Source organism: Entelurus aequoreus, linkage group LG15, assembly GCF_033978785.1.
Source record: "Entelurus aequoreus isolate RoL-2023_Sb linkage group LG15, RoL_Eaeq_v1.1, whole genome shotgun sequence".
NCBI classification, from domain to species: Eukaryota; Metazoa; Chordata; class Actinopteri; order Syngnathiformes; family Syngnathidae; genus Entelurus; species Entelurus aequoreus.
Genome location: NC_084745.1, coordinates 49,039,958 through 49,167,457, shown reverse-complemented (window position 1 = coordinate 49,167,457; position 127,500 = coordinate 49,039,958). Strand labels below are relative to the sequence as shown.

Sequence of the window (127,500 nt, the reverse complement as noted above, 5' to 3'; positions counted from 1 at the left end):
TGGACAGAATTTTTAGGCGCAGTCAGGGCTTTGAGGGGATCCAGTTTGGTGGCTGCAGGATTAGGTCTCTGCTTTTTGCAGATGATGTGGTCCTGATGGCTTCATCTGGCCAGGATCTTCATCTCTTACTGGATCGGTTCGCAGCCAAGTGTGAAGTGACTGGGATGGTAATCAGCACCTCCAAGTTCGAGTCCATGGTTCTCGCCCGGAAAAGGGTGAAGTGCCATCTCCGGGTTGGGGAGAAGACCCTGCCCCAAGTGGAGGAGTTCAAGTACCTCGGAGTCTTGTTCACGAGTGAGGGAAGAGTAGATCGTGAGATTGACAGGCGGATCGGTGCGGCATCTTCAGTAATGCGGACCCTGTATCGATCCGTTGTGGTGAAGAAGGAGCTGAGCCGGAAGGCAAAGCTCTCAATTTAGCGGTCGATCTACATTCCCATCCTCACCTATGGTCATGAGCTTTGGGTCATGACCGAAAGGACAAGATCACATCCAAACACCCCCAATATGGTTTCATATACATGATGTAGGTATATATGTAATGTAGTAACATTTATAATAACATTAACAATAATATTTACGTATTTTGATCATTTTAAGCAAATATGCATCTCAGCGTTCTTCATCACTGAACATTATTCACTGCAGTCTTGATGAGAGCCAACAAACCTAATAAAACATCACTTACTGTACGAGGTCAGCTGTCATTAGGATGCCGACTGCCAGGATGTTCATATATTCCAATTTAGATGAAGAATGATGTCGTCTTCGCCAGTTCCAGGCCAAAAATGGCTGTCAAGAGTGTCCCAACTTGTCGGAATACCTACTCAGACTTCTTCTGTCCAGGTGAGATGCATTATTTATGATCTAGAATAAACTTACAGGGAGCAAGGAAGCGAGGAAGCAGCAGACCACTCGATGTAAACATAGGGACGCAGGAATGGATCACAGCGCTGCTATAAATAGTTTGTCTGCGTTAGCACGCGTAATAACAATATCACTAATACTTGGTTAATATTCAAGTCACGAAATGTAAATGGAGTATTTTTGGCACTTTTTGAATGGTTATCGAATTTTATGGGTGGAATAGAGGACCTCCCATTGTCTCCGCTGTAAGCGATCTTTTATTTACAATTATTTCATATTTAGAATGCATTAAAAAATAAATTTCTCATGTCTTTAATAATGATTGACAACGATAGGCAAAAATTCCAAATAAAAGGGCAGTTCCCCTTTAAGGAACACTAAAAGAAATCAAGAAAATAACAGTTACATTTTTCGATCCACCTCAGTAAAAATATATACCTTAATTCTGAGAAAATAAGTATGGAATCTTGAAAAACAAACTAGTACCTTGTTGCCAAAATGTTACTGTAAAATTGCAGTTTGTTTTTTTACAGTAAAAAAACAAATGTAAATTTTACAGTAAAATTCTGGCAACTGAGCTGCCTTTTTTTTTTTTACCATAAAAACAGCAGTGCTGTTTTTCCATTTACAGTAATATACACTACATTTTGAGGTTGCAACTTACCATATTTTTTTTTACATTTTAGTTTTGAAAAATCCACTAATAAAATGCATTTAAAAAGTGTGTAATAGTATTCACTGTCAGAAATGGCCCCCTTTTTTTAACATTTTAGTTTAAAAAAATCTACTAATAAAATGCTTTAAAAAAAGTGTAATAATAGTATTCACTGTTAGAAATGGCCCCCTTTTTACATTTTAGTTTTAAAAAATCTACTAATAAAATGCATTTAAAAAGTGTGTAATAATAGTATTCACTGTTAGAAATGGCCCCCTTTTTACATTTTAGTTTTTAAAAATCTACTAATGAAATGCATTAAAAAAGTGTGTAATAATAGTATTCACTGTTAGAAATGGCCCCCTTTTTACATTTTAGTTTGAAAAAATCTACTAATAAAATGCATAAAAAAAGTGTGTAATAATAGTATTCACTGTTAGAAATGGCACTCAGTGAAAACAACTTTGACAACTCTGTTCACTTCTATGACCCAATCCAAACAACCTTCTCTAGTCATGATGCAGAAAAAAAAAAAAAAAACTTCAGCCAGCACAAAAAGTCAACAAACATTTCACATAACACAACCTGCTCACTGAATGTTGGCGATATTATAAAAAAACAAAAAAATTCAAAATTACACCCCTTTTTTTAATCCATTGCAAGGCATGATGGGAAAAATGCAAAAAAACAACAACACTTATCCATGTTTGCTGCATTTTAGCTGCTTGATACTTCTGATTGATTTCAAAGCTCTGAGGTCGTTACGTATGTAAACAAGGCTGGAGTTGAACCTTCACATACTCTTAATATTCAATTATAATTATTATGTATCCATTATATTATTATAATATGTAGGCACACATATTTATGTCTATATATATATATATATATATATATATATATATATATATATATATATATATATATATATATATATATATATACATATATATATATATATATATATATATATATATATATATATATATATATATATATATATATATATATATATATATTATATACACATACATATACATACATACAGTCGCGATCAAAAGTTGACATACACTTGTAAAGAACATGATGTCATGGCTGTCTTGAGTTTCCAATCATTTCTACAACTCTTATTTTTTTGTGATTGGAGCACATACTTGTTTGTCACAAAAAAACATTCATGAAGTTTGGTTCTTTTATGAATTTATTATGGGTCTACTGAAAATGTGACCAAATCTGCTGGGTCAAAAATATACATACAGCAATGTTCAATTTTTGTTTCATCTGACCACAGAACTTTCCTCCAGAAGGTCTTATTTTTGTCCATGTGATGTCTGATGAAACAAAAATTGATGCTGTTTGGCCACAATACCCAGCAATATGTTTGGAGGAGAAAAGGGGAGGCCTTTAAACCCAGGAACACCATGCCTACCGTCAAGCATGGTGGTGGTGGTATTATGCTCTGGGCCTGTTTTGCTGCCAATAGAACTGGTGCTTTAAATGGGACAATGAAAAAGGAGGATTACCTTCAAATTCTTCAGGACAAGCTAAAATCATCAGCCCGGAGGTTGGGTTTTGGGCGCAGTTGGGTGTTCCAACAGGACAATGACCCCAAACACACGTCAAAAGTTGTAAAGGAATGGCTAAATCAGGCTAGAATGAAGGTTTTAGAATGGCCTTCCCAAAGTCCTGACTTAAACGTGTGGACAATGCTGAAGAAACAAGTCCATGTCAGAAAACCAACACATTTAGCTGAACTGCACCAATTTTGTCAAGAGGAGTGGTCAAAAATTCAAGCAGAAGCTTGTGGGTGGCTACCAAAAGCGCCTTATTGCAGTGAAACTTGCCAAGGGACATGTAAGCAAATATTAACATTGCTGTATGTATACTTTTGACCCAGCACATTTGCTCACATTTTCAGTAGACCCATAATAAATTCATAAAAGAACCAAACTTCATTAATGTTTTTTGTGACCAACAAGTATGTGCTCCAATCACTCTATCACAAAAAAATAACAGTTGTAGAAATGATTGGAAACTCAAGACAGCCATGACGTCATGTTCTTTACAAGTGTATGTCAACTTTTGATCGCAACTGTATGTGTGTATATGTATACATATATATGTATACACTACCGTTCAAAAGTTTGGGGTCACCCAAACAATTTTGTGGAATAGCCTTCATTTCTAAGAACAAGAATAGACTGTCGAGTTTCAGATGAAAGTTCTCTTTTTCTGGCCATTTTGAGCGTATGATTGACCCCACAAATGTGATGCTCCAGAAACTCAATCTGCTCAAAGGAAGGTCAGTTTTGTAGCTTCTGTAACGAGCTAAACTGTTTTCAGATGTGTGAACATGATTGCACAAGGGTTTTCTAATCATCAATTAGCCTTCTGAGCCAATGAGCAAACACATTGTACCATTAGAACACTGGAGTGATAGTTTCTGGAAATGGGCCTCTATACACCTATGTAGATATTGCACCAAAAACCAGACATTTGCAGCTAGAATAGTCATTTACCACATTAGCAATGTATAGAGTGTATTTCTTTAAAGTTAAGACTAGTTTAAAGTTATCTTCATTGAAAAGTACAGTGCTTTTCCTTCAAAAATAAGGACATTTCAATGTGACCCCAAACTTTTGAACAGTAGTGTATATGTATGTGTGTATGTATATATATATATTACCGTATTTTTCGGAGTATAAGTCGCACCTGCCGAAAATGCATAATAAAGAAGGAAAAAAACATACATAAGTCGCATTTTGGGGGGAAATGTATTTGATAAAAGCCAACACCAAGAATAGACATTTGAAAGGCAATTTAAAATAAATAAAGAATAGTGAACAACAGGCTGAATAAGTGTACGTTATATGAGGCATAAATAACCAACTGAGAACGTGCCTGGTATGTTAACGTAACATATTATGGTAAGAGTCATTCAAATAACTATAACATATAGAACATGCTATACGTTTACCAAACAATCTGTCACTCCTAATCGCTAAATCCCATGAAATCTTATACGTCTAGTCTCTTACGTGAATGAGATAAATAATATTATTTGATATTTTACGCTAATGTGTTAATAATTTCACACACAAGTCGCTCCTGAGTATAAGTCGCACCCCCGGCCAAACTATGAAAAAAAACTGCGACTTATAGTTCGAAAAATACGGTATTTATTAATTATTACTTTACACGCACATTTTTTAGCCCAATGTGGCCCCCAAGGCAAGAAAGTTTGGACACCCCTGCTTTAAACAATCAATGTGTATGGCAGCTAATTGCCAGAGCATGCACAGGAAGAACACTGTACTGACCTCTTGTGGAAACATAAGACACTGAGTGGAAAATATAACTGATGACACAAATACGTGCAGTGCTGACATTCTAAGTCAGGGGTCACCAACCTTTTTGAAAGCAAGAGCTACTTCTTGGGTACTGATTAATGCGAAGGGCTACCAGTTTGATACACACTTAAATAAATTGCCAGAAATAGCCAATTTGCTCAATTTACCTTTAACTCTATGTTATTATTAATAATTAATGATATGTACTCTTAATTGGACGGTTTAAAAGAGGAGAAAACATGAAAAAAATGACAATTAAATTTTGAAACATAGTTTATCTTCAATTTCGACTCTTTAAAATTCAAAATTCAACCGAAAAAAAGAAGAGAAAAACTAGCTAATTCGAATCTTTTTGAAAAAATTAAAAAAAATAATTTATGGAACATCATTAGTAATTTTTCCTGATTAAGACTAATTTTAGAATTTTGATGACATGTTTTAAATAGGTTAAAATCCAATCTGCACTTTGTTAGAATATATAACAAATTGGACCAAGCTATATTTCTAACAAAGACAAATCATCATTTTTTCTAGATTTTCCAGAACAAAAATTTTAAAAGAAATTCAAAAGACTTTGAAATAAGATTTAAATTTGATTCTACAGATTTTCTAGCTTTGCCAGAATATTTTTTTTGAATTTTAATCATAATAAGTTTGAAGAAATATTTCACAAATATTCTTCGTCAAAAAAACAGAAGCTAAAATGAAAAATTAAATTAAAATGTATTTATTATTCTTTACAATAAAAAAGATACATTTACTTGAACATTGATTTAAATTGTCAGGAAAGAGGAAGGAATTTAAAAGGTAAAAAGGTATATGTGTTTAAAAATCCTAAAATAATTTTTAAGGTTGTATTTTTTCTCTAAAATTGTCTTTCTGAAAGTTATAAGAAGCAAAGTAAAAAAATGTATGAATTTATTTAAACAAGTGAAGACCAAGTCTTTAAAATATTTTCTTGGATTTTCAAATTCTATTTGAGTTTTGTCTCTCTTAGAATTAAAAATGTCGAGCAAAGCGAGACCAGCTTGCTAGTAAATAAATACAATTTAAAAAATAGAGGCAGCTCACTGGTAAGTGCTGCTATTTGAGCTATTTTTAGAACAGGCCAGCGGGCGACTCATCTGGTCCTTACGGGCTACCTGGTGCCCACGGGCACCGCGTTGGTGACCTCTGTTCTAAGGACATGTAACCACAATATGTGCAAATTGGGAAGAAACACATGACATCTCAACTGTTAAGAGTGGCACCACGTAATGACTTTATTTTGCAGCTTGTAAACCGTACAGCAGCTGTAGTAGTACCATGGACAAATAAATAGTATAGTGTAACTTTGAGTAGCACAATAAAAGGGACACACGTTAATATGACACATAGACATGGATGTGGCACACAGTGTATAATATAATACACATGGGGTATCCTAGAGTGAGCTTTTTTTTGAATGAATATTTACTAGTGTTTGCCACGTTGAAAAATAACTTACTTCACTGACTCGGATGAAAATTGTGTACGTAAAATGCCTGGTCTTTGACACGGAAGAGGAAAAAAAGTCTTCCTCGCGGTGCAAGTGGGGACCCATGCTAAGCTGTAGTAGAGATGCCAACAGTCCTCCGATGGTAACGGTTCCTTGAGGGAGCAAAAAAACGTTTTTCCGGGCCTCGGCGGCCTTCAGCCGTCCAGCGGTTTCCCCAAGTACACCATGGTGACCTCGGTGTTGCCGTACACCGCGGAGACGGCGGGGAACAGGCAGGCTTTGGGCAGCCCCCGGAAGGCGATGCCGAGAAACTCAAACCCCCTCTCGAAGGCTAACGTCTTGTCATCCATGTCGAGAATTACTCGTATCCGCTCTCCGATCTGTAGAAAGCAGTGTTAGAATGCACAAAAGCAAACTGTTACATAACAGTGTACAAACCCCGTTTCCATATGAGTTGGGAAATTGTGTTAGATGTAAATATAAACGGAATACAATGATTTGCAAATCCTTTTCAACCCATATTCAGTTGAATGCACTACAAAGACAAGATATTTCATGTTCAAACTCATAAACTTTTTTTTTTTTTTTTTGCAAATAATTAACTTAGAATTTCATGGCTGCAACACGTGCCAAAGTAGTTGGGAAAGGGCATGTTCACCACTGTGTTACATGGCCTTTCCTTTTAACAACACTCAGTAAAGGTTTGGGAACTGAGGAGACACATTTTTGAAGCTTTTCAGGTGGAATTCTTTCCCATTCTTCCTTGATGTACAGCTTAAGTTGTTCAACAGTCCGGGGGTCTCCCTTGTGCTATTTTAGGCTTCATAATGCGCCACACATTTTCAATGGGAGACAAGTCTGGACTACAGGCAGGCCAGTCTAGTACCCGCACTCTTTTACTATGAAGCCACGTTGATGTAACACGTGGCTTGGCATTGTCTTGCTGAAATAAGCAGGGGCGTCCATGGTAACGTTGCTTGGATGGCAACATATGTTGCTCCAAAACCTGTATGTACCTTTCAGCATTAATGGTGCCTTCACAGATGTGTAAGTTACCCATGTCTTGGGCACTAATACACCCCCATACCATCACACATGCTGGCTTTTACACTTTGCGCCTAAAACAATCCGGATGGTTCTTTTCCTCTTTGGTCGACGTCCACAGTTTCCAAGAACAATTTGAAATGTGGACTCGTCAGACCACAGAACACTTTTCCACTTTGTATCAGTCCATCTTAGATGAGCTCAGGCCCAGCGAAGCCGACGGCGTTTCTGGGTGTTGTTGATAAACTGTTTTTGCCTTGCATAGGAGAGTTTTAACTTGCACTTACAGATGTAGCGACCAACTGTAGTTACTGACAGTGGGTTTCTGAAGTGTTCCTGAGCCCATGTGGTGATATCCTTTACACACTGATGTCGCTTGTTGATGCATTACAGCCTGAGGGATCGAAGGTCACGGGCTTAGCTGCTTACGTGCAGTGATTTCTCCAGATTCTCTGAACCCTTTGATGATATTACGGAGCGTAGATGGTGAAATCCCTAAATTCCTTGCAATAGCTGGTTGAGAGGTTTTTCTTAAACTGTTCAACAATTTGCTCACACATTTGTTGACAAAGTGGTGACCCTCGCCCCATCCTTGTTTGTGAATGACTGAGCATTTCATGGAATCTACTTTTATACCCAATCATGGCACCCACCTGTTCCCAATTAGCCTGCACACCTGTGGGATGTTCCAAATAAGTGTTTGATGAGCATTCCTCAACTTTATCAGTATTTATTGCCACCTTTCCCAACTTCTTTGTCACGTGTTGCTGGCATCAAATTCTAAAGTTAATGATTATTTGCAACAAAAAAAAAATGTTTATCAGTTTGAACCTCAAATATGTTGTCTTTGTAGCATATTCAACTGAATATGGGTTGAAAAGGATTTGCAAATCATTGTATTCCGTTTATATTTACATCTAACACCATTTCCCAACTCATATGGAAACGGGGTTTGTAGATCAGTGTTTTTCAACCACTGTGCCGTGAGATACAGTCTGGTGTGCCGTGGGAGATTATGTAATTTCACCTAACTGGGTTAAAAATATTTTTTGCACACAAGTAATTGTAATCCGTAAATGTGCCATTGTTGAGTGTCTGTACTGTCTAGAGCAGACCTGGGCAAATTAAGGCCCGGGGGCCACATGCGGCCCCGTTAAGCTTTTCAATCTGGCCCGCCGGACATTCCCAAATAATTGTTTTATATCTTTAAGATGGAAAGTGTAGCTGCCATTATGATGTGCAGTGATGTTTTCTAATGACCATAAGTCTTCAACTATACTAAGTATTTCAATGCTTGGAATCTGCGCTTTTGCATGATATTTTAGTGACTAGTGTTGTCCTGATACTAATATTATTTCGATATTTTTCTAAATAAAGGGAACCAGAAAAAATTGCATTATTGGATTTATTAATTTTTTTTAAATCTTAGAGTGTGGCGGACCGGTACTTTTCAGAGGCGGTATGGTACCGAATATGATTCATTAGTATCGCGGTACTATACTAGTACCCGTATACTGTACAACCCTACTAGTTACTATGGTAATCTACATCACAGTAGGTCAGACGAGGCACCAAGCAGTGTGGGTGTGGCTTGATTGTAAAATATGTCGATTGAGAGGGGGTGTGACATTCATATGTTCTCAATATTCAGGGTTGTATCGTTCATAGAAAAATTTAAAATTCCATTCCATTTTTAAGGCGGTCTGTCATAACATTTTTAGCATTCAATCAGACTTTATTGTGAGGTTTTGTATTAGTTTTCCAAAAAAATAGATATACCGGCCCCAGACACATTTTTTTTCTCTAAATTTTTTCTCTAAAATTATAGAGAGAGAGGGGGGGGGGGTTACCCACATATGCGGTCCTCTCCAAGGTTTCTCATAGTCATTCACCGACGTCCCACTGGGGTGAGTTTTTCCTTGCCCGTATGTGGGCTCTGTACCGAGGATGTCGTTGTGGCTTGTACAGCCCTTTGAGACACTTGTGATTTAGGGCTATATAAATAAACATTGATTGATTGATTGATTGATAAATTTGGCCCCCGAGTCAAAATAATTGCCCAGGCCTGGTCTAGAGCTCAGCAGAGTAACCATGTAATACTCTTCCATATCAGTAGGTGGCAGCAGGTAGCTAATTGCAAGAACGAAACTAAAACTGAACTGGCTGCAAAGTAAACAAAACACAAAATGCTGGACGACAGCAAAGACTTACAGCGTGTGGAGCAGAGATGGCGTCCACAAAGTACATCCGAACATGACATGACAATCGACAATGTCCCCACAAAGAAGAAAAGCGTCCGCACGACTTAAATAGTCTTGATTGCGAAAAAACAAAGCAGGTGTGGAGAATAGCGCTCAAGGAAGACATGAAACTGCAACAGGAAAATACCAACAAAACGGGAAAAAGCCACCAAAAAAGGAGCACAAGACAAGGACTAAAACACTACACACCAAAAAACTCAAGATAATTCAAGGCGTGATGTGACAGGTGGCGACAGTACACCTACTTTGAGACAAGAGCTATAGTCATGCATGCTTGGTTATGCTTTAAATTCATATCCAACAATTGCGAGAACGACTTTTTATTGTCGATGTTGTTTTAATGATTTCAGCTTGTGGTGTGCCGCAGAATTTTTTCAATGAAAAACATGTGCCTTGGCTCCAAAAAAGGGTTGAAAAACGCTCAAACGCCTTATAACGGGACTGTAACTTGTCATTACAATTCCACACTGCTTCTTAACACACACCTCATTATGTCCACTGGTAAAATTCCCACCAAAATAGTTACAAATAAATATTTTCTAACAAGTTAGGACACAATTTGGAACACCTACATTTTTTCTCTCAACGTGACCCCCCGAGTCAAAATATTTGCCCAGCTACATATCCTACCAAGTCAGACCTACACTGTTACAATGTCCATTTCTCAGATTATATAATTGTTGATGACTGAAGTGCTGATATCAACCAAACCTAACCCCCCCTCCACATCCCACCCCCCGGATTGTAAATAATGTAAATAATTCAATGTATATACTCTGATGATTATCTTGTGTGATGACTGTATTATGAAGATAGTATATATTTATACCATGACTTGATTAACGTGGACTTAACAAGTTGAAAAACTTACCATTTAGTGGTCAATTGTACGGAATATGTACTGTACTGTGCAATCTACTAATAAAAGTTTCAATCAATCAAACTCTACTCTAAACTAAACAAAATTGATGCTTAACCATCATATTATTATGTTTTCCAAATAAGAATTGCTAAGAAAACCGATAAAGAACCGAATCGTTAAGCAGAATCGGGAAAAATCGTATCCATTCCCATCCCGAGCCACTAGTATTCTATTTTGCATCCTCTTCTACTGATGTTTCCTCAAGCTATGGTGTCTATGAAAAACTCCGGAACTGGCGATTATTTTATATTTTTGTGTTACCATTAGGGATGTCGGATAATGGCTTTTTGCCAATATCCGATATTTCGATATTGTCCAACTCTTTAATTACCGATACCGATATCAACCGATACCGATATATACAGTCGTGGAATTTAACACATTATTATGCCTAATTTGGACAACCAGGTATGGTGAAGATAAGGTCCTTTTTTAAAATATTAATAAAATAAAAATAAATTAAAAACATTTTCTTGAATAAAAAAGAAAGTACAACAATATAAAAACAGATACATAGAAACTAGTAATTAATGAAAATGAGTAAAATTAACTGTTAAAGGTTAGTACTATTAGTGGACCAGCAGCATGCACAATCATGTGTGCTTACGGACTGTATCCCTTGCAGACTGTATTGATATATATTGATATATAATGTAGGAACCAGAATATTAATAACAGAAAGAAACAACCCTTTTGTGTGAATGAGTGTAAATGGGGGAGGGAGGTTTTTGGGTTGGTGCACTAATTGTAAGTGTATCTTGTGTTTTTTATGTTAATTTAATAAAAAAATTAATAAAATTTTTTTTTTTTTTTAAACCGATACCGATATTAAAAAAATGATACCGATAATTTTCGATATTACATTTTAAAGCATTTATCATCTCTAGTTACCATATCAGTTTTGAGGTCATCGTTGACCAGGGTGACAAAAAACGGGCAATGAAGTGCTGAAAATAATAGTTGACATGTTTTCTCCACACTGCCTATGCGGAGAAATGGGCTCCGGTTCTGTAGATGACATCACACCAAGAGGGGGCGTTCAAGTACAGTTAGTTTTTGAGTAATGGGTAGATAATTAAGTGATATTATGGGAAATGACAGCCAGATTAATTTTCAGGAGCATAAATTGATAAAGATAACTTTTGAGACTAGTCTGGAGGCTATGGGTTCTTTAATTGTTGGAAAAACGAGCTGGCATCTCTTAGGAAAAGCGGGAGTCTCCTACCTGATATTTGGGCGCGTTGTTGCACTGCGGGAAGTTCCCGCTCACTTCCCCGTTGTGCAGCAGGTTGTTGTCCACCAGGTTCCATCCCCAGCTCTGGTCGTCGCTGCCCAGCAGGGCCACGTAGCCCTGGCACTGCATGGACGCCCGCTTCGTGGCCAGGCCGATCACCGCCACCGTCCCCAGGGGCCCTTCCCACCAGATCTCCCAGGCGTGGCGCCCCTCCGAAAAGCCGATCTTGCCCCGCGCCCCGTCGGTGCTCTGGGCGATGGGGTTGCGGTGCAGGGTGAAACCGTTCTTCTTCACGTACACGTTGCGGGAGCAATCGTGGGAGCTCAGAGCGTGTTGGTAAGATTTGAGCTGTCGGGGACCGGGAGGGAAAATGTTGTTGGTGTTTGGGTTATGGCTTCTTTCAACAGGCTACTTGTAACTAGGAAACCATATACTGTAAACGTACAATCACAACGTGATATTATTATGATATTAGATGTCAACAAACGGATGGAATAATTCAAACATGCGATCGGTATCTGTATTGTATCGGCCGATATCACTCATGGGTGATCGGTATCGGATTCGGCTGTAAAATAAACCCGGATCGTGCCTCGACTACACAGACATTGTTTAGGTATACTTAGGCCCATTTCAAGTCAGAATCCTGGGTGTGCGTAGTAGACATTATCGGCGTATAAACGGTAAAGTTTAGATCCATGAAGGAAAAAAGCGAACAAATGTTTATAACTGAATAAATGTACATTAAAATGTGTTTTCTTTAGTATTATTTTTTTTAATGAATTAATGTTTACGACAACCTTTTTCCAAAACACAATATAGAATGTGATGTATAACAGAATAATGCATACATTTATCATTTGCTTTTAAAACGCCTACAAAAAAAGTGGACCCCAAAATTGATATTTTTGCATTGTTTTAATGAGTAAAATCTTTTTTTTTTTTTTTTTACTTTTCGGGAGGGCGGGTGTTGTTGGTGTTTGGGTTACGGCTTCTTTCAACAGGCTGCTTGTAACTAGGAAACCATATAGTGTAAACGTATCCCAACGTGATATTATTATGATATTAGATGTCAACAAACGGATGGAAAAATTCACACATGCGATCGGTATCGGTATTGTATCGGCCGATCTCACCCATGGATGATTGGTATCGGATTCGGCCGTAAAATAAACCTGGATCGTACCTCGACTACACAGACATTGTTTTGGTAAAGTTAGGCCCGTTTCAAGTCAGAATCGTGCATTTATTGCTCTGTGGGTGTGCATAGTAGACATTATCGGCGTACAAACGGTAAAGTTTAGATCCATGTGGGACCCCAAAAATTTACTGTGGGACCCCATTTTAAAAATTCATAGTTTGATTTTTCACTGGTTTTCACTTCCGGGAAGAAATCCTTTGTCGGAATACATGCAACACACCAGGCTTTACACTCGCGCATGTGAGATGTAATCATGAACACAATTAATTTTAAAATTGGTATTTTTGCATTGTTTTAATGAGTAAAACTTTTTTTTTTTAAATCCAAATTTTTTGGGAGGCGGGTGTTGTTGGTGTTTGGGTTACGGCTTCTTTCAACAGGCTACTTGTAACTGCGAAACCATATACTGTAAACGTACAATCACAACGTGATATTATTATGATATTAGATGTCAACAAAGGGATGGAAAAATTCACACATGGTATGTATCGGCCGATATCACTCATGGATGATCGGTATCGGATTCGGCTGTAAAATAAACCCGGATCGTGCCTCGACCACACAGACATTGTTTTGGTACAGTTAGGCCCATTTCAAGTCAGAATTGTGCATTTATTGCTCTGTGGGTGTGCATGGTAGACATTATCGGTGTATAAACGGTAAAGTTTAGATCCTTGAAGGAAAAAAGTGAACAAATGTTTATAACTGAATACATTTACATAAAATTTAGTTTTCTTTTGTATTATTTTTTTTAATGAACTAAGTAACGTTTATGACAACATTTTTCCAAAACACAATATAGAATGTGCGATACAACAGAATAATGCATACATTTATCATTTGTTTTCAAAACGCTTACAAAAAATGTGGGACCCCAAAATGTATATTTTTGCATTGTTTTAATTAATGAGTAAAATATATATATATATATATATTTTTTTTTTTAAACTTTTCGGGTGGGCGGGTGTTGTTGGTGTTTGGGTTTACATTATCATTTGTTTTCAAAACGCTCACAAAAAAAGTGGGACCCCAAAAATTTACTGTGGGACCCCATTTTTAAAATTAATTTTGGTTGACCACCACTGGTTTTCACTTCCGGGAAGAAATCCTTTGTCGGAATACATGCAATACACCAGGCTTTACACTCGCGCATTTGAATTGATATTTTTGCATTGTTTTAATGAGTAAAATTTAAAAAAAAAAAAAAATCTAAATTTTTTGTGAGGCGGGTGTTGTTGGTGTTTGGGTTACGGCTTCTTTCAACAGGTTACTTGTAACTGCGAAACCATATACTGTAAACGTATCATCACAACGTGATATTATGATATTAGATGTCAACAAACGGATGGAGAAATTCAAACATGCGATCGGTATCGGTATTGTATCGGCCGATCTCACTCATGGATGATCGGTATCGGATTCGGCAGTCAAATAAACCCGGATCGTGCCTCGACTACACAGACATTGATTAGGTACAGTTAGGCCCATTTCAAGTCAAAATCGTGCATCTATTGCTCTGTGGGTGTGCACGGTAGACATTATCGGCGTTTAAACAATAATGTTTAGATCCATGAAGGAAAAAAGTAAATGAATAAACTAACTGAATAAATTTACATAAAATTTTGTTTTATTTTGTTTTGTTTTTTTTATGAATTAAGTAACGTTTACGACAACCTTTTTCCAAAACACAATATAGAATGAGAGATATAACAGAATAATGCATACATGTATCATTTGTTTTCAAAACGCTTACAAAAAATGTGGGACCCCAAAATTGATATTTTTGCATTGTTTTAATGAGTAAAATCTTTTGTTTTGTTTTTTCAAACTTTTAGGGAGGCGGGTGTTGTTGGTGTTTGGGTTACGGCTTCTTTAAACAGGCTACTTGTAACTGCGAAACCATATACTGTAAACGTACAATCACAACATGATATTATTATGTATATTAGATGTCAACAAACGGATGGAGAAATTCAAACATGCCGATCGGCCGATCTTGCTCATGGATGATCGGTATCGGATTCGGCAGTCAAATAAACCCGAATCGTGCCTCGACTACACAGACATTGTTTAGGTACAGTTAGGCCCATTTCAAGTCAGAATCGTGCATCTATTGCTCTGTGGCTGTAGACATTATCGGCGTATAAACGGTAAAGTTTAGATCCATGTGGGACCCCAAAAATTTACTGTGGGACCCCTTTTTAAAAATTCATAGTTTGATTTTTCACTGGTTTTCACTTCCGGGAAGAAATCCTTTGTCGGAATACATGCAACACACCAGGCTTTACACTCGCGCATCTGAGATGTAATCATGAACACAATTATTTTTAAAATTGGTATTTTTGCATTGTTTTAATGAGTAAAACTTTTTTTTTTTAAATCCAAATTTTTTGGGAGGCGGGTGTTGTTGGTGTTTGGGTTACGGCTTCTTTCAACAGGTTACTTGTAACTGCGAAACCATATACTGTAAACGTATCATCACAACGTGATATTAGATGTCAACAAACGGATGGAGAAATTCAAACATGCGATCGGTATCGGTATTGTATCGGCCGATCTCACTCATGGATGATCGGTATCGGATTCGGCAGTCAAATAAACCCGGATCGTGCCTCGACTACACAGACATTGATTAGGTACAGTTAGGCCCATTTCAAGTCAGAATCGTGCATCTATTGCTCTGTGGGTGTGCATGGTAGACATTATCGGCGTTTAAACAATAAAGTTTAGATCCATGAAGGAAAAAAGTAAATGAATAAACTAACTGAATAAATTTACATAAACATTTTTTTGTTTTGTTTTTTGTTTTTTTATGAATTAAGTAACGTTTATGACAACATTTTTCCAAAACACAATATAGAATGTGCGATACAACAGAATAATGCATACATTTATCATTTGTTTTCAAAACGCTTACAAAAAATGTGGGACCCCAAAATGTATATTTTTGCATTGTTTTAATTAATGAGTAAAATATATATATATATATATATATATATATATATATATATATATATATATATATATATATATATATATATATATATATTTTTTTTTTTTTTTTAACTTTTCGGGTGGGCGGGTGTTGTTGGTGTTTGGGTTTACATTATCATTTGTTTTCAAAACGCTTACAAAAAAAGTGGGACCCCAAAAATTTACTTTGGGACCCCATTTTTAAAATTCATTTTGGTTGACCACCACTGGTTTTCACTTCCGGGAAGAAATCCTTTGTCGGAATACATGCAATACACCAGGCTTTACACTTGCGCATTTGAATTGATATTTTTGCATTGTTTTAATGAGTAAAATTTAAAAAAAAAAAAAATCTAAATTTTTTGTGAGGCGGGTGTTGTTGGTGTTTGGGTTACGGCTTCTTTCAACAGGTTACTTGTAACTGCGAAACCATATACTGTAAACGTATCATCACAACGTGATATTATTATGATATTAGATGTCAACAAACGGATGGAGAAATTCAAACATGCGATCGGTATCGGTATTGTATCGGCCGATCTCACTCATGGATGATCGGTATCGGATTCGGCAGTCAAATAAACCCGGATCGTGCCTCGACTACACAGACATTGATTAGGTACAGTTAGGCCCATTTCAAGTCAGAATCGTGCATTTATTGCTCTGTGGGTGTGCATGGTAGACATTATCGGCGTTTAAACAATAAAGTTTAGATCCATGAAGGAAAAAAGTAAATGAATAAACTAACTGAATAAATTTACATAAAACTTTTTTTTTTTTTTTATGAATTAAGTAACGTTTACGACAACCTTTTTCCAAAACACAATATAGAATGTGAGATATAACAGAATAATGCATACATGTATCATTTGTTTTCAAAACGCTTACAAAAAATGTGGGACCCCAAAATTGATATGTTTGCATTGTTTTAATGAGTAAAATCTTTTTTTTTTTTCAAACTTTTCGGAAGGCGGGTGTTGTTGGCTTTTGGGTTACGGCATCTTTCAACAGGCTGCTTGTAACTGCGAAACCATATACTGTAAACGTACAATCACAACGTGATATTATATTAGATGTCAACAAACGGATGGAGTAATTCAAACATGCGATCGGTATCGGTATTGTATCGGCCGATATCACTCATGGATGATCGGTATCGGATTCGGCCGTAAAATAAACCCGGATCGTGCCTCGACTACACAGACATTGTTTAGGCACAGCTAGGCCCGTTTCAAGTCAGAATGGTGGGTGTGCACAGTAGACGTTATCGGCGTATAAGATGTCCGATCCGGTCCAAGTGTGTGAAACCCACCTTGGCCTTGTAGGACGGGAGGTTGCACAGGATGTCGGACCGCAGCGCCTCGTCGCTCAGCGAGCGGGCACACAGGCTCCGCCACACCTCGCTGTTTTCATCCGCCAGCATGTTGCTCCAGTGCCAGCACACCAAGGCGCACTGGGTCAGATCCAGCATCTCCAAGTAGGAGAAGATGTGCTCCAGGACCCGCGCGGGCAGCCTCCCCGCCACCCCTGCGCCTGCCCCGGCGTGAAGAGGGCCGGCGGAGCTGCAACCAGCTCCCGACGCCGCGCCCAGACTAGAGGAGCCTCCCCCGGGCGCCCCCGACATCATAGCCGTATGTAGCGGAGTGGGAGCAGTTAACGCGTCAGAATAAGTCCCAGTTATGAATAAAAGGTCGACATTTTGTGGGTGGCGCTGGAACCACAACAGTCTGGATCTCACTCTTCCGACTTCGACGGCTGGGGGCGTGGAGGTCCTCGAAGGCACAATAACTACAAAGACTAATAATACACAACCCGAGTGCGTAGCCAGGCCAAAATCTTTAAATCGTATTCAAACATGTTTATATCCTTCATTTATGAGGAATAAGTGGTAACATGAGACTAAGTCACCGCCGAGGTCAAATTAGTGTTTGCGTCCTGCCAGGACCTTGAAGGTGACGTCACGACAAACGCTGTCACTGGGGCAGGCGATACTGAACAATGTAGTATCGAGACGATACTAAGTTAATGCGGGACTGATACTTTTTAAAGATTCTTTGTCAATTTTTCCGTACATGCAAACATATAGAAGTGAGCCGCATGAATTGGAAAAGGAAAAAAATCACACATTGTAGTTTTGTCCACACAAAACAAAACAATTCTAAAGTTCAAGTTCCCTTATTAATTGTTGTATTTTCTTGCATTTTTCATGCAATTTGTCGTTTACAATGACCCAAGACTGTGTAACCTAAAATTTGTAAGTAATTAGGGACAAGCAGTAGAAAATGGATGGATGGACTACAAAAATACAACACCTACCTTTTATTACACACAATTGTTTAAGCAAAAAACACCTAATCAACAGTGTAAAATATCTATAAAAAAAGAAAAAACAAAGAAAAAGAGTAACAATAAAAAATAGTGTGAGAGTCCAGTCCATAGTGGATCTAACATAACAGTGAGAGTCCAGTCCATAGTGGATCTAACATAATAGTGAGAGTCCAGTCCATAGTGGATCTAACATAATAGTGTGAGAGTCCAGTCTATAGTGGATCTAACATAACAGTGAGAGTCCAGTCTATAGTGGATCTAACATAATAGTGTGAGAGTCCAGTCCATAGTGGATCTAACATAATAGTGTGAGAGTCCAGTCCATAGTGGATCTAACATAATAGTGTGAGAGTCCAGTCTATAGTGGATCTAACATAATAGTGTGAGAGTCCAGTCCATAGTGGATCTAACATAATAGTGTGAGAGTCCAGTCCATAGTGGATCCAACATAATAGTGAGAGTCGAGTCCATAGTGGATCTAACATAATAGTGAGAGTCCAGTCCATAGTGGATCTAACATAATAGTGAGAGTCCAGTCCATAGTGGATCTAACATGGTAGTGTGAGAGTTCAGTCCATAGTGGATCTAACATAATAGTGAGAGTCCAGTCCATAGTGGATCTAACATAATAGTGAGAGTCCAGTCCATAGTGGATCTAACATAATAGTGAGACTCCAGTCCATAGTGGATCTAACATAATAGTGAGAGTTCAGTCCATAGTGGATCTAACATAATAGTGAGAGTCCAGTCCATAGTGGATCTAACATAATAGTGTGAGAGTCCAGTCCATAGTGGATCCAACATAATAGTGAGAGTCCAGTCCATAGTGGATCTAACATAATAGTGAGAGTCCAGTCCATAGTGGATCTAACATAATAGTGAGAGTCCAGTCCATAGTGGATCTAACATGGTAGTGTGAGAGTTCAGTCCATAGTGGATCTAACATAATAGTGAGAGTCCAGTCCATAGTGGATCTAAAATAATAGTGAGAGTCCAGTCCATAGTGGATCTAACATAATAGTGAGAGTCCAGTCCATAGTGGATCTAACATAATAGTGAGAGTCCAGTCCATAGTGGATCTAACATAATAGTGTAAAAGTCCAGTCCATAGTGGATCTAACATAATATTGTGAGAGTCCAGTCCATAGTGGATCTAACATAATAGTGAGAGTCCAGTACATAGTGGATCTAACATAATAGTGAGAGTCCAGTCCATAGTGGATCTAACATAATAGTGTGAGAGTCCAGTCCATAGTGGATCTAACATAACACTGAGAGTCCAGTCCATAGTGGATCTAACATAATAGTGAGAGTCCAGTCCATAGTGGATCTAACATAATAGTGTGAGAGTCCAGTCCATAGTGGATCTAACATAATAGTGAGAGTCCAGTCCATAGTGGATCTAACATGATAGTGTGAGAGTTCAGTCCATAGTGGATCTAACATAATAGTGAGAGTTCAGTCCATAGTGGATCTAACATAATAGTGAGAGTCCAGTCCATAGCGGATCTAACATAATAGTGAGAGTCCAGTCCATAGTGGATCTAACATGATAGTGTGAGAGTTCAGTCCATAGTGGATCTAACATAATAGTGAGAGTCCAGTCCATAGTGGATCTAACATAATAGTGAGAGTCCAGTCCATAGTGGTTCTAACATAATAGTGAGAGTCCAGTCCATAGTGGATCTAACATAATAGTGAGAGTCCAGTCCATAGTGGATCTAACATGATAGTGTGAGAGTTCAGTCCATAGTGGATCTAACATAATAGTGAGAGTTCAGTCCATAGTGGATCTAACATAATAGTGAGAGTCCAGTCCATAGCGGATCTAACATAATAGTGAGAGTCCAGTCCATAGTAGATCTAACATGATAGTGTGAGAGTTCAGTCCATAGTGGATCTAACATAATAGTGAGAGTCCAGTCCATAGTGGATCTAACATAATAGTGAGAGTCCAGTCCATAGTGGATCTAACATAATAGTGAGAGTTCAGTCCATAGTGGATCTAACATAATAGTGAGAGTCCAGTCCATAGTGGATCTAACATAATAGTGTGAGAGTCCAGTCCATAGTGGATCTAACATAATAGTGAGAGTCCAGTCCATAGTGGATCTAACATGATAGTGTGAGAGTTCAGTCCATAGTGGATCTAACATAATAGTGAGAGTCCAGTCCATAGTGGATCTAACATAATAGTGAGAGTCCAGTCCATAGTGGATCTAACATAATAGTGAGAGTCCAGTCCATAGTGGATCTAACATAATAGTGAGAGTCCAGTCCATAGTGGATCTAACATAATAGTGAGAGTCCAGTCCATAGTGGGGCCAGCAGGAGATCATCTTGAGTGGAGACAGGTCAGCAGCGCAGAGACGTCCCCAACTGATGCACAGATGAGTGGTCCAAAAGGTTAGAGTATACAAATGAGTTTTAAGATGGGACTTAAATGCTTCTACTGAGGTAGCATCTCTAACTGTTACCGGGAGGGCATTCCAGAGTACTGCAGCCCCAATAGAAAACGCTCTATAGCCCGCAGACTTTTTTTGGGCTTTGGGAATCACTAATAAGCCGGAGTTCTTTGAACACAGATTTCTTGCCGGGACATATGGTACAATACAGTCAGTGTTGCCGTTATCAGCATCTTAACGATAAATGTATTTATTGTAATAATTTTAATGATAATTATAATAGTGGAAATAAAATGGATCAGCTCTATTCAAACAGAACAACAAAACATGCACTACTCTGACCTATGCACTCATAGACATCCTTTACGCAGCATTGGCTGCTGTGAAGCGAGAAATTCAGCCGCCATCTTGAAGTGGTGACGAGGAGCCGGCGAGCAGCCTAAACTGACAGTTGACAGGTAGAAAACAAAGATGCTAAACTGACAGTTGACAGGTAGAAAACAAAGATGCTAAACTGACAGTTGACAGGTAGAAAACAAAGATGCTAAACTGACAGTTGACAGGTAGAAAACAAAGATGCTAAACTGACAGTTGACTGGTATAAAACAAAGATGCTAAACTGACAGTTGACAGGTAGAAAACAAAGATGGTGTTCAGCGTTTTCCTGCTCAAATGAGCGGACTGTTGAAAATAGGAATCGGGGGATTACTTTTCACAAGTAAGATTTAACTATAACGTACCATTGGTTGTATTTTGTGAAAAGAATATTACCATAGAGTTGAGAAGGAGCAAAGATCTTCAATAATACTGAAATTGTAGCCGCTAGCAAACAACAGTATGACCATAAAATAATTGCTTGTCAATTAAATTAATTACATTTAAAAATGTCATACTTGAATAACATAACGTTGAAATAAATGATGAAGATAAAGATTGTAAGACAGAATTTGGTTTTATTCTGAATCCAGTGAAACAGATTGGTGGTTTTAACTGATATAAAGACTTGCAGGTGTTTATATATGTTTATGTTGAAGTATTTGGCAGATGCTTTTATCCAAAGCGACATACATAAAAAATACATATAAAACAATCACTGTAAACATGATCATTTAAGGGAAGAATGTAATACAAAATATCAATACAAAGTGTCAAGACAGAATATACTCTCTGCTGCTGCAGCAACAGAGATCTAATGTATTCATACATTGTCTATGTAGGACAGGGGTCACCAACGCGGTGCCCGCGGGCACCAGGTAGCCCGTAAGGACCAGATGAGTAGCCCGCTGGCCTGTTCTAGAAATAGCTCAAATAGCAGCACTTACCAGTGAGCTGCCTCTATTTTTTTAAATTGTATTTATTTACTAGCAAGCTGGTCTCGCTTTGCTCGACATTTTTAATTCCAAGAGAGACAAAACTCAAATAGAATTTGAAAATCCAAGAAAATATTTTAAAGACTTTGTCTTCACTTCTTTAAATAAATTCATTAATTTTTTTACTTTGCTTCTTGTAACTTTCAGAAAGACAATTTTAGAGAAAAAATACAACCTTAAAAATGATTTTAGGATTTTTAAACACGTATACCTTTTTACCTTTTAAATTCCTTCCTCTTCTTTCCTGACAATTTAAATCAATGTTCAAGTAAATGTATCTTTTTTATTGTAAAGAATAATAAATACATTTTAATTTAATTTTTCATTTTAGCTTCTGTTTTTTTGACGAAGAATATTTGTGAAATATTTCTTCAAACTTATTATGATTAAAATTCAAAAAAATATTCTGGCAAAGCTAGAAAATCTGTAAAATCAAATGTAAATCTTATTTCAAAGTCTTTTGAATTTCTTTTAAAATTTTTGTTCTGGAAAATCTAGAAAAAATTACGATTTGTCTTTGTTAGAAATATAGCTTGGTCCAATTTGTTATATATTCTAACAAAGTGCAGATTGGATTTTAACCTATTTAAAACATGTCATCAAAATTCTAAAATTAATCTTAATCAGGAAAAATTACTAATGATGTTCCATAAATTATTTTTTTAATTTTTTCAAAAAGATTCGAATTAGCTAGTTTTTCCTCTTCTTTTTTTCGGTTGAATTTTGAATTTTAAAGAGTCGAAATTGAAGATAAACTATGTTTCAAAATGTATTTGTCATTTTTTTCGTGTTTTCTCCTCTTTTAAGCCGTTCAATTAAGAGTAAATATCATTAATTATTAATAATAACAGAGTTAAAGGTAAATTGAGCAAATTGGCTATTTCTGGCAATTTATTTAAGTGTGTATAAAACTGGTAGCCCTTCGCATTAATCAGTACCCAATAAGTAGCTCTTGGTTTCAAAAAGGTTGGTGACCCCTGATGTAGGATATACGCATGTATATATAACCTAATCATATTGTGTCTTCAATTTAAAATTTGCTGACCGATTTTTTCCCCCCTGCTCTGGGATTATATTCCCAGTTTTGATCTCGGACGTCTGGTTACTTATAGCATATATTCAAAACTTAAGATTCAAGATGCTTTATTATTGTCCATTATTTAACATGTACAAGACACATAAGAACTGAAATTTCATTTTCGGCACAGTCCCACTAAGAGCAGACATACGTTACAGGGAGACAAGAACAGGACCGCCAACGGATCAGCCACTTATGGCGCTCCTTAAAAAAGGTGGGAAAAAGGTGATATTGGGAAAGGGGGGAAGGGTAAAAAATATCAGACTGAGTCTGGACCCTCGGGAGGGGGTCCAGACTGAGTCTAAGGGAAAAAAACTCATTTAGCATAGCACACATAAACATGTTACATATAATCACAACAACTCGCAACAGAGGGGGGGGATTTGGGGCCATGGAGGCCGGCCTGCTGCTATAAAGCGGTACTAGCCGTCCATCACCCCGAAGAGGAATTAAGCAGTGGTGGTGAGGGGCGTTGGATGGGGATGGGGAGTGTGTTTGTATATATGCCCATTGTCTTTGGGTGAAGTGTAAATGTTCTTAAGCCCAGAGTCGTTCTGCATGCAATGCAAGCAAAGTTCGATTCCCAGGTGTCGTTGATGAGGGGAGGTTGGACAGAGGTCAAAAAGTGTCCATCTTTGAAATTCCTCAGGGGATGATTACAGAACAGCCTGTTCTTGTCTCAAGGCCATTCGGGGGAGTCAAATCGTAGATAAGGATTTTTGTTTTTTCTCGAACAGGCGTTAACAATGACTTGTCTGTTCTATTCGTCCATGCTGGCTCTCATATCCAAACCTTCCTTTTTAGCAAGCTTTTCCATGATGTGATCCATCTTGCGATTCAGTTCAGAAATCGCCAGAGACTGTGTTCCTACAGCCCAGGCCCAATCCGTCCATTACGACGAACAGCCTTTGGGCTCCTTGAGTGGCTGCCATTGTCTTACAAATTTGATGATACACCAGAGCAATGCCCAGCCCAATCAGCAGGTGCCCCACGATCATGGTTCCAAATAGGTAGATGTCTTTTAGTCCTCGATGAAAAGGACTGAGAGGCACATGATTCTCCATTTGTCCCAGGAATCTCTCACGTACCCCGCAGCAATGGTTCCATCAGGGCAGCCAGGCTCCCCAGAACCTCTTTTCCTCGTTGAAAAGATTGTGTCAATAGAGTCGAGTGTCCAGCTAATCAATTCCATGTCTGATGATTAGATTTGGAGGACAGCGCAAAGAAAGAGGCTTCCAAAAAAAAAGTTTAGACAAGACAAGACAAAAAAGAGAGAGCAAGCCAGGAAAAGACGGGAGGAGAAAAAAATGCGACCGCCCTTCCCAGAGGCAAGACAGAAAATGTAATATTCTATTACTGTTAAGCAAACTATGAATAATAAAACATGTGTCCTTTATCATAGCTACACGTATGATGAAAAACTGTGTGAAAATCAGTGGTATTCAGTGAGGTAAAAATGAATTAAATGTGCTGACAGTTCATTGCTCCTGCCAAAGGAATTGCACTGAGTGGAGCGGATCACCACTCCAAGATGGCGGCCCCGCGTCTCGTCAGCACCAGTAGGCAGTAGCACTCCATGCTGTGTCTACTTCTAACATGTTTATGTATGCACTACTTTACTATTAATCTAAAATGGCGACTGTTTGTAAATTACTATGCCGCAAAAAAACTAATAAGACAAATAAGAACACATTTGTATCCTCCTACTAAAAAAAGGAAATTTAATGTATTGAAAGATTTAAAAAAAATGCCTAGTTTTGAAACTATTAAAAGGACATATATATTAGAAAACCAAGACTTCAATCGATATTTGCAGTTGCGACATTTTGTTAATATGAAGGTGAAAAATGTCACAGAGAGGAGTATATGTTTGATTGAACTGTTTACAAAAGCCTACAATTCAGAAATGATTGATAGAAGTGTTTCATGCTTGTATAAGGGTCTGTTGAATATGAAATCATATTCAACTTCATACATTAAAACAAAAAAAAGTAAAAATTTTGTTTTTGGAACATGTACCTCAGGACTGGCTGAAGAAAGATAAACACTTAATGAATATCCTACTGGTGGCCTGTAAAAAGAGCATTACTAGGAAATGGATATCCCAGGAGAGCCCAACTTTGAAGCAATGTATGGAAACAACAATGGACATATATAAAATGGAGAAGATAACTGCCTTTATTAATTATAAATTGGAGAAATTTACTTCATACTGGGGAAGTTGGGTCAACTATGTCACGCCCCATAAACCTGACTTTAAAGACCTACTGAAAGCCACTACTAGCGACCACGCAGTCTGATAGTTTATATATCAATGATGAAATCTTAACATTGCAACACATGCCAATACGGCCGGGTTAACTTATAAAGTGCAATTTTAAATTTACAGCTGAACTTCGGTTGAAAACGTTTTTTTATGCTGACGTATGCGCGTGACGTCAAGGGTTGGTACGGAAGTATACGGACCCATTGAATCCTATACAAAAAACTCTGTTTTCATCTCAAAATTCCACAGTATTCTGGACATCTGTGTTGGTGAATCTTTTGCAAATTTGTTTAATGAACAATGGAGACTGCAAAGAAGAAAGTTGTAGGTGGGATTGGTGTATTAGCGGCTGGCTGCAGCAACACAACCAGGAAGACTGAGAGATGGATAGCAGATGCGCTAGCCGCCGAACTCACCTTAACTTCCTCCGTCTCCGGGCCGCCAACCGCATCTGTGATCGGGTGAAGTCCTTCGTCCTTCCGTCGATCGCTGGAACGCAGGTGAGCACGGGTGTTGATGAGCAGATGAGGGCTGTCTGTCGTAGGTGGAGAGCTAATGTTTTTAGCATAGCTCTGTGAGGTCCAGTTGCTAAGTTTAGCTTCAATAGTGTCGTTAGCAACAGCATTGTTAACTTTCGCCAGCCTGGAAAGCATTAACCGTGTAGTTACATGTCCATGGTTTAATAGTATTGTTGATTTTCTGTCTATCCTTCCAGTCAGGGGTTTATTTCTTTTGTTTCTATATGCAGTTAAGCACGATGCTATCACGTTAGCTTGTAGCTAAAGTGTTTCGCCGATGTATTGTCGTGGAGATAAAAGTCACTGTGAATGTCCATTTCGCGTTCTCGACTCTCATTTTCAAGAGGATATAGTATCCGAGGTGGTTTAAAATACAAATCCGTGATCCACAATAGAAAAAGGAGAAAGTGTGGAATCCAATGAGCCAGCTTGTACCTAAGTTATGGTCAGAGCGAAAAAAGATACATCTTGCACTGCATTCTAGTCCTTCACTCTAACGTTCCTCATCCACAAATCTTTCATCCTCGCTCAAATTAATGGGGTGATCGTCGCTTTGTCGGTCCGAATCTCTCATGCTGCATTGTAAACAATGGGGAATTGTGAGAAGTCCTTCCTCCTGTGACGTCACGCTACTTCCGGTATAGGCAAGGCTTTTTTTATCAGCGACCAAAAGTTGAGAACTTTATCGTCGATGTTCTCTACTAAATCCTTTCAGCAAAAATATGGCAATATCGCGAAATGATCAAGTATGACACATAGAATGGATCTGCTATCCCCGTTTGAATAAAATAATTTCATTTCAGTAGGCCTTTAATTTTTCGAATTAGTGATTGTACTGAAAAAATTTTTAAAAAAAGGGATTACTCCCTATATGTGTATATGTATGTATTAGGGGTGTGGGAAAAAATCGATTCGAATTCGAATCGCGATTCTCACGTTGTGCAATTCAGAATACATTCTCTTTTTTATTTTTATTTTTTTATTTTTATTAATTAATCCAACAAAACAATACACAGCAATACCATAACAATGCAATCCAATTCCAAAACCAAACCCGACCCAGCAACACTCAGAACTGCAATTGAGAGGAGACACAAACACGACACAGAACAAACCAAAAGTAATGAAACAAAAATGAATATTATCAACAACAGTATCAATATTAGTTACAATTTCAACATAGCAGTGATTAAAAATCCCTCATTGACATTATCATTAGACATAAATAAAAAAGAACAATAGTGTCAGAGTGGCTTACACTTGCATCGCATCTCATAAGCTTGACAACACATTGTGTCCAATATTTTCACAAAGATAAAATAAGTCATATTTTTGGTTCATTTAATAGAAAAAACAAATGTACATTATTGCAATCAGTTGATAAAACATTGTCCTTTACAATTATAAAAGCTTTTTACAAAAATCTACTACTCTGCTTGCATGTCAGCAGACTGGGGTAGATCCTGCTGAAATCTATGTATTGAATGAATAGACAATCCTTTTGAATCAGGAAAAAAATCTTTTTTGAATTGAGAATCGTGTTGAATTGAAAAAAAAATCGATTTTGAATCAAATCGTGACCCCAAGAATCGATATTGAATCGAATCGTGGGACACCCAAAGATTCACAGCCCTAGTATGTATGTATGTATATATATATATATATATTTATATGTATGTATATTTATATATATATTTATATGTATGTATATATATATATGTATCTGTTTATATTTTATTTTATTTCGGATTATTATTATTATTAATGTATTATTATTTCCTTTTTTTTAATTTTTATTGTTTTTATTTTTTGTCTGTTTATTTAATCAATGTATTTGTAGATATTACTTTGTTTTTGTTGTTGTTTCTTTCTTTTGGGGGGGGGGGTGGTATGGATGAGATATAAACAAAAATATTTTGACATTTGAGGCAGACAATAGATATGTATGTGTGTGTATATATATATATATATATATATATATATATATATATATATATATATATATATATATATATATATATCTGTTTATATTTTATTTTATTTCGGATTATTATTATTATTATTAATGTATTATTTCCTTTTTTTAAATTTTTGTTTTTTTTCTGTTTATTTAATCAATGTATTTGTAGATATTACTTTGTTTTTGTTGTTGTTTCTTTCTTTTTTTGGGGGGGTGGTATGGATGAGATATAAACAAAAATATTTTGACATTTGGGGCAGACAATAGATATGTATGTGTGTGTATATATATATATATATATATATATATATATATATATATATATATATATATATATATATATATATATATATATATATATATATATATATATATATATATATATATATATATATATATATATGTATCTGTTTATATTTTATTTTATTTCGGATTATTATTATTATTATTAATGTATTATTTCCTTTTTTTAAATTTTTGTTTTTATTTTTTGTCTGTTTATTTAATCAATGTATTTGTAGATATTACTTTGTTTTTGTTGTTGTTTCTTTCTTTTTTTGGGGGGGTGGTATGGATGAGATATAAACAAAAATATTTTGACATTTGGGGCAGACAATAGATATATGATTTATGTGAATATGATGTAATGCAGTGGTCCCCAACCTTTTTGTAGCTGCGGACCGGTCAACGCTTGAAAAGTTGTCCCACGGACCGGGGGGCGGGGGGTTATGGTATTTTATTTTATTTTTTTGTCATAAAGAAATACAATCATGTGTGCTTACAGACTGTATCCCTGCAGACTGTATTGATCTATATCAGGGGTCCCCAAACTTTTTGACTCGGGGGCCGCATTGGGTTAAAACAATTTGGCCGGGGGCCGGGCTGAATATATATATATATATATATATATATATATATATATATATATATATATATATATATATATATATATATATATATATATATATATATATATATATACATATATATGTATATACATATACATATATATATATATATATATATATATGTATATATATATATATATATATGTATATATATATATATATATATATATATATATATATATATATATATACATATATATATATATATAGCGCACTTTCCGCGCGCACGATGATGTCACGTTATCGATGACAAAATGCATTTTCAGACAATATGATTTGCCTGAGCGGCTAGGAGACACCGTGAGTAGCAAGCGGTACAAAGTGGATAAGAAAAGACCAAAAAAATTATTTTTATTTTTTTATACTTGGGACTTCCCGCGGGCCTGATTTTGGACGCTGGCGGGCCGGATCTATATTGATATATAATGTGTATATTGTGTTTTTTATGTTGATTTAATTTTTTATTTTTTTTTTTAATTTAAAAAAAAATATATATATTTTTTTTTTTGTACGGCCCGGTACCAATCGGTCCACGGACCGGTACCGGGCCGCGAACCGGTGGTTGGGGACCACTGATGTAATGGATAGAATGTCTGATGCTGGATGTCAATAAAAAAAAAAAAAAGGAAAAAAAAAAAAAAGATGTCTACCGTACTATTAATTTAAAATGGCGACTGTTTGTAAATTACTATGCCGCCAAAAAACTAATAGGACAAATAAGAACACATTTGTATCCTCTTACTAAAAAAAGGAAATTCAACTAAAAATTAAATAATAAGTTGATCTCCAGCGCCTCGTCTTTTATTTTTCGGTCGGCGGTCACGTGACGTGATGCGGAAGTGACGCGCGACACTCAAAAGAGTTCAGCATCTGGGAGCCAAAAAAAAAAAAAAACACACCAGCTAGCTTCGTTTTCTCAGCAGACAAGCGGACTTTCGGAAGGCAATAACACCTTGCGGTGAGTTTTTGTGCTTAATAGCAACGTTTATGACGACGTTGTGATGTCAGCCGTGTTGTAAGGTGTCGGTGCAAGGGAGGACACAGCTGTCTCCCAGGCTGCGGCCTCCATCACGTCCAGAGGTTGTTGTTTTCTTTATTTTATTTTTTGTAAACATGGCGACTTTGAACCTGCTGGAATATACTCCGTGCAAACTCACACGCTGCGTGTCGAGCAAGCTTAATAGTTTCCAGCTAGCTAATGATAACAAAGCGTCGTTCGTCGTTTCACCTTCGCGGCGCCGTCGCCAACATTCCTCCACTCCGTGAAGGCAACACTTTGCATCTGATGTATAATAATAATAATATCATGTTTCATGTTTAATCTCGCCTCATCTTTCACGGAAATTAACTTGCTATCATATTAATCACACAATAATAATACATTTTAATTGGTATAGCGCTTTTCAGAAACGGTCTTCAGTCTGTCGACGTGATGTAAAATGTCTACCCGCGTTAAACAAAAAAAAAAAATCAAGTCATAAAATGTCATTTTAAATAGCACAGAGTGTACATTTGTACATTTCAGCTGCGTACGACGGACGCCCATCTTCCGTTTCAGCCGTGTGTGTGATGTTATGAGCTGGGGAATACAAGAACTACACTACCCAGCATGCAACAGTCGTGACGAGCATGCGCGGTAGCCCTGTGAAGTGTGGTTGGTATGTGTTTTGATTGATTGAATTTGATTGAAACTTTTATTAGTAGATTGCACAGTTCAGTACATATTCCGTACAATTGACCACTAAATCAGTAACGGTCTGTGGACCGATTGGTACCGGGCTGCACAAGAAATTTAAAAAAATAAAAATAATAATAAAAAATATTAAATCAACATAAAAAACACAATGTACACATTATACATCAATATAGATCCAGCCCGCCAGCGTCCAAAATCAGGCCTGCGGGAAGTCCCAAGTATATAAAAAAAATATATATATTATTTTTTTCTGTCTTTTGTTATCCACTTTGTACCGCTTGCTACTCACGGTGTCTCCTAGCCGCTCAGGCAAATCATATTGTCTAAAAATGCATTTTCTCATCGATAACGTAACATCATCGCGCGCGCGGAAATTGCGCTATATATATCCAATATATATATATATATATCCAATATATATATCTATATCTATACAGTGTTTCCCACACATTCATTTATTTGTGGCGGCCCGCCACGAAAGAATTACGTCCGCCACAAATAAAAAAATAATTAAAAAAAATATTTATTTATTTTTAAATTTAAAAAAAATAAATTTGTTGTTGTTGTTGTCCTGTCCAGCTTCTCAGGCAAATCATATAGTTGATGTAGATGCCCATATAGGCTGTTCAGATTTACTTTACAAAAGAGAAGTGTAGGATACTTCTCTTGTTGCCTTATTTGTATTTGACCACTCCTGTTTTCTGTTTATTTGTTACTGACTGTGGCAGGACACCTCTGCCTCTGTTTCACTTTATGTTGCTGGTAAATAATATGGTTGTAGTAGTAGGCTAAAGTTAAATTATTCAGTATGCACTAATTAAAAGGGCAGAGCTTTAAGAGACATTTTAGCTTTTATATTTTATAACATATATTTTTTGTAAGAACCACAATTAATAAAAATATTTCAGTGAATAACTTATTGTTCAAATCTGTATATAAATATGTACATAAAGTGTTGTAATTATATTGTAAAATGGATGAATGGATGGACGTTTAAAACAAAACTGTTATTATTAATTAGTAAGTATACATTTTTTGAGCCTTTTTAGAGAAAATCATATCATTGTAGTAAATTATGCAAATCATGTTGACCACGCCCATGGCCACGCCCCCACCGCCACAGGTATCTTGGCAGTTTATGGGAAACACTGCTATATATCTCTATATTTCTGTATATCTATATATATATCTATATATCTCTATCTATATCTATCTATGTATATCTATATATATTAGTGATGGGTTGATGAGGCGTCATGAAGCGTTTCGACACATTGCAAAACTGTGTCGATACTGTGTCACTAAATACTGACATCTGCTGGACATTAAAAATCCCTACAGGCAACCTATGGACCGACTCAACTGACAATGATTTTATGACCTAGTATATACAATAATATAAACCAAGTCATTGTATTTCATTTAGGATTATTTCATATCTTCATTTAAATAAAAATATATTTGAATCTTTTTTAGATACAGTCAATAAAAAATGTGAACATGTATCATAACATGGAAATCTAAGACAACGTGTTGTGAATGAGGATGCTTGTGGACTGGGATTTTTTTAAATTGATTTTTTACACATTTTTATTAAAAAAACAGTTTTTCCAACGTATTCAATTTTAGACGATTTCTTTCATGGATTGATTAAAACTTGTATTAGTAGATTGCACAGTGAAGTACATATTCCGTACAATTAACCACTAAATGGTAACACCCGAATACGTTTTTAAACTTGTTTAAGTCGGGGTCCACGTAAATCAATTCATGGTAAATGTCGCCATGCCGGCAGCTAAGAATGTGCTCACATATAAATCACTATATGGTCTAGGGCCGAAGTATATTACTGATATGCTCCCACTATATAAGCCCTCTAGATCACTAAGATCTTCTGAGACCAATCTGTTAGCGGTTCCAAGAGTAAACTCAAATCAAGGGAGAGCATCATTCAGTCACTATGCAACAAATAGCTGGAATAAACTTCCTGAAGATGTCAGACTTTACCCAACTCTGACTACTTTTAAAACTAGACTGAAGACTTTTATGTTCACCTTAGCTTTCTGCTTAATCTTTTAATCTTTTAACTTTTAATGTCTGCACTGTTTTTATTTTTATTGTCTGCATTTTAATTTTGCTTTTATTTTCTTTCATTTCACTTTGTTGTCTGTGAAGCACTTTGAGTCTGCCTTGTGTATGAAAAGCGCTATACAAATAAAGTTGCCTTGCCTTGCCTTATGAGCACGCTGTGTGAGTAAAAGAGAAACTGGAAATTGTGATGTGTCATGTTGTATGCTTGCATGTTCGAAATAAACTCAAACTCTAACTCTAACTCTAACTCTAACGTTGAGGACTCAGCCAACACGCCTCGTCTGCATTATTTACAATTAGTCAGACAACACAGTGTGTGCAATGTGTCCCGGCTGCCGCTAGAGGGCGGACGTGACGTCAGCGCGTCCTCCTTGGTTGAGGCGATACAGCCAAGATTGCTGTCGACCCCGATACCAATGGAATACAGGGGACGGTATTGCCGACACCGTTGACGTTTCACTTAGGCCAGTGGTTTTTAACCTTGTTGGAGGTACCGAACCCCACCAGTTTCATATGCGCATTCACCGAACCCTCCTTTAGTGAAAAATACAATGTTTTTTTTTTTCAAATTCAAGACAAAGTTATGTTTTTGGTAACACTTTAGTATGGGGAACATATTCTAAGTAACAACGACTCAATTTAGAGTTTTTTGGACACTAGGGGAACATATTCTAAGTAATAAAATCTTAATTTAGAGTTATTTGGTTAGGGTCAGGGTTAGAGGGTTAGGGTTATAAATAAGGCCATGCCGAATAAGGCATTAATAAGTACTTAATAATGACTAGTTAAGAGCCAAAATGTTACTAATTTGCATGTTAATGAGCAACTAATTAATGGTGAATATGTTCCCCATACTAAAGTGTTACCATGTTTTTATTACTGGTGCATAAAATGAACCGTGCATGAACATCACCTTGTTCAAAGAACAAAACCAACACAGTGCATAAACTCACAACAAATTACACACATGCAAATCAGTCAGCTGTTGCCGTATCCGTAATACGCCGATAGGGAGAAGTTTGTATTTACACGATGAGTCGGGTGTGTTTTGATCTCCGCCGAACCCCTGAGGCCGACTCACCGAACCCCAACGGTTCGATCGAACCCAGGTTAAGAACCACTGACTTAGGCCATGTCCACACGAACACGGGAGCTTCAAAAACACATATTTGGGGTTAAAACGATCTCCATCCACAAGTGTAGTTTCAAAACTGTCTATGTCTACACACAAACATACACCTGCTGTGGTTGATTGATTGATTGATTGAGACTTGTATTAGTAGATTGCACAGTGAAGTACATATTCCGTACAATTGACCACTAAATGGTAACACCCAAATAAGTTTTTCAACTTGGTTAAGTCGGGGTCCACGTAAATCAATTCATGGTACAAATATATACTATCATCACAATACAGTCATCACACAAGTTAATCATCAGAGTATATGCATTGAATTATTTACATTATTTACAATCTGGGGGGTGGGATGAGGAGGGTTTGGTTGATATCAGCACTTCAGTCATCAACAATTGCATCATCAGAGAAATGGACATTGAAACAGTGTAGGTCTGACTTGGTAGGATATGTACAGCGAGCAGAGAACATAGTGAGTTCAGATAGCATAAGAACAAGTATATACATTAGAAATACATTTGATTATTTACAATCCGGGGATGTGGAGGGGGGAAGGTGTTGGTCAAAGGTTGAAGTTGCCTGGAGGTGTTGTTTTAGTGCAGTTTTGAAGGAGTATAGAGATGCACTTTCTTTTACACCTGTTGGGAGTGCATTCCATATTGATGTGGCATAGAAGGAAAATGAGTTAAGACCTTTGTTGGATCAGAATCTGGGTTTAACGTGATTAAACCCAGATGATTTCATTTTCAAGCATGATCTGGCACCTGCCCACAGTGCCAAAACCACCAGTAACTGGTGTACTGACCATGGGATTACTGTCCTCGATTGGCCTGCCAACTGCCCTGACCTTAACCCCATAGATAATTCGTGGGGTATTGTGAAGAAGAAGCTGAAAGACACCAGACCCAATAATGCAAATGAGCTAAAGGCCGCTATTGAAGCATCCTGGGCATCCATAACACCTCAGCAATGCCACAGGCTGATTGCCTCCATGCCACGCCGCATTGATGCAGTAATCCGTGCAAAAGGATTCCCAACCAAGTACTGAGTGCATTAATTGACATTTTCAAATGTTAGATTTTGTTTTGCTGTTATACATTTTTTTTTTTACCTGGTCTGAGGAAATATTCAAATTTTTTGAGATAGGATTTTTGAGTTTTCTTAAGCTGTATGCCATAATCAGCAATATTAAAGTAATAAAAGGCTTGCAATATTTCAGTTGATGTGTAATGAATCCAGAATGTATGACATTTTTGTTTTTTTAATTGCATTACAGAAAATAAAGAACTTTATCACAAAATTCAAATTTTCTGAGACAGTCCTGTGTGTGTATATATATATTATTATATGCTATAATAATACATAAATTCTCTTCTCCTGAGACTTCTGGAAAATGACAGGATTTTCCCTGGTTTCTGTCATTGCAGCATTTGGGATCAGACAGCCATAATGAATCCCGTCTACAGCCCTGCACCAACAGGGGTCCCCTTCACCAATCCGAAGGGTCTCGGCTATCCAGGCATGTTTGTGTGCATCGGTGGTGTAAAAAAAAACAAACCTGTGCAAGTGTGAATTAATATTTTTTATTTGTTTTGGTCAGCTGGATTCCCAGTTGGTTACGCTGCAGCAGCCCCTACATACACACCGGGTGTTTACACAGGAGCCAACCCGGCCTTCTCAAGTGGTAAGGTCTCCTATTGTAATAATGTCAAATGATGTATTATTTGTGAGAGTTTTATTTGTAATTTAAGGAAGGCAAGGCGGGTTTAAAATGTTATTGATTTAATGTGGCCGTTAAAGGTCAAGTCTGAGTCCATTATTACTCCTATATTTTGAACCGGATTATGAGGTTTCAGACAGAGGGTCTGAAGGTGCCTAATAATATGTCCCTTTGCTTCTGCGAGACACAGACAACGATTTTCAGCCCGAGTTTCGCTGAATAAAATGTTTTTGCATCCACTCACTCCAACAAGACTACGTTTACACCGCAGGCCAAAGTGGCCCAAATCGAATTTTTCAAAATCCAGTGTTGGCGCTACGAATTTTCAAAATGGGGTCGATTTTTTGGGTCCCACTTTCTTGTAACCGTTTTGAAAACAAAATATAAATGTATGCATTATCCTGTTATATCTCACATTTTATATTGTGTTTTGGGAAAAGGTTGTCAAAAACGTCAATTTATTAAAAAAATTATACAAAAGAAAACTAATTTTTATGTAAATTTATTCAGTTATAAACATTCATTCACTTTCTTCTTTCCTTCATGGATCTAAACTTTACCGCTGCCGGTATTTGTTTCTCTATTTTTATGTAATAAGTTATAGGTGTATTTATTTCAGTATAAAAGTGTAAAAAGTTTTTTGCTTCGGTCATGAAATTATGATAACCGTGTGCATTGTCAGGTTCAAACGCTGATGACATCTATTAAACAGACAAGAAGCAAGGAATTAAACAGAGACAGAATTCAATTTAGCTCATTGAGGAGAAACATCTGGGCTGTACTCTTTGTACAGTCTTCCACCACGCTCTGACGAAAGGTCGCACGCCTCCGCTTTAATTTGGACTTTCCCTGATTACATGGCAAAAGCTGTTTCTAAAGGAAAGGGGGTCGTAAACTGCCGTTGCCTTTGGTTACAAAACAGTTCAAAGAAAAGGTGCCTGGAGGGGAGTCAGCTCCTGCTTCCTCTCCGCTTTGTAGATCTCGGGTCAAGACAAAATCTTCCTGTGGCTTACAATACATCAAAGAAACAGACACCTTCATGTCGCTTCCCATCCTACAGTGAAGTTTTACACGCCTTTTGATTGGTAAGATCAAAGACAGCATTTGTCTGCTCGCCGGGAACTCATTGAAACACAAAGTTTTGTGATAACTTAGAAACAATTATACAAATTTAATTTATTACTCGGACGCGCGGACTTCCGGAAATGCGTGTCCTTTCCGATTTCAATGAATTGAAAGACACAAAAAGTGCGTTAACGCCAACAGTGAAATCCGATTTTTTTCCCCAGCTGACTGTTTACAAGTGCAAGTACAATGTGAGCTTTAGCAGACTCCAGTGGAAACGCACACATTGTGGCCCCAATGTGGCCTCCACGTCACTTGCATGCGCAGTTCGATAAAGTGAAAACAAAGGAAGTTGCTGCTACTCCTACAAAATAAAATCAGATGCCACATTGAGGGTTTTTTTTTCGTGAAAGTAAAATAATGTATGAATGGATGTATATAGTGGGGTGCACACACTTTTTTCTGCAGGCGAGCTACTTTTCAATTGAACAATTGGAGGGGATCTACCTCATTCATATATATAATTTATTTATTTATGAAAGAGGGGGTTTTGTGTACAAGTTAAAGGTGTTTAATGATAATACAAGCATGTTTAACACACAGATTCCTTTCTTTCATGAAGACAAGAATATAAGTTGGTGTATTACCTGATTCTCATGACTTGCATTAATTGGAATCAGACAGTAGTGATGATAATGTCCACATTCTCCATCCATTTTCTACCGCTTGTCCCTTTTGAGGTCGAGGGGGGTACTGGTATATATTGTAGCGTCCCGGAAGAGTTATTGCTGCAAGGGGTTCTGGGTATTTGTTCCGTTGTGTTTATGTTGTGTTACGGTGCGGATGTTCTCCCGAAATGTGTTTGTCATTCTTGTTTGGTGTGGTTTCACAGTGTGGCGCATATTTGTAACAGTGTTAAAGTTGTTTATACGGGCACCCTCAGTGTGACCTGTATGGCTGTTGACCAAGTAGGCCTTGCATAAGTGCGTGTGTGAAAAGCCGTAGATATTATGTGACTGGGCCGGCACGCAAAGGCAGTGCCTTTAAGGTTTATTGGCGCTCTGTACTTCTCCCTACGTCCGTGTACACAGCGGCGTTTTAAAAAGTCATACATTTTTCTTTTTGAAACCGATACCGATAATTTCCGATATTACGTTTTAAAACATTTATCGGCCGATAATATCGGCAGTCCAATGTTATCGGACATCTCTAGTATACAACTTTTTCTAGGTCTTTGGCCAAAAATGGCCTGTGGAAATGTTCCAGTCTAAAGCATACTTGCCAACCCTCCCGTTTTTAGCGGGAGACTCCCGGTATTCAGCGCCTCTCCCGATAACCTCCCGGCAGAAATGTTCTCCCGACAAACTCCCGGTATTCAGCCGGAGCTGGAGCCCACGCCCCCTCCAGCTCAATGCGGACCTGAGTGGGGACAGCCTGTTCTCACGTCCGCTTTCCCACAATATAAACAGCTTGCCTTAGGGATGATGTTTGATAAGAAATTATCGAGTTCGAGTCTATTATCGAATCCTCTTATCGAACCGATTCCTTATCGATTCTCTTATCGAGTCCAGATAGGTTGTTGTATATGGAAAAAAAACACAATATTTGGTTTAACAAAAGCTCACTTTTATTAAAAAAGAAAACAATTTAATCTAAAAAATAAATAAATATTGACTGTTGCCCCACTAAAAAAAAAAAAAAAAAAAATATTGACTGTTGTTACCCAAAGTATATTAAGTGGGATTTTTCAGAAAAACAAATATATAAGGTAACACAAAAACAAGCTGTCTCTGTGATCACTATAGGTGTATAAATAATAATATAGTGTTAAATAAAATCAGTCCCTTGGGCACAAAACTGAAAATAATACAGCTCTCCAAAAAGTGCACTTCAGCTGCTATTTGACATAACTGTTTGTTATGATGCTTTGACATTTTTGCACTTTATTTCTTTATTGAAAGAAAATTCTATGAAGAGAAAAGTTGTTTGCAAATGTGGTTACAATGCTAAAAAATGAAAAGTTAAAGCTAAAAAAAGAAATACACTTTATTGAGTTAACATTATTTCTTTATAGGGGGAAAGATGTTATGAGCTAGGGAATATAACAACTACCCTACCCTTCATGCAACGGGAGTGACGAGCATGCGCGGTAGCCCCGAAAAGTGTTGCATGTCGTCACCCGTGAAAGTAAACGTCAAGAACTCAGCCAACACGCCTCGTCTGCATTATTTATAATTAGACAGACAACACATATACAGTGTGATTTTGTTTTGTTTACAAGGAAAGAAAACCAAAAGTTGAAAAAGGGAGATCATGTCATATATGTATGTGCTGCGGTTGCTATAAGAACGTTGCGACAGCTGCCGTAAAGGAGGTGCGTTGCTAGCCTGGTTGCTATGTTTCCGGTGGGTCGTAGAAGTGTTCTTCATGTGTTTGTACCCTGCTCAAATCTCTCAGTAAAGTTATTCATTGGATTATACCTTTTGTTTTGAACTTTATTACACCTTGGAGCACTTTTTCCCGTCCATTTTTTTCCTGCTTTCGCTATCTGCGCCTAATGACTGAGCTACATGACTGATTTCTTGTGATGTCCCACGGAGCATTTCTGGTCGGGACGGGATTCGTTCCGAGGGGTTCGAATAAAGCAGTGTTTTTCAACCTTTTCTGGACCAAGGCACATTTTTTTCATTGAAAGAATCTCGAGGCACACCACCAGCAGGAAACATTAAAAAAGGAAACTCAGCAGCCGATATTGACAATAAAAAGTTGTTCTCGCAATTGTTGGATAAGAATTCAAACCATAACCAACCATGCATCACTATAGCTCTTGTCTCAAAGTAGGTGTACTGTCACGACCTGTCACATCACGCCGTGACTTATTTTTAGTTTTTTGGTGTTTTCCTGTGTGTAGTGTTTTAGTTCTTGTCTTGCGCTCCAATTTTGTTCTTGATTGTCATGTCATGTACGGATGTACTTTGTGGACGCCGTCTGCTTCTCCACACGCTGTAAGTCTTTGCGGTCGTCCAGCATTTCTGTTTTTGTTTACTTTGCAGCCAGTTCAGTTTTCCCTTCGTTTTGCCATCCCTAAGCTTCAATGCCTTTCCTTAGCGGCACTTACCTTTTATTTATTTTTGATTTAAGCATTAGATACCTTTTTACCTGCACACTGCCTCCCGCTGTTGTCTGCAAATTGTGATCACGACAAACCATGTTCCCGACATCTACAAAGCAATTTGCTACCTGCTGCCACCTACTGATATGGAAGAGTATTACACGGTTACTCTGCAGATCTCTAGACAGCACAGACACTCAACAACGGCACATTTGCGGATTATTGGTTTGCAAAAAATATTTTTAACACAATTAGGTGAAATTACATAATCTCCCACGGCACACCATACAATATCTCACGGTACACTAGTGTGCCGCGGCACAGTGGTTGAAAAACACTGGAATAAAGAACCAACTCTTTTTCTTTACTATAGTGGTCTCGATAACGGGTACCGGTTCTCAAAAAGAGATTCGAGTCCGAGGACTCGGTTCTTTTCTTATCAAACAACCGGGAAAACCGGTTTCGAGTATCATCCCTAGCTTGCCTGCCCAATGACGTCATAACTGTAGAATGATCGAGGGCGAGTTCTTGGTTTCTTATGTGGGTTTATTGTTAGGCAGTTTCATTAACGTCCTCCCAGCGCGGTAACAACACACAACAACAGCAGTCACGTTTAGTCTACCGTAAAGCAGTTCGTCTGCCGTAAACAGCAATGTTGTGACACTCTTAAACAGGACAATACTGCCATCTACTGGATAGCCTCCAGAACACTGAAATTCAAGTATTTCTTTTATTTATATGTATAATAAACTAAATATATATATATATATAGCTAGAATTCACTGAAGGTCAAGTATTTCATATATATATGAAATACTTGAGTTGGTGAATTCTAGCTTAAATATATTCCCCTCTTAACCACGCCCCCCCACCCCCCTCCTCCCGGTATCGGAGGTCTCAAGGTTGGCAAGTATGGTCTAAAGTGCGACGTTAACTGGGTGAGCAAATTGTGATAATCTGCTCAGCACAGACTTGAGAAATCTCGTGGGTCACTTATCAAGACAGCACGTTGATGGACTCAGACTTTGACTGTTCGGCCAGCGACAGGAGTGTAACGTGCTAGCTGGAGAGTAGCTATTTGTTTCTGGGGTGGGAAAATGCCTTGAACTTTATGGTGATCATTCATCAAGGCAGGGAGTGTAGTATCATCATTCTCTGGTATGATCTAGGTTACGCTCCTGGGACTCCCTTCAAAATGTCCTGTTCTCCCAACACGGGGACTGTACCGCCATACTCCTCCTCCACCAACCCATACCAAGCTGCTGTCTACCCTGTCAGGAGCACCTACCCCCAACATAACCCTTATGCACAGGTCAGTGACACTTATTTAAAAAAACAAACATATTTTGATCATTAAAAAAAGTATTTGTTTTGCTGGCAGGCGCTGATCCCGTCACAGCAGCAAGGTACTTACTTCACACAGCCGCTGTATGCAGCGCCGCCTCACGTGATCCATCACACAACAGTGGTCCAGCCCAACGGGATGCCCGCTGCCATGTATGCTCCGCCCATTCCCGCTCCCCGCAACAATGGTGTTGCCATGGGGATGGTTGCCGGCACCACTATGGCCATGTCAGCTGGTAGGTGGCATTTAAAATACCGCATTGTTACACTCTTTCGCTGCCATGTCGCTCTGTTGACGTGGACGGAGGATGTGACTTTCTTTAAACGTCATCATAGAAGTCTCGCAAGATTAGAACGGCCATATTGTATAACTGATCTCCAGTCATGACTTACCACCCGGACACGATCTTTATATAAATCGATAGCTCGCCAAACGATGTAATCATATCTCTAAAGTTCCAGTTTATTTGTACCAATTATTTTTTACACCCCTAATAAATGTGTGTGTGTGTGTGTGTGTGTGTGTGTGTGTGTGTGTATATATATATATATATATATATATATATATATATATATATATATATATATATATATATATATATATATATATGTATATATATATATATATATGTATATATATATATGTATATATATATATGTATGTATGTATATATGTATGTATGTATATATATATGTGTGTGTGTGTATATGTGTATATATATATATATATACTGTATTTTTCTGAGTATAAGTCGCTCCGGAGTATAAGTCGCACCGGCCGAAAATGCATAATAAAGAAGGAAAAAAACATGTATAAGTCGCATTTTTGGGGGAAATGTATTTGATAAAAGCCAACACCAAGAATAGACATTTGAAAGGCAATTTAAAATAAATAAAGAATAGTGAACAACAGGCTGAATAAGTGTACGTTATATGAGGCATAAATAACCAACTGAGAAGGTGCCTGGTATGTTAACGTAACATATTATGGTAAGAGTCATTCAAATAACTATAACATGTAGAACATGCTATACGTTTACCAAACAATCTGTCACTCCTAATCGCTAAATCCCATGAAATCTTATACGTCTAGTCTCTTACGTGAATGGGCTAAATAATATTATTTAATATTTTACGCTAATGTGTTAATAATTTCACACATAAGTCGCTCCTGAGTATAAGTCGCACCCCCGGCCAAACCATGAAAAAAACTGCGTCTTATAGTCTGAAAAATACGGTATATATATATATATATATATATATATATACACACACAAACAACATGCAACATCCATCCATCCATTTTCTACCGCTTGCTGCATGCAAATGGATGGTTGCATGTTGTTTGTGTATGTGTATATATATATATATATATATATATATATATATATATATATATATATATATATATATATATATATTAGCTACACACACACACACACACACGTATGCAGCAAGCGGTAGACAATGGATGGATAGATATATACACATTTGTGTATATTTAAGTGTGTATATTTATGTATATATATATATATATATATATATATACACTACCGTTCAAAAGTTTGGGATCACCCAAACAATTTTGTGGAATAGCCTTCATTTCTAAGAACAAGAATAGACTGTCGCGTTTCAGATGAAAGTTCTCTTTTTCTGGCCATTTTGAGCGTTTAATTGACCCCACAAATGTGATGCTCCAGAAACTCAATCTGCTCAAAGGAAGGTCAGTTTTGTAGCTTCTGTAACGAGCTCAACTGTTTTCAGATGTGTGAACATGATTGCACAAGGGTTTTCTAATCATCAATTAGCCTTCTGAGCCAATGAGCAAACACATTGTACCATTAGAACACTGGAGTGATAGTTGCTGGAAATGGGCCTCTATACACCTATGTAGATATTGCACCAAAAACCAGACATTTGCAGCTAGAATAGTCATTTACCACATTAGCAATGTATAGAGTGTATTTCTTTAAAGTTAAGACTAGTTTAAAGTTATCTTCTTTGAAAAGTACAGTGCTTTTCCTTCCAAAATAAGGACATTTCAATGTGACCCCAAACTTTTGAACGATAGTGTATATGTGGACATATTTATTTATATATACCTGTACACACATATACTGTGTGTATATATATATATATATAAATTAAATCACATGCAGTCGACTTTCGACCCCCAGCCAAATATATTCGCCCAATGCGGCCCCCAAGTCAAAAAGTTTGGACACTTGCCCCTGGGTCACGTGATTGCAGCCCACCTACAGTATATCGGCTCATGCCTATTCATATTGATCGTGGTGGATGGATTGCTCCACATGTGAAAAGTATGAAAGGACAGTGTTTTATATCCATAGGCTGCTTTGTGCAAAGTCAAGAGACTGAGTGTCAATGTTTTCTTTGCCTGTCAGGAACTTTGCTGTCAACTCCGTCACCAGCGCCAGCCGCCCTCGCCCCCCACCCCGTCACCATGCCCACATACCGGCCCGCTGGCACGCACAGCTACAGCTACGTGCCCTCGCAGTGGTGAACAGCAGGCCCAGTGAGTACTCCTCAACATCCCCACACGCCCCACTTTCCTCACCCTCTCTGTTCTTCCCCTGCAGGCGCGGTTGGGAGACGCTATAGTTATGCATTCACACTCCAGTGTTTCTTGCTCGCGGTGGTGGATCTGCTCTGCCAGCGGCCTGTTTGTCTTCTTCCAGCATAATGTGAATCTCAAACCATGTAGGTCCATTTGGACGGGGGGAGGGGGGGTAGTCATCCCCACGTCTCGATGGAATTAGGTCGCATTCCACGCTGCTCCCCTACAAGCCTGCTGCGTATCACACATTGACCGGCCCTCGGCCTCCATGCAATTGTTTATGCAGGTTTCTCTAGCTTCAACTAGCTCGTGGTGAAAAACGGAGTGCGGATTAGTTTATTTCCTCACCGCCCCCCCACCCCCCCTCTTCTCCTTTCCGTTTTGGAGGCGCATCCGATGTTGAATGCATGTTCTATATGTAGATATATGAAGGTAATGCTATCTCAATCTACTCGCTGCGATAGATGCAAAATCCTACGAAATAAGCTAGAGATGGGCATTGGAACTAACCAGCTGCACTACTTGGCTGCAACCAGCAGGGGCGCCGTTGATCACTATTTCTGACAACGTGGCTCTACAGCCATTGATCATATACATATATATATATATATATATATATATATATATATATATATATATATATACAGTACAGGCCAAAAGTTTGGACACACATTCTCATTTCAATGTGTTTTCTTTATTTTCATGACTATTTACATTGTAGATTGTCACTGAAGGCATCAAAACTATGAATGAACGCATGTGGAGTTATGTAGTTAACAAAAAAAGGTGAAATAACTGGAAAACATGTTTAATATTGTAGTTTCTTCAAAATAGCCACCCTTTGCTCTGATGACTGCTTTGCACACGCTTGGCATTCTCTGGATGAGCTTCAAGAGGTAGTCACCTGAAATGGTTTTCACTTCACAGGTGTCATAGTTTTGATGCCTTCAGTGACAATCTACAATGTAAATAGTCATGAAAATAAAGAAAACATGTGTGCAAACTATTGCCCTGTATTGTACAATATATATATATATATATATATATATATATGTGTGGGAAAAAATCACAAGACTATTTCAGGAGATCTCCTGAGGATTGAGGAAAACCCCTCATGAAACAGGCCTGTAGAGATGAAATAGTCTTGTGATTTTTTCCCACACATACATACTACGCTCTACCACGGTATCGAGCACTATTTTTTTGGATAATCTAATTAAGACATATATATATATATATATATATATATATATATATATATATATATATATATATATATATATATATACATGTATGACAACATGGCTCTACAGCCACTCCTTTGCAACGTTATTTTGACCCATATGCAGCACGATGCAAAAGTCCGCCACAAGTTTCCTTGTTTTAAATCCCCTTTTTTCACAGCTATCATTTTGACGCCGTAAAAGAAAATAGTCGGAGGGGTGGCGCACGCACCAAAAGGAGGTTGCAGATCCATATCGGTGAGGATCTGAATAAAGGTATTACAGTTTAAGTCACACACATTTGCTAACTACAAAGTAACATTTACCACAAAGCATATTTTACTGTTTTTTTGGGGGGGGGGTCCCAAATGAAGCATTTTTAAACATAAAAATGGCTAAATAAACAACTAAAAATATCAGTACTAGAGGAGACCACATTGTTGAGTATCGTGGCCACTGATTGGCTCAGCCTTATATTGAAATAAGTAATGAAATTGTATTATTTCATTTTTAGAGAGCTGTCTTAAGGTCCTAATTTTTTTTTAATGCTCTAACTATGAAAATATTTACATTATAATGAATAATTCCTATGTTGTGGAAGTCCTTTTATCGCGGTCATGCCCGGAACCAATTAATAAATGAAGGCTGACTGTATTCCTGATGGTGGCTTTTGGATAGTGCTGTATACATCTATATTTTTTTAAATATACTTGTTAAAAAAAAAAATCTGATTAATTAACCGTTTAAAAGACAATTTAGTGGAATGCCCATCTCTAAACGAACACATCCAAAGGAAGTCAAAAGTAATAAAATTCCCAATGCTGACTCACCTACTGTGAAAGATGTTCATGCAAAAAAAAAAAAAAGGAGGAAAAAAAAAAAAAGCTGCACCATGGCGTGCAGAACTGTTCTGTTTTCAAGGCTTTGTGTTTTACCAAGTGATGCTTGTTCATTCGACTTTTATTTCTCTCAGCAAGCCATTGTATGCCAAGTGTTTTTACCCGTATTTTAGGAAAAGATTGGGGCTATTCCAACACGTAATAATTCAAAGTGCTCAGTATCAATAAGGAAAAGAGCAGATTTTTGGCTTTTCTGCTCGGAACAGACTTGATGTGTTTTAGCCAGTTATGAAAAGATCAAGAACGGTGCCATAAAGTCCGTAGAATCGTCTCAATATCGACCTTGTTCTGGAGTCAGTGGGCTGCACCACCTTAAAGCAGTGAGCAGGGGAACTGCGTTAATGTTTCATGTTATTTGTGTTGAAGCACTACTGACAAGGCACTAATTGGAAGCAGTTACGGCAACATTTACGTTGACATTGTCAGCAGTTGTAGCATCAGGTTCTAGGCCGACCCGTCAGAATCACCGTCTCGGACTTGCTTTGATGATGTCACAATAATCCGTTTTGTACATGTTATTTTTTTGTGCTTTTTGGTTCTTGTTTTGTATTTCAAAGAAAGAGCAAAAATAAAAACAAATATAAGACTAAAAATGATTCACCGTTGCCGCTTTTTTTGTTGTTGTAGCCCAAAGCCATTTCTTCTCATATCTGCAGAAATACATTTTAATTGAATTAAATTGAATTATACAATTAATAGTTGTATACTGACAATAACCATACAGACATGAAGAAACTAAAATACAAAGTAGTGATCAATAATAGTCACAATGATTGCTCTATGGCAGGGGTGTCAAACTTGTTTTCATTGAGTGCCACACCGCAGTCATTAGAGGGCCGCTTGTAGCAGTAAATAATTAATTTAAATATTTTTTTCAAAATGTACTTGAAGTAAAAAAAATCTGTGGATTTTACCACTGTTTTTATGGCGTTTTTTAGAATTATTTTTCAACATATCAGAATCAGAAATACTTTATTAATCCCCGAGGAGAAATTTAAGATTTTTAGCACAATCCCATTCAAGAGCAGACAAACATTACAGGGAGACAGAACAGGATCAAACATTACAGGGAGACAGAAGAGGATCAAACATTACAGGGAGACAGAACAGGATCAAACATTACAGGGAGATAGAACAGGATCAAACATTACAGGGAGACAGAACAGGATCAAACATTACAGGGAGATAGAACAGGATCAAACATTACAGGGAGACAGAACAGGATCAAACATTACGGGGAGACAGAACAGGATCAAACATTACAGGGAGACAGAACAGGATCAAACATTACAGGGAGACCGAACAGGATCAAACATTACGGGGAGACAGAACAGGATCAAACATTACGGGGAGACAGAACAGGATCAAACATTACGGGGAGACAGAACAGGATCAACCATTACAGGGAGACAGAACAGGATCAACATTACAGGGAGACGGAACAGGATCAACCATTACAGGGAGACGGAACAGGATCAACCATTACAGGGAGACGGAACAGGATCAACATTACAGGGAGACGGAACAGGATCAAACATTACAGGGAGACAGAACAGGATCAAACATTACAGGGTGACAGAACAGGATCAGACATTACAGGGAGACAGAACAGGATCAAACATTACAGGGAGACAAAACAGGATCAAACATTACGGGGAGACAGAACAGGATCAAACATTACAGGGAGACAGAACAGGATCAAACATTACAGGGAGACCGAACAGGATCAAACATTACAGGGAGACAGAACAGCATCAAACATTACAGGGAGACAGAACAGGATCAAACATTACGGGGTGACAGAACAGGATCAAACATTACAGGGAGATAGAACAGGATCAAACATTACAGGGAGACAGAACAGCATCAAACATTACAGGGAGACAGAACAGGATCAAACATTACGGGGTGACAGAACAGGATCAAACATTACAGGGAGACAGAACAGGATCAAACATTACGGGGAGACAGAACAGGATCAAACATTACAGGGAGATAGAACAGGATCAAACATTACAGGGAGACAGAACAGAATCAAACATTACAGGGAGACAGAACAGGATCAAACATTACGGGGAGACAGAACAGGATCAAACATTACAGGGAGACAGAACAGGATCAAACATTACAGGGAGACCGAACAGGATCAAACATTACGGGGAGACAGAACAGGATCAAACATTACGGGGAGACAGAACAGGATCAAACATTACGGGGAGACAGAACAGGATCAACCATTACAGGGAGACAGAACAGGATCAACATTACAGGGAGACGGAACAGGATCAACCATTACAGGGAGACGGAACAGGATCAACCATTACAGGGAGACAGAACAGGATCAACATTACAGGGAGACGGAACAGGATCAAACATTACAGGGAGACAGAACAGGATCAAACATTACAGGGTGACAGAACAGGATCAGACATTACAGGGAGACAGAACAGGATCAAACATTACAGGGAGACAAAACAGGATCAAACATTACGGGGAGACAGAACAGGATCAAACATTACAGGGAGACAGAACAGGATCAAACATTACAGGGAGACCGAACAGGATCAAACATTACAGGGAGACAGAACAGCATCAAACATTACAGGGAGACAGAACAGGATCAAACATTACGGGGTGACAGAACAGGATCAAACATTACGGAGAGACAGAACAGGATCAAACATTACGGGGAGACAGAACAAGATCAAACATTACGGGGTGACAGAACAGGATCAAACATTACGGGGAGATAGAACAGGATCAAACATTACGGGGACACAGAACAGGATCAAACATTATGGGGAGACAGAACAGGATCAAACATTACGGGGGGGGGCAGAACAGGATCAAACACTACGGGGAGACAACAGGATCAAACATTACGGGGAGACAGAACAGGATCAAACATTACAGGGAGACAAAACAGGATCAAACATTACGGGGAGACAAAACAGGATCAAACATTACAGGGAGACAGAACAGGATCGCAGACAGGTCTGACGACTTCCGGCGTCCCTTACAAAAAAGGTGAGAAACAGGTAAACGCTGGGACTGGGGAGGTGAGAAAAAAAATATTCAGTCTGAGACTGGGCCCCTAAAGAGGGGGTCCAGACCGAGGCCAAGGGGAAAAAATCCTCATAGCCATAGCACACATAAACATGTGTGTAAGAGGGAAACATCAAAGGACATTAAAAGATGCAACCAGCCATTTCTACATACAGCAACAAAAGTAAAACAAAGACAACAAAAAAAACATACACTGTGGTGGCCTCTGCGGTGTTCCACGTCATCGTCTGCTGGGGAGGGGGGAGCACGGCCAGAGACAGGAGCGAACCCAACAAAGCAACCCTCGGCCGCCCACCAACTCTCGGCCAGTGTCCAGTCCGCATGGATGAGCGAGGATACGTCTAAGGTAGTGTTTTTCAACCACTGTGCGCCGTGGGAAATTATGCAACTTCACCTAATTGGTCCCAAAAAAATATTTTATTTTGCAAATCAATAATTATAATAATGCGCTGTTGTTTAGTGCCTGTGCTGTGTAGAGCTTGGCAGGGTAACAATGTAATACTCCCATGTCAGTAGGTGGCGGCAGGTAGTTTGTTGCTTTGTAGAAGTCTGAACGTGTCGAGGATGGTTTGTCGTGATCCCAATATGCGGAGCACAGCGGGAGACAGCGTGCAGGTAAAGAGGTATGGAACGCCTAAACCAAAAACTAACAAAAGGTAAGTCCCGCTCGGAAAAGGCACTGAAGCATAGGGATGGCTATGCAAAACAAAAGTAAAACTGAACTGGCTACAAAGTAAACCAAAACAGAATGCTGGACGACAGCAAAAACTTACAAGCGTGTGGAGCGGAGACGGCGTCCACAAAGTACATCCGTACATGACATGACAATCAACACAGAGAAGCATGGCGTACGCACAACTTAAATAGTCTTGATTGCGACAACAAAGCAGGTGCGGGCAATAGCTGTCAGGTTCAAACACTGATGACATCTATTAAACAAGACAAGAAGTAAGGAATTAAACTGAGACAGAATTAAATTTGGCTCAATTAAGGAGAGACGTCTGGACTGTACTCTTTGCACAGTCTCACCACGCTCCTGACGATTGTACGCCTCCTCTTTTTATTTGGACTTTCCCTGATTACATGGCAACAGCTGTTTCTAAAGGGACGGGGGTCGTAAACAGCCATCGCCTTTGATTACAAACAGTTCAAAGAAAAGGTCGTAAAAAGAGTTCAAAGAAGAGGTCCCTGGACGGGAGTCAGGTCCTGCTTCCTCTTCGCTTTGTCGATCTCGGGTCAAGACAATATATCTTTCTGTTGATTACAATACATAAAAGAAACAGAACACCTTCATGTTGCTTCCCATCCTACCCAGTGGAGTTTTACAAGCCTTTTGCTTGGTCGGATCAAAGACAGCTTTTGTCTTCTCGCCGGGAACTCATTGTGATAACTTAGGTACAGTTATTCCGACAATAGCACTCCAAGGAAGGTGTACCAACAAAACAGGAAGGGTCACCAAAATAACAGCGCAAGACAGGAACTAAAGCACTACACACAGGAAACGACAACAAACTCAAAATAAGGCACGACAAACTGGTGGAGTTTCTATTTTTTTAATGAAAAAAATGTGCCTTGGCTCAAAAAAGGTTGAAAAACGCTGGTCTAAGGAGGCCGAGGTGTCCTATACCTCTTCATCCGCGTCTCCTCCAGTCTCTCCAAACGGACTCTGGTATGACAAAGACCCAGCAGCTGGTCTCCATGGCCCAAAAGGCCCCCGGGAGGCGGATCCAGAAGTTCACAAAAAAAAACACAGTGGAAGTCACGCACAGACCCAAAGGGTCCCGAACCAAAAGGCAAAAAAAAAAAAAACCACATGAAAACTTGAGGGAAACATCAGTAGAGTGTCCGCCCTGAGATGGGTAAGTCGTGAGTTCAAACCCCGGCCGAGTCATACCAAAGACTATAAAAATGAGACCCATTACCTCCCTGCTTGGCACTCAGCATCAAGGGTTGGAATTGGGGGGATTAAGTCACCAAAAATGATTCCCGGGCACGGCCACCGCTGCTGCTCACTGCTCCCCTCACCTCCCAGGGGATGAACAAGAGAATAATTTCGCCACACCTCGTGTGTGTGTGTGTGTGTGTGTGTGTGTGTGTGTGTGTGTGTGTGTGTGTGTGTGTGTGTGTGTGTGTGTGTGTGACGATCATTGGTACTTTAACTTTAACACAAAAAGGATGACACAAGAGCACAGAGCTCCTGCCACCAGCAGCGCCACATACATACAGTGCCAGTTTTTTTTACCATAATAAAATGTGGTGCCATAAAATCTTCAACTGTGGATTTTACAGTAAAAAAAAAAAAAGACAAATTGGTCTGTTTTTTTTTTATTTACTTACTAAAAAACTCCCCAAATGTTTAAGTAAAATCTATTGGTCATTTTTATAGTGTACAACTTGATGAATAACTTGCTTCGAAATCGTAAGTTAAGCAAATATTTAAGTATTTATTTGGATTTTGACCAAAAATGTAGAATAATTTTATATTTGTTGCAATATTGGACACTATTGTATTCCCTGCCAAACTACAAGAAAACCCTAATACCTTTAGTTAGAAAATATAAAGTATTTTATCGACACATATTATTTCCAGGCTTTTGTGGGCCATATAAAATGACGTGATCAGATTTTGTTACACCTTTCTTATTATTTTATTATATTTCATTTACATTTACATATACATTTTTATTGTTTTATTTTTTTTACTTGATTTATCTGTAAATATTATTATTACTTCGTTTTTTTCTTGTTTTTTTGTAATACACTTTTCCACCACTTGTGGCAGTAATGACGATATAAAACAAACAGAAGAAGTATGGCGCTAATGTCATAGAGAAATTTCTCAAGCGCAAAAATTATGACTAAAGTGGTGGAGCTGGATTTTCATTTGCACTTTAATTTGATTGAAAGTTTAGTTAAGAAACATATTTATTATTAATTTAGTTTATAACATATTATATACAGTTTGTAAATGTATTTTGTCCAATCAGCCTGACCTAAGCCTAAGGTTTGTTTGTTAGATTAATTATATGATCTTGATATGATATCATTTTATAAGGTAGTGCACTGTAAGTAGGTTAGATATTTTGTTTTTATTGACTATGATTAAAACCAAGAGTAAGATTAATAATTCAGTGTTAATATCGGAGGGGTCCCCGGGCCCCTGTGTAGTGGAAAAGTTGGGTCCTGAGGTCCTGCTATATATAACAGCACCTGTAGCTTTTGGCTACAATCTGGCACATTAAAATGTTATATGTTCATTAATGTGCATTAATGTGCTGTTATATATATATAATAATTTGTATATATACTATATATACAAATGGTGACTTCCTGTCAGGAGTTGTAATATACATCTATAAACAAGCTTATTGCTGTGTTTAGTGGGACCGGCGAATGTTAAGTTGGAGAAAAATGTGTTAATTTAATTATATTATTAAATAAAATAAAGTAATTAATCAATGTTTCTGCGCGGGCCGGTGGTTGGAGACCACTGGCCTAAAGTACACTTATAGCATGTAAAAAGCCGGTGGTCGACTCCCTCCACTAGATGGCAGTATGCTACTAATGAACCCGACATAAGCTACGTTTAAAATACGAAGAACAATCTTTACCCAGCAGGCATTGCGGCGCGGCAATTTGCAATTCCCTCTACGCTTCTTCCTGTCTATTTCTCGCCAGGAAGCATCGTTTCCAAACATGTTTTTGAACGCCGGAACATTTAAAAAAACCTTTTGTGTCGATGTGAGTATTTTATTTTGCTTATAATTCAAACTTGAATGTCGCAGCTCGGTGCTTTTCTAAAACAGGAACGCTGCGGAAGGACGTTTCATTTTAGTGTTGTCTTTCGGCCTATTGACAAATATACACGAAGCAGGGATAAACAATAATTCTGAAATATATTTACTACTATTCACGCTAAAGAGTAAAAACCAACCACGAACTGACGAAGTTTACTTAAAAAAAAAAAGTATGGAGTCGCTTGGCTTTGTTTATCCTGCACGAACTTTGACCTCGAAAAATCGGACATGCGCAGAAGCCAACTTCGAACTTTTCCCCCATTTGTTGACATACAGTCGTGGTCAAAAGTTGACATACACTTGTAAAGAACATAATGTCATGGCTGTCTTGAGTTTCCAATCATTTCTACAACTCTTATTTTTTTGTGATAGAGTGATTGGAGCACATACTTGTTGGTCACAAAAAACATTCATGAAGTTTGGTTCTTTTATGAATTTATTATGGGTCTACTGAAAATGTGCTGGGTCAAAAGTATACATACAGCAATGTTAATATTTGCTTACATGTCCCTTGGCAAGTTTCACTGCAATAAGGTGCTTTTGGTAGCCATCCACAAGCTTCACCATGAATTGATTAACGTGGACCCCGACTTTAACATGTTGAAAAACTTATTCGGGTGTTACTATTTAGTGGTCAATTGTACAGAATATGTACTGTACTGTGCAATCTACTAATAAAAGTTTCAATCAATCAATTCTGGTTGAATTTTTAACCACTCCTCTTGACAAAATTGTTGCAGTTCAGCTAAATGTGTTGGTTTTCTGACATGGACTTGTTTCTTCAGCATTGTCCACACGTTTAAGTCAGGACTTTAGGAAGGCCATTCTAAAACCTTCATTGTAGCCCGATTTAGCCATTCCTTTACCACTTTTGACGTGTGTTTGGGGTCATTGTCCTGTTGGAACACCCAACTGCGCCCAAAACCCAACCTCCGGGCTGATGATTTTAGCTTGTCCTGAAGAATTTGAAGGTAATCCTCCTTTTTCATTGTCCCATTTAAAGCACCAGTTCCATTGGCAGCAAAACAGGTCCAGAGTATAATACTACCACTACCATGCTTAACGGTAGGAATTGGTGTTCATGGGATTAAAGGCCTCACCTTTTTCCTCCAAACATATTGCTGGGTATTGTAGCCAAACAGCTCAATTTTTGTTTCATCTGACCACGGAACATTCCTCCAGAAGGTCTTATCTTTGTCCATGTGATGTCAGATGAAACAAAAATTGACCAGTTTGGCCACAATACCCAGCAATATGTTTGGAGGAGAAAAGGTGAGGCCTGTAATCCCAGGAACACCATGTCTACCGTCAAGATTTAGACTTCCTTTTATTGTCATTCAAATTTGAACTTTGCAGTACAGATAAGAACGAAATTCCGTTGCATTAGCTGATGGTAGTGCAGGATAACGGAGCAATAAGGTGCAGATATAAATAAATAGATTACTGTACAGATAAATGTATTGCACTTTTGCATATGCATCCACGTTTATGGATGTATGTTATATTGTCTTTATCTTCCAGCCAGTTAATCCATTTTTGGGGGGAATTGAGGGGATTATTTTAATGCATTCAAGAGTCTTACGGCCTGAGGGGAGAAGCTGTTACAGAACCTGGAGGTTCTGCTACGGAGACTGCGGAACCTCTTTCTAGAGTCCAGCAGTGAAAACAGTCCTTGTCTCTGCAGATTTTCTGAGCCCTGGTCAGGCAGCGGCTTTTTTGCGATCTCCTGGATAGGAGGAAGAGGAGTCCTGATGATCTTTTCCGCCGTCCTCACCACTCTCTGGAGAGACATCCAGTCTGAGGCACTGCAGACTCCAGTCCAGACAGAGATGCTGTTGGTCAATAGGCTCTCTATAGTGCCTCTGTAGAATGTGGTGAGAACGCGGGAAGGTATGTATGGTGGTGATAGTATTATGCTCTGGGCCTGTTTTGCTGCCAATGGAACTGGTGCTTTAAATGTGACAATGAAAAAGGAGGATTACCTCCAAATTCTTCAGGACAAGCTAAAATCATCAGCCCGGAGGTTGGGTCTTGGGCGCAGTTGGGTGTTTTAACAGGACAATGACCCCAAACTAGAGATGTCCGATAATGGCTTTTTTGCCGATATCCGATATTCCGATATTGTCCAACTCTTAATTACCAATACCGATATCAACCGAGACCGATATATAAAGTTGTGGAATGAACACATTATTATGCCTAATTTTGTTGTTATGCCCCGCTGGATGGATGCATTAAACAATGTAACAAGGTTTTCCAAAATAAATCAACTCAAGTTATGGAAAAAAATGCCAACATGGCACTGCCATATTTATTATTGAAGTCACAAAGTGCATTATTTTTTTTAACATGCCTCAAAACAGCAGCTTGGGATTTGGGACATGCTCTCCCTGAGAGAGCATGAGGAGGTTGAGGTGGGCGGGGTTGGAGGGGAGGCAGGGTTCTGGGGGAGTAGCGGGGAGAGGGGTATATTGTAGTGTCCCGGAAGAGTTAGTGCTGCAAGGGGTTCTGGGTATTTGTTTTGTTGTGTTTATGTTGTGTTACCGTGCGGATGTTCTCCTGAAATGTGTTTGTCATTCTTATTTGGTGTGGGTTCACAGTGTGGCGCATATTTGTAACAGTGTTAAAGTTGTTTATACAGCCACCCTCAGTGTGACCTGTATGGCTGTTGACCAAGTATGCATTGCATTCACTTGTGTGTGTGAAAAGCCGTAGATGTTATGTGACTGGGCCGGCACGCAAAGGCAGTGCCTTTAAGGTTTATTGGCGCTCTGTACTTCTCCCTACGTCCGTGTACACAGCAGCGTTTTAAAAAGTCATACATTTTGATTTTTGAAACAGATACAGATAATTTTGAAACAGATAATTTCCGATATTACATTTTAAAGCATTTATTGGCCAATGATATCGGCAGTCCGATATTATCGGACATCCCTACCCCAAACACACGTCAAAAGTGGTAAAGGAATGGCGAAATCAGGCTAGAATGAAGGTTTTAGAATGGCCTTCCCAAAGTCCTGACTTAAACGTGTGGACAATGCTGAAGAAACAAGTCCATGTCAGAAAACCAAAAAATTTAGCTGAACTGCACCAATTTTGTCAAGAGGAGAGGTCAAAAATTCAAGCAGAAGCTTGTGGATGGCTACCAAAAGCGCCTTATTGCAGGTAAACTTGCCAAGGGACATGTAAGCAAATATTAACATTGCTGTATGTATACTTTTGACCCAGCACATTTTCAGTAGACCCATAATAAATTCATAAAAGAACCAAACTTCATGAATGTTTTTTGTGACCAACAAGTATGTGCTCCAATCACTCTATCACAAAAAAATAAGAGTTGTAGAAATGATTGGAAACCCAAGACAGCCATGACATCATGTTCTTTACAAGTGTATGTCAACTTTTGACCACGACTGTACCTGCACCAATGATGGAACATTTTGGCACGCAGGGCGACTCCGGCATCGAATGACAGGATGAACAGCCCCACCAGCACACCCAAACCCACCGACCTCTTTCACACTTTATGGAAACAACTTGGGGAGTGCCATGAAAAAACACTGCAGGGTAAGACAACTGTGCCATGTTTGTTAAATGTGTATTTAACAAACACCTGGATGAGGATCCATAGATATCACGCTTGTTCTGCTCGACACTTAATCATTTTGCACTTGTTTGTTTTTGCAGAACTGGAGGAGAAAGTAAGCAAGTTGAAAAAAGATCGGTGCTTGTGAGTAGTCGAGCTCCTATCTAGCAACGATTAACTATAGATAGGTTTCCGATGCAACGTCCGCCATCTTGTGTGTCAAAACTAAGCGAAGCGTGTATGCAAACACTTTTATCCAGGCACGCCTCCATTGTTATTTCTGTGCGAAATGGGCCACGCATCCGTCATGTGGGGTTGTAGAAATCGCGTGAATTCAGGACAAGGAACCGCAAAGTACTACGATATTCCTAAATTCATTTTAAAATAAATAAATAGGCATGGATGACAGTTATTGACAATTTAATACCCACATCAGTAACATTTCCCACTGGGGGAATCAATAAAGTTAATCTTAATCTTATAAGGATAGTACAGTAATTAACTTATTAATACTTTTTTGTATTATTTATTATTTGGTACAGTTATCATAATCTTATTTGATTACTGTTATTACTGACCGCAAGAAACAGTTAATAAATCTGTGACGAACGTCTGATTCTATACATTTTTTGTTGTGAAAATAATGAATGAATGAAATAAGTTTTGGTCATATAATCAACCATTAACCATTTTGTGTGACCAGTTTAACAGTACAAATTATACATATTTAACAATCGATACACATTTACACACAAAAATAAAATAAAATAAAATAAAAAGAATGACCGAAAAAGGAATAGGCTGAAGCCAAAGCTTATATTTGCCTATCCTATACCTCCACTGAAAATAAGATTGCCTGGAACATCACAATAAAAAAAAAAATCAATGGGATGAAAGTAATTCTTACTATATTTTATCATTTTAAATTATTTCACCTTTCAATGTTTTCTTAAACCTTAACAAAGAAGTACATGTCTTCAACTCATCACTGAGCTTGTTCCACCATTTAACTCCTAAAACTGAAATACATTTGTATTTTATACTCGTTCTTACTTTACCTATTTCAAAAATCAATATCCCCGTAAATTATAGTTTTCTCCTCTTAATTTAAATAATTTAAGAATACAAGCTGGAAGGCTGTTGTTCTTTACTCGAAACATAATTTCCATTGTTTTTAAAAACACAATATCTGAAAATTTTAACACATTAGAACTTATAAATAATGGACTGGTATGTTCATAGTAGCACGCTTTGTGTATTTTTCTAATTACCCTTTTTTGAAGTTTAATTATTGGGTCTACGTTTGTTCTATAAACATTTCCCCAAACTTCAACACAATATGTTAAATATGGAAAAATAAAAGAATAATATAACATATGTAGACATTTCTTATTCAGCATGTGTCTTACTTTATAAAGAATAGCAATGGATTTGGATATTTTTCCCTTTATATATTCAATATGCGGTTTCCAACATAATTTATGATCAATTATTATTCCCAAGAATTTAGATTCATGTCAATTTCCACTAGATTTAATTTTAATTTTGCTTCACAATTTGTCCTTACACCACTAAACACCATAAATTTAGTTTTCTTATCATTTAATGATAACTTATTAATATCAAACCATTTTTTTAGCTGAATCAACTCAACCTCTAACACCCTCAACACTTCCTTCAAGTCTTCTCCTGAACAATATACATTTGTATCATCTGCAAACATAATACATTTCAATTTATTAGATACTGAGCAAATATCATTTAAATATAGTAGAAATAATTTAGGTCCCAATACCGAGCCTTGTGGAACCCCACAAGTTACTCTTCTTGGCTGTGATTTAGTCTTATTAATTTCCACATATTGAGATCTATTACTTAAATAACTACTTAACCACTGTTGTGAAACACCTCTTATGCCATAGTTTTCCAATTTTTGCAGTACTAAGGAATGATCGATTGTGTCAAAAGCTTTACATAAGTCAATTAATACTCCAACTGTGTGTTGCTTCTTTTCTATTGCTGTAGCTACGTTTTCTACAAAGTCCATCACCGCTAGGGATGTAGATCGATTACTCCTGAACCCATACTGATGATCATTCAGTAGCTTATGTTTGTCAATAAACTCATCAAGTCTATTTACAAATAATTTCTCAAGAATTTTTGCAAATTGAGGTAGTAGAGACACAGGTCTATAATTTGAGACCATATGTTTATCACCATTTTTGTAAATCGGAATAACTTTAGCAATTTTCATTTTGTCAGGAAAAGTTCCAGTTGATAAAGATTTATTACATATATAAGTAAGCGGCTTCAGGACAAAGCATATAATCAAAGCATGGTAATTGTGATTATCGTGAAACCGTGATTTTTACTCAGGCCATAATTGTAGAGTCAAAATCTATAAACATTGCACACCAGCTATGTCTAAGTGTGATTTATTAGTCTCTAGTCCGATTTATATCACCCTAACAGACTATTTGTTTGTCACAGAGACGCACAGAGACTTGAGGTGTTTTACACTCGTAACCAGGAGCTGAAGGAGCAAACCAAAACTCTGCAGGATGCCATCGGTCTTTTAGAGGACAGGTAACTATTTAGACCAAATAATATTTGCATTTATATAACTGTTCAATTGAAACATTACGCCCACAAAATAGCATTGTGTTCAGACTGTTTGAGTGGAGGTCATGCTTCATAAAGAAAGTACCATTTAAATGTTACCAGTTGTATAAATGAAACACAAAAAGCTATAATTTGCTTTCTTTTAAAGTGCTGAGTCACAGGTTGGTGACCTTAAAATAATCCACAAAGTCAAACTAAAGACTAATAAGATCGCAAAAAACAAATGCTTAATAGCATGCACAAACTATAAAATTGCATGTACTCTTTGTGGGCATGTTGCGGTTGCATGCACAATTGATAACCAGATTTAGTCATTTGGGGCCCTAAAGCAAACCTAGTCATTGGGGCCCTCCACATAACATTAAGTAAGTTAGGACCATTAATCAAGTTTAAAAAAAAAGCGTAAGCCACTTTTTTCATGCTCCAACCTGTTCTGTTTTGCAATGTGTGTGCTTGTAAAACATGAAGCACACAAATATAATCTGTACCACATTTTCTGCAAGCTCCAAATCAGCCCTTTAGTCTTTCATCAACTCAAAAATGGAAGTGCTAGACAGACGATATGTGTAATATTTTTATTTCTAACTCAATAAATTAATTGATCAGCTTTGCATGTTCTATCAAGTTTGCACATGTTTTAATACACACAAACCAGTGTTTCCCATAAACTGCCAAGATACCTGTGGCGGTGGGGGCGGGGCTATGGGCGTGGTCACCATGACATAATCGAGTAATTTGCATAATTTACTACAATATGATTTTCTCTAAAAAGGCTCAAAAAATGTATACTTACTAATTAATAATAACAGTTTTGTTTTAAAGGTCCATCCATCCATCCGTCCATCCATTTTACAATATAATTACAACACTTTATGTACATATTTATATACAGATTTGAACAATAAATTATTCACTGAAATATATTTATTAATTGTGGTTCTTACAAAAAATATATGTTATAAAATATAAAAGCTAAAATGTCTCTTAAAGCTCTGCCCCTATATTAGTGCATACTAAATAATTTAACTTTAGCCTACTACTACAACCATATTATTTACCAGCAACATAAAGTGAAACAGAGGCAGAGGTGTCCTGCCACAGTCAGTAACAAATAAACAGAAAACAGTAGTGGTCAAATACAAATAAGGCAACAAGAGAAGTATGCTACACTTCCCTTTGGAAAGTAAATTTGAACAGCCTATATGGGCATCTACATCAACTATATGATTTGCCTGAGAAGCTGGACTGGACAAAAAAAACAAAAAACATTTTTTACTTTTTTATTTTTTTATTTGTGGCGGACGTAATTCTTTTGTGGCGGGCCGCCACAAATAAATGAATGTGTGGGAAACACTGCAAACTTTTCGTTTTTGATTTAATGCGGTATTCACTGTTGTTACATACTGTATTTAAGTGCACTGCACGACAGTTATCTCAATAACGAATATTAAAAGATGCTGATATCGACACTTGACTTCAATAATAATTTTTTGCCTTTTTTCTTTTTACTGTGTTCAGACTCCGAACGGGAGAATGTGATCGCTGTTTAATCTTGGAGGGAAACCTAAAGAGCAGTCAAGAGCAAAATGAGCGGCTTATCACCAAGATGAGTGAGTGTGATATGTCGATTAGTCATAAAATGTTGCCTATTTATCGTATTTTCCGGATCATAAAATGCACCGGATTATAAAGCGTACTGCCGATGAGCGGGTCTAGTCAGGTTTATTTTCATTCAAAAGGCGCACCGAATTATAGGGCCCATTAAAGGGGTCATATTATTATAATTTTTTTTCTAAATGTAAAAGACTTCCTTGTGGTCTACATAACATGTAATGGTGGTTCTTTGGTCAAAATGTTGCATAGATGATGTTTTACAGATCATCTTCAAGTCGCTTTCTGACAGTCGCTTCAGGATGCGCCTTTTAGTGGGCGGACTTATTTACGTGGCTCACCTTCGACAGCGTCTTCTCCCCATCATCTTTGTTGTAGCGGTGTAGCGTGCAAGGACGGGAGTGGAAGAAGTGTCAAAAGATGGCGCTAACTGTTTTAATGACATTCACACTTTACTTCAATCGATAACGGAGCAGCATCTCCTCATCCGGAAACAACAAGAAGGCCAGAAATGTGTCCCGTGAAAAACCGTCCAACCGCAATTTTCATTTTGTCAGGAAAAGTTCCAGTTGATAAAGATTTATTACATATATAAGTAAGCGGCTTCAGGACAAAGCATATAATCAAAGCATGGTAATTGTGATTATCGTGAAACCGTGATTTTTACTCAGGCCATAATTGTAGAGTCAAAATCTATAAACATTGCACACCAGCTATGTCTAAGTGTGATTTATTAGTCTCTAGTCCGATTTATATCACCCTAACAGACTATTTGTTTGTCACAGAGACGCACAGAGACTTGAGGTGTTTTACACTCGTAACCAGGAGCTGAAGGAGCAAACCAAAACTCTGCAGGATGCCATCGGTCTTTTAGAGGACAGGTAACTATTTAGACCAAATAATATTTGCATTTATATAACTGTTCAATTGAAACATTACGCCCACAAAATAGCATTGTGTTCAGACTGTTTGAGTGGAGGTCATGCTTCATAAAGAAAGTACCATTTAAATGTTACCAGTTGTATAAATGAAACACAAAAAGCTATAATTTGCTTTCTTTTAAAGTGCTGAGTCACAGGTTGGTGACCTTAAAATAATCCACAAAGTCAAACTAAAGACTAATAAGATCGCAAAAAACAAATGCTTAATAGCATGCACAAACTATAAAATTGCATGTACTCTTTGTGGGCATGTTGCGGTTGCATGCACAATTGATAACCAGATTTAGTCATTTGGGGCCCTAAAGCAAACCTAGTCATTGGGGCCCTCCACATAACATTAAGTAAGTTAGGACCATTAATCAAGTTTAAAAAAAAAGCGTAAGCCACTTTTTTCATGCTCCAACCTGTTCTGTTTTGCAATGTGTGTGCTTGTAAAACATGAAGCACACAAATATAATCTGTACCACATTTTCTGCAAGCTCCAAATCAGCCCTTTAGTCTTTCATCAACTCAAAAATGGAAGTGCTAGACAGACGATATGTGTAATATTTTTATTTCTAACTCAATAAATTAATTGATCAGCTTTGCATGTTCTATCAAGTTTGCACATGTTTTAATACACACAAACCAGTGTTTCCCATAAACTGCCAAGATACCTGTGGCGGTGGGGGCGGGGCTATGGGCGTGGTCACCATGACATAATCGAGTAATTTGCATAATTTACTACAATATGATTTTCTCTAAAAAGGCTCAAAAAATGTATACTTACTAATTAATAATAACAGTTTTGTTTTAAAGGTCCATCCATCCATCCGTCCATCCATTTTACAATATAATTACAACACTTTATGTACATATTTATATACAGATTTGAACAATAAATTATTCACTGAAATATATTTATTAATTGTGGTTCTTACAAAAAATATATGTTATAAAATATAAAAGCTAAAATGTCTCTTAAAGCTCTGCCCCTATATTAGTGCATACTAAATAATTTAACTTTAGCCTACTACTACAACCATATTATTTACCAGCAACATAAAGTGAAACAGAGGCAGAGGTGTCCTGCCACAGTCAGTAACAAATAAACAGAAAACAGTAGTGGTCAAATACAAATAAGGCAACAAGAGAAGTATGCTACACTTCCCTTTGGAAAGTAAATTTGAACAGCCTATATGGGCATCTACATCAACTATATGATTTGCCTGAGAAGCTGGACTGGACAAAAAAAACAAAAAACATTTTTTACTTTTTTATTTTTTTATTTGTGGCGGACGTAATTCTTTTGTGGCGGGCCGCCACAAATAAATGAATGTGTGGGAAACACTGCAAACTTTTCGTTTTTGATTTAATGCGGTATTCACTGTTGTTACATACTGTATTTAAGTGCACTGCACGACAGTTATCTCAATAACGAATATTAAAAGATGCTGATATCGACACTTGACTTCAATAATAATTTTTTGCCTTTTTTCTTTTTACTGTGTTCAGACTCCGAACGGGAGAATGTGATCGCTGTTTAATCTTGGAGGGAAACCTAAAGAGCAGTCAAGAGCAAAATGAGCGGCTTATCACCAAGATGAGTGAGTGTGATATGTCGATTAGTCATAAAATGTTGCCTATTTATCGTATTTTCCGGATCATAAAATGCACCGGATTATAAAGCGTACTGCCGATGAGCGGGTCTAGTCAGGTTTATTTTCATTCAAAAGGCGCACCGAATTATAGGGCCCATTAAAGGGGTCATATTATTATAATTTTTTTTCTAAATGTAAAAGACTTCCTTGTGGTCTACATAACATGTAATGGTGGTTCTTTGGTCAAAATGTTGCATAGATGATGTTTTACAGATCATCTTCAAGTCGCTTTCTGACAGTCGCTTCAGGATGCGCCTTTTAGTGGGCGGACTTATTTACGTGGCTCACCTTCGACAGCGTCTTCTCCCCATCATCTTTGTTGTAGCGGTGTAGCGTGCAAGGACGGGAGTGGAAGAAGTGTCAAAAGATGGCGCTAACTGTTTTAATGACATTCACACTTTACTTCAATCGATAACGGAGCAGCATCTCCTCATCCGGAAACAACAAGAAGGCCAGAAATGTGTCCCGTGAAAAACCGTCCAACCGGAATTCTCTAATAACTAAAGTTCCTTGGGTGAATAATGTAAACTCACTATACCGGTATGTTTTAGCACTTTCATGGCGAGTTTACTGACAGATGTAAGTAAGAACTTTACACTATTTTATATTCGAAAGGGCAACAGTGGAGGATGAATGTCCCATAACAAGAAGATAGAGAAAAAGAAGGAGCTTATTGACTACGTTGTCGGCACGGACTACAAAGGCGGACTCGCGCAAATTTTCAGGACTTATGAAGATCCCAAATACATACCAGCAGGTACCGGAAGGTAAAAAAAAGTCTCCTTTGCATAAAACAAAATGCCAGATAATGTCTTACCTTATACACACACAACATAATACTCGTATGTTGACGCACAGTACAATCCATCAAGCGGTGCGGCTTCTTGTCGTACTAAAAAAAATTTTGATAGATTTTTGAGTGCCGTGTGTAATGTTCTATATTTTCAATGGAACATATAACGTTTTGGTGTTTACTTGAATCATGTTGCAGTCTACACATATCTCTTAGGTGTGACTGCCATCATATTGCAGTCTACATGTATCTCTTATGTGTGACTGCCATCTACTTGTCACATTTATAATTTCACCGTGTACCAATTAGGCGCACCAGGTTATAAGGCGCACTGTCGAGTTTTGTGAATGAAAAAATCAAAAGGATTTTAAGTGTGCCTTATCGTCCGAAAAATACGGTACTTGTTATTATTGTAAAATTACGTGTAGGATACTGGATATCTTACTAATAAAAAATGTTAAAACACTGTTTTCACACTAATGAAATTTTTGTGTATCTGTACAGAGCATGAAAATAAATGTCTTGAAGATGAAAATCGTAAACTGTACACTGAGCTGGAAAAGTTTAAGAATTGGTGAGTGTTGGAACATCATTTAAAGACAACGAGAATCATTTTGTAGACAAACCTAGTTAACCAAGCCATGTTCTCCTTTGGGCTTGTCACTTCTCTAATCAAACACGGTAGATGTGTGATATTTATGCCATTATCAGCTCCGATCCCCAGGAACAGGAAGATGGCATCATCCCAGACTCACCAGTTCTGGCCAGCTCGCTTCCTTTGGCCAACAAACTGAGGAAACGTAAAACCGGTGAGAAGAGAAGACATGTTCGCTACGCAGAAGAGCCTTCATTCAAGTTAAAGTCACTTTTCAAAGGTCAGTATAGTTCAATACAGTTTTTCCCAAAGCACTGCAATCTATTTGTGGGGTTTAGGGATTTATGGTATACCGGTACTATATACTATTAGTATCGCAGTACTAAAGAATAAAAAACGGTACTATACTCTGTTCGAAAAGTACCGGGTCCCAATGAGCATGGCGGCGCGTCGTCACGTCATGACATTGCTGGTTTTACGAGCAGAGGAGCATGTTCGGCAGCGCACAATCACACAGTACTTACAAGCAGAAACAGTGTGTGGACAGAAAAGGGAGAATTCACGCATTTTGGCCTAAAAACTGTCAGGTTCAAACACCGAACTATCTATTAAACAAGACAAGAAGCAAGGAATCAGGCAGAGACAAAGTTAAATTTTGCTCATGAGGAGAAACGTATTGGGCTGCACAATCCGTTACAGTCTCCCACCACGCTCTTAGTGACAGTCCCACGCGCTCCTATTTATTCAGGAGTTCCCTAGTTAACATCACTGAGGCTGCTTCTAAAGGGAGGGGACACATATTACGCAAGCAGCCCCAGTAGACACAATACGTGATTATTCAGAATGCAAATGTGCTGAGCTCGAGATTTCGCCCTGGCTCTGCTTTGTCTGCGTGTTGTCATTTTATCTTCGTTGAGGTCCTTGAAGTCCGTCCTTGGCTGTTTAGCAGTCTGGAAAACTAAAACTGCTGCTACGAGGCAACTTGCAGTGGAAGATAACAAGTTGTGTGCCTTCGCACAGAAAGAAAAGTACAACTTGAGAAAAATAGATAATAACTATAGCAACGGCCTTTAAGCATAAGAGTTGTGTGATAACTTATACATAATTATTCTAACAAAACTGACGATAAATATTAAGTTACAACACTGAAACACCCTCAGTACGAGGTGTGTTAAGACATGGCTAGCTAGATAGCAACGAACGTCCATCCGCAGTCAGCAGTGTTTTAGCTACTTCTAAATCACTAATCATGGCGACAAATAAAGTGAGTTTCTTACAAGTATCATCCCTGCAGGACGAGGAATAGCTAAACATGCTTCACTACACACCGTATGAGAATACAATAGCTCACTGGCGTCACCGCTAACAAAAGCTAGCACCCCTGAATGGGTGGATCTACACCTGACATCCAATGTAATGATACCAAGTACAATAGCATATCTAGTTGATACTACTCTGATTACATCTATATTTTTTATCGTCACAAAATAATTTTTAAACATTATATTATGTTTATAAACTCAGGAAATATGTCCCTGGACACATGAGGACTTTGAGTATGACCAATGTAAGATCCTGTTACTACTTGGTATCGGATTAATACCTAAATTTGAGGTATTATCCAAAACTAATGTAAAGTATCCAAACAACAGAAGAATAAGTGATTATTACATTTTAACAGAAGTGTAGATAGAACATGTTGCTGTTCTAGAACTCACCATAGTGTGGACTGTGATGCAACAGTTTGTTTACATGTAAAATCTTCCACTCCTTCTTTGTCTCATTTTGTCGAGTGCTAATCAGGCATATTTGGTCAGTGCATGACTGCAAGCTAATCAATGCTAACATGCTATTTAACCTAGCTGTATGTACATATTGCATCATTATGTCTCGTTTGTAGTTATATTTGAGCTCATTTAATATCCTTTACTTTTATCCTCTTTGTATATAATTTAGCGTCGCATGTCTTATGACACATTGTGTATGTATGTAATATTGGCTGCATTTCAGATAGTTGTTTGTGTGCCATGTTGTTCCAGACCACAGCAAACATTACCTAGCTTGCCAAAGATTGTAATAAATCTATTAAAAGAAGACAGCCTGCCGTTTCTTTAACTTGGACACACACATCTATACCTATGGCCATCAAAAGCCAGTAATTTCCAGTTATCTCACCTTTTGAGTAGCCTCTGATTTACTAATGGTTTTGAATGTAACCTGAGGGTTGCAGGTTCGCTCCCCGCCTCTTACCATCCAAAAAATCGCTGCCGTTGTGTCCTTGGGCAGGACACTTCACCCTTGCCCCCGGTGCCGCTCACACCGGAGAATGAATGATGAATGAATGAGTTGTAAAAATGAATGATGGGTTCTCACTTCTCTGTGAAGCGCTTTGAGTGTCTAGAAAAGCGCTATATAAATCTAATCCATTATTATTATTATTATGGCCATCAAAAGCCAGTAATTTCCAGTTATCTCACCTTTTGAGTATCCTCTGATTTACTAATGGTTTTGAATGTTGTAAAAATGTGTAGAATAAATGTTGAATTTCAACATTTCATTCAACGAAGATTTGCTTCAGCCAAAGTCATTTTGAAAGTAGGCTATTATAGCTAATATAGACACTTACGTCATGTGTAGCATTCATTATAAGACTTATATACGGCTTTTCATTTTTTGCAGCTCCAGACAGATTTGTTTTTTGTATTTTTGGTCCAATATGGCTCTTTCAACGTTTTGGGTTGCCAACCCCTGCTTTAATGCATCTCAAACTGTGCGTACAACGTTTTATGGATTTGAGCATACATAATTTTTAGTCGGAAATCCATGCAACTCTTAAGATCCACGATGATGTGTTAACTCGCGAGAGCCAAATCTGTTTGTAGCTGTCCAAAGTTACTATTGGCTGGCCGCCATAAATAGATGAAGGTATGGGAAACGCTGCAATGTATCATAATGTCTATGGTCTCTGAAGAACCTGAGATGGACAAATAAGGTAAAATCTTATTTGTGACCTCATTTTTATTTTTATTATATTTTTTTTAGATCCACTAAACGAATTGGTTGCTGGTCCAAAAAATGCCAAAAAAACAGACATACTTGTTCCTGACACGTGTGAAATGGAAACATCCCTCATTGCAGGTACTGATTTGTGTTGTTTGAGTATGTCATAGTCAGTTCCATATCATACATGTAGTACATAATATACATATGTATCTCCAGAGGAAAGTCTTGTGCTCAATGGCAATATTATTATTTCACAAAAAAAGACAATCAATTTAAGCACATCTCAAAAGGGTAATGGGAATGTGAGATTCAAACACTAATGACATCTATTTTACGAGACAAGAAGCAAGGAATTAAACAGAGACAGAATTCAATTTGAGGAGAGACGCCTGGACACTGGTCTCAGCACGCTCTCCCAAAAGATTGTACGCCTCCTTCTTTGATTTGGACTTTCCATGACCACATGGCAACAGCTGCTTCCAAAGGGACGGGGGTCGTAAACAGCCATCGCCTTTGATTACAAAACAGTTCAAAAGAAAAGGTCGGTTCAAAAAAGAGTTCAAAAAGAGTTTCGTAAAACAGTTAAAAAAAGCGGTGCCTGGAGGGGAGTCTGGTCCTGCTTCCTCTTCACTTTTGTAGTTCCTGGGTCAAGACAATATCTTTCTGTTGATTACAATACATGAAAGAAACAGAACACCTTCATGTTGCTTCCCCCCTACACAGTGGAGTTTTACAAGCCTTCTTCTTGGTAGGTGCAAAGACATGTTTTGGCTTCTCGCCGGGAACTCATTGAAACACAAAGTTTTTGTGATAACTTAGATACAATTATTCTAACAGGGAAGAAGTATGAACTTTTTGAATCACCCCCCTTTTTTTACATACCGTATTTTTCGGACTATAAGTCACAGTTTTTTTCATAGTTTGGCCGGGGGTGCGACTTATACTCAGGAGCGACTTATGTGCGAAATTAACACATTAGCGTAAAATATCAAATAATATTATCTAGCTCATTCACGTAAGACAGGTGTGTCCAAAGTGCGGCCTGGGCGCCACACATTCTGGAAATGCTATTGCAAAAATAAAAAAAACATTAAAAAAAAGTGGAATGAGGTGAAATCTAACTAGAAAAAGTTGCAATGTTGACACAAAGCTGCCATGATGGCTTTTTTTTTCTTTTGTCTATCTTTATTTTTCTTTTTTTGCCATTGCTCAAAAAAAATTTTTATAATCAATGTTATAATGAATTATTGACCTATTCAAGGCTCCAATTATTTCAAATATTTCACTTTAAAATGTTTTATGTGGAAAATATTGCACAAAATGTTGTGTGGTTGCCATACAAAAAACATCAACATTTTCTTTGACAAAAGAGCATAAAACAAACAAAATAATAGTTCAAACGTAAAATCGACAGATATATCTGAAGTTGATCTCGTAACTTAAGTGTTGAAAGTAAAAAAAATAACATAAAAATGTATCACTTTATGAGTGGGGCACCTTTTGGATTCCAACTATATTTAATGGGATTTTATTTATCTTTTCACTGTGATTACTCAAAAATAATAATGAATTAAAATCAATGGTGTCCTGCATTATTGATCTTTTTAAGGCTCTAAGTACTTCACATCAAACATTGCTTTCTGAATGTTTTGGGCAGTGGGGGAAATACTGCATATTTCAGTTTTATTATAAAAAAACTAAGTTGTCTTTGACAGAAAAGGCATAAAACCTTTTTGTTTTTTTTTAACTTTATACCAACCTGAAGTTGATATACTGTAGAGATTTACTGTAAGCGTTAAATTAAAAAAATAAAATAATTAATTGACTTGTTTTTAACATTTTAATGACTTAAACCCTTTATGGTCCCCGGGAGCCCTAAAGGTAAAAAAAAAAAAATCCATATATTTTGTTATGGTTTCAAAATGAAAAATATCAAAATGACCCCCGCATGCTTTAATTTTTCCGTGTTTGGCCCTCATTGGAAAAAGTTTGGACACCCCTGACGTAAGAGACTAGACGTATAAGATTTCATGGGATTTAGCGATTAGGAGTGACAGATTGTTTGGTAAACGTATAGCATGTTCTATATGTTATAGTTATTTGAATGACTCTTACCATAATATGTTACGTTAACATACCAGGCACGTTCTCAGTTGGTTATTTATGCCTCATATAACGTACACTTATTCAGCCTGTTGTTCACTATTCTTGATTTATTTTAAATTGCCTTTCAAATGTCTATTCTTGGTGTTGGGTTTTATCAAATATATTGTTCCCCAAAAAATGCGACTTATATATGTTTTTTTTCCTTCTTTATTGTGCATTTTCGGCCGGTGCGACTTATACTCCGGAGCGACTTATACTCCGAAAAATACGGTAGTTAACTTTAAATGATATCCAGTTTCCTCTGAACCACATTTTATTACATTCATATGGATCCACATAACTGGATTTGCCCAGAACATTGTGCTTACAATTACCTCAATATATCATCATAAGTACCGGTAAGTCATGTAAGTCATTCATTCTCACATTCAAAACAAGCCTATACCAAACCAAAATATTAGATTTGTACAATTCCTTAAAATGCTCAACGTTTGAACAGTGTTTGAGCTCCTCACTCAGGCTGTTCCAAACAAAAACTTTTCCTTGTGCTAAGTGCTAAAGCATGTATATATTTGCCGTTCCTCTGAGGTTATTAGGTAAGATTGCTATTAATTAATCAAAAAGTAATTACAATTAAGGTTTGATCACACACTCGTTTCGTTTTAAGGGATATCCCCCGAGCGGGACACTAAAGATTGTCTGCCCTCCATAAACGATGATCCTTGTTTTGCTTTGATTTGAAACCGTGGATGTACTTTAATAATGTGACCTGTGTCGATGCTGAAACTGGTGTCTGTCTGATGTCAGGAGAGGAAGAGAACGGGGGAGAAGTGATAGCAGAAACTTGTGTCCTTGAACTTGTCAACACACGTCACGTGGTAAGATAAGTTCATGCTCCTTTATTTAGTCATCGCGTGAATGCCGAAAAACATTCACAGAGAGTATTGTCTTGCCCTTTCTTGTCCGCTTTTCATTCCATCGAATTTAAAGTGGAACTGTACTTTTTTGGGGAATTTGCCTAACGTTCACAATCATTATGAGAGACACGGCGATGAATGTTGTCTTCATCACTAAATATAACTAACTGCAGACTTTGTGAGGGCCAACAAACATAATAAAATACCACTTAATGTACAAAGTCTGCTGTCATTAGGATGCAGACTGCGAGGATGTTCATATATTCCCATTTAGATGAAGAACGTCATTAATCCTCTTTCTGTTATTTTACTGTGTCATTAATATTTCTACTATTATCCTTTGAATGTTGTTTTTATTAATTTAATATTTAGATTAAAATTTATACATATATTTTATCATATGTTTTATACTGTGTATATATGATGATGAAACAAAAATTGAGCTGTTTGGCCACAATATGTTTGGAGGAGAAAAGGCGAGGCCTTTAATCCCAGGAACACCAGACCTACCGTCAAGCATGGTGGTGGTAGTATTATGCTCTGGGCCTGTTTTGCTGCCAATGGAACTGCTGCTTTAAATGGGACAATGAAAAAGGAGGATTACCTCCAAATTCTTTAGGACAACTTAAAATCATCAGCCCGGAGGTTGGGTCTTGGGCGCAGTTGGGTGTTGCAACAGGACAATGACCCCAAACACACGTCAAAAATGGTAAAGGAATGGCTAAATCAGGCTAGAATTAAGGTTTTAGAATGGCCTTCCTAAAGTCCTGACTTAAACGTGTGGACAATGCTGAAGAAACAAGTCCATGTCAGAAAACCAACACATTTAGCTGAACTGCACCAATTTTGTCAAGAGGAGTGGTCAAAAATTCAAGCAGAAGCTTGTGGATGGCTACCAAAAGCGCCTTATTGCAGTGAAACTTGCCAAGGGACATGTAAGCAAATATTAACATTGCTGTATGTATACTTTTGACCCAGCACATTTGGTGACATTTTCAGTAGACTCATAATAAATTCATAAAATAACCAAACTTCATGAATGTTTTTTGTGACCAACAAGTATGTGCTCCAATCACTCTATCACAAAATAATAGGAGTTGCAGAAAGTATTGGAAACTCAAGACAGCCATGACATTATGTTCTTTACAAGTGTATGTCAACTGTATATTTGTTACTTGACACTATCTGGCTAATATGCTAACTGTTAGCATTTAAATTTTAACATTTCTTTTTTATATTCTTTTTTTTTAGAAAACTGTGGAAGCCGCAGGACAGCAAAATGTCCCAAAATCTTCTCTGTTGACAGGTGTTCACCTGAAGTAAGGACAAGATGACAAAACATTCACACATAGACCGTCCTTTTAACCACTTTTACAATTCAAAATATAATGTGCCCCCTTGTGAAGACCTCGTCGCATCTCCCCGTCATCGACATCCGTCCAAAGTCCAGACTCCACCACGGACAAGTCCTCATCTCTTTCCCCTCCTGGTAAAAAGTTGACCATCGCCGACTTTACCTGCAAAGAGAAACAGAAAAAGGAAGATGGTGAACCAAAGGGGCGAATACCCAAAGAGGAGCAGAAGAAACAAACCTGCAGATCTGTTCACACTCAAAGCTTCAAGCAGCCACCTGACAGCAAGGTTTGCCTTCATACTACAAGTGTACAAGCCTCACTAAACAGATTATTAGACATTGGGGGGGAAAATACTTCAACGTTCAATCTATCAATCCTTTATCGTCATTGTCATATTATCAGTTATACATGTCAACACAATTTTGTTGGAACATTATACAGCCAAATAGAAAAGTGCAGAGATGATGCTGGTCACTGCAACTGAATAGTTGGTACATACAAAAGCAGTACAATAACAGTAGTTTTTTATAGCTTTGAAGTAGGACAAGAGAATGGGGGCGGTATAAACAGTCAGATGGGATTATGTCGTTGCTGCAGCAATGCAATGTCCAGGTCATATCATGTAAGGAACACATGTAATGCTGGTTTGGAGTCCTAGGGGTGCACATAGGAAAGGGGACCTATGATGATTGAATATACATTTAAAATACTTCCTCTTGGTCTAGATCAAGGGTGTCAAACTAATTTTAGCTCAGGGGCCGCCTTGAGGAAAATCTGTGCACACGCAGGCCGGACTATTAAAATAGTGGCATTAAAACTTAAAAAATAAAGACAACTTCAGATTGATTTTTGTCTTACTTTGGCCAAAAATAGAACAAACACATTCTGAAAATATTACAATAAAAATATAGAAAAGAATACCAGCAGCGGTAAAGTTTAGATCCATGAAGGAAAGAAGAAAATGAATGAATGTTTTTAACTGAATACATTTATATATGCATAAAAATTAGTTTTTTTTTGTATTGTTTTTTTTTTTTTAATGAATTAAGTAACGTTTATGACAGCCTTTTTCCAAAACACAATATAAGATGTGAGATATAACAGGATAATGCATACATTTATCATTTGTTTTCAAAACGCTTGCAAAAAAGTGGGACTCGAAAAATTTACTGTGGGACCCCATTTTTATGACTTGATGGGGTCCCAGGGACCCCATTTTGAAAATTCCTAGCGCCAACACTGATGGAGTATTGGTGCGTGCAAAACAGCAGCAGGCGGCTGTGGCCCGCCGGCCGGTTCTAATTCTAATCAAATATCATCCAGGGGGCCATAGATCAGGGGTGTCCATTACGTCGATCGCGAGCTACCGGTCGATCGCGGAGGGTGTGTCAGTCGATCGCCAACCAGGCGTTGAAAAAATAGTCCTAGAAATTAGCGATCAAAAATCTTCACTATGACGTCCAGTGTTTCCCATAAACTGCCAGGATACCTGTGGCGGTGGGGGCGTGGCTATGGGCGTGGTCACCATGACATCATCGATTAATTTGCATAATTTACTACAATATGATTTTCTCTAAAAAGGCTCAAAAAATTTATACTTACTAATTAATAATAACAGTTTTGTTTTATTTTTTTTTAAATTTATTTTTTTAATGTCCGTCCATCCATCCCTCCATCCATCCATCCATCCATTTTACAATATAATTACAACACTTTATGTACATATTTATATACAGATTTGAACAATAAGTTATTCACTGAAATATATTTATTAATTGTGGTTCTTACAAAAAATATATGTTATAAAATATAAAAGCTAAAATGTCTCTTAAAGCTCTGCCCCTTTATTAGTGCATACTAAATAATTTAACTTTAGCCTACTACTACAACCATATTATTTACCAGCAACATAAAGTGAAACAGAGGCAGAGGTGTCCTGCCACAGTCAGTAACAAATAAACAGAAAACAGTAGTGGTCAAATACAAATAAGGCAACAAGAGAAGTATGCTACACTTCTCTTTTGTAAAGTATATCTGAACAGCCTATATGGGCATCTACATCAACTATATGATTTGCCTGAGAAGCTGGACAGGACCAAAAAAAAAATCTATTTGTGGCGGACGTAATTCTTTCGTGGCGGGCCGCCACAAATAAATGAATGTGTGGGAAACACTGACGTCACTTGATTGACATTCACGGCACCCGAGGGTCTTGTGAGATGATGCTGGCTGCTGCGAGCTCAGTGTGAAGGAAAAAAAGCCCGTCAGGGAGGCGAGAAACAGTTTTTATTTCAACCACACCTCCTGTCAAAAGCCTAAAACCGACCACATAGTTCCTGTCTTCACAATGAAAGCGCTGCTCTTTCCTGCCTGCGCTAACAAAATAAGAGTCTAAGAAAGCTGGCGTGCACAAGCCCGCAAGCCATGGAGTTTGCCGCCAATGTATTTTTTGTAAAGTGTATAAAAAGGAGTTTTGAAGCTGGACAAATAAGATGCCAAAAAGCAACCACTTTCATGTGGTATTGGACAGAAAGGAGGACTTTTTTTCTCCTCCTTTAAAAAATGTGGACGTTGTCAGCACTACTGTCTGATTCCAATCAATGCAAGTCATCAGAATCAGGTAATACACCAACTTATATTCTTGTTTTCAGGAAAGAAAGGAATCTATATGTGTTAAACATGCTTGTATTATCATTAAACAAACACCTTTTAATTTGTTAACAAAAACGTCTCTTTCATAAATAAATAAATATAAATTATATATATGAATGAGGTAGATCCCTTCGACTCGGTCATTTAAAAAGTAGCTCGCCTGCTGAAAAGTGTGGGCACCCCTGCCATAGATAATTCATTCATTCAGCCATATCCGGCCCGCGAGCCTTGACTTTGACACCCCTGGTCTAGATATTATGTATTGTATATGCTTTGTTGTACATTTGGCTCCAAAGTACCATTTATAACCCACTTTCTGAGTCTGTATGCAATATGTCAAATGAAACCATGCCCCACCCCTCCAAAAGTACCATCATTTATCTTTTGAAAATGTACACTGCTAATTATGTATGGAAGAGAAACTTCACCTAATAAACGTCAGAAATATTACATAGAGTCACCCGGCCACAACATTAGAATACAGAGCTGAAAAAAAAAAGTATATTTTTGTCACTGTATGTTGTATGCCGGTGTTATTGTGCGCACACAAAGAATAGGTGAGAATACTACTTTCTTACCTTTTCTGCTGTTACCTCAAACTCAGCTGAGACATTTATTCAATGTCAGGTTGTGACGTTGATTTGACCATTGAAATTTAGTCATTTTCCAACCAATATTCTACAACACAAATACAACGTTGAAACAACATGCTTTTTGACAACTTTTATTCAATGTCAGGTTGTGACGTTGATTTGACCATTGAAATTTGGTCATTTCCCAACCAACAATGTGCATCCAACGTTAGACATCAACGTTGTCCCAATTTACAAATACAACTATTTTGTAACATTAAGTCAGTTTTAAAAAACATACAGTACAGGCCAAAAGTTTGGACACACCTTCTCATTCAATGGGTTTTCTTTATTTTCATGACTATTTACATTGTAGATTGTCACATCAAAACTATGAATGAACACATGTGGAGTTATGTACTTGACAAAAAAAGGTGAAATAACTGAAAACATGTTTTATATTCTATCCATCTATCCATCCATTTTCTACCGCTTGGCCCTTTCGGGGTCATGGGGGGTGCTGGAGCTTATCTCTGCTGCATTCGGGCGGAAGGTGGGGTACACCCTGGACAAGTCGCCACCTCATCACAGGGCCAACACAGATAGATAGACAACATTCACACTCACATTCACACACTAGGGACCATTTAGTGTTGCCAATCAACCTATCCCCAGGTGCATGTCTTTGGAGGTGGGAGGAAGAGAACATGCAAACTCCATACAGAAAGATCCCGAGCCCAGGATCGAACCCAGGACCTTCATATTGTGAGGCAAATGTACTAACCCCGTTTTATATTCTAGTTTCTTCAAAATAGCCACCCTTTGATCTGATTACTGTTTTGCACACTGGTATTCTCTCAATGAGCTTCAACATGTAGTCACCTGAAAAGTTTTTCACTTCACAGGTGTCATAGTTTTGATGCCTTCAGTGACAATCTACAATTTTAGTCATAAAATTTTTTTAAAAACGCATTAAAATGAGAAGGCGTGTCCAAACTTTTGGCCTGTCCCACTTGTGTCACAACTCTAATTAGACTCGCCCGACCGGTTGCCTGTGAACACCCTTTCTGTGTACGTGCTGTTTGTACCATTGACATTTAGTCATTTTCCAACCAATATTCTACAACACAAATACAACGTTGAAACAACAAGCTTTTTGACAACTTTTATTCCAGTGTTTTGCAACCTTTTTTGAGCCAAGGCACATTTTTTGCGTTGAAAAAATCCGGAGGCCCACCACCAGCAGAAATCATTAAAAAAGGAAACTCCGTTAACAGTAAAAAGTCGTTGTCGCAATTGTTGGATATGACTTTAAACCATAACCAAGCATGCATCACTATAGCTCTTGTCTCAAAGTAGGTGTACTGTCACCACCTGTCACATCACACCCTGACTTATTTGGAGTTTTTTTTGCTGTTTTCCTGTGTGGTGTTTTAGTTCTTGTCTTACGCTCCTATTTTGGTGGCTTTTTCTCTTTTTTTGGTATTTTCCTGTAGCAGTTTCATGTCTTCCTTTTGAGCGTTATTTCCCGCATCTACTTTGTTTTAGCAATCAAGAATATTGCAGTTGTTTTTATCCTTCTTTGTGTGGACATTGATTGTCATGTCATGTTCGGATGTACATTGTGGACTCAGTCTCTGCTCCACAGTAAGTCTTTGCTGTCGTCCAGCATTCTGTTTTTGTTTACTTTGTAGCCAGTTCAGTTTTAGTTTCGTTTTACATAGCCTTCCCTAAGCTTCAATGCCTTTTCTTAGGGGCACTCACCTTTTTTTAATTTTTGGTTTAAGCAATATATATATTTTTACCTGCACACTGCCTCCTGCTGTTTCCGACATCTACAAAGCAATTAGCTACCGGCTGCCACCTACTGATATGGAAGAGTATTACACGGTTACTCTGCCGAGCTCTAGACAGCACCGACACTCAACAACAACACATCATTTGCAGACTATAATTACTGGTTTGCAAATAATATTTTTAACCCAAATAGGTAAAATGACCCCAAAAGGGATAAGCTGTAGAAAATGGATGTATGGACATCATCTTCCACGGCACACCAGACTGTATCTCACGGCACACTAGCATACCGCGGCACAGTGGTTGAAAACCACTGCTTTATTCAAGGTCAGGTTATGACATTGATTTGACCATTGAATTTTGGTCATTTCCCAACCAACAACATGGATCCAACGTTAGACATCAACGTTGTCCCAATTTACAAATACAACTATTTTGTAACCTTAAGAAGTCAGTTTTAAAAAACATACATGCATCATCACGGCGTGGCGCGGTTTGGAGAGTGGCTGTGCCAGCAACCTGAGGGTTCCTGGTTCAATCCCCAGCTTCTACCAACCTAGTCATGTCCGTTGTGTCCTTGAGCAAGGCACACTTCACCCTTGCTCCTGATGGGTCGTGGTTAGCGCCTTGCATGGCAGCTCCCGCCATCAGTGTGTGAATGGGTGAATGTGGAAATAGTGTCAAAGCGCTTTGAGTACCTTGAAGGTAGAAAAGCGCTATACAAGTATAACCCATTTACCATTTATCAACCTTGTCCCACTCGTGTCACAGCTCTGATTAGACTCGCCCGACTGTTTGCTTGTGAACACCCTTTCTGTGTACGTGCTGTTTGTACGGAACATGGATAGAACAGAATTATGCATAAAAGGGTCTACTTGTATACTGAAAATACCCACCTCCATCAAGTGTTCTTTTTCTACAAATTAATGAAAATGTGAAAGAACAAGCCCCTTTTTGTCTGTATCTGTATCTTTGTTGGCCCGGGCCCCACCCCTCCACAAAATTCAGAGTATATTTTTTTCCCCCAAATTCGCCATAATTCAACTGTTTATTTTTGACTCAATGTTGACAGGTTCAAAGTGTTGACTGTGGGAGTCCAGCTTTCAAGAAGCCTAACTCCAGACTGCTGGACCAGAGACGAAACCACCTTCATGGCCACCGTTCTTCACACAGACAAGGTAAGACCACTTTGCTGTTCTTGACTCCGGGTGACCTGTTTGTTCTAATGGGATCTGCTCTTTGAGCAGAGAAGACGCACACGGTGGAGAACATGTGGAGCATAGACCCTGCGCTCAACTTTTCAATGTATGACAGTGAGCGGGGAGCCGTTGAGGTACAGTCTTTTGTTCCTGACGTCTTAGACTTAGTTTGCGGGCCATTTCACCCAGTCGGTGCGGTTTTTCTCGTTGCTGTTGGAAGCTACAATCACATGATACATTTGCCGTTTGTTTGTACTCAAGCATGAAGAACACGGAGAACTGCCTGACAGTGACTGCACTTGGATCAGTCACAGTTTGCTCCAAGGCCGACGTGCAAATGACGAGGAAGAAGAACACAGTGTCTCCGGTGAATCACTCGCATTCCAACGTTTGCTGTCAAATAAAGTTTGATTGATTGATTGATGCGTGCCGTGCTAAAACCTGACTTTTTTTCTTTTTTTTTTGCATACCAAGGAATCGGGGAGAAGGCCAACGACAGTCTGGATGGAATGTTTGACGCCACCGGCCATGAGGAGTACATATCTTACAACAGCTCACAAGTTGCCAGTCAGCCATCTGAGGCTATGGAGCAAGAGGAGGACAATGGTATATTTTGTTTGAAGATATTTAGTATGCCTGGACAGTCTAATTAGGTCAAGTTTTAAGTGGAACCATTATTTATAGCAGGCCTGGGCAATTATTTTGCCTCGGGGGGCCAAATTTAGAGAAAAAAATGTGTCTCTGGGCCAGTATATCTATTTTTAGAAACACCAATACAAAACCTCACAATAATGTCTTAATGCTAAAAACGTTATGACAAATCGGCTTAAAAAACAGAATGACATTTTTTATTTTTTTTACTGAATGAGACACCCAGAATGTACATGAAAATAAAGAATGGGGGATTTACAATATTAACTATGACGGATAAAACACTGAATATTGACAACATATGAACGTCACACCCCCTCTCGATCGACATATTTTACAATCAAGCGAAACGCAACAAAAATGCAACTAACACAGCGAAATATGAACACAAAGGGTAAAAAAACCCCACCTACAATCTGATACATCTGATATATCACTAAGCTTTAGAACTTTGTTGTAAAAATCTCCTTCCGCGTCTGTCCCTGACACCCGCATTTCAGGCTGACACTCTGGAAACGCTCCCCACCCACACTGCTTGGTGCCTCGTCTGAGCTGCTGTGACTTAGAAAAACCATAGTAACTAATTAGATTATTTTAGTAAGTAATTAGATTACCATAGTAACTGGTACATCATGCAAAAGTGCAGATTCCAACCATTGAAATACTTTGTATAGTTCAAGACTTACGGTCATTAGAAAACATCACTGCACATCATAATGGCAGCTACACTTTCCATCTTAAAGATCTAAAAAAAAAAATTTGGGAATGTCCCGTGGGCCAGGATGAAAAGCTCATGTGGCCCCCGGGCCTTAATTTGCCCAGGTCTGATTTATAGGATTATTATTGTAGTACTAAAGTGAACTACAATTATGTGATTCAAACTGATGTCAAATGTTTATACAGCTCCTCTATGATTCAGTTCTGCAGGTAATGTGCACAGTTTGTGTATGTGACAACACATTTAAAAATTGTCTTTGCTCCTTCCAGAAGAAGAAGAGTCTTCTGAAAACTACCCACATATGAACAAAGTAAAGTGAGTAAATCTACTTACATTTTGTTTTTTGCTTTGACATATTACATTGTGCTTTTTAATGTACAACTGAGTAGCTCTGTGATAGACACATCTTTACAGTGCAACAGAACTGTAATCTATTAGTGATTATGCTCGAGATGACATGTTATACACTTTTAAAGACGCATCTTTATTTTCTTCTTACATTATGCCCTTTGGCTCTTCATGGATTTTTGTTGGGTTTTTATTTATTTGTTTTTAATCCTGAAGCCTCCCACAGGCCCACAAAAAATTAGCTGGGTTACGAAAATAGCCGCCAGGCCGCACTTTCGACCAACGTTCCCTCTAATGTGCGCGCCTGCGCAATTGCGCACTGCTCAAGCGTCCTCTGCAAATATATGCCGCGCACCAAATCAAATCCCATCTGAATTCTAAACAAAATAAACACATTTATTCTGTGTAATTTTGCAATGCAACTCTGAGTGACAGTGACAACAAGCGGCCCTAACGGTGTTCGTCAACACCGTTCAATTGAACACCGTTCAATTATTGTAACGTCTATCTAGGTGCTTCGAGGACAGGAATTATATCGATCACTTTATCGAGCAAAACTGTTTATATTCGGCCATAACCACACCAAAAACATGAGTAAAAAACTTCTATCTCGAAAAACTAGTCATTTTCTGCCGTACAAACCAGGCCAAAACCAACTTGTCATCTGTCACCAACACGTATACCACTAAGCCACTGGTGCGTTTATGGCCACACAAAAAGTCGGACAACTCAAACACCACACAAAGTTACACTATGACTCCTCAGTCATACGTGTGCTTATTCTACTGTCATTTATTATTAATGTTAATTTATTGATATTAATCATGGAATGCTGTTACTAGAGAAAGTTACAGGAACGCACACTTCATCCTATGCTTACATTTCATTGTGCAACATGAGGATGTTTAAGGGGAACTAAATGTGATCTCTGAAAGGGGTACAAATGAGTCTAAAGCAGGAACCCCACCCAGACATATTGTACAATACTAATCCATAGCTTATGAAAAACAAGATTTCTTTTATTTTCATTACAAGTGGGCCAAATCACTAATATTACAAAATAATCTCATGAAAATGACTCCTCTCATTTGAGTGTTATTATAAAAGATTGGTTTGAGACAGGTGTGCTGCTGGTATTGCCACGTATGATGTTGCTCACATGTGCTCCACTGAATGCTCAGGGAGTTTTTGTGTTTGCTCACACACATGAACAATTAGAGGGAACATTGCTTTCGACACACCTGATTTATGCATTTCTCTGGTAAAGAACAACGGAACAGTGTCTCCAGGCGCTGTCTTTTTAGCACAATCGCTAGTCATGTGACTAAACAACATACCGTAGTGACTGAAACAGACATAGTGATTAATTTGGATGAATGGGGTATGTATTAGAATCAGGTTAATTTTAATTTGTATGTAAACTGCTGATCTTTTTTCAATTCTTTAAACACTAAAACATCTTTAAATGGTGCTTTTTTTGGCTGATTTTTGCATGTTCAATTGCTGAAAAACCAGGAGCGTCGGGGGTTGGGGGGTTGGTTGCTCATATGTGCAAATCCTCCGCTGTTGCCATTACTAATGCAAATTAGGGTAGAGTTATATTACTTATGTCTTCCAGTAGACTCGATATGAAGCGCTAAAAACTACAACATAGCTGACGGGAAGAAAACACAGTTTTAGTTGATTAGTTTATTATTCTTCGGTCAATGGTCAACAAAATAAACAAACAGTTATACATTCATAGATTGAAAATGAAAATGTTGCAGACCGAAAGGGTTTAGGCTGAAGTTGAACACTTATTGCGCCTAACCCTATAAACAATGTCAAGTACAAGATGAACTTCTGAAAATTATGAAATGTCCTTTGTACAACATATTATAAATACACATTATACACAACATAAACACAGTTAAATTATATATACAGTAAAGGCATGTGAAATATCCTTGTACACGTGTTAAACCTTTACACCAATTATATACTATATACAAACAATTATACTTCCATTGTTATTTATATCTCACACGTGCCTCCACTTCACACAGTTGAAGTGGAGGCACGTAATTGAACCGCTTGCAAAACTGTGTATCCTGATGAGATGGTAATAATTTATGCAAAAATTTGACCAAAGAACCACCATTACATGTTATGGAGACTACAAGGAACTGTTTTTAATATAGGAAGAAAATCATAGTAATACCTATGGGTGTGGGGAAAAAACACCCCTATTCTCACGTTGTGCGATTCAGAATCGATTCTCATTTTTGAAAAATAGATTTTTATATTTTTTATTTATAAAAAAATAAAAACATTTTTTTTATTTTTTTTTATTTAATCAATCCAACAAAACAATACACAGCAATACCATATCAATGCAATCCAATTCCAAAACCAAACCCGACCCAGCAACACTCAGAACTGCAATAAACAGAGCAATTGAGAGGAGACACAAACACGACACAGAACAAACCAAAAGTAGTGAAACAAAAATGAATATTATCAACAACAGTATCAATATTAGTTACAATTTCAACATAGCAGTGATTAAAAATCCCTCATTGACATTATCATTAGACATTTATAAAAATAAAAATAAATGAACAATGGTGTCAGAGTGGCTTACACTTGCATCGCATCTCATAAGCTTGACAACACACTGTGTCCAATATTTTCACAAAGATAAAATAAGTCATATTTTTGGTTCATTTAATAGTTAAAACAAATTTACATTATTGCAATCAGTTGATAAAACATTGTCCTTTACAATTATAAAAGCTTTTTACAAAAATCTACTACTCTGCTTGCATGTCAGCAGACTGGGGTAGATCCTGCTGAAATCTATGTATTGAATGAATCGAGAATCCTTTTAAATCGGGAAAAAAAATCGTTTTTGAGTCGAGAATCGTGTTGAATTGGAAAAAAAATAGATTTTGAATCGAATCGTGACCCCAAAAATCGATATCGAATCGTGGGACACCCAAAGATTCACAGCCCTAGTAATACCCCTTTAAGAGACGTTTTGCACACAAGCCGTGCAACTTTTTGCGCTTCACATTTGCACGTGTTTTAATACCTTGAGTAGATTAGGCACCAAGTTGGCAACATACACTACCGTTCAAAAGTTTGGGGTCACCCAAACAATTTTGTGGAATAGCCTTCATTTCTAAGAACAAGAATAGACTGTCGAGTTTCAGATGAAAGTTCTCTTTTTCTGGCCATTTTGAGCGTTTAATTGACCCCACAAATGTGATGCTCCAGAAACTCAATCTGCTCAAAGGAAGGTCAGTTTTGTAGCTTCTGTAACGAGCTAAACTGTTTTCAGATGTGTGAACATGATTGCACAAGGGTTTTCTAATCATCAATTAGCCTTCTGAGCCAATGAGCAAACACATTGTACCATTAGAACACTGGAGTGATAGTTGCTGGAAATGGGCCTCTATACACCTATGTAGATATTGCACCAAAAACCAGACATTTGCAGCTAGAATAGTCATTTACCACATTAGCAATGTATAGAGTGTATTTCTCTAAAGTTAAGACTAGTTTAAAGTTATCTTCATTGAAAAGTACAGTGCTTTTCCTTCAAAAATAAGGACATTTCAATGTGACCCCAAACTTTTGAACGGTAGTGTAGATTCCCTGTATCAGTTGTGTTAGGAATTGACGTTACGAAGCATACCGCCACCTAACATGTAGCACCAAATCTATTTGTGGCGGTCCAAATTATTCCGTGGCAGGCTGCTGCAAATAAATGAATATATGGGAAACACTGTCACATGTATTTAACCTCAAACACTTCTATGACGCCCTTTACAGCAGTATAATAGCTCCTATTAAATCAAAGTTTCTCTGTGTGGGTTAGACATCCGGCGTTTGCACATGTGGCAGTGGTGCGCAAGAAAGACGAGAGAAGAAAGCTGAAGGGCACCACCTGCAAAGAATGTGAAGTTGTAAGTCCAATATTCCAGACACAGCTTTTTTGTGTGCCAATCCAAGTCTAACAAGATGCTCACTCCTCCAGTATTACGCCCATCTCCCAGAGGAGGAGAAGCAGAAGAAGCTGTCCGAATGCTCTCGGCACCGCTATCGCTTTATTCCGCCCAACACTCCGGAACATTTCTGGGAAGTCGGATTCCCGTCGACTCAGACGTGCATTGAAAGAGGTCACTCTGTCTTTACACTTTGGAGACCATCTATTGTTCCTGTGAAATTCTAACCCATTGCCATAACAAATCTGTTTGTAGGTTATATAAAGGAGGAGAAGACCCCGTCGTCTCGTTTACGAAGAAAGCAACCTTTTGCTGCGTTTTTCTCCCCAAAGAATAGCCAGAAGGACAGCTAACAAGTTAGTGTGTTCACCAAGGAGCTCAATCAAGCTCTTTTTGTGCACTGACTCAATGTACACACAGTACTTTTTTCACCTTTGCTCATTTACTCTGCATATAAGATTGAGACGTGCTCAATAAATATAACTTAAGTGAATTAAGTTTTCTGGTTGCTAATTCATAACTTGTATCATTAGGAATAAGTAAAGGTGCAAAATAGGCCACATTTTATTTTGTCTGTCGCTTATTAAAGCACTGTTTATAATGTAAAAACATATGAAAAATACACACTACTTTTTTCACCTTTGCTCATTTAAGATTGACACATGCTGATAAAATAAAATATAAGTGAATTAAGTTTTTCTGGTTGCTAATTCTTAACTTGTATCATTTGGAATAAGTAAAGGTGCAAAATAGGCCACATGTAAACATTTTATTTGGTCTGTAGCCTATTAAAGCACTGTTTATGAAGTAAAAAAATATGAAAATACACATTACTTTTTTCACCTTTGCTCATTTACTCTGTATATAAGATTGAGACATGCTGATAAAATAAAACATAAGTGAATTAGGTTTTCTGCTTGCCACTTAAAGGCCTACTGAAAGCCACTACTAGCGACCACGCAGTCTGATAGTTTATATATCAATGATGAAATCTTAACATTGCAACACATGCCAATACGGCCGGGTTAACTTATAAAGTGCAATTTTAAATTTCCCGCTAAACTTCCGGTTGAAAACGTCTTTGTATGATGGCGTATGCGAGTGACGTCACTAGTTAAACGGAAGTATTGGTACACCTTTGAATCCAATACAAAAAAGCTCTGTTTTCATCTCAAAATTCCACAGTATTCTGGACATCTGTGTTGGTGAATCTTTTGCAATTTGTTTAATGAACAATGAAGACTGCAAAGAAGAAAGTTGTAGGTGGGATCAGTGTATTAGCGGCTGGCTGCAGCAACACAACCAGGAGGACTTTGACTTGGATAGCAGATGCGCTACCCGACGCTAGCCGCCGACCGCACGGATGATCGGGTGAAGTCCTTCGTCCTTCCGTCGATCGCTGGAACGCAGGTGAGCACGGGTGTTGATGAGCAGATGAGGGCTGGCTGGCGTAGGTGCATCGCTAATGTTTTTATCGTAGCTCTGTGAGGTCCCGTTGCTAAGTTAGCTTCAATGGCGTCGTTAGCAACAGCATTGTTAATCTTTGCCAAGCTGGAAAGCATTAACCGTGTAGTTACATGTCCATGGTTTAATAGTATTGTTGATTTTCTGTCTATCCTTCCAGTCAGGGGTTTATTTCTTTTGTTTATATCTGCATTTGAGCCCGATGCTATCACGTTAGCTCCGTAGCTAAAGTGTTTCGCCGATGTATTGTCGTGGAGATAAAAGTCACTGTGAATGTCCATTTCGCGTTCTCGACTCTCATTTTCAAGAGGATATAGTATCCGAGGTGGTTTGAAATACAAATCCGTGATCCACAATAGAAAAAGGAGAAAGTGTGGAATCCAATGAGCCCTTGTACCTATGTTACGGTCAGAGCGAAAAAAGATACGTCCTGCACTGCACTATAGTCCTTCACTCTCACTTTCCTCATCCACAAATCTTTCATCGTCGCTCATTTACTCTATTTATAAGATTGAGACATGCTGACAAAATAAAACATAAGTGAATTAAGTTTTTTGGTTGCTAATTCTTAACTTGTGTCTTTTGGAATAAGTAAAGGTGCAAAATAGGCCACATGTAAACATTTTAATTGGTCTGTAGCTTATTAAAGCACTGTTTATGAAGTAAAAAAATTATGAAAATACACACTACTTTTTTCACCTTTGCTCATTTACTCTGTATATAAGATTGAGACATGCTGATAAAATAAAACATAAGTAAATTAAGTTTTGTGGTTGCTAATTCATAACTTGTAAAAGTGCAAAATAGGCCAAATGAAAACATTTTAATTGGTCTGTAGCTTATTAAAGCACTGTTTATGAAGTAAAAAAAAAAAGAAAATACACACTACTTTTTTCACTTTAGGTCATTTACTCTGCATATAATATTGAGACATGCTGATAAAATAAAACATACATGAAGTAAGTTTTCTGGTTGCTAATTCATAACTTGTATCATTTGGAATACGTAAAGGTGCAAAATAGGCCACATGTAAACATTTTATTTGGTCTGCAGCTTATTAAAGCACTGTTTATGAAGTAAAAAAAAAAAAAAGAAAATACACTACTTTTTTCACCTTTGCTCATTTACTCTGCATATAAGATTGAGACATGCTGACAAAATAAAACATCAGTGAATTAAGTTGTCTGCTTGCTACTTCATAACTTGTATCATTTGGAATAAGTAAAAGTGCAAAATAAACCCCATGTAAACATTTTATTTGGTCTGCAGCATATTAAATAACTGTTTCTGAAGTAAAAAAAAAAAAAATGAAAATACATATTTAGTACATTTGTTTAGGGAGTGCAATATGTTGAGTTGTCTTTTTTTTTTGGTATTACTGCGCTTCTCTCTCGGAATACACCAGCACAGCTTCGCTCACATGACTGACGGCCACACTGCAATCAGACAAGAATTAGTAAGCAAATTAAAGAACAGGGGGAAATTAAAAAACATATAGAGTACAGGCCAAAAGTTTGGACACACCTCATTCCAATGCGTTTTCTTTATTTTCATGACTATTTACATTGTAGATTGTCACTGAAGGCATCAAAACTATGACACCTGTGAAGTGAAAACCCTTTCAGGTGACTACCTCTTGAAGCTCATCGAGAGAATGCCAAGAGTGTGCAAAGCAGTAGTCGGAGCAAAGGGTGGCTATTTTGAAGAAACTAGAATATAAAACATGTTTTCAGTTATTTCGCCTTTTTTGTTAAGTACATAACTCCATGTGTTCATTCATAGTTTTGATGCCTTCAGTGACAATCTACAATGTAAATAGTCATGAAAATAAAGAAAACGCATTGAAATGTGAAGGCGTGTCCAAACTTTTGTCCTGTACTGTATGTTACTACATGATTAAAAAACACATTGTCCACTCACCAAATATAAGATGCAGTGTTCATGTCCATGTAGAAAATAAGAGGTGCAACGAACATGGCAGTAATCTGTGACATGTTGGCAAAACCAGCACACAATTACTTGTTGTGCAGAACTAACTATTACACTGCACACAATTGGTTGTGCAAATGAAATATTTACCTTGGACAAAAAAATCCACAGTGCAAAGTGCTGGAGCGACAATCCACTTTTGAGTTTGAATGTCGTTAAAAGCAGCATAAAGCCCAGCAAGGCACTACGGAGTGACAAAAGCAAGTCATTATGAAAGCACCATTAACTCTCCTAATAATCTATGTCCCTTCACTAACTTCTTGTGTCTACTACATCGCAGGTGTAAATAGTGCTTAGTGCTTCACCTGGCACAGCAGCCACAGCTCAACGCATAGGTCTGAAGAGAGGGGAACTCCAAGGCACTTGTGAGGTCACCTAATGGAGGAACAGTGCGGTCAGTGTAAAAGTAAACAACTTCACATTGCCAATCTAACTATACCTGACAAAAGTAAGGATGTCCTAATATTTTACCAAACGGTTGTTTTTTAACTATTATTTTCAATTTTATTGCTAATCTATGCAAAAATAGACAATAATGTCATCTACCACCCTGCAAACTAACACCATATATAGATTGCAGTCCTGTGTGGAAACACTGTTATATTCTAAATTTAGGGTTGTGCGATAGAGATGATATAAATGATATACATTTGTCCGACGATAAGAGTTTTCAATACTATCTATTAGGGATGTCCGATAATATTGGCAGTCAGATAAATGCTTTAAAAATGTAATATCGGAAATTATCGGTATCTGTTTTAAAAAGTAAAATGTATGACTTTTTAAAACGCCGCTGTGTACACGGACGTAGGGAGGAGTACAGAGCGCCAATAAACCTTAAAGGCACTTCCTTTGCGTGCCGGCCCAGTCACATAATATCTACGGCTTTTCACCCACACAAGTGAATGCAAAGCATACTTGGTCAACAGCCATACAGGTCACACTGAGGGTAGCCGTATAAACAACTTTAACACTGTTACAAATATGCGCCACACTGTGAACCCACACCAAACAAGAATGAAAAACACATTTCAGGAGAACATCGGCAACGTAACGCAACATAAACACAACAGAACAAATACCCAGAACCCCTTGCAGCACTAACTCTTCCGGGACGCTACAATATACACCCCTCGCTACCCCCCCCCCCCCCAAACCCGCCCACCTCAACCTCCTCATGCTCTCTCAGGGAGAGCATGTCCCAAATTCCAAGCCGTGTTTTGAGGCATGTTAAAAAAAACTAATGCACTTTGTGACTTCAATAATAAATATGGCAGTGCCATGTTGGCATTTTTTTCCATAACGTGAGTTGATTTATTTTGGAAAACCTTGTTACATTGTTTAATGCATCCAGCGGGGCATCACAGCAAAATTAGGCATAATAATGTGTTCATTCCACGACTGTATATATCAGTATCGGTTGATATCGGAATCGGTAATTAAGAGTTGGACAATATCGGATATCGGCAAAAAAGCCATTATCGGACATCTCTACTATCTATATCTATATAATGCAGAGGCGAATGTCCCTCCAGAGTGCAGTAAAGCCGCTTTTAAATCCCCAATCCTCGCCTCCATAGCGGCAAATAATGTAATTTTCTTACAAGTGTCATTCCCCGGAAGATTTGGAATAGCTAAACATGCTACACGACACACCGTAATACAGAGTTGGGCAAATATTTTGACTCGGGCGGGGGGGGCACATTGGGGGAAAAAATGTGTCTGGGGGGCCAATGTGTATAAATGATATATAAAGATAAAGTACCAATGATTGTCACACACACACGAGGTGTGGCGAAATTATTCTCAGCATTTGACCCATCACCCTTGATCACCCCCTGGGAGGTGAGGGGAGCAGTGAGCAGCAGCGGTGGCCACGCCCGGGAATCATTTTTGGTGATTTAACCCCCAATTCCAACCCTTGATGCTGAGTGCCAAGCAGCTATTTTTTTTATAGTCTTTGGTATGTACACATTTAGCTGTAAAAATCTGCTGTACAGTATGTGTGTTGAGGTCCCTTTTCTTCATGAACACTAACACCAAAAGTCACAATGTCCGATATTTCTAAAAAAAAAGTTATGACAGACCACCTCAAAAAAACGGAATGTAATTACCGTATTTTTCGGACTATAATTCGCAGTTTTTTTCATAGTTTGGCCGGGGGTGCGACTTATACTCAGGAGGGACTTATGTGTGAAATGATTAACACATTAGCGTAAAATATCAAATAATATGATTTAGCTCATTCACGTAAGAGACTAGACGTATAAGATTTCATGGGATTTAGCGATTAGGAGTGACAGATTGTTTGGTAAACGTATAGCATGTTCTATATGTTATAGTTATTTGAATGACTCTTACCATAATATGTTACTTTAACATACCAGGCACGTTCTCAGTTGGTTATTTATGCCTCAAATAACGTACACTTATTCAGCCTGTTGTTCACTATTCTTTATTTATTTTAAATTGCCTTTCAAATGTCTATTCTTGGTGTTGGCTTTTATCAAATACATTTCCCCAAAAAATGCGACTTATATGTTTTTTTCCTTCTTTGTTATGCATTTTCGGCCGGTGCGACTTATACTCCGGAGCGACTTATACTCCGAAAAATACGGTATACAGTTTTTTACTGAATGGGACACCCAAAATGTACATTCAAATAAAGAAAGTGGGATTTACAAGATTAAGTATGAACAATAAAACACTGAATATTAACAACATATGAACATTGCTCCTCGTTTACTTCTCAGACCAGTTCCTCCATAGTTGTGTATCTTTTACAATCAAGCAAAACACCACAAAAATGTAACAAACAGCAAAATATGAATGCAAAGTGTAATAAACACCTACAATATGATATATTATCACTTTTATGCAGACATTTGTTGTAGAAATTTGCTTTCGCATCCGTTTCTGACACATGGATTTCGGGCTGGCTGCTCTGCTCTGCTCTGGTCTAAAAAATGATGTATAATGTCCGGCGGGCCGGATTGAAAATCTTAATGGGCCGCATGTGGACCGCGGGCCGTATTTTGCTCAGGTCTGCCGTAGGAGGATATTCCAGTGTTTCCCACACATTCATTTATTTGTGGCGGCCCGCCACAAAAGAATTACGTCCGCCACAAATAAAAAATATATAAACATTTATTTTTTATTTATTTTTTTGTCCTGTCCAGCTTTTCAGGCAAATCATATAGTTGATGTAGATGCCCATATAGGCTGTTCAGATTTACTTTACAAAAGAGAAGAGTAGGATACTTCTCTTGTTGCCTTATTTATATTAGTCCACTACTGTTTTCTGTTTATTTGTTACAGACTGTGGCAGGACACCTCTGCCTCTGTTTCACTTTATGTTGCTGGTAAATAATATGGTTGTAGTAGTAGGCTAAAGTTAAATTATTTAGTATGCACTAATTAAAGGGGCAGAGCTTTAAGAGACATTTTAGCTTTTATATTTTATAAGATATATTTTTTGTAAGAACCACAATTAATAAATATATTTCAGTGAGTAACTTATTGTTCAAATCTGTATATAAATATGTACATAAAGTGTTGTAATTATATTGTAAAATGGATGAATGGATGGATGGACGTTTAAAACAAAACTGTTATTATTAGTAAGTATACATTTTTTTAGCCTTTTTAGAGAAAATCATATCATAGTAAATTATGCAAATTTCTCGATGATGTCATGGTGACCACGCCCGTAGTCACGCCCATAGCCACGCCCCCACCGCCACAGGTATCTTGGCAGTTTATGGGAAACACTGTATTCTAACTGGTAAACGCAAGCTATTTGATTACATTATACAAATATCGACAGTAACGATGCCAATCTAAATCATCAGTATATGGTCGATACTGCAGTGTTTTGGTCAATATTTTTTTTAATCATCAAATAATTTTTTGTTGTTTACAAACTCAGGAAAAAAGTCCCCGGACAAAAAACAAAGAATAAAAATATTTTATTGATATTGTTACACGGCCATACTGTCTTTTTGTCTGATTATAATTATGATTAAATCATTCAATGATCTTGAACATTTAAAGTATCAGCATTGGAATGACATACTGCGCTTGTAACTACATGGTATTGGATTCAACATTGAACATTTAAAGTATCAGCATTGGAATGACATACTGCACCTGTAACTACATGGTATTGGATTCAACATTGAACATTTAAAGTATCAGCATTGGAATGACATACTGCGCTTGTAACTACATGGTATTGGATTCAACATTGAACATTTAAAGTATCAGCATTGGAATGACATACTAAACCTGTAACTCCATGGTATTGGATTGATTATTACTTTTTAACAGAAGTGTAGATAGAACCAGACATATTTACAGTAAATCAGCAAGTACATTAATATTAGTTTTGAGCAAATAAAACAGAAAAATATGTTACTGCATATGTCAGCAGCCAAATTAGGAGCCTTATAACCGGTTTTAAAATGGTTCAATCATTTTTTATACGCCAAATAATGCATCGGGATTATCGTCAACGCAGAAGGCTGCAATTTTTACCGCAATGTACTTTTTAGGCTATATCGACGCCCCATTCCTATCTAAAGTACATCCAAGTTTTATTCCTACTGTGTGGTCCCTTTAGGATTATTCTCACCTGTCGGGTGAGCAGCCATTGTCAGCAGCAGCACGCTGTTAAAACATGCTCGTTTTAGTCTCTAGTTGTTATTAAAGCTATTATTAAAGAAGGTTTTTTTCTTACCTGAACAAGTAGTTAACACATTGCTGCTCAATGTCGCTGCAACAGAAAGGATCATTTTAGGTGATATGTTACTCCAATTAGACCAGGGGTGTCCAAACTTTTTGACTTGGGGGGCCGCATTGGGCTAAAAAAAAGTTAAAAACCAGTTAGAACCAGACATATTAACAGTAAATCAGCAAGTACATTAATATTACTTTTGAGCAAATAAAACAGAAATATGTCTGGTTCTAAAAATTCAATCAGAATGATCACACAGCGAAAATGCGGTGTTTTGCATTTTCCCTTCATGCTTTGTAATGGGTTTAATTTAGATTATTATTATTTTTTTAACAGTGAATTAACATTTTTTAAAATAATATCCACATTGTGTTGGTTGGATTTTTTTATATATACCATGACTAGGGGAGGTTGTTTGCATTGGGTCATATAAATAAATGCTGCGGATTCAGTGGATAACAAAAGGTCATTAACCAGGAAAAAGTTGTCCACCACATGGTGACAAACTAGCGGCATCAAAAATGTTAAACTCTTAAAATGAATGCAATCTCCATGAGGGCAAGTTTCCTTATTACAGGCATGTGATTTTTCCATCTATAGTCGGAAATCCGTCTTTTTTATCGCTGTAAAACTATAAAAAATTATTTTCCTTTTTTCTGACCTACAATGTGTTAAAATCCTGATCCGTCTCTTTGCCATACCTGCCATCAACTACAGTTTTCCCGTAATGAGTACGGTTTTTGATAATCCAGTGATAAAAACTACAGTTTTCCATTAAAAATTATTAACTTAAAAATTGAAGCTACGTAGCGAAGCAACTCCACGGGCAAGGGACAAAATATATGGGAAACATCAATGATGATTGGTTGGTTTACGTATAGGAACATCCATGATTGGTTGGTTGTTTACTATGATGAGTCACGATTGGTTAAGATTAGTGCAAAACATTACGGACAGGCCAATCAGAGGCAAGATAGGGCGGGTCATGGAACCAGGAAGGGAAATCCCAAATGACGACGAGAGAGTCGGAGAAGAGAAGACGGAATATTCATATGTATTAAAAAAAACTAGTGGAAGATGGCAGAGAGATTCTCTTCCTTAGATTTTTATTTTAGCGATGTAGACGACGTCCAGGAAACCCACAATGCGTCTACTTGGCCACATATTTGTGTCTGGATAAAACAATGCCCAAAACATTCATTTGAGTTGCTTAGCATGTTAGCCCAAATCAAAACTGCTCTCGACATGGAAGATGGGAAATACACATTTAAAGAACACACACGATTGTGACAGACATGTAAAGAATTTTGCTACAGTATAGCCTGTCTAAATGCTACATTTAATTTTCATTAGTGTTTTAGAGCAAGACAGTAGCTGACATTTTGTTTATTATTTTGTCCACAGTTTCCAAAAACAATTTGAAATGTGGACTCGTCAGACCACAGAACACTTTTCCACTTTGTATCAGTCCACCTTAGACGAGCTCGGGCCCAGCGAAGCCGGCGGCGTTTCTGGGTGTTGTTGATAAATGGCTTTGGCTTTGCATAGTAGAGTTTTAACTTGCACTTATAAATGTAGCGACGAACTGTAGTTACTGACAGTGGTTTTCTGAAGTGTTCCTGTACCCTTGTGGTGATATCCTTTACACACTGATGTCGCTTTTTGATGCAGTGATTTCTCGAGATTCTCTGAACCTTTTGAGGATATTACAGACCGTAGATGGTGAAATCCCTAAATTCCTTGCAATAGCTGGTTGAGAAGTGTTGTTCTTAAACTCTTGGAAAATTTCCTCACGCATTTGTTGACAAAGTGGTGACCCTCGCCTTATCCTTGTTTGTGAATGACTGAGAATTTCATGGAAGCTGCTTTTATACCCAATCATGGCACCCACCTGTTCCCAATTAGCCTGCTCACCTGTGGGATGTTCCAAATAAGTGTTTGATGAGCATTCCTCAACTTTCTCAATCTTTTTTGCCACTTGTGCCAGCTTTTTTGAAACATGTTGCAGGCATCAAATTCCAAATGAGCTAATAATTTGCACAAAAATAACAAAGTAAAATAAAGTTTCTCAGTTTGAACGTTAAGTATCTTGTTTGTTCAGTGTATTCAATTGAATATCATTGTATTCTGTTTTTATTTACGATTTACAAGATGTGTCAACTTCACTGGTTTTGTAGAATAAACATTATTTGTGCTCTTTATGATTTTTGCATTTGGAGCAGTTAGAAGTGGAGAGGGAGTCGAAGAGACAGGAATTGACTATAAAATCCAAGGCAGAATCCACTAAAGCAGAAACAAAAAGGAAAGTGCCCCCCTTGTTACCCCACCAGGGCGCTGCCCTGGACCTGGCTGGGGACCTGTGGCCCCCAGAACCCCGGCTTAGTTTCAGTCTTTTTCATTAAGTTCAAATCACATGCCTGTTATTACAACTCATGACATCTCGCGGGCCAATTGGAAGAGTTTGGACACCCCTGAATCAGACCAAATTTGGCTGACGCTTACCTCAAATTACTGGGTATGTTGCGGACTTTAAACGCCCCGTAAGCGCCTGGAAAACGCAACATGGTCACGTCTGAGGGTCCTTTTTTAAAGTGACATTAGAAGAAGACTTACCAACACAGACGAGATGAGCGAGGGCCCAGATGTAACCGCTGAGGTCAAACTAGAAAGTGAACGTTTGTGCTCAGTCATTGACACGTGTCTTTAATATTAGTGTAGTATATAAATATAGTTACCTGTGGATCGTAGGCAGGGAGGTAAATGGCTGAAAACAGCATGAGACAAATGCTGGAAGAGGGAAACAGATTGTGAGCTTTTTTCTTTTAGAATACTCAATATTTAACCACTGCTACCCAAAAACTTTAAACATGCTTTTGAATGTAACACACCTGAGGAGTTTCAACCAATCAATCTTCTGCAATGAGAGAGAAGGGAAGTTAAGATCCACACTTTGATACCAAGTCAATACCAACATAACTTGTTGAGTAACTCCGCTTCACACCACATATGCTTCTCATTTGCCAGGGAATAAGACGTCATTATATTAGCGAGTAGAGGTTTATATTAAAAGAGAATGCATTTATTCGGTAATCCAATACCAGCGGAAAGTATCCAGCGATCCGCCACCACAAGCCCAGCGAGTGTGCATTTCCCCTGTGTGCGGAAAAAAGCATGCAACCCAACCTTTATCACATCTTTAAGCGCAAAGTCGTTTGGCAACACTTTGAACACAACCGGTTTACTTCTTTCACCAGGAAGGCAAAGTGTTGCTGAACACAGCTCTTTTTTTATGGGCATGTGATAGATTGTAGAAATAAAACAATGGGTAAAAAGAGGAAAAAGGCATAATGTAATGAGAAAGGGCTAAAATATTGGCACTAATAACGAGTAAAACACAAAGTTTGATTTTAAATATAGCACAGATCAAAAGTTTGGACACACCTTCTCATTCAATGCGTTTTCTTTATTTTCATGACTATTTACATTGTAGATTGTCACTGAAGGCATCAAAACTATGAATGAACACATGTGGAGTTATGTACTTAACAAAAAAAGGAGAAAAAACGGTTTTATATACTAAAGCCAGGGTTTCCCACACATTCATTTATTTATGGCGGCCCGCCACGAAAGAATTACGTCCGCCACAAATAAATTAAAAAATAAATAAATAAAAACATTTTTTGTCCTCTCCAGCTTCTCAGGCAAATCATATAGTTGATGTAGATGCCCATATCGGCTGTCCAGATTTACTTTACAAAAGAGAAGTGTAGGATACTTCTCTTGTTGCCTTATTTGTATTTGACTTTATTAAATGTATATATATTAGAAACACAACATGTGTATATAACAAAGGGTGCAAAGTCTGCAGGCAGTAGTAAACATATGGTTAAGTGTAGGGAGTAAAACTGATGGCAGTCTAAAGTTCAAGATTTTTGGAGCTCTTTGTTCAGTGGATCAGATGTTTGATGAAGCTCTGTGTCTATCTACCACCACTACTGTTTTCTGTTTATTTGTTACTGACTGTGGCAGGACACCTCTACCTCTGTTTCACTTTATGTTGCTGGTAAATAATATGGTTGTAGTAGTAGGCTAAAGTTAAATTATTTAGTATGCACTAATTAAAGGGGCAGAGCTTTTAGACATTTTAGCTTTTTTTATTTTATAAGATATATTTTTTGTAAGAACCACAATTAATAAATATATTTCAGTGAATAACTTATTGTTCAAATCTGTATATAAATATGTACATAAAGTGTTGTAATTATATTGTAAAATGGATGGATGGATGGATGGACGTTTAAAACAAAACTGTTATTAGTAATTAGTAAGTATACATTTTTTGAGCCTTTTTAGAGAAAATCAAATCATTGTAGTAAATTATGCAAATTACTCGATGATGCCATGGTGGCCACGCCCATAGCCACGCCCCCACCACCACAGGTATCTTGGCAGTTTATGGGAAACACTGCTAAAGCCTTCAAAATAGCCACCCTTTGCTCTTATTACTGTTTTGCACACTCTCGGCATTCTCTAGATGAGCTTTAAAAGGTAGTCACCTGAAATAGTTTCCACTTCACAGGTGTGCTTGTGTTCATTCATACTTTTGATGCCTTCAGTGACAATCTACAATGTAAATAGTCATGAAAATAAAGAAAACGTATATTGAATGAGGAGAAGGGGTGTCCAAACTTTAGGCCTGTACTGTATGTTTTAGCCCACAGGTGTCAAACTCAAGGCCCGGGGGCCGTATCTGGCCCACAAACGCCTAGGAAAATATGCATCAATGAAGTACCTTAATCTTTTTATACTAAATGTATTTTTTCTTTCCATTTTGACAAAAAAAAAAATAAAAAAATAAAAAATATATATATATATATATATATATATATATATATATATATATATATATGCACTGCATGAAATTGCATACCTTTTAAATGTTAATATTATGCAATATTGCAACAAATAATATATTATCATAGTTCCCACACATTTTATTTGTTAAAATATAAATAAATACTTTAATATCTGCTTGACTTATGGTTTCAAAGCAAGTCAGCCATCAAATTCTACACTGTAAAAAGGACAATAGATTTTACGGTAAAATTTACAGTAGCTTTTACAGCAAATTGAAAACTACATAATATATAAAATGTTGCAGACTAGGCTGTCTTTTTTTTACTGTAAAATCTACGGTTGTTGTTACTGTAAATGGAAAAACGGTACAACAGTTATTTTACAGTTAAAAACCGGCAACTCAGTTGCCAGAATTTTTTTTTTTTTTTAAATCCAGTGGTTCTGTTTTTCTATTTACAGTAGTAAATTGAACAAACTACCTTCAATTTTACAGTAAGATTCCGGCAACTAAGTTGCCCGTATTTTACCGTAAAATAACTGTGGTACCATTTTAAAATGGTAAATAAACAGTGGGTACTTTTTTCCTATCTACTGTAATATATTTTTTAAAATGTGTAGATTTTACATTTAAAAAAAGGGTGACCAGAATTTTACTGTGAAATATACAGATTTTTTTTTTTTTTTTACAGTGTACGTAAAATAAAATAAAAACTAATAAAATGCATAGGCAAATGCATAAATTATTAACTGTTATAAGCGGCCGTCTGGTGGCAGCCATAACTGCGATGTGGCCCTCAATGAAAACGAGTTTGACACCCCTGTTTTAGCCTATACAAATCACATGAGATCACGCTACCACCATTTTGAAAGAATATTAGGAACAATATTGTTTGTTTTGAGATTCTGAGAGGCTCAACTCCACTCCACTTGTTTTTTTTTTATGCATAATTACCTCCTGGCAGCTGGTACGCCAATTTGATTTCTGTGCAAAAACATGTTGAAGCACACTGATCTTAAATACTTGACAGTTTGAAACAGTTTAAAAGGAAGGAGTGAATTTAAAAGTACGGTACATGGGTTCTGTTTTTTTAATGTATGTTTATCATGCTGTTGAATCAATATTGACAATTGTGGAAATTCATAGGTATCGTGACAACCCTACTATCCACTGTCTTAAAAAGAACTGTACAAAACCCAAAACCAGTGAAGTTGGCACGTTGTGTAAATGGTAAATAAAAACAGAATACAATGATTTGCAAATTATTTTCAACCTATATTCAATTGAATACTCTGCATAGACAAGATACGTAGCGTTCAAACCAAGAAACATTATTTTTTGCAAATATTAGCTCATTTGGAAGTTAATGCCTGCAACATGTTTCAAAAAAGCTGGCACATGTGGCAAAAAAGACTGACAAAAGTTGAGGAATGCTCATCACACACTTATTTGGAACATCCCACTTGGGAACAGGTGGGTGCCATTATTGGGTATAAAAGCAGTTTCCATGAAATTCTCAGTCATTCACAAACAAGGACCGGGCGAGGATCACCACTTTGTGAACAAAGGCATGAGCAAATTGTCTAACAGTCTAAGAACAACATTTCTCAACGAGCTATTGCAAGGCATTTAGGGATTTCACCATCTACGGTCTGTAATGTCATCAAAAGGTTCAGAGAATCTGGAGAAATCACTGCACGTAAGTGGCAATGCTAACCTTCGATCCCTCAGGCAGTACTGCATCAAAAAGCGACATCTGTGTGTAAAGGATATCACCACATGGGCTCAGGAACACTTCAGAAAACCACTGTCAGTACCTACAGTTCGTCGCTACATCTATAAGTGCAAGTTAAAACTCTATTATGCAAAGCCAAAGCCATTTATCAACAACACCCAGAAACGCTGCCCGAGCTCATCTAAGATGGACTGATGCAAAGTGGAAATGTGTTCTGTGGTCCGACGAGGTCGCATTTCAAATTGTTTCTGGAAACTGTGGACGTCGTGTCCTCCGGACCAAAGATGAAAAGAACCATCCGTACTGTGATAAGCGCAAAGTGTAAAATCCAGCATCTGTGATGGTATGGGGGTGTATTAGTGCCCAAGACATGGGTAACTTACACATCTGTGAAGGCGCCATTAATGCTGAAAGGTACATACAGGTTTTGGAGCGACATATGTTGCCATCCAAGCAACGTCATTTTCATGGACGCCCCTGCTTATTTCAGCAAGACAATGCCGAGCCACATTCTGCATTGTTACAACAGCGTGGCTTCATAGTAAAAGAGTGCAGGTACTAGACTGGCCTGCCTGTAGTCCAGACCATTGAAAATGTGTGGCGCATTATGAAGCCTAAAATAGCACAAGGGAGACCCCCGGACTGTTGAACAACTTAAGCTGTACATCAAGCAAGAATGGGAAAGAATTCCACCTGAAAAGCTTAAAAAATGTGTCTCCTCAGTTCCCAAACGTTTACTGAGTGTTGTTAAAAGGAAAGGCCATGTAACACAGTGGTAAAAATTCCCTTGTGACAACTTTTTTGCAATGTGTTGCTGCCATTCAATTCTGAGTTAATGATTATTTTCCTCAAAAAAATTAAGTTTCTCAGTTCAAACATTAAATATCTTGTCTTTGCAGTCTATTCAATTGAATATAAGTTGAAAATGATTTGCAAATCATTGTATTCTGTTTTTATTTACCATTTACACAACACGCCAACTTCACTGCTTTTGGGTTTTGTATAACAGCATTTCTGCAGTTGTCAGAATTAGGGCCAATTCTGACATAATATTTGCTATTAGCGCTTGCAGTGCTAATGTTGCTGTTTAGAGTTGCATTGCGTGCGAGTAAAATAGTCATACATTTTGTTATAGTGTAAATGTTAAGCTTATAAGAAACACTTCATGCCTATAGGGGGCGCTCTGGAGCAAATCACTTTTTAAATGTGTCTTTCAAGTGCAATTTAAGTTTGTCAGCAACACAAAAGCCCTTACCTCTTTGTGACCGACAGCCTTCAAGATAACGTAACTCACGACATGGGAGGAGTTCTGCAGAGTGAAGAAGAAAGGAATCTCCTGTACAAGAAAAAAAACGTCATGGTGTAATTCATTCAATCACTACATTCGGGAGTGCTGCTGAAAAGCCAGGACATGACTCACTAGGCGTGATAGCGCCCTGGAACCTGCATAAATATTGCCCACAAACAGGAGGGAGCCTGGGAACCAGGAAAGGGCGTCCGATCTGAAACATACCATTCAAATGTGTGCATATACACAAGGCAAGGCGACTTTATTTATATAGCACGTTTACAACAATTTTTAAATTGGACCAAAGTGCTTTACAGGTTAAAAAGCATGGAGCAAAATAAAAACAAACAATCTAAACCAGATAGTGCAAAAGCAATACGGTGAAAGGGTTCGAATAAAAAGTAAAATTGCAAGATAAAAATAATGAAATTATAAAAGTGCGACAAACTGAAATATACAGTCGTGGTCAAAAGTTGACATCCACTTGTAAAGAACATAATGTCATGGCTGTCTTGAGTTTACAATCATTTCTACAACTCTTATTTTTTTGTGATAGAGCGATTGGAGCACATACTTGTTGGTCACAAAAAACATTCATGAAGTTTGCTTCTTTTATGGGTCTGCTGGCCAAACAGCTCAATTTTTGTTTCATGTGACCACAGAACTTTCCTCCAGAAGGTCTTATCTTTGTCCATCTAAAATTATACACAAAGCAAACTATAACCTGCTACCCAAGAAAATACAACAATTTGTCTCAAAAAGAGGAGAAATATAATCACAGAGAAAAATGTAATTTAAAACATTTGTATGCACGTACAACACTTAAGACCTTCAGTATATCAGTGTGTGGAATTAAATTATGGAATGGATTAAACAAAGCAATCAAACAATGTACTAATATGATCCACTTCAAGAAACTCTTCAAGCTTAAAGTGTTTACAAAGTACAAAGAAGAAGAACCATGATAAACATTCTAAATGTATTTAATCCATCCATTCATTTTTTCAAAATAATCTTACTATATGAAATGTAATTTACTTCACCGAGTACCGTATTTTTCGGACTATAAGTCGCAGTTTTTTTCATAGTTTGGCCGGGGGGTGCGACTTATGTGTGAAATGATTAACACATTACCGTAAAATATCTAATATTATTTAGCTCATTCACGTAAGAGACTAGACGTATAAGATTTCATGGGGTTTAGCGATTAGGAGTGACAGATTGTTTGGTAAACGTATAGCATGTTCTATATGTTATACAGTGTTTCCCATAAACTGCCAAGATACCTGTGGCGGTGAGGGCGTGGCTATGGGCGTGGTCACCATGACATCATCGAGTAATTTGCATAATTTACTACAATGATATGATTTTCTCTAAAAAGGCTCAAAAAATGTATAATTATAATTAATAATAAAAGTTTTGTTTTAAACGTTCATCCATCCATTTTACAATATAATTACAACACTTTATGTACATATTTATATACAGATTTGAACAATAAGTTATTCACTGAAATATATTTATTAATTGTGGTTCTTACAAAAAATATATCTTATAAAATATAAAAGCTAAAATGTCTCTTAAAGCTCTGCCCCTTTAATTAGTGCATACTAAATAATTTAACTTTAGCCTACTACTACAACCATATTATTTACCAGCAACATAAAGTGAAACAGAGGCAGAGGTGTCCTGCCACAGTCGGTAACAAATAAACAGAAAACAGTAGTGGTCAAATACAAATAAGGCAACAAGAGAAGTATCCTACACTTCTCTTTTGTAAAGTAAATCTGAACAGCCTATATGGGCATCTACATCAACTATATGATTTGCCAGAGAAGCTGGACAGGACAAAAAAAATAAATTTATTTTTTATTTGTGGCGGACGTAATTTTTTTCGTGGCGAGCCGCCACAAATAAATGAATGTGTGGGAAACACTGTTATAGTTATTTGAATGACTCTTACCATAATATGTTACGTTAACATACCAGGCACGTTCTCAGTTGGTTATTTATGCCTCATATAACGTACACTTATTCAGCCTGTTGTTCACTATTCTTTATTTATTTTAAATTGCCTTTCAAATGTCTATTTTTGGTGTTGGCTTTTATCAAATAAATGTCCCCAAAAAATGCGACTTATACTCCAGTGCGACTTATATATGTTTTTTTCCTTCTTTATTATGCATTTTGGGCCGGTGCGACTTATACTCCGGAGCGATGTATAGTCCGAAAAATACGGTATTATTTATTTATTTTTATTGTGATTATTTATGGAGTATATTGTGAATAAATTGAGAACAGGAAGTGAACAAAATTTTTAGCAACTGTTATGTAAAAGAAAAGGGGTAGGATTTAAATAAGCTCCGCTTCTTCCTACTCCTTTTCGAACATGTTGAAAAGAAAAACTGGAAATTGTGATGTATCATGTTGTATGCTTGCATGTTCCAAATAAACTCAAACTCCATGTGATGTCAGATGAAACAAAAATGTAGCTGTTTGGCCACAACACCCAGCAATATGTTTGGAGGAGAAAAGATAAGTCTTTAATCCCAGGAACACCAAACCTACCGTCAAGCATGGTGGTGGTAGTATTATGCTCTGGGCCTGTTTTGCTGCCAATGGAACTGGTGCTTTATAGAGAGTAAATGGGACAATGAAAAAAGGAGGATTACCTCCAAATTCTTCAGGACAAGCTAAAATCATCAGCCCGGAGGTTGGGTCTTGGGCGCAGTTGGGTGTTCCAACAGGACAATGACCCCAAACACACGTCAAAAGTGGTAAAGGAATGGCTAAATCAGGCTAGAATGAAGGTTTTAGAATGGCCTTCCCAAAGTCCTGACTTAAACGAGTGGACAATGCTGAAGAAACAAGTCCATGTCAGAAAAGCAACACATTTAGCTGAACTGCACCAATTTTGTCAAGAGAAGTGGTCAAAAATTCAAGCAGAAGCTTGTGGATGGCTACCAAAAGTGTCTTATTGCAGTGAAACTTGCCAAGGGACATGTAAGCAAATATTAACATTGCTGTATGCAGATTTGCTCACATTTTCAGTAGACCAAGGATGTCCAAAGTGCGGCCCGGGGGCCATTTGCGGCCCGCAGGTCATTTTTTAACGGCCCATTTTAAAATACGATTAAAAAAATTAAAAACATAAAAAGTGGTATGAAAGAGCAAACAGGTGAAATGTAACAAGAAAATGTTGCAATGTTTACTCTAATAACACAAAGCTGCCATGCAGGCTGTTTCTTTCTTTAAAAAATAATAATAAATAAAAATCAATGTCATTATGAATTATTGACCTATTCAAGGCTCCAATTACGTCACATTAAATATTGCACTTTGAGATATTTTTGGGGGAAAATGTTGCATATTTTGTATTTGCCATATAAAAAATTTAGCTGTTTTTTTTTTTTTTTTAAAGAAGGGCCAAAAACGAACAAAAAACATAAACAACAATACAACGTATAATTGACGGATAGATCTGAAGTTGATCTCGAGATTATTGTGTTAAATGTAAACAGTAAAAAAAAATTATAATTTATTTTTTAACACTTTAATGAGTAGGACCATTTTGGTTCCCCAATAATTTTTGTGTGATTTGTTTTTAAGTGTCATCGCTCAAAAAATAATAATGAATTAAAATCAATGGTGTTATGAGTTATTGACCTTTTTAAGGCTCCAATTATTATATCATCTCAAATATTCCACTTAAAAATGTTATTGGGTGAAAATATTGCATATCTTGTGTTTTTTCCATGAAAAAAACGGGGTTTTCTTTGACAAAAAGAGCATACAACTTAAATCTTTAAAAATGTTATATTGACAGATAGACCTAATGTTGATGTAGGGATTTAAAACTTGAATAATAATAATACTGAATAATGACACATTTTTAACTTTTTTTTTTACCGAAACCCTTTGGGGTCCCCGGGATCAAGCCTGAGTGGAGGCCTAAATGTATATTTTTTATACATATATTGTATTGGTTTTTAAAATAAAAAATATCAAAATGGCCCCGCTTGCTTTGATTTTTAAGTGTGCGGCCCTCAGTGGAAAAAGTTTGGACACCCCTGCAGTAGACCCATAATAAATTCATAAAAGAACCAAACTTCATGAATGTTTTTTGTGACCAACGAGTATGTGCTCCAATCACTCTATCACAAAAAAATATGAGTTGTTGAAATGATTAGAAACTCTAGACAGCCATGACGTTATGTTCTTTACAAGTGTATGTACACTTTTGACTGAGTGATTGTAGTACCTGGAGATCGGGCTCATTTCCACCAGGCCCAGCTTGCCAAACAGCAGAAGCAGGACCGCGCCGATAAATGTCTGCCATCTTAGACAACATAATGTTGCATGATTGCATACACATTTGTAAATACAGTATTAACACTATTTGAGAGACATACTATAAAGCAGGGGTCACCAACGCGGTGCCCGCGGGCACCAGGTAGCCCGTAAGGACCAGATGAGTAGCCCACTGGCCTGTTCTAAAAATAGCTCAAATAGCAGCACTTACCAGTGAGCTGCCTCTATTTTTTAAATTGTATTTATTTACTAGCAAGCTGGTCTCGCTTTGCCCGACATTTTTAATTCTAAGAGAGACAAAACTCAAATAGAATTTGAAAATCCAAGAAAATATTTTAAAGACGTGGTCTTCACTTGTTTAAATAAATTCATTATTTTTTTTACTTTGCTTCTTATAACTTTCAGAAAGACAATTTTAGAGAAAAAATACAACCTTAAAAATGATTTTAGGATTTTTAAACACATATACCTTTTTACCTTTTAAATTCCTTCCTCTTCTTTCCTGACAATTTAAATCAATGTTCAATTAAATTATTTTTTTTTTATTGTAAAGAATAATAAATACATTTTAATTTAATTTTTCATTTTAGCTTCTGTTTTTTCGACGAAGAATATTTGTGAAATATTTCTTCAAACTTATTATGATTAAAATTCAAAAAAATTATTCTGGCAAATCTAGAAAATCTGTAAAATCAAATGTAAATCTTATTTCAAAGTCTTTTGAATTTCTTTTAACATTTTTGTTCTGGAAAATCTAGAAGAAATAATGATTTGTCTTTGTTAGAAATATAGCTTGGTCCAATTTGTTAGATATTCTAACTAAGTGTAGATTGGATTTTAACCTATTTAAAACATGTCATCAAAATTCTAAAATTAATCTTAATCAGGAAAAATTACTAATGATGTTCAATAAATTCTTTTTTTAAGTTTTTCTCTTCTTTTTTTCGGTTGAATTTTGAAATCTAAAGAGTCGAAATTGAAGATAAACTATGTTTCAAAATTTAATTGTAATTTTTTTCGTGTTTTCTCCTCTTTTAAACCGTTCAAATAAGTGTAAATATCATTAATTATTAATAATAACATCGTTAAAGGTAAATTGAGCAAATTGGCTGTTTCTGGCAATTTATTTACCGGTAAGTGTGTATCAAACTGGTAGCCCTTCGCATTAATCAGTACCCAAGAAGTAGCTCTTGCTTTCAAAAAGGTTGGTGACCCCTGCTATAAAGTCATAAAAGGTCATTGCTTTAATCTACTCACCCTTGGAATAACGTTGGGTAGGTGAATTTCATAACAGACAGAACAAACTGGGAAAAAAAAAAATCAATTTTACAGGACAGTAAAGTGCAATATTGATGTGATATATGAGTTGGAATTAAAGTGTCATTTTAATGATAGAGCCAGTGTTCATAATGAACTGTCCCAGGAGGGTGCTTCCTACCAAAATAAAAGCTCAGTCTGAAATGACTCCAAACAGTTCTGTTATCACTTCCAAATTATCATCAAAATCAAGCCATTTTTTTATCAATTGGTGTAAAAATCGCTTGGTTGTAATTAATCTGTCGAAAAACTTTGGTGGGGAAACGTTAAGGACACGGAATGTTGTTTAAACGCATCAACTGTCATAATAATCGTAATGACGTTTTACCGATTATTGTAAAATTGGATTTAGTATCGACTCACCTTATTCGTGATATAGGAAACAACGAAAAAGAAGATAAAGGCGAGGCCAATGCAGTTTCTTTTCCACTGCATGTTGTTGACGGGATAAAACGCGGCATGTTTCTCATATTATTAAGCAGTTTGTTAGTAAGCTACACATTTTTATCCTCGCTAACTTCTTCCTTGTTCTTCAACTGACACGTCAAGTGGGGGCGGGGGCGAGACAATACGGACATCGACGTTAGCGATACCAAATGTGACCACACTATCGTCGATATTTTTTTCAGTTGTTTTCCATGTTTGTTTTCCCAAGTGTTTGCATAGTGTTGCAATATGGATGACACGTCCCTTGGAATAATTAATTAATTAGTAAGTAATGGATTGATGAATAATTATTTGAATATTCAGACCAAAATCCGTCCGTGAAATTGACATTTCTAGCAGCTTTAAAAAAAAAAAAAAAAAAAAGTATTAAATGATTAAAAATAAATAAAAAAGACAACATGTACGTGTTGCATTATTGATTACACGTCACTTAGACAGGAGCAGCCCAAAATGAATAATTAATTAATTATTAAGTACTGGATTAATAAATAATTATTTGAATATTTAGACCAAAATCCGTCCGTGAAATGGACATTTCTAGCAGCTTAAAAAAAAAAAAGAGTATTAAATGATAAAAAATTAAAAAAGACAACATGTACGTGTTGCATTATTGATTACACATCCCTTAGACAGGAGCAGCCCAAAATTAATAATTAATTAATTAGTAAGTAGTGAAGTAATACATAATTATTTGAATATACATAATTATTTGTTTATTTAGACCAAAATCCGTCCGTGAAATTGACATTTCTAGCAGCTTAAAAAAAGAAAAGAAAAAAGTATTAAATGAAACAAAAAAAAAAAAAAGGTTTTACGTGTTGAATTATCACGTCCCTTGGACAGAAGCAGCCCAAAAATAATGATTAATAAGTAATGGATTAATAAATAATTATATGAATATTTAGACTAAAATCCGTCCGTGAAATTGAAATTTCTAGCAGCTTAAAAAAAAAAGTATTAAATGATAAAAAAAAAAAAAAAGTTGTGCGTGTTGCATTATTGATTACACGTCCCTTGGACAGACGCAGCCCAAAAAAATGTATTAATTAATTAATTAGTAAGTAACAGATTGATAAATATTTATTTGAATATTTAGACCAAAATCCGTCCGTGAAATTAAAATTTCTAGCAGCTTTAAAAAAAAATTAAAAAAAGTATTAAATAATTTTTAAAAAAAACAAGATGTAGTGTTGCATTATTGATTACACGTCGATACCAAATGTGAGCGAACACACTATCATTGATATTTTTCAGTTCTTTTCTGTGTTTATTTTACCAAGTGTTTTCATCATGTTGTAATATTGATGACACGTCCCTTGGAATAATTAATTAATTAGTACGTAATGGATTGATAAATAATCATTTGAATATTTAGACTAAAATCCGTCCGTGAAATTGACATTTCTAGCAGCTTTAAAAAAAAAAAGTATTACATGATATATAAAAATTCAAAAAAGACAACATGTACGTGTTGCATTATTAATTACACGTCCCTTAGACAGGAGCATCCCAAAATGAAAAATTAATTAATTAGTATGTAGTGGATTAATAAATAATTATTTTAATATTTAGACCAAAATCCGTCCGTGAAATTTACATTTCTAGCAGCTTAAAAAATATATATATATATATATATTAAGTGATAAAAAAAAAAAAAAAGTTGTACGTGTTGAATTATCACGTCCCTTGGACAGAAACAGCCCAACAATAATAATTAATTAGTAAGTAATGGATTAATAAATAATTATTTGAATATTTAGACCAAAATCCGTCCGTGAATTTGACATTTCTAGCAGCTTAAAAAAAAAAGTATTAAATGATTTTAAAAAATAAAATAAGTTGTACATGTTGCATTATTGATTACACGTCCCTTGGACAGACGCAGCCCAAAAAAAATAATTAATTAATTAATTAGTAAGTAACAGATTGATAAATATTTATTTGAATATTTAGACCAAAATCCGTCTGTGAAATTAAAATTTCTAGCAGCTTTAAAAAAATTTTTAAAAAAGTATTAAATAATAAATAAATAAAAACAAGATGTAGTGTTGCATTATTGATTACACGTCGATACCAAATGTGAGCGAACACACTATCATTGATATTTTTCAGTTCTTTTCTGTGTTTATTTTACCAAGTGTTTTCATCATGTTGTAATATTGATGACACGTCCCTTGGAATAATTAATTAATTAGTACGTAATGGATTGATAAATAATCATTTGAATATTTAGACTAAAATCCGTCCGTGGAATTGAAATTTCTAGCAGCTTTAAAAAAAAAAAAGTATTACATGATATATAAAAATTCAAAAAAGACAACATGTATGTGTTGCATTATTAATTACACGTCCCTTAGACAGGAGCAGCCCAAAATGAAAAATTAATTAATTAGTATGTAGTGGATTAATAAATAATTATTTTAATATTTAGACCAAAATCCGTCCGTGAAATTTACATTTCTAGCAGCTTAAAAAATATATATATATATATATATATTAAGTGATAAAAAAAAAAAAAAAGTTGTACGTGTTGAATTATCACGTCCCTTGGACAGAAACAGCCCAACAATAATAATTAATTAGTAAGTAATGGATTAATAAATAATTATTTGAATATTTAGACCAAAATCCGTCCGTGAATTTGACATTTCTAGCAGCTTAAAAAAAAAAGTATTAAATGATTTAAAAAAATAAAATAAGTTGTACGTGTTGCATTATTGATTACACGTCCCTTGGACAGACGCAGCCCAAAAAAATTAATTAATTAATTAATTAGTAAGTAACAGATTGATAAATATTTATTTGAATATTTAGACCAAAATCCGTCTGTGAAATTAAAATTTCTAGCAGCTTTAAAAAAAAATTAAAAAAAGAATTAAATAATAAATAAATCAAAACAAGATGTAGTGTTGCATTATTGATTACACGTCGATACCAAATGTGAGCGAACACACTATCATTGATATTTTTCAGTTCTTTTCTGTGTTTATTTTACCAAGTGTTTTCATCATGTTGTAATATTGATGACACGTCCCTTGGAATAATTAATTAATTAGTACGTAATGGATTGATAAATAATCATTTGAATATTTAGACCAAAATCCGTCCGTGAAATTGACATTTCTAGCAGCTTTAAAAAAAAAAAAGTATTACATGATATATAAAAATAAAAAAAAGACAACATGTACGTGTTGCATTATTGATTACACGTCCCTTAGACAGGAGCAGCCCAAAATGAATAATTAATTCATTAGTATGTAGTGGATTAATAAATAATTATTTTAATATTTAGACCAAAATCCGTCCGTGAAATTTACATTTCTAGCAGCTTAAAAAATATATATATATATATTAAGTGATAAAAAATAATAAGTTGTACGTGTTGAATTATCACGTCCCTTGGACAGAAGAAGCCCAACAATAATAATTAATTAGTAAGTAATGGATTAATAAATAATTATTTGAATATTTAGACCAAAATCCGTCCGTGAATTTGACATTTCTAGCAGCTTAAAAAAAAAGAAAAAGTATTAAATGACTAAAAAACTTAACAAAACAAGATGTACGTGTCGTATTATTGATTACACGTCCCTTGGACAGAAGCAGCCCAAAAAAATGTATTAATTAATTAGTAAGTAACGGATTGATAAATACTTATTTGAATATTTAGACCAAAATCCGTCCGTGAAATTACAATTTCTAGCAGCTTTAAAAAAAATTTAAAAAAATAAAGTATTAAATGATTAAAAAAACCCAAGATGTAGTTTTGCATTGTTGATTACACGTCGATTCCAAATGTGATCGCACTATCATCGATATTTTTCAGTTCTTTTCTGTGTTTATTTTCCCCAAGTGTTTTCATCGTGTTGTAATATTGATGACACGTCCCTCGGAATAATTAATTAGTAAGTAATGGATTAATAAATAATCATTTGAATATTTAGACTAAAATCGTCCGTGAAATTGAAATTTCTAGCAGCTTTAAAAAAAACAAAAAAAAAAAAGGATTAAATGACACGTCGATACCAAATGTGAACACACTATCGTCGATATTTTTCAGTTCCTTTCTGTGTTTATTTTCCCAAGTGTTTTCATCGTGTTGCAATATTGATGACATGTCCCTTGGAATAATTAATTAACTAGTAAGTAATGTATTAATAAATAATTATTTGAATATTTAGACTAAAATCCGTCCGTGAAATTTACATTTCTAGCAGATTTTTAAAAAAAAAACGTATTAAATGATTAAAAAAAATAAAAAAAGACAATATGTACGTGTTGCATTATTGATTACACGTCCCTTAGACAGGAGCAGCCCAAAATTAATAATTAATTAATTAGTAAGTAGTGAATTAATACATAATTATTTGAATATACATAATTATTTGAATATTTAGACCAAAATCCGTCCGTGAAATTGACATTTCTAGCAGCTTAAAAAAAGAAAAGAAAAAAGTATTAAATGAAAAAAAAAGGTTTTACGTGTTGAATTATCACGTCCCTTGGACAGAAGCAGCCCAAAAATAATGATTAATAAGTAATGGATTAATAAATAATTATTTGAATATTTAGACTAAAATCCGTCCGTGAAATTGAAATTTCTAGCAGCTTAAAAAAAAAAGTATTAAATGATAAAAATAAATCAAATAAGTTGTACATGTTGCATTATTGATTACACGTCCCTTGGACAGACGCAGCCCAAAAAAATTAATTAATTAATTAGTAAGTAACAGATTGATAAATATTTATTTGAATATTTAGACCAAAATCCGTTCGTGAAATTAAAATTTCTAGCAGCTTTAAAAAAAAAATTAATGATTACACGTCGATACCAAATGTGAACGCACTATTGTCGATATTTTTCAGTTCCTTTCTGTGTTTATTTTCCCAAGTGTTTTCATCGTGTTGCAATATTGATGACATGTCCCTTGGAATAATTAATTAACTAGTAAGTAATGTATTAATAAATAATTATTTGAATATTTAGACTAAAATCCGTCCGTGAAATTTACATTTCTAGCAGATTTTTAAAAAAAAAACGTATTAAATGATTAAAAAAAATAAAAAAAGACAATATGTACGTGTTGCATTATTGATTACACGTCGCTTAGACAGGAGCAGCCCAAAATTAATAATTAATTAATTAGTAAGTAGTGAATTAATACATAATTATTTGAATATACATAATTATTTGAATATTTAGACCAAAATCCGTCCGTGAAATTGACATTTCTAGCAGCTTAAAAAAAGAAAAGAAAAAAGTATTAAATGAAAAAAAAAGGTTTTACGTGTTGAATTATCACGTCCCTTGGACAGAAGCAGCCCAAAAATAATGATTAATAAGTAATGGATTAATAAATAATTATTTGAATATTTAGACTAAAATCCGTCCGTGAAATTGAAATTTCTAGCAGCTTAAAAAAAAAAGTATTAAATGATAAAAAAAAAAAAAATAAGTTGTACGTGTTGCATTATTGACTACACGTCCCTTGGACAGACGCAGCCCAAAAAAAATAATTAATGAATTAATTAGTAAGTAACAGATTGATAAATATTTATTTGAATATTTAGACCAAAATCCGTCCGTGAAATTAAAATTTCTAGCAACTTTAAAAAAAAAATCAAAAAAGTATTAAATAATAAATAAAAAAAAACAAGATGTAGTGTTGCATTATTGATTACACGTCGATACCAAATGTGAGCGAACACACTATCATTGATATTTTTCAGTTCTTTTCTGTGTTTATTTTACCAAGTGTTTTCATCATGTTGTAATATTGATGACACGTCCCTTGGAATAATTAATTAATTAGTACGTAATGGATTGATAAATAATCATTTGAATATTTAGGCAAGGCAAGGCAAGGCAAGGCAAGGCAAGGCAAGGCAAGGCAAGGCAACTTTATTTGTATAGCGCTTTTCATACACAAGGCAGACTCAAAGTGCTTCACAGACAACAAAGTGAAATGAAAGAAAATAAAAGCAAAATTAAAATGCAGACAATAAAAATAAAAACAGTGCAGACGTTAAAAGTTAAAAGATTAAAAGATTTAGCTGAAAGCTAAGGTGAACATAAAAGTCTTCAGTCTAGTTTTAAAAGTAGTGAGAGTTGGGGAGAGTCTGACATCTTCAGGAAGTTTATTCCAGCTATGTGTTGCATAGTGACTGAATGATGCTCTCCCTTGATTTGAGTTTACTCTTGGAACCGCTAACAGATTGGTCTCAGAAGATCTTAGTGATCTAGAGGGCTTATATAGTGGGAGCATATCAGTGACATACTTGGGCCCTAGACCATGTAGTGATTTATATGTGAGCAGGAGGATTTTGAAATCTATTCTCTGATGTACAGGGAGCCAATGTAAGGATTTAAGAATTGGTGTAATGTGCTCACATTTTTTGGTCTTTGTTAGAACTCTAGCAGCAGCGTTCTGAACAAGCTGTAGCTGCCTGACAGTTTTTTTGGGAAGACCTGCAAGGAGACCATTACAATAGTCTAGCCTACTGGTAATAAAGGCATGTACAAGTTTTTCTAAGTCTTGAGCTGACATGAGCCCTCTAAGTCTTTTTACATTTTTGAGGTGATATTAGGCCGATTTTGTGACTGATTTGATGTGACTGTCGAAATGTAAATCAGAATCTAAAATAACCCCAAGATTTCTGGCTTTATTTGAGGTTTTCAGGGACAGTGATTGAAGGTGTTGGATGACTTTAAACCTTTCTTTTTTAGCACCAAAAACAATTATCTCAGTTTTATCTTCATTTAGTTGTAGGAAATTTTGGCACATCCAGTGTTTGACTTGCTCAATGCACTGGCACAGAAGATCTATGGGGCGATAGTCATTTGGTGATAGCGCTACATAGATTTGGGTGTCATCGGCATAGCAATGATGGTCAATGTTATTATTTTGCATGATTTGTCCTAGTGGGAGCATATAGATGTTAAATAAAGTCGGCCCCAAGATTGAACCTTGGGGGACTCCACACGTTACGTTGGTTGGTTCTGATACAAAGTCACCAATGGAAACAAAATAGTTCCTATCTTGTAGATATGACTTGAACCAGCTTAAAACTGTGCCTGAGATCCCCACCCAGTTTTCCAACCTGTCCAAAAGTATTGAGTGGTCGACAGTGTCAAATGCAGCACTGAGGTCCAATAGCATTAATACTGAAGTTTTGCCAGAGACTAAAATCCGTCCGTGAAATTGACATTTCTAGCAGCTTTAAATTTTTTTTTTAAAAAGTATTAAATAATAAATAAATAAAAACAAGATCTAGTGTTGCATTATTGATTACACGTCGATACCATATGTGAGCGAACACACTATCATTGATATTTTTCAGTTCTTTTCTGTGTTTATTTTACCAAGTGTTTTCATCATGTTGTAATATTGATGACACGTCCCTTGGAATAATTAATTAATTAGTACGTAATGGATTGATAAATAATCATTTGAATATTTAGACCAAAATCCGTCCGTGAAATTGACATTTCTAGCAGCTTTAAAAAAAAAAAAGTATTACATGATGTATAAAAATTCAAAAAAGACAAATATGTACGTGTTGCATTATTAATTACACGTCCCTTAGACAGGAGCAGCCCAAAATGAATAATTAATTAATTAGTATGTAGTGGGTTAATAAATAATTATTTTAATATTTAGACCAAAATCCGTCCGTGAAATTTACATTTCTAGCAGCTTAAAAAAAAAATATATATATATTAAGTGATAAAAAAAATAATAAGTTGTACGTGTTGAATTATCACGTCCCTTGGACAGAAACAGCCCAACAATAATAATTAATTAGTAAGTAATGGATTAATAAATAATTATTTGAATATTTAGACCAAAATCCGTCCGTGAATTTGACATTTCTAGCAGCTTAAAAAAAAAGAAAAAGTATTAAATGACTAAAAAACTAAACAAAACAAGATGTACGTGTCGTATTATTGATTACATGTCCCTTGGACAGAAGCAGCCCAAAAAAATATATTAATTAATTAGTAAGTAACGGATTGATAAATACTTATTTGAATATTTAGACCAAAATCCGTCCGTGAAATTAAAATTCCTAGCAGCTTTTTCAAAAAAAAAAAAAAAAGTATTAAATGATTTAAAAAAAACAAGATTTAGTGTTGCATTGTTGATTACACATCGATACCAAATGTGATCGCCGCACTATCATCGATATTTTTCAGTTCTTTTCTGTGTTTATTTTTCCCAAGTGCTCTCATCGTGTTGTAATATTGATGACATGTCCCTCGGAATAATTAATTAGTAAGTAATGGATTAATAAATAATAATTTGAATATTTAGACTAAAATCCGTCCGTGAAATTGAAATTTCTAGCAGCTTAAAAAAAAAAGTATTAAATGATTAAAAAAAATAAAATAAGTTGTGCGTGTTGCATTATTGATTACACATCCCTTAGACAGAAGCAGCCCCCAAAAATGTATTAATTAATTAGTAAGTAACGGATTGATAAATACTTATTTGAATATTTAGACCAAAATCCGTCCGTGAAATGAAAATTTCTAGCGGCTTTAAAAAAAAAAAATAAAAAAAAAATTAATGATTACACGTCGATACCAAATGTGAACGCACTATCGTCGATATTTTTCAGTTCCTTTCTGTGTTTATTTTCCCAAGTGTTTTCATCGTGTTGCAATATTGATGACATGTCCCTTGGAATAATTAATTAACTAGTAAGTAATGGATTAATAAATAATTATTTGAATATTTAGACTAAAATCCGTCCGTGAAATTTACATTTCTAGCAGCTTTAAAAAAACAAAACGTATTAAATGATAAAAAAAAATTAAAAAAAGACAACATGTACGTGTTGCATTATTGATTACACGTCCCTTAAACAGGAGCAGCCCAAAATTAATAATTAATTAATTAGTAAGTAGTGAATTAATACATAATTATTTGAATATACATAATTATTTGAATATTTAGACCAAAATCCGTCCGTTAAATTGACATTTCTAGCAGCTTAAAAAAAGAAAAGAAAAAAGTATTACATGAAAAAAAAAAAAAAGGTTTTACGTGTTGAATTATCACGTCCCTTGGACAGAAGCAGCCCAAAAATAATGATTAATAAGTAATGGATTAATAAATAATTATTTGAATATTTAGACTAAAATCCGTCCGTGAAATTGACATTTCTAGCAGCTTTAAAAAAAAAGAAAGTATTACATGATATATAAAAAAAAAAAAAGAAGACAACATGTACGTGTTGCATTATTAATTACACGTCCCTTAGACAGGAGCAGCCCAAAATGAATAATTAATTAATTAGTAAGTAGTGGATTAATAAATAATTATTTGAATATTTAGACCAAAATCCGTCCGTGAAATTGACATTTCTAGCAGCTTATAAAAAAAGAAAAAAGAAAGTATTAAATAAAAAAATAAAAAAGTTGTACTTGTTGAATTATTACGTCCCTTGGACAGAAGCAGCCCAAAAATAATAATTAATTAATACGTAATGGATTAATAAATAATTATTTGAATATTTAGACCAAAATCCGTCCGTGAAATTAAAATTTCTAGCAGCTTTAAAAAAAAAAAGTATTAAATGATTTTTAAAAAAAACCAAGATATAAGTGTTGCATTGTTGATTACACGTCGATACCAAATATGAGCGCACTATCATCGCTATTTTTAAGTTCTTTTCTGTGTTTATTTTCCCAAGTGTTTTCATCGTGTTGCAATATTGATGACACGTGCCTTGGAATAATTAATTAACTATTAAGTAATGGATTAATAAATAATTATTTGAATATTTAGACTAAAATCCGTCCGTGAAATTTACATTTCTAGCAGCTTTAAAAAAAAAAAGTATTAAATGATTAAAAAAAATTAAAAAAAAGACAACATGTTGCATTATTAATTATACGTCCCTTAGACAGGAGCAGCCCAAAATGAATAATTAATTAATTAGTAAGTAGTGAATTAATAAATAATTATTTGAATATTTAGACCAAAATCTGTCCGTGAAATTTAAATTACAAAAAAAATTACCCCCCCAAAAAATTAAATGATTTAAAAAAAACAAAAAACAAGATGTTGTTATTATTTAGTTGGTATTGTTACTTGTCTGTGTATTTATACACTGTAGTACAGGTTTGATCAATTGTTCACTGTTTTGTGTGTTTGCCCAAAATCTTTGTCATTGTGTTTTATTTGAATTAATTTTAGTGTTTTTTGAAAAAAAAAAAAAAACTGTTTTAAAGATATCAGAATTGGCGACATAACTTTGAGTATTGCCCACCCCTAACCACAAGAAGTCGCTTGACAAAGATCATCGATGCTGCGGCATGAAGACAATTTGATTCATAAAAGCCTTTAAACCTACTCAGTGGCCTAGTGGTTAGAGTGTCCGCCCTGAGATCGGTAGGTTGTGAGTTCAAACCCCGGCCGAGTCATACCAAAGACTATACAAATGGGAGCCATTACCTCCCTGCTTGGCACTCAGCATCAAGAGTTGGAATTGGGGGTTAAATCACCAAAAATGATTCCCGGGCGTGGCACCGCTGCTGCTCACTGCTCCCCTCACCTCCCAGGGGGTGATCAAGGGGATGGGTCAAATGCAAAGGACAAATTTCACCACACCTAGTGTGTGTGTGACAATCATTGGTACTTTGACTTTGAAATGTACGTACATTATTTCATGGTAAAATAGTTGTGTGTAATTCCGTTTTACAAATACTTGAATTAGGCTTGTGTAGATGTATTTTAAGTAAACTTTAACAATATTGTTTGTATTTTCTTAGAACGTGAATGCTCTGTCGTACCCAAAGATCGTGTGTGCAGGTCACGTGGTGCGGAAAACGCTTCCGTGTTGACAAGAATAATTAAATAATTAGTAAGTAATGGATTAATAAATCATTATTTCAACATTTAGACCAAAATCCTTGCGTGAAATTGACATTTCTAGCAGCTTTAAAACAAAAACAAAAAGTATTCAAAGATTTAAAAAAAATAAAAAAGATGTAGGTATTATTTAGTTGGTATTGTTATTTGTCTGTGTATTTATACACTGTAGTAGAGGTTTGATCAATTGTTTACTGTTTTCTGTGTTTACCCAAAATCTTTATCATAATTAATTTTAGTGTTTTTGAAAAAAAAAAAATCTATTTTAAAGATATCAGAATTGGCCACATAACTGAGTATTGCCCACCACTAACCTCAAGAAGTCGCTTGACAAAGATCGTCGATGCATGAACACAATTCGCTGGGCAACTAAATAAAATCCTTTAAATGTATGTGCATTATTTCATGGTAAAATAGTCTTGTGTAATTCCGTACAAACACTTGAATTGGGCTTGTGTAGATACATTTTAAGTCAACTTTGAACAATATTGTTTGTATTTCCCGAATAGAAAGTGAGTGCTCTGTCGTACGCAAAGATCGTGTGTGCAAGTCACGTGGTGCGGGGCAAGCTTCCGTGTTGACAAGAATAATTAATTAATTAGTAAGTAATGATATTAATAAATACTTTTTTGAATATTTGGACCTAAATCTGTCCGTGAAATTTACATTTCAAGCAGCTTTAGAAAAATAAAAGTATTAAATATATATATATAAAAAAAAAAGATGTACGTATTATTTAGTTGGTATTGTTATTTGTCTGTGTATTTATACACTGTAGTAGAGGTTTGATACATTGTTTACTCTTTGTCATTTGTCATAATTAATGTTAATGTTTTTGACAAAAAATACTATTTTAAAGATATCAGAATTGGCAAGTTAACTTTGAGTAGTGCCTACCCCTAACCTCAATAAGTCGCTTGACAAGGATCATCGATGCATGAAGACAATTTGCTTCATAAAACCCTTTAAATGTATGTACATTATTTCATGGTAAAATAGTCTTGCGTAATTCCTTACAAACACTTGAATTGGGCTTGTGTAGATATATTTTAAGGAAACTTTGAACAATATTGTTTGTATTTCCGGAATAGAAAGTGAGTGCGCTGTCGTACGCAAAGATCGTGTGTGCAAGTCACGTGGTGCGGGGCACGCTTCCGTGTTGACAAGAATAATTAATTCATTAGTAAGTAATGGATTAATAAATAATTATTTGAATATTCAGACCAAAATCCGTCCGTGAAATGGAATTTTTAGCAGCTTTAAAAAGAAAAAAAAAAAGATGTACGTATTATTTAGTTGATGCTATTGTCTGTGTATTTATACACTGTAGTACAGGTTTGATACATTTTTCACGGTTTTGTGTGTTAACCCAAAATATTTGTCATTGTGTTTAATTAGAATTATTATAAAAACTATATTTTAAAGATATCAGGCAACATAACTGAGTATTACCCACCCCTAACCTCGAAAAGAAGTCGCTTGACAAAGATCGTCCATGCATGAAGATAATTTGCTTCATAAAACCCTTTAAATGTACGTACATTATTTCATGGTAAAATAGTCTTGCGTAATTCCTTACAAACACTTGAATTGGGCTTGTGTAGATACATTTTAAGTCAACTTTGAACAATATTGTTTGTATTTCCGGAATAGAAAGTGAGTGCTCTGTCGTACGCAAAGATCGTGTGTGAAGGTCACGTGGTACGGGGCGAGCTTCCGCGTTGACAATAATAATTAATTAATTAGTAAGTAATGATATCAATAAATAATTATTTGAATATTTAGACCAAAATCCGTCCGTGAAATTTAATTTTTAGCAGCTTTAAAAAAAATAAAAATAAAAAGACGTACATATTATTTAGTTGGTGGTACTTGTCGGTGTATTTATACACTGTAGTACAGGTTTGATAAATTGTTCATTCTTTTGTGTGTTTAACCAAAATCTTTTTGTTATAATTAATTTTAGTGTTTTTGAAAAAAAAAAATCTATTTTAAAGATATCAGAATTGGCCACATAACTGAGTATTGCCCACCACTAACCTCAAGAAGTGGCTTGACAAAGATCGTCGATGCATGAACACAATTCGCTGGGCAACTAAATAAAATCCTTTAAATGTATGTGCATTATTTCATGGTAAAATAGTCTTGGGTAATTCCGTACAAATACTTGAATTGGGCTTGTGTAGATACATTTTAAGTCAACTTTGAACAATATTGTTTCTATTTCCCGAATAGAAAGTGAGTGCTCTGTCGTACGCAAAGATCGTGTGTGCAGGTCACGTGGTGCGGGGCGAGCTTCCGTGTTGCCAGGCGTCGGTGTGACTGAAGTGGCGTCGGCGGTGGGAACAGAGGCGGAGGCAGAGGCGAAGGCGGAGCAGGAGGGTGTGCAGTCATGGCGTTTTTGACTAAAGAGCGAACGAAGGAAAGGTCGGTTCGCCTTCTGTCATGTTATTTGTGTTATTGCGGTGCCTGTTCCTCGAACGTAGGGCCGAATCTATGAAAAGAGCAGCGTCACACTCGACCACTTAGCTAATAAAGATGCCTTTACCGCTAAAACACGTCTAATGTGGAAGTCATGCACATTCTTTGCCTCTCAGCCTCCACAACATTAGGAAATAACTCCACTATGGGTCAATAAAATAATGCACAATGATCTAGTGATGCACCGATGGTGTGTTCAAGTACAGCTGATTATGTGACGCTAATCCAGCTCTCAAATGGTCAATTCTTTATTCAAATGTTTATTTTTCCCATGGAAAATAATGGGTAAATGACATACAAAACAAATGAGTCATCAAAGACAAACCTGCCACTTCAGCAATAACATTTTTTTTTTTTTTTGCCTTGCTCAAAAGTGCTGCAATTCTGTGAGTATGGTTTGAAAAGATGCTTTGACAACAACAGACTATCTTTGAATCTCAGTAAAACTAAAATAATGCTATTTGGTCAAAGTAGAAAAGAGCATCATACACAAATAGGGATGATGTTTGATAAGAAATTATCGAGTTCGAGCCTATTATCGAATCCTCTTATCGAACCGATTCCTTATCGATTCTCTTATCGAGTCCAGATAGGTTGTTGTATATGGAAAAAACACACAATAATTGGTTTAACAAAAGCTCACTTTTATTATACAATTAAAAAATAAAATCTAATAAACACATACACTACCGTTCAAAAGTTTGGGGTCACCCAAACAATTTTGTGGAATAGCCTTCATTTCTAAGAACAAGAATAGACTGTCGAGTTTCAGATGAAAGTTATCTTTTTCTGGCCATTTTGAGCGTTTAATTGACCCCACAAATGTGATGCTCCAGAAACTCAATCTGCTCAAAGGAAGGTCAGTTTTGTAGCTTCTGTAACGAGCTAAACTGTTTTCAGATGTGTGAACATGATTGCACAAGGGTTTTCTAATCATCAATTAGCCTTCTGAGCCAATGAGCAAACACATTGTACCATTAGAACACTGGAGTGATAGTTGCTGGAAATGGGCCTCTATACACCTATGTAGATATTGCACCAAAAAGCAGACATTTGCAGCTAGAATAGTCATTTACCACATTAGCAATGTATAGAGTGTATTTCTTTCAAGTTAAGACTAGTTTAAAGTTATCTTCATTGAAAAGTACAGTGCTTTTCTCAGGGCGGACACTCTAAGATCGGTAGTTTGGAGTTCAAATCCCAGCCGAGTCATACCAAAGACTATAAAAATGGGACCCATTCCCTCCCTGCTTGGCACTCAGCATCAAGGGTTGAAATTGGGGGTTAAATCACCAAAATGATTCCCGGGCACGGCGCCGCTGCTGCCCACTGCTCCCCTCACCTCCCAGGGGGTGAACAAGGGGATGGGTCAAATGCAGAGGACAAATTTCACCACACCTAGTGTGTGTGTGACAATCATTGGTACTTTAACTTTAACTTAACTTTTCCTTAAAAAATAAGGACATTTCAATGTGACCCCAAACTTTTGAACGGTAGTGTAAATATTGACTGTTACCCCCCTAAAAAAATAAAATAAAATAAATAAATATTGACTGTTGTTACACAAAGTATATTAAAGGCCTACTGAAATGAATTTTTTTTTATTTAAACGGGGATAGCAGATCCATTCTATGTGTCATACTTGATCATTTCGCGATATTGCCATATTTTTGCTGAAAGGATTTAGTATCGAACAACGACGATAAAGTTCGCAACTTTTGGTCGCTGATAAAAAAAAGCCTTGCCTATACCGGAAGTAGCGTGACGTCACAGGAGGAAGGATTCCTCACAATTCCCCGTTGTTTACAATGGAGCGAGAGAGATTCCGACCGAGAAAGCGACGATTACCCCATTAATTTGAGCGAGGATGAAAGATTTGTGGATGAGGAACGTTAGAGTGAAGGACTAGAGAGGCAGTGCAGGGTGTATCTTTTTTCGCTCTGACCGTAACTTCGGTACAAGGTCTCATTGGATTCCACACACTCTCCTTTTTCTGTTGTGGATCACGGATTTGTATTTTAAACCACCTCGGATACTATATCCTCTTGAAAATGAGAGTCGAGAACGCGAAATGGACATTCACAGTGACTTTTATCTCCACGACAATACATCGTTGACGCACTTTAGCTACGGAGCTAACGTGATAGCATCGGGCTCAAATGCAGATAGAAACAACATTTTTAAAAAACCTGACTGGAAGGATAGACAGAAGTTCAACAATACTATTAAACCATGAACATGTAAATACACGGTTAATAATTTCCAGCTTGGCGAAGCTTAACAATTGAAGCTAACTACGGAGCGGCGGCGGGCGTTGTAGCTTTCGACGACACCCCGGCCGCCATCAGAGTCGGCGAGAAACATATATTTCCCCAAAGTTACGTACGTGACATGCACATAGCGACACGCACGTACGGGCAAGCGATCAAATGTTTGGAAGCCAAAGCTGTACTCACGGTAGTGCGTCTTGTATCCAGCTCAAACACAACACAACCTCCTGGTTGTGTTGCTGTAGTCCGCCGCTAATACACCGATCGCACCTACAACTTTCTTATTTGCAGTCTCCATTGTCCATTAAACAAATTACAAAAGATTCACCAACACAGATGTCCAGAATACTGTGGAATTGTCCGATGAAAACAGAGCAGTTTGTATGGTGACACATTGGGTACGAATACTTCCGTTGCCGTCGTGACGTCACACGCAAACGTCATCGTACATAGACGTTTTCAACCGGAAGTTTAGCGGGAAATTTAAAATTGCACTTCATAAGTTAACACGGCCGTATTGGCATGTGTTGCAATGTTAAGATTTCATCATTGATATATAAACTATCAGACTGCGTGGTCGCTAGTAGTGGCTTTAAGTGGGGTTTTTCAGAAAAACAAATATATACAGTAACACAAAAACAACCTGTCTCTGTGATCACTATAAGTGTATAAATAATAATATAGTGTTAAATAAAATCAGTCCCTTGGGCACAAAACTACAATAATACAGCTCTCCAAAAAGTGCACTTCTGCTGCTATTTGACATAACTGTTTGTTATGATGCTTTGACATTTTTGCACTTAATTTCTTTATTGAAAGGAAATTCTATGAAGAGAAAAGTTGTTTGCAAATGTGGTTACAATGCTAAAAAAATGAAAAGTTAAAGCTAAAAAAAGAAATACACTTTATTGAGTTAACATTATTTCTTTATAGGGGGAAAGATGTGATGTTATGAGCTAGGAATATAACAACTACACTACCCAGCATGCAACGGGACTGACGAGCATGTGCGGTAGCCCCGAAAAGTGTTGTTGCATGTCGCCACCCGGCAGCTAAGAATGAGGATATGAGCACGCTGTGAAAGTAAACGTCAAGAACTCAGCCAACACGCCTCGTCTGCATTATTTATAATTAGACAGACAACACATATACAGTGTGATTTTGTTTTGTTTACAAGGAAAGAAAAACAAAAGTTAAAAAAGGGATATATGTTGTATATGGGCTGCGGTTGCTTTAAGAACGTTGTGACAGCTGCTGTAAAGGAGGTGCGTTGCTAGCCTGGTTGCTATGTTTCCGGTTGGTCGTAAAAGTGTTCGTCATGAGTTTGTACCCTGCTCAAATCTCTCAGTAAAGTTATTCATTGGATTATACCTTTTGTTTTGAACTTTATTACACCTTGGAGCGCTTTTTCCGGTCCATTGTTTTTCCTGCTTTCCCTATCTGCGCCTAATGACTGAGCTACGTGACGTCATTTCTTGTGATGTCACACGGAGCATTTCTGGTCGGGACGGGATTCGTTCTGAGGGATTCGAATAAAGAACCAACTCTTTTTCTTTACTATAGTGGTCTCGATAACGGGTACCGGTTCTCAAAAAGGGATTTGAGTCCGAGGACTCGGTTCTTTTCTTATCGAACAACCGGGAAAACCGGTTTCGAGTATCATCCCTGTATACACAAATACAAATAGACGGAGTAGACATTGAAAGGGTAAAAGAAACCAGATTTTTGGGAGTATTAATAGATGATCAAATGAACTGGAAATCTCATATACAAAACATACAACATAAGGTGGCAAAAAACATTTCAATAATGAATAAAGCAAAATACGTCCTGGGCCAAAAATCACTTCATATTCTCTACTGCTCGCTAGTGTTACCATATCTGAGTTATTGTGTAGAAATGTGGGGAAATAACTACAAATGTGCGCTACATTCGCTAGCCGTGTTACAAAAAAGATCAGTTAGAATAATACATAATGTTGGATATAGAGAACATACAAACACTTTATTTATTGAGTCAAAAATATTAAAGTTCTGCGATTTGGTAAAATTGCAAACAGCTAAAATGATGTACACAGCAAACTATAACCTGCTACCAAAGAATGTACAACAATTCTTCTCAACTAAAGAGGAGAAATATAACCTTAGAGGAAAAAATAAATCAAAACTAGAGATGTCGACCGATAAATGCTTTAAAATGTAATATCGGAAATTATCGGTATCGTTTTTTTAAATTATCGGTATCCTTTTTATTTTTATTTTATTTATTGTTTTAATTAAATCAACATAAAAAACACAAGATACACTTACAATTAGTGCACCAACCCAAAAAACCTCCCTCCCCCATTTACACTCATTCACACAAAAGGGTTGTTTCTTTCTGTTATTAATATTCTGGTTCCTACATTATATATCAATATATTTTAATACAGTCTGCAAGGGATACAGTCTGTAAGCACACACGATTGTGCTGGTCTACTAATAGTACTAACCTTTAACAGTTAATTTGACTCATTTTCATTAATTATTAGTTTCTACGTAACTGTTTTTATATTGTTTTACTTTCCTTTTTTATTCAAGAAAATGTAATGTATTTATCTTATTTTATTAATTAAAAAAAAAGGACCTTATCTTCACCATACCTGGTTGTCCAAATTAGGCATAATAATGTGTTAATTCCACGACTGTATATATCGGTATCGGTTGATATCGGTATCGGTAATTAAGAGTTGGACAATATCGGAATATCGGATATCGGCAAAAAGCCATTATTGGACATCCCTAATTAAAACATTTGTATGCACGTACAATACTTAAAACCTTTAGCATATCAGTATGTGGAATTAAATGATGGAATGGATTAAGTAAAGAAGTTAAAAATTGTACTGATATGATCCAGTTTAAGAGTTTGTTCAAAATAATAGTGCTTACAAAGTACAAAGAAGAAGAATTATGAGAAATACTTTCAACCTTATTGAAAGTAAGATAGTCTTCATCTCAGTATGTTAATAATGACTGAATTAATTAATTACATACTGTTGTGTATACTAATTCACAGATGTTATTTTATTATATAAAAAGGTGTGCAGACGCTATCCTTCTTTGTGGGGACATTGTTGATTGTCGTGTCATGTACGGATGTGACGCTGTAAGTCTTTGCTGTCGTCCAGCATTCTGTTTTTCTTTACTTTGCAGCCAGTTCAGTTTTAGTTTCATTTTGCATAACCATCCCTAAGCTTCAATGCCTTTTCTTAGCGGCACTTGCCTTTTGTTTATTTTTTGGTTTAAGCATTAGATACCTTTTTACCTGCACACTGCATATTGTGATCACAACAAACATCTACAAAGCAATTAGCTACCTGCTGCCACCTACTGATATGGAAGAGTATTACATGGTTACGGTGCCGAGATCTAGACACTCAACAACGGCACATTTGCGGATGATAATCACTGGTTTGCAAAAAAATTATTTTTAACCCAATTAGGTGAAATTACATAATCTCTCACGGCACACCTTACTGTATTTCACAGAAAAACACTGGTATAGGGCACAGGTGTCAAACTCAAGGCCCGGGGGCCAGTTCTGGCCCGCCACATCATTTTATGTGGCCCGCGTAAGCCTGGAAAAAATGGGTTTCAATAAAATACTTATTTATTTTTTTACTAAATGCATTCGTTCTTTCAATTTTGACAGAAAAAAATATTTTAAACTTTAATAATATCTGATCATGCCAATGATATTATTACATACCAGGGGTCCCCAAACTTTTTGACTCGGTGGGCCGCATTGGGTTAAAACAATTTGGCATATATATATATATTATGACTGCAACAACTAATCGATTAAAATCGATTATTAAAATAGTTGCAGATTAATTTAGTCATCGATTCGTTGGATCTATGCTATGCGCATGCGCAGAGGTTTTCTATTTTTTAAATTAATTTATTAATTTATTTTTTTAAATAAACTTTTATTTATAAACTGCAACATTTACAAACAGCTAAAAAACAATAATCTAAATAAGTATGGTGCCAGTATGCTGTTTTAAAAAAATAAAATCCTGGATAGGATAGAAATGTAGTTTGTCTCCTTTATCCGATTATTAATCGATTAATCGAAGTAATAATAGACAGATTAATCGATTATCAAATTAATCGTTACTTGCAGCCCTAATATATATATATATATATATATATATATATATATATATATATATATATATATATATATATATGTATACATATGTATATATATATATGTATATATATGTATATGTATATATATACAGTATATATGTATATGCATACATATGTGTATATATATATATGTATATGTATATATATACAGTATATATGTATATGCATACATATGTATATATATACAGTATATATGTATATGCATACATATGTATATATATACAGTATATATGTGTATGTATATATGTATATGCATACATATGTATATATATATATATATATATATATATATATATATATATATATATATATATATATATATATATATATATATATATATATATATATGGGACGGCGTGGCGAAGTTGGTAGAGTGGCCGTGCCAGCAATCGGAGGGTTGCTGGTTACTGGGGTTCAATCCCCACCTTCTACCATCCTAGTCACATCCGTTGTGTCCTTGGGCAAGACACTTCACCCTTGCTCCTGATGGGTGCTGGTAGCGCCTTGCATGGCAGCTCCCTCCATCAGTGTGTGAATGTGTGTGTGAATGGGTGAATGTGGAAATACTGTCAAAGCGCTTTGAGTACCTTGAAGGTAGAAAAGCGCTATACAAGTATAACCCATTTATCATTATTTATATACACAGTATATATGTGTATGTATACATGTATATGCATACATATGTATGTATATATATATATATATATATATATATATATATATGTATGTATATATATATGTATGTATATATATGTATATATATATATATGTATGTATATATATATATATATATATATATCTATGTATATATATATATATATATATATAAATGTATGTATGTATATATATATATATATATATATATATATATATATATATATATATATATATATATATATATATATATATATATATATATATATATATATATATATATATATAAATGTATATATATATATTTCTCGCGCACTAATTGACTGAAAGAGTGCGCACTTGCCGCGCGCTCGCCCGACACTGCGCCCTACTACACTACTGTATTTTAATGTTGTCACTAAGGTGGTGCTTAATGAATACTTAGGCCTACTACACTACTGTATTTTAATGTTGTCACTAAGGTGGTGCTTAATGAATACTTAGGCCTACTACACTACTGTATTTTAATGTTATCATTATGGTGGTACTTAATGAATACTTAGGCCTACTACACTACTGTATTTTAATGTTGTCATTATGGTGGTACTTAATGAATACTTAGGCCTACTACACTACTGTATTTTAATGTTGTCATTAAGGTGGTGCTTAATGAATACTTAAGCCTACTAGTTCAATGTCTTTTAATGTTGTCATTATGGTGGTACTTAATGAATACTTAGGCCTACTACACTACTGTTTTTTAATGTTGTCATTATGGTGGTACTTAATGAATACTTAGTTCTACTACACTACTGTATTTTAATGTTGTCACTAAGGTGGTGCTTAATGAATACTTAGTTCTACTACACTACTGTATTTTAATGTTGTCACTAAGGTGGTGCTTAATGAATACTTAGGCCTACTACACTACTGTATTTTAATGTTGTCACTAAGGTGGTGCTTAATGAATACTTAGGCCTACTACACTACTGTATTTTAATGTTGTCATTATGGTGGTGCTTAATGAATACTTAAGCCTACTAGTTCAATGTCTTTTAATGTTGTCATTATGGTGGTACTTAATGAATACTTAGGCCTACTACACTACTGTTTTTTAATGTTGTCATTATGGTGGTACTTAATGAATACTTAGTTCTACTACACTACTGTATTTTAATGTTGTCATTAAGGTGGTGCTTAATGAATACTTGGGCCTACTACACTACTGTATTTTAATGTTGTCATTATGGTGGTACTTAATG

At 36.5% G+C, this 127,500-nt stretch overlaps 5 protein-coding genes across 7 annotated transcripts in view; 3 read left to right on the top strand and 2 right to left on the bottom strand.

Moving 5' to 3' along the window:
- Window positions 1–6,122: 6,122 nt before the first annotated feature.
- On the bottom strand, window positions 6,123–17,879 carry LOC133630488 (F-box/SPRY domain-containing protein 1). Its single transcript, XM_062022097.1, has 3 exons — window positions 17,296–17,879; window positions 11,801–12,157; window positions 6,123–6,728 (listed from the first exon to the last, which is right to left on the bottom strand). The coding sequence occupies exons 1-3, from the start codon at window positions 17,608–17,610 to the stop codon at window positions 6,543–6,545; spliced, it is 858 nt and encodes a 285-aa protein (XP_061878081.1). The 5' UTR covers window positions 17,611–17,879; the 3' UTR covers window positions 6,123–6,542.
- An 11,760-nt stretch (window positions 17,880–29,639) lies between these two features.
- On the top strand, window positions 29,640–44,851 carry LOC133630227 (myelin-associated neurite-outgrowth inhibitor-like). Its single transcript, XM_062021693.1, has 7 exons — window positions 29,640–29,774; window positions 35,166–35,257; window positions 35,339–35,422; window positions 40,805–40,947; window positions 41,017–41,215; window positions 43,385–43,515; window positions 43,580–44,851. The coding sequence occupies exons 2-6, from the start codon at window positions 35,188–35,190 to the stop codon at window positions 43,501–43,503; spliced, it is 615 nt and encodes a 204-aa protein (XP_061877677.1). The 5' UTR covers window positions 29,640–29,774; window positions 35,166–35,187; the 3' UTR covers window positions 43,504–43,515; window positions 43,580–44,851.
- An 11,167-nt stretch (window positions 44,852–56,018) lies between these two features.
- Window positions 56,019–84,304, top strand: LOC133630324 (DNA endonuclease RBBP8-like). Its single transcript, XM_062021887.1, has 19 exons — window positions 56,019–56,109; window positions 56,230–56,266; window positions 58,619–58,714; window positions 61,147–61,242; window positions 62,797–62,888; window positions 64,240–64,309; window positions 64,447–64,610; window positions 67,373–67,468; window positions 70,247–70,317; window positions 71,608–71,675; window positions 71,763–71,997; window positions 77,805–77,910; window positions 77,980–78,065; window positions 78,193–78,298; window positions 78,406–78,537; window positions 79,570–79,615; window positions 83,511–83,598; window positions 83,670–83,811; window positions 83,893–84,304. The coding sequence occupies exons 1-19, from the start codon at window positions 56,019–56,021 to the stop codon at window positions 83,988–83,990; spliced, it is 1,920 nt and encodes a 639-aa protein (XP_061877871.1). The 3' UTR covers window positions 83,991–84,304.
- A 2,032-nt stretch (window positions 84,305–86,336) lies between these two features.
- On the bottom strand, window positions 86,337–105,905 carry LOC133630226 (transmembrane protein 241-like). Of its 2 annotated transcripts, XM_062021691.1 has the most exons (16): window positions 105,695–105,905; window positions 105,272–105,318; window positions 103,965–104,042; window positions 99,836–99,917; window positions 99,671–99,751; window positions 97,635–97,664; window positions 94,714–94,739; window positions 94,561–94,612; window positions 94,439–94,487; window positions 94,328–94,373; window positions 91,829–91,864; window positions 91,724–91,758; window positions 87,396–87,465; window positions 87,181–87,274; window positions 87,022–87,086; window positions 86,337–86,537 (listed from the first exon to the last, which is right to left on the bottom strand). In XM_062021691.1, the coding sequence occupies exons 1-16, from the start codon at window positions 105,764–105,766 to the stop codon at window positions 86,477–86,479; spliced, it is 924 nt and encodes a 307-aa protein (XP_061877675.1). In that variant the 5' UTR covers window positions 105,767–105,905; the 3' UTR covers window positions 86,337–86,476. The 2 variants fall into 2 exon arrangements, with proteins under 2 accessions (XP_061877675.1, XP_061877676.1); XM_062021692.1 differs by lacking the exon at window positions 97,635–97,664 and having other exon boundaries at window positions 105,695–105,904.
- A 13,046-nt stretch (window positions 105,906–118,951) lies between these two features.
- Window positions 118,952–127,500, top strand: part of nsmaf (neutral sphingomyelinase (N-SMase) activation associated factor) — a 63,594-nt gene continuing 55,045 nt past the window's right edge. For both annotated transcript variants that reach the window (XM_062021687.1, XM_062021688.1), the window contains exon 1: window positions 118,952–119,085. In XM_062021687.1, coding sequence (XP_061877671.1) covers window positions 119,051–119,085 — 35 coding nt within the window. In that variant the 5' untranslated portion in view covers window positions 118,952–119,050. The remainder of the gene's footprint in view (window positions 119,086–127,500) is intronic.

What these genes read in the sequence shown, in the direction of transcription:
- LOC133630488 (XM_062022097.1), bottom strand. Translation starts at nt 17,610, where the DNA reads ATGATGTCGGGGGCGCCCGGGGGAGGCTCCTCTAGTCTGGGCGCGGCG. An exon ending in TCCCGTCCTACAAGGCCAAG is followed by an intron (nt 12,158 to 17,295) that starts GTGGGTTTCACA and finishes GGTCCCCGACAG; the next exon opens with CTCAAATCTTACCAACACGC. An exon ending in ACAACGCGCCCAAATATCAG is followed by an intron (nt 6,729 to 11,800) that starts GTAGGAGACTCC and finishes TGCTTTCTACAG; the next exon opens with ATCGGAGAGCGGATACGAGT.
- LOC133630227 (XM_062021693.1), top strand. Translation starts at nt 35,188, where the DNA reads ATGAATCCCGTCTACAGCCCTGCACCAACAGGGGTCCCCTTCACCAAT. An exon ending in AACATAACCCTTATGCACAG is followed by an intron (nt 40,948 to 41,016) that starts GTCAGTGACACT and finishes TTTTGCTGGCAG; the next exon opens with GCGCTGATCCCGTCACAGCA. An exon ending in CACTATGGCCATGTCAGCTG is followed by an intron (nt 41,216 to 43,384) that starts GTAGGTGGCATT and finishes TTTGCCTGTCAG; the next exon opens with GAACTTTGCTGTCAACTCCG.
- LOC133630324 (XM_062021887.1), top strand. Translation starts at nt 56,019, where the DNA reads ATGAACAGCCCCACCAGCACACCCAAACCCACCGACCTCTTTCACACT. An exon ending in CTGGAAAAGTTTAAGAATTG is followed by an intron (nt 64,310 to 64,446) that starts GTGAGTGTTGGA and finishes TGCCATTATCAG; the next exon opens with CTCCGATCCCCAGGAACAGG. An exon ending in TCAGACGTGCATTGAAAGAG is followed by an intron (nt 83,812 to 83,892) that starts GTCACTCTGTCT and finishes ATCTGTTTGTAG; the next exon opens with GTTATATAAAGGAGGAGAAG.
- LOC133630226 (XM_062021691.1), bottom strand. Translation starts at nt 105,766, where the DNA reads ATGCAGTGGAAAAGAAACTGCATTGGCCTCGCCTTTATCTTCTTTTTC. An exon ending in TTTCCTATATCACGAATAAG is followed by an intron (nt 105,319 to 105,694) that starts GTGAGTCGATAC and finishes TTTTTTTCCCAG; the next exon opens with TTTGTTCTGTCTGTTATGAA. An exon ending in TCCCTGCCTACGATCCACAG is followed by an intron (nt 94,488 to 94,560) that starts GTAACTATATTT and finishes TTCACTTTCTAG; the next exon opens with TTTGACCTCAGCGGTTACAT.